Source organism: Eurytemora carolleeae, unplaced genomic scaffold (assembly GCF_000591075.1).
Source record: "Eurytemora carolleeae unplaced genomic scaffold, Eaff_2.0 scaffold1115, whole genome shotgun sequence".
Classification (NCBI taxonomy): Eukaryota; Metazoa; Arthropoda; class Copepoda; order Calanoida; family Temoridae; genus Eurytemora; species Eurytemora carolleeae.
The window spans coordinates 1-117,745 of record NW_019397195.1 but is presented as its reverse complement, the minus strand read 5'-3'; the positions used below and the strand labels follow the sequence as shown (position 1 = coordinate 117,745).

The following is a 117,745-nucleotide window of genomic DNA, read 5'->3' as shown; positions in this document are numbered from 1 at the left end:
TGGATTATTGGAAGAATAGAAGGTTGGATGGGTGGATTATTGGAAGAATAGAAGGTTGGATGGGTGGATTATTGGAAGAATAGAAGGTTGGATGGGTGGATTATTGGAAGAATAGACGGTTGGATGGGTGGATTATTGGAAGAATAGAAGGTTGGATGGGTGGATAAATGGAAGAATGGAAGGTTGGATGGGTGGATTATTGGAAGAATAGAAGGTTGGGTGGATGGGTGGATTCGCGAATTAATGAGTTCCATTGAATTTTAGATTATAAAGGTTTCCAAGTTCCCAGATAGTTCCCGCATAGTTCAATAATGAGTTAAATTCTCATCTTTCTCCTCTCCTACCCTCTGTCTCATGCAAGGTTGTAAAGTATGGTCGCTTACTCTTGATTTGCTCCAATGTACGGGAAATGTCGTCTCCAAGGCAATGTACAGTTAAAATCTGTAAATGACATCTGTACAATGTATGGGGACCTGCACATCAGTACACTTCGGGAGACGGTTTGCTGGTACAAAATGAGACCCTATAATCAGTGACGTCATTTCGAATTTTAACTGTCAATTGCTTTGGAGACGACATTTACCGTACATCGGAGCGAATCGAGAGTAAGCAACCATAATATACAACCTTGGTGTCGTGCTCACACTTTCTATCCTCTTTTTATTCACTAATTTATTACCCATGCACATAATTGACTTGATTCTATTGTAACAATCAAATCCTTAATAATATTTTCCTTTTTGAGCTTTGGAGTGCGGAAACTATTATTTTGATTCTCTCTCTTCGAACATTTTTAGAACAATATTTGGCCAACTCATGTTTTCCAAATATCTCCGTAGTGTTTTGATTGTTTGGAACTTGGAAAAAATATGAGCTATGAAAAGAATTTGACTGCCTGTCCACCCAGTATAAAAACCAAGACCCCCCCCCCCTTCATCAAACAATACAAACGCTGAAGAAAAATTACGAAAATATTATTTTTAAACATTTGTGCCGAAATTTGTGTACAAAAGAACAAAGAATTCGAATATATATTGCCTTCCTTCTCCTAAGGAAGCAAAACAAAGACTGATTCGTAATGACAAAGATGTACATATTGTGTACGCTAAAATGTGTACTGCACAAGTCATTTCCGGCCACATATACTATTTTCTACGTGATAAAATATTTCTATTGGACTGGCAGGGGTTGTACTCTTTCCAAGACTCTCGCTTAGACGTTGAAAAAAGTAGAATAACTGAATTATATTTTTAACCTTCTCATCCTTACCCCCCCCCCCCCCTCTCTCCAACCTATCCTGTATCCCATGGTTTCCTAATTTCTAACTCAAAATGTATGGGTTTGCTTGTTGTTAACTCAATTGCCGGGTATATATCAGGACTTTTAAACTTTATCCTCACCAACAACTTTACACATATTCCTTTTTCATACACTATACTCCTATTTTAAAGAATAAAAACAAAGAATTTGTATAATGTTTCCTTGAAAATTATTCAGTGATTGTTGCTGCTGAACATTTCTGGGAATTCTTGAATCGTGGGTATTGAGATCAAGCATTTAGCTTGATCTTTTGTTAATCCCCAGATTAATTTAATCTTGTATTCGATATACCGTTATGAGTGTCGTCTGTCGAAAACGAACAGCGAATCAGAAGCAAGAGCTGAAAACTTTAGAATGTGATAACCTTAATCCCGACCTGTTAATTAATCTGGAGATTAAATTCATGAGGAAAGCAAGCAATATTCAATCTGGAGATTAAGAAAAAGAGTGGAACAAGCATTAATCCCGATATACCCCATTCTAAAGTTTCCAGCTCAGGACATTTTGCGTTTAACCAAGGAGAGAATAATAGAATTGCGGATATCCAAAAACAAGAGATTAAGCAGATTCTGCGTAAAATTTAGAAGTGACCACTGTGGATATTGAGATCAAGTTATCGGAATTATAAGTTACCAGCTCAGAAGGATGACTAAATCTGTCTTGTATTTCTGCTCCTAGCTCAAAAAGGAATATGTGTCATTTACTAGAACATAATCAAACTGTTTAAACTTTTTTCCATGATAAAAATAATTCAAATCTTTTTGTAAAGATAAATAAATAGTTCCATTTTGTTGGGCACCGAATTGTTTATCAATAGTTTACCTAGTTTTTTAAAACACATTATTAATCATTGATAATAAATAAGCTTCTAAAACAAAATCATAAAGATTCTTTCATTGTATTCTTATTTGTGAGATATATACGATAGATATATACTTTTTTGAGGAATTGAGTCTTAGCCACAAACTCACATTTTCTTATCCCCATATCTTTGAAACCCAATATCGTATTTTATCATTTTCAGCATGAATATATTATTATTTTTAATCATAGTTGCCATACTTATTTCAAGATTTTCCACACATAGTTTCCATGTTTATTTCATAATTTTCACACATGTTTCCATTCTTATTTAATAATTTTCACACATAGTTTCCATGCTTATTTAATAATTTTCACACATAGTTTCCATGCTTATTTTATAATTTTCCACACATAGTTTCCATGCTTATTTCATAATTTTCACACATGTTTCCATTCTTATTTAATAATTTTCACACATAGTTTCCATGCTTATTTAATAATTTTCACACATAGTTTCCATGCTTATTTTNACATAGGTTCCATTCTTATTTAATGGTTTCCTCACATAGGTTCTATTCTTATTTAATGGTTTCCTCACATAGGTTCCATTCTTATTTAATGGTTTCCTCACATAGGTTTCATTCTTATTTAATGGTTTCCTCACATAGGAACCATTCTTATTTCATGGTTTCTTCACATAGTTTCCATGCTTATTTCATGGTTTCCTCACATAGTGTTCATTCTTATTTCATGGTTTTACACATAGATTCTATAATTAATAAAAGTCGAGGTTACAGATATAGCAGTCAATTCTAGATGGAATGTTTAGAGACGAAAACTTAAATTTAAACTGTGAACCAGTTGACTAGCCAACATGCCCGTTTTTACTGGACACTGGATCTTTCATGGACGACTTACAACTTAACCAGGTCTACCATTCGAAGTTAGGAAGAGAAATGTGAAATAAACCTGTTTGTAATATCTCTCGTACAAAATATTTGAAAAAATATAAAGAAAAAAAATTGTTAAAAAAGAAGTTTAGTAGACACCGTTTTCTTGTCAAAACTGTAATCTGGGTGTAAAGAGTTTACTTTGTCTTCAGTGTCTTTCCTTGTTTATCTAAAAACAAAAACTCATTATTTGTTTAAGTTTCTTGGAACCTGATAATGTATACATACAATAATATCTCTAATGACTAAACAATTCATCTTCAACACAAGTAAACTATTAGATAACACTTTGGGACAAAGTAAACACTGTATTTTGTTTTTGGATGTCTTTTTATATAAATCATTTATAGGAATCTTAATCCAGAAGGTATATAGTTTCAATTTCTTCATTCTTCATCATATAAGAATCCATTTTTTCTTCATGGAAAAAAAACACCCATTAAGAAATATTAAATCAACTTTTGCATAAATCTGAAATATCATTTTTTGGTAAAGGAATTGAATCTTTGTCACAAACTCAAACGTTCTACTCCCTATGTATTGTCAACCTGAGATGGTAAAAAACTTTGATGTTTTATACATGAATTATTTGATCTAACAGAGGCCGAATTAAAAAAATTCAAACCGCGTCGCTGAACCATCAAAAACCGGTTCCAATTGAGCGCTGGCTCAAATCTCGAAACAGTTAATACAATTTTAAGTGGAACCAACCATGTTTGAGACGCGTCTCAAATTTAAGCCGCGGCTCAAATTCGTAGTTTCAAATATTCAAGGTCTACGACATTGAGTTGATTTGATTTAGGGATATTGGGATTATTAACTAAGAGATATTGGGATTATTAACTAAGGGATATTGGGATTATTAACTAAGATATTGGGATTATTAACTAAGGGATATTGGGATTATTAACTAAGGGATATTGGGATTATTAACTAAGGGATATTGGGATTATTAACTAAGAGTTTGTGACAAAGACTCAATTCCTTTCCTCAAAAAATGATTTTTCACATTTAGTCACTTTTCTGGAAAAAATATTTTGAGGAAATTTGAGTTGGCATTTTCACAACTATTTTTTTTACATATTCTTGAAGCACTATTCTTGGACCTTCTTCGTTTTCCAGGATTGAGCTTTTTGGAGGTTAAAGCATTGAGAAATCAAAAAATAACTTATGAAATTCCATATCTTTGTTTTATTCTCAACACCTTGATAAATATTTTTATTTAATATTTAATCTAGTTTTACATAATGAGAGTTGTTCAATGTTCAATCTATTTAAATGTATTTTTGATCCCAAGAAATGAGAAAAGTTAAAGAACATAAATAACTTTTTACAAAAATTTGCATAAAATTTAGAGTTTTTACATAAAATTAGGCCGGACTTAAATGAAGCCATGTTTAGAAAACAAGAATTATGAATATGACAGTAAATCAAATTCTATATTTTCTTCCATGAATTATTGCTTGTTTAAAAAATCGATGTGAATTTTTTCTATCGATTAGATAAAAATCTATTTTGAATCTTTTTACTTATTACACTTTTACATTTGGAATTTATTTATTTCTGATACTTGTATTAGGAAAAGATCTAGGTTTTATTTATTAAATGAAAATAGCGTTCTTCAGTCTGAACACGTTTTCAATACATCCCCCGTATATAGGAAGTTAATCGTCTTCTATAACAAGTCTGTGCACGTTCTGAAAACAGCCGCCATATTGGAAATATGGTTTATTTCGCAAAAGTTCAGAGACAGACATGGTGGTGCAAATGTTACATGTAGTATTAAAGGGACTGTTATGGAATTTAACATTTTAAGATTTAGAAACTGCGTATTTTAGGAACTAGACAAAGAATAAAATATTTTTCATTTAACACTATAAATAGATTATATAGTTTTTACATCTGCATGTACAGGTATTAAACTTTATAAAATATATTTTCATATAAGACTATAAATAGATTATATAGTTTTTATATCTACATTTAGGTATTAAACTTTATAAAATATAATTTCATATAAGACCATAAATAGATTATATAGTTTTTATATCTACATATAGGTATTAAACTTTATCTATGTATAAATTTGGCTTGTCTGTCCGTTTGTTTGTATCCAATAAACGTCAAAACGGCTGAACCGATCGGGCCCAAATTTTTTGTGGGACATCTAGGGACCCCAGGGAAGGTTTATGAATGATCAAAATTTTAAATATTTGTCTCCATCAAAATTCGATCTTCATTAAATTTTTGAAAATTTTGAAAATCCACGAAATTTTTTGTGAAAATCCGCGAATTATTTTTGTTTTGTTTTACGATGTACACAAAGAGAACATGTTCACAATTAATTTAGAAGATGGGTGCGAAGCGCCCTAAAAGCCTAGAAAGAAGGGCGCGAAGCGCCTTGAATATAACACAATAAATAGATTATATAGTTTTTATATCTGCATATAGGTATTAAACTTTATAAAATACATTTTCATATAACACCATAATAGATTATATAATTTTTACATCTGAATCTATAGGTATTAACCGATGGTGTATTTTTTCGACCTACGAAAATCCGCTATACTCCACTTCTGACCTACGCCAAATCCGCTATACTACAAATCCGACCTACTAGCACGTGGTTTTACAGTTGCTATATGGACTTGTGGTCGCAGCGCCCGACCCTAGCTTGTCCTAGCCGCAGAGCTCGTCCAATAAATTGTCTTTACCTAACCTAACCCTCAAATAATACAAAAGTAAACAGCTGGAATAGGTCCGATATTGCAGTAGGTCGGAAAATTAGTAGGTCAGAAGTTCAGTAGGGGGAATGTTGCGTATAGACGATGTAACATTACCGTATTAAACTTTATAAAATTGAATTTTAAAACAATCAACATTTAATTGTTGGAAAAGTTAACTGACACATGAACTCGGAGTCTAAATGAATGTGGTTTCACAATAATTAGTTCGAATTAATGTTTTGACAGTTTATTTAATCTCTCGGTGTTCAAGTCTTAGAAAAAGAGAAGAAGTAAAGTATCTACTTTAAACTTGCTGTTTGTCTGTTTGTTTGCTTGTTTGTATGTTGTATGTATGATCGGAACTGAGGTCGCCCTTGACTGATTTGCCGGGTCTCGAACTTTGATTGAGGAATTTGGTAGAACCACGGGAATGTTCTTAGCTTGGATATAGAATTCTCAGCTGAGTAAAGCGAAAAATCTCAAGAAAATCTGGTTTTTCAATCTAGTGGCAGAAAAAACATTATTCTCTATAATATTGATATATGTAGTTTTACTAATTTGCATTAAAAATGCAACAGAAAATATACCAGAAAATATACCAGAAAAAGAAAATTTTTTTAAATTTCATAGTAGGGTACTAACCTTGTATAAAACACAAAATGAAAAGAAAAAAAATGGAAAATGTTTGTAGGCAAACCGAAGATCAAACATTTTAGTCACCCAAAATTTTTTGAAAATTGAACAATTCTTTAATTTGGACGAGAAATCAGAATTTGAAAATGTCTCTATTGTAGAAACTATATTCTGTAAAGAAATCTAATACTTACTGCAGTAAATATTTACTGGAGTTTCGTAGATTTTATTTTGTTTTTACATTTCTCCTCAGAATAGTGATAACCAAGGAATGTATTTGCTTATACACAGCGAAAACCAGAAAACTCTGAAACGGGAAGACGACTTTTATAATCAATTTTTAGCCTTAAAAAGTCCACTGATTATGAGAAACAGCATTGTGCAGTGAAAACAGACCCATTTTACTAAATTAGTAATTTAATAAGTGTCCTGCAATAAAACTATTTGCTTTGTAACAATATCAAATACAAGTATTTCTATAATGTCGTCTTAATATTCAATTGTTTTCTGTTTATTACTGTACCTCCCAGGAACTGTTGGTGACTTTTGTGAAAAGAAATATGTGGGTCGGGGGTTCCGAGGAAATCTTTATATTCCTCGGTCATCAAATGTTTTATTAAGGACAAGAGCATTATAAAGAGTTATAATCACCACAGATATATCAATTACACATTAATATATCTATGTGGAGAACTATCTAAACAGAAACAAATAAATATACATACAGGGTGAGTAATAAAAATGTGATTTGAGACGCCTGGTGCAAAATTGTACCTTTTTTGTGCAACTCTCCTGTATGGTGTTTTTTCAATATTATTTGAAAATTTGTAAATTTTTTTGGTACTCCAATGGCCCAAAAGAAAGTCCGCGAACCTTTTTTTCTCTCAAAATCAAAAGTTCAGAAAAGCAAAAATGTGTTTATAAATTATTTCTATCGAAATCTTAAATTTTATAAAGATTGAACCAAAGAATCAAAGAAAATTCGCAAAATTGTAATAAGAAAATTCGCAATTTTTAGTTCTGGTCTAATTTTTAAGGAAAAGTAATCTAAATTCTCTAGTTCCTTTCTTCTTAGTATATTCTAAAGTATTAAATATACGCTGTTCAGTTGAAACCTTAAGAACCATTGAAAAAAAAAATTCCGTAAAAATTATACTAGAACTGAAAATTGCGAGTTTTCCAATTACAATTTGCAAATTTTCTGAGATTCTGTGATTCAATCTTTTTAAAATTTTAGATTTCAATAGAAACAATTATTTACACATTTTTCAAAAAATTTCAAAAAATATTGAAAAACACCTTACAGGAGAGTTGCACAAAAAAAGGTACATTTTTGCACCAGGCGCCGCAAATCACACTTTTTTTACTCACCCTGTAGTAGCAGGGGCGCAGTGGGGGGGGGCGAGAACCCCAGTCCCCCCCTAGTCAGACTCCCCCTGATCAATTGACAATGTGCAGGGGCGGATACAGGATTTAAGAGAGGGGGGGGGGCAAGATTTTTTAGTGACAAAAAAATTCATAATTAGGAACAAAAAATCGCGCTGCAGGCGATATTTTTTTTTGACTTAAAAGAATCAAAAAGAGTCAAAATTAATGACTAAAGACTAAAAAACTAGATTTTTAACTTTCCACACATTATAGTTTATTAAGACAGATATTTTTCCTCTTTTGCACTAGGGTTTCTTTCCCTTAAGCATGCTATTGAGAAGCAATGCTGAAACTAGGAACAAAATATTCCAAATTCAGGGGGGGTTACGCCCCTCCCTGAATCTGTCAGGGGGTGGCGAATGTCCCCCCGCCCCCCCCCCTGTATCTGCCCCTGACAATTTGTCCATTTTATGATAATTTCTCACACACTATAAATTAGACTTTAATGTTATTTACAATTATTTGCTGGGTTTTATTAAAAATTCATATTAGAGTTTAGATGTTTGATCCACAGTTAAGGAAAGTTTTATTATAATAAGAAAAGTAAAGAAGGTTTTGAACAGGGGGAGAAGGGTCACCTTTTTCACATTTTCTGACCTTTTTATTCGATATTTTTTAAAACCCGCCCTGGCACCCGAACTATTAAAGTTAGAGGTCTAAATATTTTTTCAATGAGCTACCTAATAGAATTTTGGGTTTTGCTTGGGGGCCTGGGATGCCCCCCCCCCCCGTATACATAATTTTGATAAACAAAAAAAGTTAACTTTTTGAATGAATCTTGATTGATAAATGACTCATATGTATGACCATGTAGCATGTAGAATGTCGGATTTAGATGTGTTAAAAATGGTTTGATTTACATTTATTCAGACAGGCATAACATTAATTAAGAACTTTTTTAGGTTCTTAATCATCAAGAAAAAGTATTAAAGAGGGGAAGAAGTGTCTCTAGAGATTTAAGTACTTGATTTTTTAAGTTTTCTAAATAATTTCCAAAAAAGAGGAACCAAAAAATTATAATTTGAGGGCTAGCAATTATTCAACTAATATTAGAGAAGGTGACATATACTTACTTTGCGGTGATTTCTTGAGTTAAAAAATTTTAAGAAAACATTTGTGTTCTTCAATCTTCAAACATGTCAAGGATACCTAGACTGTACATTTGTGTTCTTCAATCTTCAAACATGTCAAGGATACCTGACTGTACATTTAAAAATACTAGAAGAGATTTGTGTTCTTCAATCTTCAAACATGTCAAGGATACCTAGACTGTACATTTGTGTTCTTCAATCTTCAAACATGTCAAGGATACCTAGACTGTACATTTGTGTTCTTCAATCTTCAAACATGTCTAGGATACCTAGACTGTACATTTAAAAATACTAGAAGATATTTGTGTTCTTCAATCTTCAAACATGTCAAGGATACCTAGACTGTACATTTAAAAATACTAGAAGAGATTTTTGTGAGAGAATTAGGGTATAAGTTATTTCATTAAATGTGCTGATGGGGAAATTAATTGATTTATGGAGTGGTTCCGGATATGGGGGGGAAGGAGAATATTCGACGGAAGGAAGTGGAAAAGGGAGNTTTGTAAATTATGGGGAGGGGGACAAATAAGTTAAAATGTAAAAGAGATAATTTAGTATACGACGATCAGATATTTTTGTGATCGTGACAAAAAATTTATAAATCCTTAAGGAGTCTTTGCCACAAACTCAAATTTTCTAATCTCTTATCTTTGCAATATCTGATGGTGTATACCTTGCACTATTCAGTATTAACTTTATACCAAAACCAAGGGATATGTTGCTCAGGCCTACAGACAGATCTTACTTCCAGCATGGATTTGTGCGAAGTGCATCAATTATTATCCTTATTCAAGACCTACCAATAGCTAAACAGAGTGCATAAAAAAGTCTGAAAACGCCTACCCAAACTAAAAAAAGTAATTAAATATTTTGGTGGGAGGCAAGAAAAAAAAAGAATTAAAGATGAAATAGAACAAAAGGTAAATATAGGAAGCAACAGAAGAGAAGTAATGAGTGAAGAGAGGAAGGAAAGGGAGAAATAAACGAATAAAATAAGGAATGTATGAAAGTAAGATTAAAAAAAAAGTAATCAATGAAGGAATGAAGGAAAGGAAATAAAGAATGAATGGAGCAAGGAAATGGATAAAAGGAAGAAAAAAGAAAGTAATGAATGCAAAGAGGAAGGAAAGAGAGGAATGAACTAAAAGAAGGAAAGGAAGTAATTAATGAAAGGAGAAATTAAATGAATGAAAGGAAGAAGAAAAAAGAAATAAATAGAAAGAAAGGGAAGTAAGCGATGAAAGAAGGAAGTGAAGGAAGTAATGTATGAAAGGAGAAAGAAAAGCAAGTAATTATTGGAAGTGGGAAGGAAAGGAAGTAAGTAATGGAAGGAGGAAGGAAAGGAAGTAAGGAATTAAAATAAGAAGGAAAGCTAGGTAGTGAGGAATTAAAAAAAGTAGGGAAATGAGAAGTAAGGAACGGAGTGAGGAAGCAATGGAAGAGAAGTGATGAAAGAAAGTAGTGAATGAAAGGAAGAAGGGAGAAAATAAAAATATAACGAATTGAAAGAAGGAGAAAGGAAAAGAAAAATGAAGATAAGAAAGGAAAGACAAAATGAATAAAAGAAAGGAGAAAAGCAAGGAAGTGGTGACTGAAAGGAAAGAGGAAGGAAAGGAAGGAAAACTACTTTGTGTAATGTGTAGAACTAGAAGAGGATATTACAGGCTATAATTCAACCAGGCAATATTCGAAAACAAGATAAAATATTGGAAACCCTTTTCCGCCAGAAATTATGAATATTGAAAACCCTTTTCCACCAGAAAGTATAAATATTGGAAACCCTTTTCCACCAGAATGTATGAGTATTGAAAACCCTTTCCGCCAGAAAGTATGAATATTGAAAACCCTTTTCCGCCAGAAATTATGAATATTCGAACCTTTTTCCGCCAGAAATTCTGAATATTGGAAACCCTTTCCTGCAGAAATTATGAATATTCGAACCTTTTACCTCCAGAAATTATGAATATTGGAACCTTTTACCTCCAGAAATTATAAATATTCGAACCTTTTACCTCCAGAAATTATAAATATTGGAACCATTTTAACGAAAGAAATTACGAATATTGGACACCAGCTTTTTGGTGTAAAGAACGAATATTGAGGAACCCAATTCTATTGGGCTATAGAAAAGTTAAGACCTGTCAATATAAAAAAGTCTATAATTACTGGTTTAAAAATAAGAGTTAGAACATTTCCGGTGTTCTTAATGGGCCCTCTTTTTTTCCTTGTAAGCTTATTTTGTTGTATTAAAAAGAAACTTCAAATAAATGTGTTACATACACTATAAAGTATATTCTCTATACACAGAAATATATTCAACAAAATGAGTAATTCTCTGAACCTGTATACACCATAGTATTTTATTTACATAATTTATATACAGTACTCTACACTACAAACAAATATGCTTTTGTTTTATTTTATGTCCAAGATATTTACATCACATAGTCCATAGTTTTCTTTTTAGCATTGTTTAGTTCACTGTCACAACTCCCCTCCCCCCCTTCTTTTCAATTTTAAGAAAATTCTTTTTGTGAGAAAGGTATTTTGAAAAAAGGGGTGTGGTATTGGTTGAAAACAAATACCCTTGGCTTTAAGCGTTTATTGTTTTATCTGGCTTTTAAACTGCTCTGGAACAAAATGAAAATTAATAATTTAAAGTTTTCTTTTATTATGATTATTGCAACGGTTTTATTGAAATAAAACATAGGATGCAGAATCAAAAAAAAGATGATTTATTTGTTTCGCCATGTCAGAGAAACCATCTTAAAAGAAATCTATTTGAGCATTTATTATAGATTGGATCTAAAAACAACTCCTGCATTTATCCCAATATATCTCCTGATGGGAGTGTTTAGGAGGATTTGGTTAATTTCTTATCTTATTCTTGAAAAAAATAATAATCACTAATGACATTAAACTTTGGGGAATTTTGAAGTCAATTTATGTATATACTTTGTTGAAGGCCAACATTTGCAGGCGCGTATACAGGATTTAAGCCCTGGCCTTAAAAATACTGTTATTTTATATTAAGTCTACTACAAGTCCATTGTAGTCCCGATTTAAGGACTTTATATTATAATATATCCCTTTGTATAGTTCTGTATTACTCCCTGAAGTCCTGAGTAGTCTCCTGAAGACTATTCTCTTTATTCTCTCCTTATTCTCCCCTACCTCTCCTCTCCTAATTTATTCTCCCCCTGGCCTTCTTGGGGGTTGCGGGAAGACATGCCAAACACTTGCATAATGCATATAGCTATTATTGTTTATCAAGTAGGGGGAGGGGCAGGGCGATATTAGATGAAAGTGAAATACTAAGGTAAAATTTAAAAATAAATGGCGCCAAGACCGTTTTTTTTTTTATTTTTAATGGAGAAAACACCCCTTTCCAGATGCGGTGCCCCCCCCCCCTGTATACGCGCCTGCTTTTGTGAAATTCATTTACTGGACCGCAAAAACTATGTATAAATAATTGTTCAACTATATAGTTAATTTCGTAATATCAATAATAATTTTCAGGGGAGTATATTCATGCACAGTAAGGAACCATAAAACTGTGGATTAAGGACTGTTGTTTTTTCTCCCTTTTTTGACAAATGTCGCTAGAGTTTTATAATTTGCAATTTTTACAGCTGATATATGTATGTTAAGAGCCTAGTTCAGCTATAAAATAAGAAATCCATGTCATTATCGACATTTTACAATAATGATATACAATAAAAAAGAAGACAGCGAGAATTCCGTTATTTTCTGGTTCTCACTGTAAAGTCATAAAACTTAAGACGGTTTTAAACGTTTACGTCACATGTATAACATTCTTCCATGTTTAATATTGTAATTAAATTCTAAAATGTACAAATAACTGATATTATGAATTGCATTTTGGCATGAGAAAAGTCTTTTTTTCTTGTATATTTATTAGGAAATAAGTTGGATCTTTTTTCTTTTTAGAAATTTTTACACAATCACCAAAATAAATTTCCCAAAAAGATTTTATTACATTTGCTTAGTGCGCTTAATGTAGAGTTTAAAAATAGTTATTTTCTCTGTTAAAATTCTTCATGTTTTAAAAGATTTGTATTAGACATTTGATGATAAAATTCACAAATCAGGCTTCCTGCTTCAATCCTTTGAATATTCAATGTTCAAATAAGAATGAAAATTCTAGTTTCACTGGTAAAAGTTTTTGTTTCTCCTTTAAATATTTATGGTAGGATCATAGTGCAGCTTCGACAACAATTTGTTTGGTAGTAGGAATATATACAGAGCCTTGATTTCACCACGATATTACAGTTTTTGAACTTGTCCGTGCACGGGGCACCCTTAACTGGTTTAACCGGTTTACTAGACACCACGTCGTTGCTCAGAACAGCTGACGACACTCGAGAGAAGTCGTCTTCAATGCCCGACTTTTTCACAGATTTTTCTCCTGAAAAAGAATTTTAGATTATTTTCATCATATGCTTATTTCGAAGTTTTTTCTTTTAAAAATAATTATAATAATAATAATAATAATTTTGATTTAACTGAACAGTTGCCACAAATTAATAATTTCAAATTCCTAAATCTTTGAAAATTTAAATTATGAATTTGGTCTGAAGTTTGAAATATCTGGTTATAAATATATAAAAAGAGGACATTAGAGTTAATTTCATTCCTTTAATCAAACAATTTATCATCTACGGTTTAGGAATAGTTTAGATAAAAGTAAGCTGCATCGAGTTGGGTTGAAAAAAACTCTATTAGGGTAAAATAAAGTAAACATGAATTTGTATAGCACCTAAACCCTCCAAGGATTCCAGGTTTGGAGAAACATCTCTGAACTCTGGTTCCTCCAGATATTCATCATATTCCTCCCAATCCTTCTCCTCCTCATCCTCTACATCATCAACCTTATCCTCCTCAACCCCTCCTTCAGCCAAACACTCACCCTACAAATGTATTCTTAAATAAAGATGTTTTAATGTTTCAGTACATATAAAGGATATAAGGATTATTTAGATAAATTATCACAATTTTTATTTTCCCAACTTAATGAAAGGCAGATTATCCTAGTTCTTCTGGAATCCAATTTTGTTAGAGGCAAATCTTCAAAAATTTGATCATCCACAAACCTTTCCTGGGGTTACACGAGGCCCCACAAAAAGTTTGTGCCTGAACAGTTCAGCTGTTTTGACGTTTATTGGATACAAACGGACAGACAAACAAACAGACAGACAAGCAAAATATACATAGAATTTCCTGGTTTTAATGATTCGATACTGGATATTCTATGCATACAGGTAGATCAATTAAACATTAAACAGAGATTTGCACAATTTTACAGTGGTTTCCAAATAAAGAGGAAATGACTGTCGTCGTATTTTTTCATAATTAAAGGGAATGTAAGCGAAGTTTCAAAGATGCCAATTTTATAACGGTAACCTTAAAACCTTAATCTGATCGAAAATGTGGAAGATAACGTAGTTGCTTTGACTCGAAAAGTGTTTATTTCTGATAATTTCTTCAGTCTTTCTTATTCAGTCTTTCTTATGAGCAAGAAAAGCGCAATTGTGACTTTTGCAGAGAAACCACATATATAAACAATACCATGGAGATCCCATTCATACTTGTTCAGAAAAGATTTGTAAGAGTACTGTTGTAAATCGGACCTAGCTATCTTTGTATGGGCCGGGGGGTGACAGTCAAATTGCAAACCCTTTAAAATAAAGAAAAATACAACAACCACTAAACTGTTTTCAAAACACATTTTTTTTAATGGATATTTTCTCGTTTTTTGCTGTATCCTTTTTTTCTCTAATCATCGGTTTAAAAACTTATTTCCCCTCTAAAATCAATGCCATGTGCTAACAAAATGATCTTGAGAAGTTGAGTGTAGAAAATGTATTAAGCTTGATTTACACTTTGCACTGACAGCATATGTTTAAGTGCCTGAAATAACAGAAAATTTATCTTGCTCTTGAAAATACTGATTCACAAATTATTAAAGAAAATGTTTAATTTCAAAATATGTTCGATGTAAAAATTTCAATTTTGAAATGCATCTGTATAGAAGTATGAGAGATGGGTCTTAAATCTAAATTTTCAACTTTTATTAAAGCTTTGACCTATTCCAGTTAAACTGATCCCTGACATAAAGTTGAAAATTAAATATAAAATTTCTTTTCTGCATTTCAACAAATTGACTACTATGGCAGTTCTGTCAAAACTTTCAAATCCGCCAAATTGTTTGGTTTCCCTGATAATTTCTTTTTGTTTGAAACATTACATAGATTTTAGAAAAAGCTCTAAAATCCTTAAGAACGCAAAGAAAAGTTCTTTAACATTGCAATTCTTTTCTATAAAAAGAGCTTAATTTCTATAGTTTTTTTATTTTATACATTTTGTTATCTATCATCATCCTTTATCACCAGGATTCTCCTATATATTCTATTATCATCACACAGATTATGATAGTTAGTCCAATATGAATATTAGTTAACCTTGCATGGTTTACTGTTCTCTGGCCTATCCTTCTCCTTGCAGTTATTTAAAAACCGGTTTGTTGAATCCAAACACGTGACTTCTCTCGTCATCTGTCCCTCACCACACTCAGCAGAGCACTAAATACAGAATTATTGATAAAGTTTAGCAAAATCAAGCATCTAGGCAAAATATTCTGATAAAGTTTAGCAAAATCAAGCATCTAGGCAAAATATTCTGATAAAGTTGAGCATAATCAAGCATCTAGGCAAAATATTCTGATAAAGTTGACCATAACCAAGCATCTAGGCAAAATATTCTGATAAAGTTGAGCAAAATCAAGTATCTAGGCAAAATATTCTGATAAAGTTGAGCAAAATCAAGCATCTAGGCAAAATATTCTGATAAAGTTGAGCAAAATCAAGCATCTAGGCAAAATATTCTGATAAAGTTTAGCAAAATCAAGCATCTAGGCAAAAAATTTTGATAAAGATGAGCAAACCAAGCATATAGGCAAAATATTCTGATAAAGTTGAGCATAATCAAGCATCTAGGCAAAATATTCTGATAAAGTTGACCATAATCAAGCATCGAGGCAAAATATTCTGATAAAGTTGAGCAAACCAAGCATATAGGCAAAATATTCTGATAAAGTTGAGTATAACCAAGCATCTAGGCAAAATATTCTGATAAAGTTGAATAAAATCAAGCATCTAGGCAAAATATTCTGATAAAGTTGAATAAAATCAAGCATCTAGGCAAAATATTCTGATAATGTTGACCATAATCAAGCATCTAGGCAAAATATTCTGATAAAGTTGAGCAAAATCAAGCATCTAGGCAAAAAATTTTGATAAAGATGAGCAAACCAAGCATATAGGCAAAATAAATCAAGCATCTAGGCAAAATATTCTGATAAAGTTGAGCAAAATCAAGCAGATGAGAAATGATAGAAAACATAAAAGATTTCAATCTTACGTGAAATTTACTTTAGTTTGACGTGACAACTGTTAAATTGAAATTGTCGTATTATACATTTAATTTTGTTTCTTTAAGTTTGTGTAATCTAGCCCGCTAAGCCTGCTAGGCCGGGTTTGATCGGAATATTGATAACAGATATATAGATAGAAGTTGTCTGTAATACTGGAATTGTGTAAATGGGTTTGAAATTAGAATTTCTCTATGAACAGAATCTAACTTAGAACCAGGAGAAACTTCTAGTTATTAGTCTTATTCAAATGCAAATAGAATATGATTCAATGCTATAATTAAAATCAGATAGCAGGCAGAATGAAGAGAACAAGAGAACTTGAAACAGCAAACTCCAAAATCGCAGTGAAGGCCTCAACATTTAGAAAATATTGTGAGCAAGTAAAAGGGAGAAATATCTAGAAAACTAGAACTAGATATCTACAGATGTAAATATCCAGGAAACTTGAGAGCTAATTATCTATAGATGTAAATATCTAGGAAACTAGAGAGCTAATTATCTATAGATGTAAATATCTAGAAAACCATAGAGGTAAATATATACAGATGTAAATATCTAGAAAACTAGAACGGTAGATATACAGTTGTAAATATCTAGGAAAACTATAGAGCTAGATATCTATAGATGTAAGTATCTAGAAAACTACAGAAATATATAAAGAATTATATAAAGGTGTATATATCTAGAAATCCGTAGAGGTAGATATCTACAGATGTAAATATCTAGAAAAGTATAGGACTAGATATCTACATATGTAAATATCTAGAAAAGTATAGAACTAGATATCTACAGATGTAAATATTTAGAAAAGTCTAGGACTAGATATCTACAGATGTAAATATCTAGATAAGTCCAGGGCTAGATATCTACAGATGTAAATATCTAGAAAAGTCTAGGACTAGATATCTATAGATGTAAATATCTAGAAAAGTATAGGGCTAGATATCTAGAAAGTTTAAGAGCTATGAAGCTTGAGTTTGTTTGTGTCCTAACTGTCCATCTGTCTATATACTCCAAACTAACTTCACAGACCTGACAGCTTGGGATTTCTTTAAACTTTATCAAATTATCAAAAGAAAAAAACTTTATCATTCATTCACCCCGAACCTTAACCGTAAAACAATAGATAGTTTTCTTAATTTAAATCAGATTAATATAAATCAAGAAGAGATAAAAATTGGTATAGTTCATATTATTACCTTACTCCAAGGTGTTGTAAACCACGTAGGTTTACATGCTTGTATCTTACACTTCCTAGATTCTCTAGGTTTTCGTCTATCTTGACATAAATCCACGTTCACAATTTTACTCAGGGTACCAGGCTCAGTTGTAGATAGACTGTTTCTGATCACGGTTTTGTTCCTGAGCTCCGGGTCCTCTTGGATACAGAGAACAGGACGGGTTTGAACTCCTTCTCCACATGTATGGGAGCATCCAGTCCATTTACCTGGAGACATCAAGAATTTACTTAAATCTTGAATAAGCAAATATGTGCTTGTTTTAAAGAATGATTAAAAGCAAAAGAATCCTGAAATCAACAAAAATATTGAATCAATGAATCATTGAATTGAAGCAAATTAAGTAAACAATGCATAAAATCAATGAATCATTGAGGCAATGAACCAAGAAATTCAAAAAAACTAATGAAAAAATATATGGATGAATAAGTGATCTATAAATTCGTGATTTTTTCAATGAAAAAGTTATTCAATAAATCAAATGAGTTAATAACAAATCAAAGAATTGCGATTGAATGAAAAATATCAAGAAGGGGGGGGGGGATAAATTGTCCGATTTTTTTTTAATATAGCATAGGGAAAAGTGGGTGAATTGTAATATCGGGAAGACATGCCAAACACTTGCATAATGCATATAGCTATTATTGTTTATCAAGTAGGGGGAGGGGCAGGGCGATATTAGATGAAAGTGAAATACTAAGGTAAAATTTAAAAATAAATGGCGCCAAGACCGTTTTTTTTTTTATTTTTAATGGAGAAAACACCCCTTTCCAGATGCGTTGTTGTTATAATTTCAAGGGATCTGATCAATATTGTGAAGGAAATAGTCTTGTTGAATTTTGAAAACTTCCTCTAATGTTTCTGTAGCACAATTGAAAATAATTAGTTTTGAAAGTTTAACGACACGAAAATCTTATTTGAAAAAACATTTAATCCTTTTAAATGGATAAATTACCAAGAACATTTTTCCAATAATTTTGATGTCTCGATTATTTCAAAAGAAATTAACTGATTAGAACTTTTACAAAGGATATTTTAATCAATTTAAAAAATTCTGTAAATAACAGTTTTTAATCAGAATTATTATGTTTTTAATCAGAATTATTATGTTTTTAATTGACATGTATACATTATACATTATACATGTATAAACATTTGATTCAGTGATGTCTTACTTTTTTATTTGTCTTATACAACTCTATAATGTTAAGTTAAGATATAAATAATTTGTCTATTTTTGTTTCCTTTTAAGTGCAACAATGCAATATTGCAATCATTCTAAGAGCTTTGAACAATTATCTTCCTAATGGATTCACAAAAAACTTTACATATTTTCTATTTTACACAAACTTTAAAACTCAGCTTATAAATATTATCAGAAAACTTTCTGAATTAAAACAGAATATTGTGTGAGTTCCTCCATTAGAACAATTTGTAACCCAACTTTTATCTTTTTACAAACTATGCATGTTGATAGAAAATGAAAATTTGTAAATTATGAAAATACAAATTTTTAGTTATCAAATTTTTTTCCCCTGGTCGGTAAATATTTTTAAGAATTGACAAAAATACTAAATTTCTTTCTATTCTACCTTGATAAAGAAAAAAGGCGAATTTATTTATGTTATTATTTCAAATAATAATAATAATAATAATAATAATAATAATAATAATAATAAGGGCTCGAAAAACGGTTTTATACTACAAAGATCAACAATTTACCACGTGAAGAAAACGTGGAAAGATAAAACTAGTTAAGTAACTAGTACAGAAATTAAGTCTTTGTCACAAACTTAAATTTTCTTATCCCTATATCTTTGTAACCTGATGATGAAAACCTTTAATATTTCAAATTTTAAATAATTTATAGTTTAAAATATCTAAGGTCTACGACATTGCACAGATATACAGATTAGAGAATCAGAGTTTGAGGCAAAGAATCCATTCCGTTTGAATGGTATTATGTACTGTACAGTACCTGCTCCCAGGACGAGACGAGCCATCTATCAGCTGTACACGGCCCCATACCACAAAACCCTTCAGAGTCAGGCCTAGCCAGTTTCTCACATCTACACAATCAGGAATTTATCAGCTACGTCGTGGCTACATCATATTGTAAAATATTTAAGTACTTTGTCGTCCAGATGTTTTTTTAGATTTAAGCTGAAGTTTTGTTTATCTTGTGATGTCGAGACAGTACAAGATAAATATCCCAGTTCCATGTCATAACTTTATTTAACCCTGTGTAGTATGTACATTGTACAATGTATAATGTACTTGGGTAGTTGTATCTATATCCCAGTTGTATATCAATTGTGTAAAAAATAGGAGAAATCAAAGACGATTGATCACGCAAATTAGAATATTGATGCTTATACTTATAGTGGTCAGTGTGGAAAATAAAATGGCCAGCTGGGACAATAAAGTTGCCAGTTGGGATTATAAAGTGACCAGCCGGGATTATAAAGTGACCAGTCGGGATTATAAAGATGGGATGAGGAAGGAAAATAATGTGGTCATAAAAAATATTACGGATCAGCCTTTAGGGACGAAATAACATAAAATAGATAACGTAATATAACGTTTAACCTTTTTATATTGTCCAAACTTTGGTGATTCATGGAACCTTTCTCAACATAATTTCTTCTTTTCTTAAATGATAAATTATGAGATTGAGTTAAAATTTGAAATGAACTGCAATGAAACTAAGAGGAAGAGCTCTACTTGTTCATTTTATTGTTTTATCTGTTCTCCGAATTAAATTCTAGGCATGAATGATGCAAAACCAATGACCTGACCTTTAAATAAAACAAAAACTTATTTATCTTCTCATTCCATTTTATACCATTCTCCTGTTCATTTTGTGTTTAGCGAAAAGACGACATTTAACCTGAAATTCAAGGATTTTATCAAATTTTAAACCCACCTGGAATCTGGGACCAATCCTCCCCTGGTATCCACACAGTGAACCTGAAGAAAAATAATTTTATTTTATTTCAGTTTTCTTCATTATGATTCTCAAAGTAATAATAATATCGAAAACTTATTTTAATTATAGAGAGAGAGAGAGAAAAGAGAGCTAAAAAGAAATGCATAAATGGCAAAAATGAAATAAAAAATGCTTCTTCTTATTGTTTTTAATACATACATCGAAGCACAGGAGGATCGACGAAGCCAATTTTTTAATATTTGGTTTTGTGCTTTTATAGTCAAAATATTTAAGTTTATAATCTTAGATAAAAAATTTCCAGAAGCTTTTTAATCACAATTTTTAATTAAAAATACTCCACAGACCCCCCCCCCCTGTACAAAATTTCACGGACTAACTACAAGGTGAGATAAGTTAGTTTTCTTCGATTTGAAATTAATCCAGTTTTGGTCTATAATAAACTTGAGGATTCGTTTTTTTTACTTCTTTTATTTAAAACGTATCTGCCAACAAAAAGAGTTTAAAAGGGCAAAAGTGAAAAAATTATGTTTCATTTAATTGTGGTCGAAAGTCACAGCTTGCTGAAACAAGGACCGAACTGTTAGATTAGCTTTAACACAGTGTTATCCCTGTGGTATTATTAATTAACAATACATATGTTTGGTTTAAGTTTTGCTGGGATTAATTAAAAGCGAATGAATTAATTCAGAATTATTTAATAAATTTAAATGAGATCTCTGGATCAACAGCCAAACTTGGAAACTTCATTCCAATACGGAAACTTCTGGAAACATTGAAAATAAAATTTCAGGATTTTTTTCTAAATTTCTTAAGATTCAGCTTTAGGTTTTTATTATACTAGGCTTTCAGTGCGCTTCACGTCCATCTTCTTTTTCAATTGAACATTTTCTCATTGTATAAATTGTAAAACAAAAACAAGAACAAAGGTCGTAGATTTTATATAAAAAAATTTGTGGATTTTCAAAATTTAATAAAAATTTTGTTGGGGGCTAATTTTTGAAATTTTGATCATTCATAAACCTTCTATTGTGAACGTGTTCTCATTGTAAACATTGAAAAACAAAGAAGAATAGAATTTCGCGAATTTTATGAAAAAAAATTCGCGGATTTTCAAGATTTTACACAATTTTACAAAAATAAAAACTTTTAAACACAAATTTTGATCATTCAAAAACCTTCCCTGGGGTCACGTGAGGTCCCACATAAAATTTGGGCCCGATCGGTTCAGCCGTTTTGACGTTTATTGATTACAAACAAACAGACAGACAAGCTAAATTTATATATAGATATATATATAGATGTTGAATTATATATAAACAGAGTTAGTGAAACGATTATCTTCTTTCTTTATTTTTATTATGTCAAAATGTTTAGAAACACTTAAATAAGATTTTTATGGTTTTCATGAAGAAATAAGATTTTAGATTGAGAAACTATTTTTTGTAAAACTTCCATATTAGATATTTTTTGTAAAACTTCCATATTAGGTATTTTGCAGAAATAGTTTAAATAAAATCATAATCTTTTACCAGGGAAACAAAGAGAGAGAAGGGTGAAAGGGGTGGTTATAAATGCCAACAACGTTTGTGATGTAATTTAGAGTTTTCGCTTAAATTTCTTTTTTTTTGCAATTAGTTGTTGATTGATTTTTTTTTGCAAACAATGATTGGTATTTTTGCCTACTTTATTTTATTTTAGTTACAGCTTTTAATCAATAAATGAATTAATTGTCTTTTTAAGTTTTGTTTCTTCTCTCATGGGAACTCAAGGCTTTATTGGTGGAAAGAAATTAAATTGAAAATAAATGAAAATAAACTCACCCGACGCTCTTTAACTCCCGATCCACACGTAACCGAGCACTGCCCCCAAGGTTGAGCCACCCATTCAGTGGACGGTGGTCGGTTCGTTGATATCGTTTGATGGCTCAGAGGCAACTCTGTGAAAGGAACCCGATATGAAAGAGTTTGATCGTTGGGCATTGATCGCTGGGGCTGAGGTCGGCTGGTGGACATTGCTCGGTAAAGCTCTGGTCGGTTTGTAGATTTAGTTCGATATATTCCTCCCCAGTCATCCTTTGACAAAGACCTGATAAAACCCAGAACTAGATCAAATTCTTGGAAGAAAAAATTGTTCGGTTAAAAAAGAATAAAATTATTAATGAATGCTCCTTGGGAGCTTGTGATTACACTGTTTTTACCCATGGTTCTAGGGTTCTAGGGCTAGAGTTCTAGGGTTCTAGGGTTCTAGGGTTCTAGGGTTCTAGGGTTCTAGGGCTAGAGTTCTAGGATTCTAGGGTTCTAGGGTTCTAGGAGTTCTAGGGTTCTAGGGTTCTAGGGTTCTAGGTTTCTAGAGTTCTAGAGTTCTAGGGTTCTAGGGTTCTAGGGTTCTAGGGTTCTAGGGTTCTAGAGTTCTAGGGTTCTAGGGTTCTAGGGTTCTAGGAGTTCTAGGGTTCTAGGGCTAGAGTTCTAGGGTTCTAGGGTTCTAGGGTTCTATGAGTTCTAGGGTTCTAGGGTTCTAGGGTTCTAGGGTTCTAGGGTTCTAGGGATCTAAGGCTAGAGTTCTAGGATTCTAGGGTTCTAGGGTTCTAGGGTTCTAGGGTTCTAGGGCTCTAGGGTTCTATGGTTATAGGGTTCTAGGGTTTATGGTTTATGGTTCTAGGGTTCTAGGGTTCTAGGATTCTAGGGTTCTAGGGTTCAAGGGTTCTAGGGTTCTAGCGTTCTAGGGTTCTAGGGTTCTAAAAAAAGTAAAAAAAGTAAAAAATTATTTATTTATGACAAACAAAATAAAGTGTTTCAGGAGGAAATATTTAAAAACCTCTAAAAGTAGAGGTTGTGGGAATATTTCCCCCCAATTCTAAAAAAATTATAAAAATAGAAATAAAAGGAAAAGGAAAGGATAAGGAAAGTTACATATTTATTGTTTACAATATACTTAATATAAATTAGTATTTTTCGACGATGAACTAACAACTTTTAGAAATAAAAATTATAGATTCTAGGGTTCTTGAGTTCTAGGGTTCTAGGGTTCTAGGGTTCTAGGGCTAGAGTTCTAGGATTCTAGGGTTCTAGGGTTCTAGGGTTCTAGGGTTCTAGGGTTCTAGGGTTCTAGAGTTCTAGGGTTCTAGGGTTCTAGAGTTCTAGAGTTACAGGGTTTTAGGGTTCTAGGGTTCTAGGGTTCTAGGGCTTTAGGGTTCTAGGGTTCTAAGGTTCTAGGGTTCTAGGGTTATAGGGTTCTTGGATTCTAGGGTTCTAGGGTTATAGGGTTCTAGAGTTCTAGGGTTCTAGGGTTCTAGGGTTCTAGGGTTCTAGGGTTCTAGGGTTTCATTAAGTTATTAATAGAGCAGCATTTAATATTAAAAACGAACGTATTTAACCCCGTCCTTCAAGAGAATGAAACGGTTGAAAATTAAATAAAGTAGAAAAGATCTCGAGTCAAATAAACTTTCTTGCTTATAGGTTAAAGAGACGGTAGGCGTATATTAAAGGGACTGTAGGCGTATATTAAAGGGATTGTAGGCGTATATTAAAGGGAGCCTCTATTTGTAGGGTCACATTTACAATTCACAACGGTACCGTTTGAATATTTGTCTGATCAAGTATGATCTCAGAGATTTGATGATGAGTTTTCTATAAAAGTGACTTGCAGACTTATTTTACAATGAAAGAATTTGTCAAAACTCAACACGGTTTAAGATGGAGAATAAAAACATCATCCTCATTGTTACTCAGATAAATTATTGAAAGGTACTTTTGTCAATTGGACATTCACTGAGATATGTTCGATGGAAGTTTAAGAAGACCCCCCCCCCCAAATTTCAAAATTACCAAACACCAACGATCAACGGTCCGTCAGTTTTATTTATTCTTATTTTTTCTTTGTTCGAATTGAATTAGTTTTGTTCCCTGAAGCTTGAATAATTACTGCTCCGGGTTGACTCCGGTTGTGTGGCGAGCATCTGAACCAGAGGATCCGAGGTACACGGAGATAGGTTGCATTTCCTGGAGCCACGGGATTTGTTTTCTGTACAAACTTTTGTGGAACAAAATTCACAATAACTGTATAATGCATATTCAAAAGGAACTAACTTTAATTCTCTAGTCTCTATAATATCTTGGCAACCTGATGATCTAAACCTTTGATCTATTTAATCTATCAGAAATCATATTATGAAATATTCAAGATCTATGAGATGAGCTTGTAAATTAGAATTCTAACATTAGAGTTTTGAGTGAGTAATCATGATTCTTTTGAATATCGTTAATGTTTAAGATAGCCTTTTAGTGAGCCATTTGGTTTTAAATCACAGTTTTAACCTTTGTTGTTTTAACCTTTTTTTGTTAGTTATGATTAGTTCTAAAATTTTAATTAAAAAATTATTGGTATTTTTATATTTTTGAAGGATCTTTGGCCCGGGTTGCAAGAAAAAACTAATTTTGATAAAAAACACTAAGCCCTGCCTTGCTGTTATAATATTTGATTGCTCTGCTGCGCACGCTTTCTCTGCAACCGGTATACTCATACTTGCAGAGAACTCCTGTCTGCAGAGCAACCTTCTCTCCTGCACTCCTTCTCCACAGGAGGTAGAGCAGGGGCCCCAGTCCCCCCCTGCCCAGGAAGGGGGGCAAGGGGTCCGGTTGCACCTGACTATCTGAGTACCAGGTTTATTTGACTCCGTACATCTAGAATCAGGAACTACTTTCCCTTCAGATCTAAATTGAATCATTATATGAAAATTCATCAAATTGAATTGATTTTTGTCACAAACTCTAAAGTTCTAATCCCTATTTCTTTTCAACCCAAGGTCGTTCATACTAAGAATTCTATTAGATAAAATAGTTGGAATAAAAGCTGTACGACATTGAGTTGCAAAGATATAGGGATAAGAAAATCCCAGTTTGTGGCAAAAACTCAACTCCGTAGTATTAATATTGTTGTTATTATTTTAAAACATTTCTAAGCTTAAATCCGAAATCTGAAAACTCAATTTAAAAAAAAACTGAAGACTTGCCTCAAGCTAATATAATACCATTATCTTAACAACCTGATTGTGATAAACCTTGGATAATTTTAAACTTCCACTATTCTTCAAAATTAGCTAGGTTGTTAATTTATAAAGATTAGAAAATTCTAGTATGAGGAAACTTCTTTTAATTGGAAAACGTGTAGGAAAATCTGAATTAATAAATAAAAAAATAAAAAAATATATTTATCTGAACCTGACACAAACTGCTACTGTAGTCTGATATCCTCCACCACAACTCCTAGAGCACACTGTCAGGGTCTTCAAGGTCCAGGAGTACTTTCCCTGGTGCCTTCTCCTGGTCCCTTGGGAGGACTGGAGGTCCCTAGACAGGTCCCTAGCCTGCTCCATAGGAAACATGTATCTATACTCGACACCTCGGTTTATCTCTGCTGTCAACAACTGCAATAATATCCAAGGTTTGTTGGCCAGAGATTTAAAAAACTTGATAAAAGCTTAGATTATTAAATAAAACTAGATGGAACATCAAAATCATAGACTGCATTTTGTGATGTTTATTTTTTACAATAGATTTCCAATCTTTATTATATATTCTAATATTTTCTTAACCAAGAAAACTTAATTTCAAACGACCTTTCAGATTCATTTGCTATTCAGAGATAGTTGATTTCTGAGGTTTTAAAGATCTAGGATATAATAGAATCAATATTAGAGAAAAAGGATATTAAACCAACCTTAAAGATCCCATAGATATATATTCCTAAAGTTAGGTGTATATAAGGAGCTTTAACGAACTGGAATGTATAGGTATATATATATAATGTCATCTACATACGTTCTTTGCGTGTCTGTCTGGTTTTTTCGCATCCAATAGATGTCAACAGTTGAATAGATCGGACCCAAAGTTGTTGTGGGAAAGGAATTGAGTTTTTTCCACAATCTCAAATTTTCTGACAAATATCTTTACAACCTGATGGTGCAAACCTTTGATATTTCAAACTTAGACTATCTGATCTAAAATAATTCAAAGTTTGAAATATCAAAGGTCTACAACATTGGGTTGCAAAGATACAAGAATTAAAAAGTTTAAGTTTGTGGCAAAAACTCATTTTCTTACATTAATACAGGGAATGTTATATCCCAAGTCCGATGTAAAATGTCTACTTGAAAAGAAACCCTAAAGAAACTAATATCATGATATCTTCTATTCCTGTCTCGTGTTTATTAACTAGCCCTGCGTGAGCAGAGTATGCATAATACATGCATTGCACTGCCTGGTTTGGGCTAAAAGCATGTATAAGCAAAATGCATAAACTTTGTAGTTACGAATTGGGCAAGTTAAGAAGTTAGAACTAAAAGATACAAAGCACAAAGCATTTTCTGTTTATAATAAGTTTTAAGATTGCTTTACTCGATCCAAGTTTGGAAACAGTTCATATTCAGTTTAAAGTCAACTACCACAGAACTGTACTCAACATAGGTCGATAGAACACAAAATCAGCAGATCTGATAGGACAGAACTGCACAAACACAGATAGGACAGGTCTGTACTAAACCCAAATAGGACAGAATCGTACTTAAGGTAGAGAGGACAGAACCTTTCTGAACATATTTACAGATCTTTAAAAAGTTTAATATGTCTCAAATGAATCCAAAAGAAGTTTTCTACCACACTGCATACTCAGTTCAACTACCTTACATAGCCGGTCACTCCCTTTAAAAAAGAAAAATAACAGCTGATCAATTTTTCAGAGGCAACAACAACAAAGACATAAGTTACGACATCAACCTTGCGAATGAAAACACACTTTTTAAGTTTAAAAAAAAAAATTTGTTGTGTCGTTAGTTCATGAGCATTCGCAATTTTTATAAGTAGGATTCTTTTTACCTGTAGATTTAATTAGGATTCTTTTACCTGTAGATTTAAGTAGGATTCTTTTTACCTGTAGATTTAAATAGGATTCTTTTTACCTGTAGATTTAATTAGGATTCTTTATACCTGTAGATTTAAGTAGGATTCTTTTTACCTGTAGATTTAAGGATTTTGTTAAGGGTCCTTCTCCTTGTATCTGTTCCCTGATAAAAATGTTTTTTCAAGATGTTTTCCTTTAAAAAATGTTCTTTAAAATATGTTTTGTCTCATCCTAAAATTGAAAACTAAACTGGAAAGCAATTGTAAAGATCCGTAGAGTTATAAGTTAATCTCGTAAAACTGGGATTCCACTAAGATGTTTTGTGATACAGTGAAAACCAGAAAACTGTGGAAAAACGACATTAAAGAAATATTTTAAGTTACAATTCGTAAATAGTTATACTAGTAGTTTATTATGATATTTATCATTGACTATTTAAGATAAAACTTAAGTCTAAAAGTCCTCTTCTTATTTTACAGTTTTCTAGTTGTTACTGCGATGCTAACTAATCTTTTAGTAAGTGTTTGCTCATTGTTAGACAAAAATTGCTGACTCTAAAAAAATCGGATTTTATAACCTTACTTTTTCTTTATTTGAAGGTTTAATTTAAAACTTTATTTTCTACTTTTAGTTTATTTGTTAAGGTTTTAAAAAAATCTTATGATTTCTAAAACCTGAGTTTCTTTACCTAGATTTCGAGTCCCCTCTGTAGTAGTAGAACGTGGTTCCTGCTGCATAATACAGGCCCGTCTTAGAGGAGTTTCCGGAGGGGTTTATAAACAAATCATCATTCAGTTCACCCAAACCTAGGGGAAAAAAAATATTTGGATTTTTAAAATTTTGAATCTTTGCCACCTGATTGAGATTTGAAAAGTAGTATTAACCCCGAGAGTTGGGTTCAGCTGATCTTTATGATTTTTACGATTCTGAGTGACGTGGGATTCAATTATCGTTTATTTCTAATTTCGTAATGAATTATATAATTTTACATTTTAAATCTATAAACGTTCAAATATGGTTTCACTATAAGATAAGCACATAATTTTATAACATATAGGAAAAAGTTCAAAGGAACTGAGTTCTTGCCAAAAACTATGATTTTCTAATTCCTATATCTTTGTATCCCAATGTTAATGATCTCTGATATTTTAAACTATGAATTCTTTTAGATCAAATAATCTAAGTTTGAAATATCAAAGGTTTAAACCTCCAAGTTTCAAGATATAGGGATAACAAATTTGCGTTTGTGACAAAAACCCAGTTATTTTACAAAATTAAAGAACTGAATGCACGCTTTCAAAGATTTGGCTAAATCATTATTTCGTTCACTACTCGTAAACCATTAGACCCTAGTGTTGGACCCAAGTGAACAACCTGGCGTAGCTGAAGCTCGAGCGTGGAAAAGTTCGGGAAATGTACAAAATATTATTTCTGTTCTTTGTCATTTTAAACTTTGAATTCTGCCCGATCAAACAGGTAGAGGTTTGAAGTATCAAAGGTTTGCGATATATTGCCATGGATCATTCATAAAGCAGAGTTTGAGCGAGTTACAATAAGGTAAGATAAAGTTTATTGCTAAAATACATGTATCTGTGTAAATAACGAGTTCACAATTACTAATTAATAACTTTTTTAATAATTTAAGTATGAGTTTATGCTCTCTGCTTTTTTTGAGATCAGGGTGCGATCTTATGTAAACTAGTTATATCTACATTTCAAAAAATAATATAATTTTTAAATAATTATGTGACCTGTACAAAAAATTTCAAAACATATTCAATTATTCAATTTTCAATTTTCAATTTACCATTATACAACAAATATTATAAAAACAACAAAATATTATTGTTTATATTTTGCTTTAATTTTGTAATTTCCCCCCTTCCTTGAAATACAACTTAAGCACTCCATGTTTTCATCTTCATAAAAATATAATTTTATATCAGTTAGTCACGAAGAATATCCAACTGTCTGTTTCACAACGATACCCTTGAATCCTTTTCCTGATCAATAATGTGGAAGATATCTCGATTTTCCATCTTGAAAAGGGATAATTCTGTAAAATACGTTCTTTGTTTCTACTGCATAAAATCTGCAAGTCATTATTACAGAGAACCCACAATTTTAATAAAATTCACCGTTTTGAATCCGACAGACTCTTGTTCAAATTATGCCTATTGTCCCTTTAACCATATCTTAAACCCCAAGAATGGTATTTTTACATATTTGTGTCTACAGCCTACACCCTGCACCTACACTCTACCCATACTCAAGGGATTTGTTTAAGTGGAAACCCTGGCTCTGAATCTGATCGAGATGATTCGGCGAAATTGTAAAAACAGAGCTCTTTATTTTATTCAACACATTATTTTTGCAAAAGAAACATTCTGCAAATATTAAATATTTTGAAACTGCACAAATTTGCAAAGATTGCAACCCTTGAAGATGAAGGAGGAATGTTAATATGTTATAATTCGCGAAAACCTAAATTTATTCTGCTGCATGAACTGCTTGGTGCATAATAGGTAAATGATAAAAAAGGAAACAATACAATATTAATTTAAAATTCAATTTGAAAATGTCCCTTTTATGTCACAATCATTTTGTTTCAATTACAACACTCTACAGGATTCACAGAAATATACACAAAGACAAACACGTACACAAGGACGGACGTACACAGTACACACTACACAAGAACAGATGGACTTATGATCAGATATACACAAGAACAGAAATACACAGGAACGGACGTACACAAGAACAGACGTATACAATAACATGCGTATACAATAACAGGCGTATACAAGAACAGACGTGTTCACAATAACAGACGTTCACAATAACAGACGTACACAATAACAGACGTACACAAGAATAGGCGTTCACAGTACACTCTACAGAGAACATACGGACTCGAGAGAGGACGTACTCAAGAACAGGCATAAAAGTACAGACAGACACACACAATAACAGACTACACACAAACAAAAGTACACAGAACACACTACATAAAAACATACATATACACAAGAACAGACATATATACAAGAACAGACGTACTCAAGAACAGGCGTACACAGAACACACTACACAATAACAGACGTACTCAAGAATAGGCGCTCACAACACACACATACAAAAGAAGAGACGGACTCAAGAGCTGACGCACACAAGAACAGACGTACACAATAACCGACGTACAGAGGAATAGGCGTTCACAATACACACTACAAAGAACAGACTACTCGAGAGCAGACTTACACAAGAACAGACGAATTCATGAATAGGCGTTCATTACACACTAAAAAGAACAGACGGACACGAGAGCAGACGTAAACAAGAACAGATATACACAAGTACAGACATACACAAGTACAGACATACACAAGAACAGATTACCTAAAAACAGATGTACTAAATAACATACGTACTCAAGAAAAGACGTACAAAAGAACAGACGTTCACAAGAACAGACTTTACTCAAGAATAGGCATTCACAGTGCACACTACAAAGAACATGGACAGACTGAAGAGCAGACGTACACAAGAACAAGCATACAAAAGTACAGTCAGACACAATAACAGGCGTATACAAAGAACAGACAGACTCAAGAGCAGACGTACTCAAGAACAGTGTTACACAAGAACAGACGTACACAACAACAGACGTATGCAAGAACAGATGCACGCAAAAAAATGACGTATACAAGAAAAGACGTACTCAAGAACAGACGTAGACAAATAATTTTTTTTAAAAAGATAAGCACACAAAGGAACAGAAAATGTTCAGTCAAAAGAATGCGGATAAAAAGGCAGAAAAAGGAAACATTTAATGAAAAATGAATAACAAAATATATTTAAAGCAGTAAAAGAAGGGACTGCACAAAGGATAAAAAATTCAAATTGAGAAAATATATTGGAAAAATTGAAATTAAGGCAGAATTTATCCAAACGAAGGCATAAAAAAGAGGAACAAAAAAAGATTCCAAAATAATGCCATCTAGCGTAAAAATATTGAACTAACCAAGTCTGTTTGCTGAGGGTCTAAGTAGCGTAATATTAAGACTGCAGGCTCCAACAGGGATTGTTGTGATGTGTGTATACCCAGGGGTCAACTTGCCCTAAAAAAATAGAAGAACTTCAGGGTCTGATACATTTTTCATATATTTCTTTTGTTCAATCGAATTGTTCACTTAAAAAGTAATTCATATAATACCCTATTGTTGTAATTTATGAATATGGTTCCAGCCTTAAATTTGAAAATAAAATGTAATATTAATCTTTCAGAAAATTCATAATGGAGGGAAGAAAATTTAGACGATTTATAAAAATCATAAACAATCAAATTGGAAGGCAGTTAACGAACCTATAAATAAAAATCCACGAAAATTTACAAAAATTCCAAGTTTTCTAGCAATAACGCTATACTCGTTTTTTGGGCCTCTGAAATGTATGCATAGAGATAAACACGATTTGGGATGTTATGTTTTTTTTTCAAATAGCTGAGCAATCCCTTTTGTTTACCTTCGTAAAGAGACCTGCCACCAGTTTACAAGTTGACCCCTCCCCTTCACAGCTGGGACATCCTTGTACGCCGAGTATACTGTACATTACCTTAACAAACCCATTTAACTGTACTGTTCAAACGTATAAATTATAAATGATGAACATTGTAAACTGTACGTAAATCCTAATGTATGTTTTCCATCAAACCAATGTGCTTAGACCATAGATAAGGCGGAAAAGTCTATTGTAATTAAACATCTTTTGGTAAACATTGACTTTACAAGACCCTGGAATATCCCAAACTTTTACAATCAATTTTTCTTATTGTTTTGATTAAAACAAGTTCAAGGAATCCTATAAATACAAACTCTAAATTACGATATTAAAAAAATCGCTTATTTGACAGCTAAAGTTAGATAGCTGCAAATTGAGCTACAAAAAAATCGCTTATATTCAACAAAAAGTCGCTTATATTCAACAAAACATCGATTAATTGGCTGCAAAAGATGAATAAATGTCAAATAATTGAATTTCTTTTGAATAAAACTGTATGTACCTTATACAACTTATCAAAAAACTTTCAATTTTGAAAAAGAAAATCTAAACAAAATTAAAATTTTGTTAAATAGCAATATTGTGTAAGAATTCTTGTACACTACATGAATGTATCGTATGTTTATTAATGAACCAATGAAAATTTTAAACGGCATTCTTTATAAAGAGTTGGTTTAAACATTTTAAATAAGCGGGATTCAATGAAAATTGTTACATACCAAAAACCAAGTTTTTTGTAAAAGAGGTGTATTTACATTATATTTAAGTATACTTTACATTCCTGATACACCTATGTACAATATAAACACGGAAACACTTTAAAATTTATGTACATTGTACAATTATAACATTAAATTTTGCAATTAAATTTTGTTGGAGTGAATGTTTTTCTAAAGGAAGATTTAAGATATTTCTAACTCCTGTTGTTTTTTAAACAAATATTTTATTTATCTTTTAACTCTTAAAATATGAATTTAAAATGAAAACATAAAACATGTATTTTTTGAAAGGAAAAAACTGCAACATAAAACTTTTGTACATGCGGTGACAATTGAAAACGTACAGTACACTACAGTACATGTACAGTTTTTACCCAACCTACACAATCTAATCTAATCTAATCAAATCTTTAGATAAATAAAGGAAGTAAGGTTCCTGAAAAAATATTTTACTTTCGAAATAAAAGCAAAGGAATTGAGTTGTTGCAACAACTCATATTTAATAATCCTTATATCTTTGCAACCTCATGGTTCAAACCTTTAATATTTCAAGCTTTGACTAATTGATATGACTGATTTCATAGTTTGAAATATCACAGGTTTACGATATCGGGTTGCAAAGATTTAAGGAATACACTATCAGATGTTGTGGAAAAAAAAACTCAGTTCCTTCATCGTATTTAACCCAGCATTGTGATTCATTTTTTTACTTTTTCAGTTGCGTCAGCAAGCAGTATTATATTGAATGTAATTAATGAGTGCATTGGCGGGCTTTTTGTATTTTTAAAATCAAATATAAATAAATACTTTATTATTTGCTTCTTGGCTCTCGACTAATCATAAAATAATCTTTTAAAATTATTTTTCAATCCAAACTAAAGGAAGTCGAAATTTCCCATAAATCGTTTATATTATTTTATTCAATATTCTTAAAAATATATTTTAAAAATAAAAAGGTTAGTGTTACAAACACCTTAAAATTGTCTTTGAAATTCCATAAAGTAAATAAAATTTTGTCAATTCCTTGGTGGTTTCTTCTAGAATTTTCTTTCAAGCGAAAAGAATCCTAAAAATGTTTCGATGTTTTTGTAAAATGTAATGTTGATGTAAACTTTTGGAAAAGTGGAATTTATTAAAATCCGATATTTTACAGTTCTTCGTAAATCCTGGATATTCTGAGGTTAGGAAAACTCAAGGAGCTCAAGAGATGAAACTCAATTTGAAAACCCTGAACTGAGAGTAAAACTTTTGATTGGGAAGTGACTGAACTCGAAATCCAATGACAAACTTTTAAATTGAGGTTTAACTCCTTTAATCGGAGAAAAGTTGTCTATTGTGTCAAAGGTTTATTCCAGGGGAGTTCATTTTCTTGTCAAATCTTTTCTTCCGCCCTTCCTTTTTTTGGAAAACATTTTACCCAGAAGTCAGGAAGGTTTGCGCGGAGCGGAATTTTTTAATGGTTTTAATCGCAGAATTAGGGGAAATGAATAAATTTTTGGGTTAAAAGCATCAAAAACGATGAAAAAAACTTGCCTATTTATGTTTAATTTTTCTTAACCTCCCCCCCCACCTCCAGATCATCAAAAATATTTCCCCCTTCCTTGTAATTCTTAAAATGATATACCCTTGCATCATTTGATTAGAAATATTTGGCAACTGGTTTGGAAATTGATATTTTCGGTGCTGGGTTATTACTATTTAACATTGATGAAACATTTCAAAAATAAGACATTTCATATATTGGACATTTTAAAGAAACCCATTACACAGAAAATCATTTCATAGATGGGACATTTCATAGATATTCCATTAAAAAAAACATTTTATAGATTGTACACTTCATTAATACGATGTTTTTTTAGATAGGACATTGCATTGATAAGACTTTTAATAGATTGGATATTTCATAGTGTGGGCATTAAGCTCTTTTTGCCTAATTTTCTATCTGTATTATATAAATTCTTAAAAGATATAAAAGTATACTTTGCTGGCCTAGTTTTTTAGTTTCATTGAATAGATGTTTTGAAAACCTCTGCAACAGGAAATAGATATAAATGAAAGAATAAATCTGACGTAAGATCATTAAGAGAACAAATAGAATAAGATTATTTCTACAATATGGATACAATCTTATATACAGATTTCAGCCATTAATGAAAATAATATATTCTTTACATTTTTCATTCATTCCGCTATAAAAACACAATACAAAAAAGTTGCAAAAAATCGGTTTTAGTCTGGCATTTTTAGGCTCATTTTCAGAATATTAAAAAAATATGGTAAAAGTGATACTCTTTTATAGTGGGGCATATTCCATTCACAATGGTACCCTTATATAGTCTTTACATATTTAACAATGGGTCGTCGTATAAGTGTCGAATTCGGACAATTTACTTCATGAGTTTTTACTGCAGTAATTCCACTTTTGAAAATTATATTTTTTACTAGAAAAGCAATGATATCTCAGCTACAAATGATCAGACATAAGTTATAATGTTATCGTTGTGAATCGGACATGCCACTCTATAAAAAGAGGTTCACTCGAAATTACATCGGTCTTTTAAAGAGTACATATATATGATAATGATTTGTATTGGTTGTGACTTGTGGAAATAAAGCTTGGAGACGGACAGGGAGAAGGCCAGCTGGAATATCTCACTCTGATTTTGTATAAAGAACATATCTCACTCTGATTATGTCTAAAGAACATATCTCAGTCTGATTATGCCTAAAGAACATATCTCACCCTGATTATGGCTAAAGAACATATCTCACTCTGATTATGTCTAAAGAACATATCTCACTCTGATTATGTCTAAAGAACATATCTCACTCTGATTGAACCTAAACCTAAAGAACATATCTCACTCTGATTGCACCTAAACCTAAAGAACGTAACTCAACATGGTTGCGCTTATTTGACTTTAAAAATGGCAACAAAAGGTGTAAAAAAATACCAGGAGTTTATCATTAAATTCTTTCCATTTATTTCTTTGATATTGAGCTTACTAGAGAGCTAGGTTTTTAATCAATAGTAAAATTTCTTTTTCAGTTTATCGCCACTTTTTAGCCTTTAAAATTTAGAAAAACGAAATATTTTCCAGAGTGTCTCATGTTTTCTGGAAGAGACTGCACGAAAAATAGAAGAGATTACTTGCTTACTAAAGCCCCAATATCTTAATATTATCTTTAATTGCAAATTAATTGGGTTAAATTGCAAATTGATAGGACTTAATTGCAAATTAATGGGACTGTATTGCAAGATTGCTAAACATTACTCAAGTTACAAAGTTTAGGGTGTTATTTTCATCCCAATATCTATTTAATGATAATGTCTATTTATATTTTTACTGGGTAATTAAAAAACGGTTTGGGGAAAATAATAATTCTAAGAAACCATTTGATAAGATTTCTGACGAATAATACGTTTAATAATTATGAATAAATAAGATTGGTTCAGAAAAAAGTGAAAATAGAGGGCGGTAAAGATTAAAGAAAAATAATATCGCAATAAAAGTAAAGTTGAAGGACGTAAACGTCAAATATTACAAATTAAACTTATTTAAATAAAAATCTTGTTGCCATGTTTTATATCAAATACTTTTATGCGTTCAGCCTTCTCTTGACATTAATGTTTCTCTAGCCATGTAAAATAAAGTAGCAGTCCTAGTTAGATCAGTTCAAAGACACACAAAATATAAAATGTGTCCTTGCAACGGTGAATGTCGTCTTTGGGGGAGGGAAGAACGGGTTTACGGAAGGGACGGGAAGGGTTTACTAAAGGGAGGGGAAGGGTTTACTAAAGGAGGAGGGGGAGGGGGAGAGTTTAAACTAGGTTGCATGTTAAAAATATAATGTTGCGTGAAGGGGATGGTTACTAAATACGGTGGCGAAGGGTTGAAATTGTTTATATATAAGGATATCTTGGACATCTTCCTATTAACTAAACCTTAAACAGCAGGATAACTTCTTTCAAACAAACATATACAGTAGTAGACATGATACATGATACATGATACAGAATACAGGAATCAGGATGCAGGAAATATTGATGGTATTTTAGAGCAGGATACATGACACAGGATACAGGATATATGAAACAACCTATAGGATACATGATACAAGATACAGGATAAATTCATGCAGAATAGAATGATGAGGCACGATACATGATACATTGATCAAGGAGTTATGATACATGAATACATAATACAAGATATATGACACTTTGATAAAAAATATATGGCACATTGATACAGGATGCAGGATACATTAATATATTGATACAGGATACATGAAACATGATACATTTGTAGAGAATATTAGCATCATGGATGCATCTATATATTGATAATTTGATACAGTATAGTAACATCACTACCAGTTTCTTCTGAAAGCTGAAAATATTATTTTTATTGCGTAACATAATATTCAAGTTTAACAATTTCAAACTTTGCTGCAGTTTTTATTCATCAAAATTTCAAGAATGTTATAACGCTAGAATGAACAAAATTATAAACGTGCCTAAAGATTATCGAATTTTTATAGCTTTGTAGTTCAAACTTTGGCTTTTATTTCATTTTTTTTAACTTTTTAACACGAAAAGGTTTTTTTTATTAATTGCATTAAGAAATGCATTTATTGCTATAATCTAAATTTTTTCTTAATCATCCCCCCCTGATTTCAATCCCTAATTTCTAGTATTACAGACACTTTACTAAAAATCACCCCTGGTCTTAATCCTTAATTTCTAGTTTTACAGTCACTATCTTGGCACAAGAAAGTCTGGTATTAACTATATATATAGAGAGAGAGAACAATGGAAGACATTTCGTTAATTCCTGATAAAAGAGAATCATTTGTGGAACAAGAAAATTGGCAAATTTATTCGGATCAAGATTGCATAAAATAGAGCCTAGAGAATTTAGCTCACCCTGATATGTCTAAAGAACATATCTCACTCTGATTATGTCTAAAGAACATATCTCACTCTGATTATGTCTAAAGAACATATCTCACTCTGATTATTTCTAAAGAACATATCTCACCCTGATTATGTCTAAAGAACATATCTCACTTTGATTATGTCTACAGAACATATCTCACCCTGATTATGTCTAAAGAACATATCTCACTCTGATTATGTCTAAAGAACATATCTCACTCTNTTACTTACAAGAAGAATTTTATTAATTGAAGATTTCATTTTGTTGCTCACTCACTGCACTTGGGTTCTAGGTTCCAGGTTTAAAATTGTAAACTATAGAATATAAAGTTTGGATCATGTTTGTTTAAGTCCTGTTCATCCTTCTCCAACCTTAAACCTAAACTGGAGAGAAGAGAATGGGATGTAAACTGCGGTTCTAGAGAGAGACCAGAGAGAAGGAGAACGGAGAAACAGGTCGGGCTAAGCTGGAAAAATTTGAATTCTTTTGAAGAGTTTTGTGAAGAAATTAATAAGAATGATTAAGATAAAGATTTATATATATAATTAAAGATCTTAAAAAAGGTGAACCTTTATATTTACTATTTAATTGCCATAATTTAACTAGCTAAGTTTAGCGAGAAGACTCTTAACAACAAAATTTACTGATATTAAGATTAAATGACTAAAAAATCTCTTGCATTTTTAATATTTCCATTTTTCTCTTAAAGGGAGGGGGGGTTACCAAAGGGGTGGGAAGGTCGGGTTTACTGAAGGGACGGGAAGGGTTTACTAAAGGGATGGGAATGGTTTACTAAAGGGATGGGAAGGGTTTACTAAAGGAATGATAAGGGTTTACTAAAGGAATGTGAAAGGTTTACAAAAGTGGTGGGAAGGGTTTACTGAAGGGGGAAGGGGGTTTCTGAAGGGGTGAGAAGGCCAGGTTTACTGAAGAGGTGAGAAGGGTTTACTAAAGGGATGGGAATGGTTTACTGAAGGGATGGGAAGGGTTAAATTAGAAATTCAATATAATAATGAAAACGAAATAATCGATTTTAGCATTGATTTATTGACAAATTTCTTTTGTGAAATATGTTCCTAGCCATCTCATTAGATTACTGTATAATTTTTACTTTATTTTTCGTTGTCGTTATTTAATAATTTAAAAAAACTAATTCTGAAAGCGTATCCACCCCCAAATCAGGAGTTTTGAACGTCGAATTTGCGCTCAAACTCAGGATTTACAGATCTTTAAAAAGTGAAATATATCTCAAATGAATCCTAAAGAAGTTTTCGACAACACTGCATACTCAGTTCAATTACCTTACATAGCCGGTCACTCCCTTTAAGTTAAAAAATTATTATGAAATAAATTTTTCTGAAATGTAGCAACAAGGAGAAAGTCCATTACAATCATTTTTTTCAGGGGGGGGGGATGAAAAGAGAGGATTGGTATTGGGTACAGTACTCAGTTCAACGATCTCGCAAATCCATATTTCGTTCACAGTTGTGAAATGCTATTTATTAACTATTGTGACTGACTTTCAATTGTGCCCAGGCCTCGACCATTTAACCTTGTGCACTGGATATTTAAATTTCAGAGATCGTTTCTAGCTCTAATGTTAAAAGAGATATCGGATAAATCCGGATAGTTTTAGTCAGCTCAGAAACTAAAACTACAAAGTTTGAAATTTCCGAGGTCTGGCAAACTCTTAAAGTTGGCTGTAGGTGGAGACGGTTATTAGTAGTTAGCGGAGAGAACCTGTGTTGTGAGGAAGCTTATTAATAATATTTTTGTAAGAAATGCAAATTTTCTCCTCAACAGTTTAGAGGAGCAAATATCTATCCTGTCTTTCAACATACTTTTACCGTATTTCATCCTTTCTTGAGCACTCAGAATATAATTATCCTGTCTTTCAACATACTTTAACCGTATTTCATCCTTTCTAGAGCACTCAGAATATAATTATCCTGTCTTTCAACATACTTTAACTGTATTTTATCCTTTCTAGAAGAACTCCAACATACTTTAACCGTATTTCTTCCTTTCTAGAGCATTATGGTTATAACTATCCTGTCTTCAACATAATTTAACCACCTTTCAACCTTTCTAAAACACTGAGAACACTAAACTTTAATCGTATTTCAACATTTCTAAAGCACTATGGTTATAACTATCCTGTCATTTAACATACTTTTTTTGAACATTTCCTTTAGATTTTTATTTCTATTTATTTCCATATTTTTTCCCATTCCATAGTATCTATTCCCATTCCATAGTATCTATTCCCATTCCATAATATCTATTCCCATTCCATAGTATCTATTCCCATTCCATAGTATCTATTCCCATTCCATAGTATCTATTCCCATTCCAAAGTATCTATTCCTATTCCATAGTATCTATTCCCATTCCATAGTATCTATTCCAATTCCATAGTATCTATTCCCATTCCATAGTATCTATTCCCATTCCATAGTATATATTCCCATTCCATAGTATCTATTCCCATTCCATAGTATATATTCCCATTCCATAGTATCTATTCCCATCCCATAGTATCTATTCCCATCTATTAAAATTATCATAATTTATCTTATCTCTGAAAGTCTGATTTTTCCACGAGATTTTAGAATTTTCCAACTTTATCTTGAAGGAATTGTAGAAATGTTTCTCTTTAAATGTTAAACTCTAATTTTCTAGTTCTCAATGTTCTCGTGGTAAATATATGGTGGGCTGGATAATTTACTACCTTAAGGAACACTTGACTTTAATGTATTAGATTTAAAGGGACTGTTAACTTATTTTTATTTATAACTTTAATATGTAAGATTTAAAGGGATTGTTTAATTATTCTTGACTTTAATATATTAGATTTAAAGGGATTGATTAATTATTCTTGACTTTAATATATTAGATTTAAAGGGATTGTTTAATTATTCTTGACTTTAATATATTAGATTTAAAGGGATTGTTTAATTATTCTTGATTTTAATATATTAGATTTAAAGGGATTGATTAATTATTCTTCACTTTAATATATTAGATTTACAGGGATTGATTACTTATTTCTAACTTTAATATATTAGATTTAAAGTAATTAATTACTTATTCTTAACTTTAGTATATTAGATTTAAAGAAAATTTTTATTTATTATTAACAAAAATACATTATAAGTAAAGGAATTATTATTTAATATTAACTTTAATATATTAGATTAAAAGGGAGAGATTTTATTTATTCTTAACTTTATTATGTTAGATTTAAAGGAAGAGATTATTTATTCTTAACTTTAATATATTATATTTAAAGGTATTGTGCATTTATTCTTAACTTTAATATATTATATTTAAAGGGATTGTGTATTTATTCTTAACTTTAATATATTAGATTTAAATAGATAGAAAAAAATATCTCAAAGAGAAGATAATAATCATATTTTTTTTGACAAGGTACCAAGGTACCGTTATGAATCGAAACTGCCCCTCTATAAATGGAGGATCCCTTGAAAATACATCAACAGTCCCTTAAAGTGTTTTTTTAATGTAAATTTAGAATCCAGTTTCCTTGTGATTTATTATGAAAATGTTTGTGACATATATACTGTGTATATAAGTGCACCAGGCAATAAAATAAAGTCGAAAAAGTTTAAATCTGAAATATTCAAACGATAAATTTTCCATCCATTGTAACTTTTTAGTCTGTTCAGAAATTGGAAAATAAAAAAGTATCATTTAAAATTGATTCATCATTTTCAAGATAAATATAAATTAAAATTTGACATAAAATTAAATTAATTAAAATCACAATAAAAACAATAAATATAATGTGCAAAATGTGACAAAACTGAAATATTTAATTAAAACTAAGCATAAAAGTTTTAAAGAAAGTCTAAAAAAAGTATTAAAAATAAATGTTTTTAAATTTAATTATTTTCACAACAATTACCCGTCTACTGAAATTGTTATTTCTTTATGAGTTGCCCCATTCTGCTTTTATATCTTTAAAATAGTTGAATTCTAAATATGTTCTTCATGTCTCCTCTGCAAAAAAAAACCACAACTGAAAATAATCAGTTTTCAGCCATAAAAGTCATTGTTGATCAAAGAAACCACATTTAAAGATAATCAATTTTAAGATAGATAAACAAGTATTACTTTTTAATTTTTGCTTGAGAAAAAGTCTCTTTCTGTATTTTTTAATTTAGAATCACTTGAGATTACATTGACAAAGTACTTTCAAGTGTAAGTGCTTAGAATACTTAAGAAAAATGCGTATATTAGAGTATACACGGTCCATTGTACAAGTTTTTACAAAATATTGCCAATTTTCCTACTCATCTAAAATATTTCAGTTTCCATGAATTGTATAAAAACAATGTATATTGTAAATCAACTAAATGCTTTCTCAAAATTTTTTAATTAATTCGTAAAACTATTTTTAGATGATACCGATAAAATTAAAACAAAAAATAAAAACCAAATTTTTTGTTGCTAATGCAAAGTAAAATATTCTTTGATTTCATTGATTTGAACCCGAATATGTTTTGAATAATCAGTCAAATTTTTTTTTTTGTAAACCTATACATATATCTCATCATATATCTGTGTTAAGTTCGATTTCCGCAAAAGAAAAACAAAAATACATCTTTATTTTCAAAATCTTTTTTTTTAATTAATAACATTTTTTAAATTGTCTTTTAAAAATAAAAATCTTTTTTTTGTGGGGGGGGGGGGGTGGTGAATTCATATATGTCTGGATAACGAGAAGTAAGAATCTGATTGTAACAAACAAAATTGTTCATAATACATGCCAAAAAAATATGATTAAAAACTGGAAATACTACGAGGAAATTTACTTACAAGAAGAATTTTATTAATTGAAGATTTCATTTTGTTGCTCACTCACTGCACTTGGGTTCTAGGTTCCAGGTTTAAAATTGTAAACTATAGAATATAAAGTTTGGATCATGTTTGTTTAAGTCCTGTTCATCCTTCTCCAACCTTAAACCTAAACTGGAGAGAAGAGAATGGGATGTAAACTGCGGTTCTAGAGAGAGACCAGAGAGAAGGAGAACGGAGAAACAGGTCGACCCGGTACCTTGAGGTGGGGTCGGTACAAGTAGAAATAAGAAATTAATTTTAGAGATTCAGTCCATATTTTACTTAAACATTTAACATATTCTATAAGTTCCAGATTCTAGAATAAAATACTTAATAAAATGTCTCTTCGTGGTCTTTGGAAATCAGAAAACAAACCTTTGGTCTCATTTGTTGGTGAACAATTTTCAGTGATTGTTGCCATTTTAGCTCAATAAAAACAAGTTTTAATGACTAAAGTTTATTAATTAACTTTAAAAAAAACTATATATTATATACAGAGAAAACGTGGATATATTTTGTTCAGCTGGATTGGTTCAATCTCTACACTGCGTAATGTTCTATAGAAATCCTAGGGATCGTCTTCCGCCACATTACTCTACCAAGAAGGTACGGCGGAGTCAAGGCGGAGCAGGAACTTCTTCCTCGGACTTGTCTGTAGGGATTTTATCTGCTAATTGTTTCATATTGAGTTAGGAGAGTTTGGTAGAGATAGAAACTTCACGGCGGAGGAATGTTCTGGTGGTTTCTTGCAGGTGCAGAGAGGCGGACGCGCGACCTCTAAGGGCAGATGTAGCATCAGTCACTGGAGAATCGGATATTACAGGTTTGAGACGGTCCACGGACACAAAGTCGAGTCAAGTTCTGATCTGAAGGCGAAAGAACTTGTTCCGCCGTTCTACTACCAGTATATGAACCGCGATAGAGAGGAGCAAGGGAAGGGAGTTCAGACGGAGGCGATGAATGAACGTGGTGAGGCGGAGGAATGGAGAATCCAAAAACATTCAATAAAAAATGTGTTTTCCCTCCATTGGAAATAATTTCCCTTCGTTGGCCTTGCTCCAGCGAGGGAGGGGGCTATGCGGCTATGAGCCCAGCAATATTCTGTTTGAACCCAGGTAGTTATAAGAACCCTGCCCGAACCCCGCGGAATCGTTTTCGAGACTAGAAGGATACTGCTGGGCTCATGGCCGAATTGCCCCCTCCCCCATCTTCCTCCAGCGGAGGGGACCGAATATGCTGTTGCAAACTTCAATATCTCTATTTTCTTAAGGAAAATATTTTGGAATTTCTTTCTAGTGGGTGGGGGGGGGGGCTCTCTTTTTATTTAAGTGCACCAAGCAACAACCATACTTGCTTACAAAAAAAGTTTTCTCTTACGGATAAACTTATGTAAATTGTTGCCTTGGAAGTTAAAAGACCCCCATCATCACACACACTACAACACTAATTATTTTCTTGTTAATTAGTAAAAAACTAGGAAAACATCTCATTAAAAGTAAAAACAAACAAAACAGTTTGGTCGAGCCTGTACCCGTTCACTGCATATTGGTCGAGCCCGTACCATAGTAACACAGATTGGTTGAGCCGGTAACAAGATAACACAGGCTAACCATTCCCTCTACAAGGTGGATTTGAAATAAGTGTTTTTAGGCTTTTTTTAGCCTACTAAACATCGTTGTATTGTTTTTAGCCCACTTAACATCGTTGTATTGTTTATAGCCCACTTAACATCGTTGTATTGTTTTTAGCCTAATAACATCGTTGTATTGTTTTTAGCCCACTTAACATCGGTGTATTGTTTATAGCCCACTTAACATCGTTTTATTGTTTTTAGCCTACTAAACATCGTTGTATTGTTTTTAGCCTACTTAACATCGTTGTATTGTTTTTAGCCTACTTAACATCGTTGTATTGTTTTTAGCCCACTTAACATCGTTGTATTGTTTTTAGCCTACTAAACATCGTTGTATTGTTTTTAGCCTACTTAACATCGTTGTATTGTTTTTAGCCCACTTAACATCGTTGTATTGTTTTTAGCCTACTAAACATCGTTGTATTGTTTTTAGCCTACTAAACATCGTTGTATTGTTTATAGCCCACTTAACATCGTTGTATTGTTTTTAGCCTACTAAACATCGTTGTATTGTTTTGAAAACTGTTTCAGTAGATACAATTTCCAGGAAGGGGGGGTCTTCCATGAGACATTTTTCTTTAAAATGCTGTTTTAACCTTCAAAATTAGGCCTGATATTCAAAATGGCTCGGTTTTATTTCCGAAGATAGGCTAAAAGCCTAAACACACTTTTTTCAGAGACACCTTGTATGACTTGTATAAAACAGATCAGTTTAGTACTTAAGTACGTGAAAAGAATCTATGTATAAACATGAACTAAGGTAGGATTATACAATAAATGAAAAGGCGGATTAATTAATAATGGAGATTTGGATTGAAAATAAAGATGATTGTGAGATTTCGAATGAAAAGTTGTGAATTTTTACAAATGTTTTTTTTACATTTATCTAAGTTGTATTATTTGGTTTGGTAAACATACACACACACACGGACGTACATATTTCCATATTAAAGATTTAAAGAGTTAATTTGTTTGTTTTCATTTAACAACTAAAAAGTAAAATCTTACTCAGGCACTCTGTATAATCTTTTTGTTGTATTTATTTTTCCTTCATTGTGGGCCAAGGGCGGTTTCTGGATTTTAGAGAGGGGCGGCAAAAAAATATATAAATAAATGCTAAAAAGTTCTATTTACCGCCCTAACACCACAAAATTTACAGTTTCTTTATAGTATAGGGTAGCCAAATGTCTTAATAATCCATATACTTATCGAAAAAATAATATTGATTGAAATTCATACATTAACATTATACATATCATATTATTCTAATGAAGGGAACTTATTTTTTATTTCCTGCTATTAGTCTTCCTAATTTGTCTTGCAGGAGACTGCAAGTAGTTTCTAAGTTTATTTTTAGAGTTAAAAAAAACAAAAGAAGGTTGAAGGTAAAAAGGAATTTTTGTTCAAAATTTAAAAAAAATTAAAATATCCTCCTTTATTCCAGTTTAAAATAATTAAAATAATTGAATTAAAGGTATTTAAAACACTGATGTCCGAAATTAAGGCAAGCCTCTTTGGATGCATCACAATTTTTCCCAGGTTGACCAGTTATGGCTTAAATGAGAACTAACTTTGTAAAAATCTAGTTCACTCAGGAGGGGGTAATAGACTGCCAACCTCCCCCCCTGAAACCGCCTATGTAATGTGTGCAATATAAATGATAATAATAGTGGAAGAGAAATTAGAAAGAATTAGATAATTTAAGAAGATTTAAAGGATTTAGGAAGAGAAGATATTTTGCAGAAAAGTTGAACAAATAATCATGCAATAAATGAGTTAGAGGGGTAGCGTAATAAAAGAAGGACTTAAGAAGAGGGAGGGGGAGAGGGGGGGGTAGATTTTCATTCCCCCCTATCCTAGTAGGCCTTGCCCTTCCCCCTCCAGGAAGCCCTGAGACTGGTAAACATATAAAAGATTAGGCCTATCTTGTTTCAGCAATAGAAAGCAATTAGATTCTAAGTGAACTGTGAATATCTCATCGTCGCGCCAATTTTGCAGTTTAACATCTGCTAATTCTGTGCAAATCTGCTAGACTGCGTATTCTTGCGTCAAGTGGTGAGATTTTAACCGATGTGAAGTCTGCAGAAAATATATGGTCGAAACTCTTAGAATAGGTCTTCTTGTAAGGTTAAGCTCTTCAACTTACAGGGTTACCACAAAAAAAGATGGAGACGACAGAGACGACCGTACGGAATTTAGAACTGGATATTTAATATAAAACTGCGTTTATGTATGTCACACAGGGTGGCCCGATATGTGCGATTTATTTAAAATAATTAATAATTCATAATTCACGATAAAATTTTAAATCATTTTACTCCTTGCTCCTTACTCCATACTCCTTAATCTTTACTCTCTACTCCTTACTCCTTACTCCTTACTCCTTACTCCTTACTCCTTACTCCTTACTCCTTACTCCTTACTCCTTACTCCTTACTCNCGGTTCGGTATTCCTTACACACACCCTTTTGGTACAGACACACACACATGACGTTTCCGCCCCCTGGATTTTCTTGGTATTCAATAATTGAAAATTACTTTAGATTTATACTATTTTTAGATAAATATAATTTAAATTTGAGAGTTTTCATTGATTTTGAATTAAATGCTCCCTACGTCTACAGCCCCTCCCCCTTAAATCTCCACGCGCCCTACATTCTTGACCCTTCATATCTAATAAGATTACAGGCTTGTACGCGCACAGATCTTTGGATAGATTGCGCACAATTGATACGAATATAATTACTTTAATCATTTTGTCATCAGACACATATAAATTGTTGGCTCACTACACACGCTTGTCTTTCATAAATCATTTTTATATTTAAGAGACATTACTACTTCAATTTTCTGTATGATTTTGATAAAAATTTGAATTTAAAAATATTTGTCGAACATTTTCAAATAATAAAATATTCTATGACACTCAAAATATTTCTAAAAATAATTCTTTACAATTAGACCTTGTTGGTCTAACTGCACATTTTTACTGTGCGTACTTAAATAAAATAAACTACAGTGAATAAATCAACCCGGGAGATTCACAACGAACGTGGGGGGGGGGGGAATCAACTCATCACGGGCTCTGTAGTTGAACTCGACGACACCCTAACCCCCAAATGTAATCGACAAATTAGAAAGGAGAACAAGTTCTGTACAAAGAAAAATCAAGAAACGAGGATTGGAAAAATGAAAAAGTTAAATCCGCTTGTTGTTAAAGACTCCATTGCTTGCATCATTTTGCCGGATTACTTTGTAATTATTTGTAATTATGAGTTTCTGGCCAGACCTGGAAAATAGAAAATATATTAAATATTTGTATGGTTTGCATGTAACTTGATCTTCACAATGCAATGTAAGCACGAATCTTAGTTTACGAATCAAATCTTTAGAAATTATTTTCGGTTTTTACAATAATAATGCACTTACCATATATATATTTATGGTTTTTACAATAATAATGCATTTACCATATATATATTTATGGTTTTTACAATAATAATGCACTTACCATATATATATATTTATGGTTTTTACAATAATAATGCACTTACCCTATATATATTTATGGTTTTTACAATAATAAGGCATTTACCATATATATATTTATGGTTTTTACAATAGTAAGGCACAATTACCATATATTAATGGTTGTCTAATCTATATATATACATATAAACTTACTTGTCTTGTATCTAATTAATGTCAAAACGACTGAACCGATTAGGTCTTTCTAGATTTGGTCTTTCCGGAGTTGGTCTTTCCGTAGTTGGTCTTTCCGAAGTTGGTATTTCTGGTGTTTTTTTCCGGAGTTGGTCTTTCCGTTTTTTTTCTTTCCAGAGTTGGTCTTTTTGGAGTTGGTCTTTCCAGAGTTGGTTTTTCCAGAGTTAATCTTTTCTGAGTTAATCTTTCCGTTTTTGGTAGCTTTCCGTAATTTGTCTTTCCGGAATTTGTACTTCCAGGGTTGGTCTTTCCATAGTTGGTTTTTCCAGAGTTGGTCTTTCCATGGTTGGTCTTTTCAGAGTAAGTCTTTTCGGTATTGGTAGCTTTCCGTAATTTGTTTTTTCGGAGTTTGTACTTCTAGAGTTGGTCTTTCCGTAGTTGGTCTTTTCAGAGTTGGTCTTTCCAGAGTTGGTCTTTCCAGAGTTGGTCTTTCCAGAGTTGGTCTTTCCAGAGTTGGTCTTTCCAGAGATGGTCTTTCCATGGTTGGTCTTTTCAGAGTAAGTCTTTTCGTTATTGGTAGCTTTCCGTAATTTGTTTTTCCGGAGTTTGTACTTCTAGAGTTGGTCTTTCCGTAGTTGGTCTTTTCAGAGTTGGTCTTTCCGGAGTTGGTCTTTCCAGAGTTGGTCTTTCCGTAGTTGGTCTTTCCGGAGTTTGTACTTCCTGATCTTGTATTTCCAAAGTTTGTATTTCCTGAGTTTTTAATTATGTAGTTTGTATTTCTGTAGTATGTATTTCCGTAGTTTGTGTTTCCGGAGTTTGTATTTTCGTAGTTTGCTTTTCCGCAGTTTGTATTTCCGTAATTTGTATTTCCTTAGTTTGTATTTCCGTAATTTGTATTTCCGAGGAGTTTGTATATCCGTAGTTTGCTTTTCCGTAGTTTGTATTTCCGTAGTTTGTATTTCCGTAATTTGTATTTCCGTAATTTGTATTTCCGAGGAGTTTGTATTTCCGTAGTTTGTATTTCCGTAATTTGTATTTCCGTAATTTGCATTTCGGAGGAGTTTGTACTTCCGTAGTTTTTATTTCCGTAGTTTGTATTTCCGTAGTTTTTATTTCCGTAGTTTGTATTTCCGTAGTTTTTATTTCCGTAGTTTGCATTTCCGTAGTAATTGTATTTCCGTGGTTTGTTTTTCCGCAGTTTTTATTTCCGGAGTTTTTAAAATATTGAACATTATGTACATAGTTAGTCGAGACCAAACTTTCTGTTTGCAGTTTTTGAAATCTGTTTTTGTGACGTAAATTCGTAGAATTAAATTAAATATTTGAAAAAGTGTCAAAACAAGTGCAAAACCTTCAAACTTTTTTAGAATTGTCAAAAATATTTTAGAATCATCAATTTTCTAATGTTTCCATATTGATCTAAGAAGTATGTTTTTAACCCTATTTGCTTAGTAACAGCATCAATAAAGTCGTCTTCCTTTTCTCAGAGTTTTCTGGTTATATCTGGTTATATCTGGTTATATCTGGTTATATCTGGTTATATCTGGTTATATCTGGTTATATCTGGACATTTTTTGTATTTAAAATCCCCTCTTCAAGAGTAAAAGCTACAGGGCTACCCGCAAAGGGTGAGACTGTAAAGACGACGTGAACTCTTAAAATATGACGATTCCACGATTAAATTAAGTCTTCTGCCTTAAATATAGTCTTCTAATGGCTTATTTCATGGTTTAGGATAAGGAGGAACAGGGAACAGTTGAAGGGAATCAAGAATCTAAGAAAACAGGCAATGTAAAGTCTGTCCATTCGTCTTTGAAGTCTCATCCTTTGTGGTTAACCCTGTATTTAACCACAAAAAGACAAGGGGGGTTTCCACTTCAGAATTTTACTCATAGGGCCCAAATCTTTCAAACATAAACCATAAAAATACTTGACTTTTAAGAAAGATTTTTGAAGATTTTGTTGCAAACTCGCAATTCTTGTAACTTTGTTTATATCCCCCTCCCCCCTTTCTCCATCCCAGCCTTTTCAGGGTTAAATCAAGTAAGATGCACTTTTCCTTGGAATACAAGTTATAGGTACAGGGTGTCCCACGAAACATGACAATTTGTGAATTGTTTAAAAATGTCTTCTTCCATAATATTTCAAGTTGTTTGTTACCAAAGAGAATAATAATACATATTTTATGGCATCCATATTATAGTAAAATTAATTTCTAAATAAAATATGTTTGAGTATAGTTTTTTAAAATAAATAAACTGCAAAAAGTGTATAATATCTAATACAGTATATGGCCATGGGTGAAGACATTCAAAACTATTCAGCAACTTTCATGTTTCGTGGGACACCCTGTATCACAAAAAATAAATGTTTGTCTGAATATTTTTCGCATTTTTCCCCCAGATCAGTCTTAAGAAAACAAAAGGGTTAATAATCTTGGCAAGCAATGAACTGTATTTACTTTGTACAATATATAAACACAACTATACTGATAATTAATGCTAATATTAATAATAATGTTAATAATAATAATAATAATGGTATTTATAATGCAATAATAATAATAATAATAATTATATTATTGATAATGATGATAATGATATTATAATAATTATATTATTGATAATGATGATAATGATATTATAATGACTATGATAAAATAACAATATTGACTTTTTTCTTCATGGATATAATATGTAATACTTGGGATATAGCTCGGATATAAATTCTGTGTAAAACTAGTTGATTTTATTTCTATCCCTACCCATATACTCCCCTAGGCCCAGGTTCCGACCACTTGTTGCTCCCCCCCCCCCTTAATACTATAGAATCAGCTGAATTCCAGTCCTCCATCCATACTTGAACAACATACACAACAAGATGTAGTTGAAAATTCTTTATATTGTGGAATTTTAAGCACTGTTGTTAAATTCATTTTTGTGCTCTTCTTTGGTTATTACATTATTTTAAAGCTGCTTAGTAAAACTACAACAAAAATTGTCCTCCTCATTGAATTTTCCTTTTTTGGTGATTCGGCCTTAATTGATAGGCTTTATGCGATTAACCTTGCCTTGTTCCTTGTGAACCTTTGATGTGAAAAGCGATGGCTTAAAAATTATTTGAACAATCTCAGCTATTTTCTGTCAACATAATTTTTATAAATGTTAACAAAAACAAATAAGAGAGATGGTTGGTGTTATAGGAAACAAGGTAATGTGAACAAATAATATTTAGATTTTTGTAAATTAAAAGATTGATAATTATTTGAATGATTTAGAAAATATGACGGTGTATATCACTAGACGGGAATCATTCAGTGCCGCACATAGGTTTATTTTAATTATTTCATCATTTTAAAGATTTTGATAATATTTAATATTTTAAGTTCGGAAGTAGTTTTTTTATTTCTAAATAAAGGTTCTTTTTTTCTAAACCAGGAAGTAAATTTAATATTTTTGCAACCTGATGGTGCAATACCTCTACATTTCAAACTTACACTATACAAATTGATTTTCCAGATTTCATATTTTGGCATATCTAAGGTCTTAAAAGGTTGCAAAGATATAGGTATAGTGAGACATTTTTTGGTAGCGATTGTTTAGTTTCCAGGGAATAGGAATAAATAGAAGGGAAATGGCGCTGGTCTGGCATGAGAAAGCCAGTCGCACTGCTTTGCAGACGAGTTCCGACACACAATATGACTACAGTCAAGGAAATTGCAGAACAATGTTGTCAATTATAATTAAACTTGAATATCGAGTAGTGAATTATAAACTTTAATCAAATTATATTCTTTGCATGAAAATTTGGCTTTATAGTGTTGAATAAATATGTAAATAATATATTACATGTATATTAAACTTATTTTTAAGTAAACTGTTAACAATAAACAAATGTACTCTCCTAGACTGTACAAATACCGAGATTCTTATGTACTGTATATACCTACAGTACACGCCTTCGGTTCGGTATTCCTTACACACACCCTTTTGGTACAGACACACACACATGACGTTTCCGCCCCCTGGATTTTCTTGGTATTCAATAATTGAAAATTACTTTAGATTTATACTATTTTTAGATAAATATAATTTAAATTTGAGAGTTTTCATTGATTTTGAATTAAATGCTCCGGAAAGTGGAAACTAAAATCTTAAATTCAATTTCTGAAATTGTTCTCTATTTGTGTCGAGTCGAGTCCTTAAACCATTTATAGAAATATCAGAAACATTCAGTGAAAATTGAAATCTGCAAAATATTTGCAAGTTTTCTATTCTACTCATTCTGTAGACTCATTCCATTCATTCTGTACGTATTCCACTCATTCTGTACTCATTCCACTCATTCTATAGACTCGTTCCACTCATTCTGTAATCATTCCACTCATTCTGTAATCATTCCACTAATTCTGTAGACTCATCCACTCATTCTATAAACTCATCCTACTTCTTCTGTAGACTCATTTCACTCATTCTGTAGACTCATCCGATTCATTCTGTAGACTCATCCAACTCATTCTGTAAACTCATCCTACTTATTCTGTGGACTTATCCCACACACTCTGTAAACTCATCCTACTTATTCTGTGGACTTATCCCACATTTTTTGTAAACTAATATCACTCATTTTGTAAACTCATCTCTTTTATTCTGCAGACTTATCCCACTCAGTTCTATCATAAACTTTATTTACAACCGGATCTAAGACATAGTTCTCAAATTGTCTTCAATAATCTAAAACAAGGTTTTTAACCAAAGAGAATAGAATATATATATTGAGTTGAATTTACAAGAAAAAAATGTAAAACGACCATTTTGTTGTACTGTTTCCATACTGCAGGTGTACTTCACACAGTTGTGCTAAATAACCTTTTGGTCCTTGGAACATCATTTTATAGAAAAGTTTTCTTAATAATTATTTGATTTTCTCTAAATCAATTCTCGGATAGCCTGTCATGCATTCCCGAGTTCATTTAAGCATAAGCTTTGCTAATAATCAATTTTTAATTAGTAAAAAACATATTTTTTAATAAGAGGTAAAACCAATATTTTGAAATACTCAAGATACCAAAGTATTAAAATTGAGGATGAGGAAGGTAAATGGTTATTTACTCTCAATTTCATAACTTTTATGTAGTGGGACTCATAAAACTGTGAAATGGAAGGAAAACATTTAACCAATCTAATTTATGTTTGCTAAGTTTTAAGTCTTGTTAGAAAGTAAAACGGCTCTGAGACAGCTAAGGGGCAGGCGGAAAGGGGGGAAACAACCCTGGAAAATTGCGGGAAGCTTCTATATGTAAAATGTATAGATACTTAAATTCTATTTTAAAGGGAGTGTTCGCGAAAAATGAAAGGCTTAATGCGATAAAAAAAGCGCTTTTGATCGCTACTAATCTTACTTCTATCTGTTGCGTCTATAAGGAGAAAAGACTTAGACCGTAAAAAATCAATTTAATTTCAAACAAATCATTCAGATATTACAACCTATAGTCATCGATTATCTTTCGCCACATTTGTATATAGTTTATATTTTATAATATTTTTTAACTAATTTGTTTGGAATTTGATTATTTCTCTTGTCGCTTGCTGGTCGAAATTAATGATATTTTCAAATTAAATGTTTTTAATTTTAAATCTTCTTTATTTGTATCAGAATTCCCAAAAAAAGTTCTTTTTTTCTTTTAAAAGCGACAGAAGTTCTTTAGCTTTTTGTAAAATATAATTTGATGTCAAAAATCATATTTTTTCCTGTTTAATAAATGAGTTTGTTAACTTAAACCCTTAACTGGCACAACAGGAAAGTTAGGAGTGTAATAAATTTTACATTTTCTAAATTAATGGGATGGAGTACACACTATACTCGGATCACAATGCACACTATACTCGGTACACAGTACACACTATACTTGGTAAACAGTACACACTATACTCGGTACACAGTACACACTATACTTGGTACACACTTGTTGTCGCAAAGGAACAAGATTCTGACGATGAACAGATAGACAAGGTATAATCCACGAATCAAAATCGATAATGCAGAAAACTCTTTATTTCCTAAAAAAAATAACGAAATGAATAATGATAAATAATTATTACAGGGTTTACAAATTTATAATGAAAAGATTCTTACGATCTATTTTCCTATTCGTGAGACTATCTGTTGAAAAGTCCGAAGACGCTTTTTATACATTAAAACTTCTGAAAAGATTGACAATTAAATGTTGATGAAAGTCACTAATTCTTTAAATAGAAATGTTTTTGTTTAACTTTGAAATGGTTCACAATTGATAAACGTTTTAACTCCGTCATCGGAGAACAAGGAAGAAAGGCGGGCTGAAATTGTTTGGTTTGGATTCTTGACTCCGAGAGGAGCATTTAAGTTGAAGACGATATTACATGAACTGTGGGGGGGGGGGGTCTTAATGTTAATGGTTGACAACACTACACAGTACACACCAAAGAAGTATAATGTAAAGATAGTTATTTCAGAGGTGTACGCTTTTTTAGTACTGCAGTTTACTGTATCTGGGCGGTAAAGTAAACACAAGACGGATGTGACAGCCAGGCATGGGATCCATTTTTACATAAAAAAATCAATGAAATTTTTTGGTCCTAGGAAACTATTATAGGAATTGTCAAAATCATCAAATTTAAATGCTTTTATCCTACTCGGATACTAGAACACTGATGCATCTGTTCTTGTTTACAAACACAGCCCAGAGAGAACTGGTTTCAATATGTACGCAGAGAATACACAACTTTCCTTTCCTTATTGCCTTGGTACACTAAACTCGGATCACAGTACACACTATGACTGTACTTCAACCAAAGTTATAATGCAAAGAAAGATATTTTATAGGTGTACCCTGGACTGAGTGCTCAGGAGAACCTGAGAATATTTAAGAAATGTAATTATTCTTATAACTCTAGGTTACATAACCCTGGACTGAGTGCTCAGGAGAACCTGAGAATATTTGGGAAATGTAATAATCCTCACGGTCATGGTCATAACTACAACCTAGAGGTCACAGTTCGGGGTAAACCTGACAGGTAGGTCAATAGAGGTCAATTAAGGACCATTACAAACTCCTGAAATACAAACTCCATAAATACAAACTCTTGAAATACAAACTCCTGAAATACAAACTCCTGAAATAAAAACTCTTGAAAAACAAACTCTTGAAATGCAAACTCCTGGAATACATTATTACAATAATTATTATCAACTCTGAACCTTGTAAAGGTTAGTTAGAAAGACAAGAATGAATACAGAATAATATAATTATTATAAACTCTAAACCTTGCAAAGGTTTGTTAGAAAGGCAAGAATACAGAATAATATAATTATTATAAACTCTAAACCTTGCAAAGGTTTGTTAGAAAGACAAGAATACAGAATAATATAATTAAAACTCTAAACCTTGCAAAGGTTTGTTAGAAAGGCAAGAATACAGAATAATATAATTATTTTAAACTCTAAACCTTGCAAAGGTTTGTTAGAAAGACAAGAATACAGAATAATATAATTATTTTAAACTCTGAACCTTGCAAAGGTTTGTTAGAAAGACAAGAATACAGAATAATATAATTATTTTAAACTCTAAACCTTGCACAGGTTTGTTAGAAAGACAAGAATACAGATTAATATAATTATTATAAACTCTAAACCTTGCAAAGGTTTGTTAGAAAGACAAGAATACAGAATAATATAATTATTATAAACTCTAAACCTTGCACAGGTTTGTTAGAAAGGCAAGAATACAGAATTAAAATAAAAAATTTTGCGCGGGATAGCGCAGTATGCACAAAGATTTTAATACGCATTAAACTAAAAAATTGCGGCGCAAATTAATTTTTTAATTGCGTCGGAAACCCCAATTTTAATGAATCAAATATTATAAAAGGATTCATGGTGTATAATAATAAAAATGTTTTAAATACTTTCCCCGAACTATCTAATCACATTTTTGACAAGCTTCACTTTCAGCTATCTTATTAAAACTTTTTCTTAGAACTCATTTTAGAAATAATTTTGAGGATTTTAAATTATGTAAACGATATTTAAGTGCTAAACATACGTCGATTGAACCTTTTCAATAATTTAAGTAATAAAAAGCGTTAATTAAAAGTTTATTACAAAAACTAAAAGATTTGGAGATTAATACTGATCATAAATCCAATATCTACGTCAATTTCTCGTAACTTTTGCTAGATTACATTTTTCTTCTTTACTATATTCAAGGATACAGGGAAAGTGATGAATTCAATATATATATATACTTCAGGGAAACAGGAATGGTAATGAATATCACTGATATTAAAACTATCTTAAACGAAAATGTTCTGAACCTGCTAGATCACAGAAATATTGATAAGTAAGTATTATCTTTTCATGTTATATTTTCAATGGTTGAATTATTGAAATGATCATGAACGTCAAAAAATATCTTTTATAAAAGCTTCACTTTCAAAATAATTTATTAGAATTAGGTTTACGTATTAAATGATTTAATATTTTTCTTGATACTAATGATAATGATAATGATAATGATAATGATAATGATAATGATAATGATAATGATAATGATAATGGTAATGATAATGATAATGAAAATGATAATGGTAATGATAATGATAATGATAATGATAATGATAATGATAATGATAATGATAATGATAATGATAATGATAATGATAATGATAATGATAATGATAATGATAATTGATAAGGATAAGGATAAGGATAAGGATAAGGATAAGGATAAGGATAAGGATAAGGATAAGGATAAGGATAAGGATATATAAGGATAAGGATAAGAATAATAATAATGATAATAATGATAATGATATAATTATAATGATTATGATAAGGATAAGGATAATGATGAGGATATGGATAATAATAATAATAATAACAATAATAATAAAAATGATAATAATGATAATAAAAATAAAAATAATAATAATGATAAGAATAATAAAAATAACAATGTCACTATGCAGGGAAGTAGACTGGTTTAAGAATGGTAGATGTAGTACTGCAGAGAATTTGGTCATTTTTATTTGGAACCAGATTCATCCCCTCATCCCTCATCCAGCCGTTCTAGACCAGGTACTCTCATCCCTCATCCAGTAGTTCTAGACCAGGTACTCTCATCCCTCATCGAGTAGTTCTAGACCAGGTACTCTCTTCCCTTATTCGGTAGTTCTAGAACAGGTACTCTCATCCTTCATCCAGTAGTTCTAGAACAGGTACTCTTATCCCTCATCCAGTAGCTCTAGACCAGGTACTCTCATCCTGCATCCAGTAGTTCTAGACCAGGGACTCTTATCCTGCATCCAGTAGTTTTGGACCAGGTACTCTCATCCCTCATCCATCATCTAGACGAGGTACTTTCATCAATTATCCAGTAGTTCTAGACTAGGTACTCTCATCCCTCATCCAGTAGTTCTAGACCAGGAACTCTCTTTCATCATCCAGTAGTTCTAGACCAGGTACTCTCATCCCTCATCCAGCCGTTCTAGACCAGGTACTCTCATCCCTCATCCAGTAGTTCTAGACCAGGTACTCTCATCCCTCATCCAGAAGTTCTAGACCAGGTACTCTCATCCCTCATCCAGTAGTTCGAGACCAGGTACTCTCATCTCTTATCCGGTAGTTCTAGACGAGGTACTCTCATCCCTCATCCAGAAGTTCTAGACCAGGTACTCTCATCCCTCATCCAGTAGTTCGAGACCAGGTACTCTCATCTCTTATCCGGTAGTTCTAGACGAGGTACTCTCATCCCTCATCCAATAGTTCTAGACCAGGTACTCTCATCCCTCATCCAGTAGTTCTAGACCAGGTACTCTCATCCCAAATCCAGTAGTTCTAGACCAGGTACTCTCATCCCTTATTCGGTAGTTCTAGACCAGGTACTCTCATCCCTCATCCAGTAGTTCTAGACCAAGTACTCTCATCCCTCATCCAGTAGTTCTAGACCAGCTTATCCCTAATCCAGTAGTTCTAGATCAGGTTCTATCATCCCTCATCTAGTACTTCTAATTAACCTGGAGCTGAAAGAATTGAAAAAAGTAGAAAAATGTATCTAATATGTTTTAAATGCGCATTGCATTGTAAGTATCTTTTGTTTTTACATTTTAAAAATATACTTTTTTAGGTTAAACTCTGGGAAACAGAAAAGAACATTGCAATTTATAGAGGAGAAGAATGATCATTTTGATACAGGGTGTCCTAAGTAACGTTTTGATTTGTGAAAATTTCATTAAATAAACTTGTTTATATTTATACCATAGGCATGCTCTGTTTTTCTAATCCCTTTATCTTTGCAACCTGATGGTGTAAACCTTTGATATTTCAAACTTTTTAGACCATTTGATCCAACAGAATTCATAGATTGATATTTCTAAGGTCTGAAACATTAAGTTGCAAATATATTTAGAGATTTGAAAGATTTATTTTACTAAATATGAATCGAATTTTCATGCTTAATGTTATTGCCAAAGTGTAATATCAAAGTAAATGTTATATGAGCATTTTTAAAACAGTTTTTGAAGTAGTTACTTGAATATTGTAATTTCTAGAATAATTTATTCTAATTTCTTAGATTACATAAACTAAAAAAGTTAATTTAGGTATTTAACAAAATAATAAATTGTTAAAAAATATTTCTTAATAATAAATTACTAGATTAAAAGATATATCTACTATTTACTAAGATAGATGTAATAATTATACATTTATTCTTCGTAGAATGTAATTATGATTTGGTTCTCAATTCACTTTTTTTTGTAAATAACATCCAGTTCCCGGGTATTTACAATCGTCAAGATATGTACACTGTACAGTGTTCACATAATAACTAACTGCTGAAGTATAGCACAAAACGATATTGAATTCAAATGGAAGAAACCGAACGCATTTTCCCCTGGTTTAGTTTAGAGTGAGGGTAACCTATAGTTTGGTATTCCAAATTTTGAGTCAGGATCACGTGAATGAAAGGGGGGGGGGAGTTTGCTTATGACTTGATATTTGTTGATTGGAGGGGGGGGGGGGGGTATTTGGCCCCCTGATGATGTTTGTATGATGAATATGCAGATGTCTCTCGATGCATCCTTTAATTAAATCTATTGTATTGGGTACACTGTACTGTATCTGTACACTGTTATATTCACTGATTAGATAGATAGATAGATTTAAATACAAATATATATAGAGATACTGTAGAGTAGAGTGATATATATATATATAAATATTTTCTGAGTATTAGATTTTTACAAAGATAAAGAGACGAATAAGTTTAGATGAATTTAAATAACAGAGAAGCATACTGAACTAGACAGAAAGAGATAATGAACTTTATGCTATACTACTGGTACGACGTTATTACAACCAGTCTTGATTTTACGCATAAGTTTAAGAAAAACTAATTATCTGGTTACAAAAAATGCATAAAATACATAAAATACATAAAAATACATAAAATACATAAAATACATAAAATACATAATATACATAAAATACATAAAATAAATAAAATAAAATTCAAAACATTTTCGTTCTTCTCAAGTGCTCTTCAAAAAGAGGAGTTATAGAATTGAAAACATTTGAAGATCCAAGGATGGAATTTACTTCAGTTTAAAGTGGATTTGGATATACAGGGATGGAATTTAATTTAGTTTATCGTGGATTTGAAGATACAGGGATAGAATTTACTTTAGAATATCGTGGATTTGGATATACAGGGATGATAAGATATAGAGGAGATTCATAGATTTACGGATGTAGAAATACATAAATATGTAGATAGATACAATCATAGTGATTTCGAGATAAATAGATAAAGAGATATTGAGACGCAAAGATGTAACAGTACAGATATGTAAAGATGTAGAGAATATACATATATCTATAGATGTAGAGATTAAAGAACTGTAAAGATGCAGAGATAAATATATATTTTTATGTTGTAATACATACATATATAGAAATCTATTCCAGAGATACAGAGATAGAAAAAAAATAAGTATAGATACAGGAACAGTCAGATTCAGAGGTAGAGAAAAAGAATATGTATAGATATAGGGCGTAAAGATGCAGATATTTATGAGATAGAGATGTAGATATTTTGGGATGTTAAAAGTTTAAATGATATTTCATCCCTAGATCTAGTCTTAATCCATCTCTATGACTTACAGAACGTCATAAAACCAATTTCCTAATTTAAAGAAAAAGTTTGGATTGAAGAGAAATATTAGAATTCACCACACCCATCATTTCTCTTCATTATACTAACCATAGAGGTTCTAGGGGGCAAAAGAAAAAGAGTAAAAACCACAAGAAATCTAAAAACATTCGTTAGAAGTACTTTTTTTTACATTTCAACTAAATTCTTGAAATAAATAACGCTTTGAAATGCTGAAAGATTGAGCAACAATTAAAAGTTGAAATAGAAGTAGCCTAGTAAATGTTTATTTCTGTTTGGTTTCCCTCCATAAGTTTAAAGTTACTGATTTAAATATACATGAAGACAAAAATCAATGATATATGTGCTAATGATGGAGAAAAGGTGAAAACTGACATAGTTCGTTTATATAATTCATAGAAAAGTACTAATTCACTTTCATATAAAAATTTAACTTTACTATAGTTCCAAAACTACATATGTTTATTTTAGTAAATTCTTCCTCAGAATATCTATGTCTCACTTTCTAAACGCATTTCATGTTTTCAAGATCCCATCCAATCTTACTCCAGTAGCTCACACAATAGGGGCATTGCTCCTCCCCATACATACAATCACAGACACATAATTTAACTACCAATACACAATACACACAATTTATACAAGAAAAAGAAGAAAAGGGCGGGAAAGGGCTTTCACATTCCAGCCACACTCTTTCTTTGTACTCAAGTTCTTTATATACTTGAATCTATGCGTTAAATGTGGAAATATTTGAAAACATGTGAATCTGCCTTTTCGACAAAACAGAAAATTATAAGAAAAGAAAATGGTGTCCCGAAATCGTGTTTTACTCAATACTTTTTAGGTAAAATGGATCCTCTAAAAGCCTCTGAATTGATATTAAAATATTTTTGTTTTTAACCAAAAGCATCAATCTCAGTGAAAATAACATATCTTAGTTGCTTTTGGTCGAATAGAGTTTTTTTTGCACTGCATTCAATCATTCGGTAATTTTTCAATAAATGGTGTTGATATAATTTTAAAAACAAATCCGATTTTTTAGGGACACCCAGCTCACCCCCACCCTCACTCTTCCAAATCTTATTAAAGTATGAATAGAAACGGACAGTTGCCATATATTCTAATCATTTATACAGACAGACTGAATTTCAGAAGTTATAGCTTTGATTATGGAATTTAGTTTTTATTCTATACGAATGCTGCAATGTAGTCTGGATATTGTACACAAAACCTGGGGGGGCGATATCCCCAGTATATGGGGGGGGGGTTTGAAAATTTATCCCCTAAAAAATTGTGCATAGCCCTTTTCTCAAAATAGTTAAGGAGAGAGAAGATATGAGTGTTAGATCATTTCTTCTTCTGTGATACCCCCCCCCCCTTCTACAACCTGTTCATTTTTTCCTACCCCTTGCTGATAATTTACGTGAATATTCAGTTTTCATTGAGATTTTTAACATTTGACACCTAGTTGCCTAACTACATATATTCTCAACTTTGAAACATTGTTAAACACTGCAAAATATTATATTTTAAGCTGAATATTGTTAAAATAAATTCTTATTTGAATTTATTTTCAGGTCAAATGATAAATATATATTTGCTAAAATGTAAATTTTGTGAAAAATCATATGCTTAAATGTAAGTATTAACTATTATCCCAGAAAAATAATATTTTAAATCACTCTTTAAACTCAATTTTAAACAAAATCCGATATGTTTTGATAATTTTTAAAATACGGGTGGTAGACGATTATATCAATACAATGAAGACGACTTTTTAATATAAGTTTTGATTGTATTACATCCGCCCAACGTTACATCAGTCCTACGATACTTCGGACCTACCTAGACGTGGTTTTTCACCTGCTTCAAGCTGTTGTTGGTCCGATGTACTGTAGGTCGCATACATACTTCATTTAAAAAAAGTTAGTGTATCCAACCTACTGTACAGCTCATTTGCACAGCTTTCTGAAGCTGGTTGCACTCTTCTGTACGTCGGATGAGCAACATTAGTAGGTCGGATGCACAAATTTAGTAGGTCGGATGCACAACCTTATTAGGTCGGATGCACAACTTTCGTTGGTCGGATGCACAACTTTAGTAGGTCGGGTGCACAACTTTAGTAGGGCGGAGGCAAAACTTTAGAAATCGGATGCACAACTTTTGTAGGTCGTATGCACAACTTTTGTAGGTCGGGTGCACAACTTTGTTAGGGCGGATGCACAAAAAAATAGTGTATCCGACCTACTGTAGGTCGGTTGCACAGCTTTCTTAAGTTGGTTGCACTCAATTCTGTAGGTCGGACGCACGATAAATGTCTTAACCTAACATAACCACATATAACGGCTATAACTTTGTTATTCGATAAATGTGGCCGCAGTGCTCGGCCCCCAACCTGCCCTAGCCACAGCGCTCAGTCCAGAAATTGTCTGAATCTAACCTAACCCCACATATTGTCTATCACTTGGTCGTTTGATAAATCTGGCTGCAGGGCTCGGCCCCTTAGCCTGTCTATCACAATTAGTCATTTTGATAATTGTGGCTGCAGTGCTCGACCCCCTAGCCTGTCCTAGCCTAACCTAACCCCACATATTGTCTATCGCTTGGTCATTTTGATAATGTGGCTGCAGCGCTCGGCCCAGAAATTGTCTTAACCTATCCTAACCTCACATTTTGTCTATCACTTGGTCATTTTGATAAATGTGGCCGCAGCGCTCGGCCCCCTAGCCTGTCAGAAATTGTCTTAGCCTAACCTTGTGCATCCGACCTATTCAAGTTGTGTATCCGACCTACGTGTGCAACCGGAACATCGATCCTTATGGTAGCTGCACTGTCAACTATATACTGAGTACTGACTATATCTTCAGTTCCTGCGTAGGTCGGATTAACAAAATAGAATGAACATCCGACCTACAGCTGTCGTAGGTCTGAGGTATTGTAGGACGGAAATGCCATAGAACAGAAGTAACATGAACGTTGTTTTCAAGCTTTTTTCAAATATAAAGTTTACAAGTAGTCAAAAAGAAGCTTTTTTAATGGATAGCTTCTCTTGACTTTGATGTTTATGTGTATTCATGCTGTTTAATAGCTTGAATTGAATCAAAATTTAAAGCAAAAGTCGTCTTTATTGTATTGATATAATCGCCTACCACTGTATACTGATCTATAAAAGTAATAGTGACTAAGAAAATGGAACCCTTCCATTTTAAATTATATTTATTTCATTGCAAACCAGATAAAACAAATTGCGTGCGTGCACAATCAAATTATTTGATAAAAGAAACTATAATCAAATAAATCCAACATTGTAAAATTGGACTGTCAAAAGACCATCCGATTAAAAAGTTCCATACCTGATTCACAATATTTAATAATCTTTTTGTTTTTCTATCTTGTTACTACTAAAGCCTGTGCTACTTCATAATCAGCGAATCCCTTTTACATCGCAACTGATAAAGATCAATATTTCTGCTTTGGTCTGAATTTTTAAACCAAGCTAAAAACATTCCCGTGGGTCTACCGAGTTCCCCAATCTAACTTTTTAAACAAATCGGCGAAAGGGTTCACGAGTTTTGATCGGACATACAAAGAAACAGAGATCACTACTTTATACATAGATTTTATATCCGTAAAGTCCTGACTCCTGAGTCCTCGTGTGCTAAATATGATATATGGATATTTCTAAGTACTCTGTCATGCTTTTAGGATTTACTTTCTCAATTCTCATCCTAGGTCAACCTTTCCTGATCCTTGTCCTAGTTCAACCTTTCCTGATCCTTATCCTAGTTCAAACTTTCTTGATCCTCATCCTAGTTCAACCTTTCCTTATCCTCATCCTAGTTCAACCTTTCTGATCCTTATCCTAGTTCAACCTTTCCTTATCCTCATCCTAGTTCAACATTTCCTGATCCTAATACTAGTTCAACCTTTCCTAATCCTTATCCTAGTTCAACCTTTCTTAATCCTTATCCTAGTTCAACCTTTCTTAATCCTTATCCTAGTTTAACCTTTCCTAATCCTTGTCCTAGTTCAACCTTTCCTGATCCTAATCCTAGTTCAACCTTTCCTGATCCTTATCCTAGTTCAACCTTTCCTGATCCTTATCCTAGTTCAACCTTTCCTGATCCTTATCCTAGTTCAACCTTTCCTGATCCTTGTCCTAGTTCAACCTTTCCTGATCCTCATCCTAGTTCAACCTTTCCTGATCTTTGTCCTAGTTCAACCTTTCCTGATCCTCATCCTAGTTCAACCTTTCCTTATCCTCATCCTAGTTCAACATTTCCTTATCCTCATAGTTCAACCTTTCCTTATCCTCATCCTAGTTTAACCTTTCCTTATCCTTATCCTAGATTAACCTTTCCTGATCCTTATCCTAGTTCCCAAGTTCAACCTTTCCTAGTCCTCATTCTAGTTCAACCATTTCTAATCCTTATCCTAGTTCAACCTTTCTTGATCCTTGTCCTAGTTCAACCTTTCCTAATCCTTAACCAAGTTCAACCTTTTCCTTATCCTCATCCTAGTTCAACCTTTCCTTATCCTCATCCTAGTTTAACCTTTCCGGATCCTTATCCAAGTTCAACCTTTCCTAATCCTTATCCTAGTTCAACCTTTCCTAATCCTCAACCAAGTTCAGCCTTTCCTAATCCTCAACCAAGTTCAACCTTTCCTAATCCTCATCTTAGTTCAACCTTTCCTAATCCTTATCCTAGTTCAACCTTTCCTAATCGTCATTATTGTTCAACCTTTCCTTATCCTCATCCTAGTTCAACCTTTCCTTATCCTCATCCTAGTTCAACCTTTCCTTATCCTCATCCTAGTTCAACCTTTCCTAACCCTCATCCTAGTTCAACCTTTCCTAATCCTTATCCTAGTTCAACCTTTCCTAATCGTCATTCTTGTTACTGTTTAATAAGCTGGGAAAAAGATGAATATCTGAATAGAAGACTGGATACAGGAAAATATCTTCAAAGTATGGTTAGGGCAGGTATTTTTATGATAAAGTATTCTACAGGGTTACCCATATAACTCGAGCCTGTAAAGACGACCTGAAACTCTTCCAATTTGACGATTAAGGTTAAGTTAAGTCTGTTGCCTTTAATATAATCTCTTCATCACTTATTCAATGATTAGACGAAAAAAAAAACACGTTTACATTTGCAGGGAATCGTTAATATCAGGAAACAGACAGTATAAATTCTGTACAATGGTCTCGGGTAACCCTTTATATTGTTAGGACATGTATATTTATAAACTATCCTCTATTGCAAGGGGTGTACGGTGTACACGGGGTTTTCTAGCAAAGTAAATTTCACGATTGAAATGGAGACATATTTTATTAAAACAATTCGAAAAAAAACACAAGCTAAGAATGGTCCTTTTGATTAAAAATAATCATTAACCTCTCAACTTATTAGTCTTCTTATCCTTCTCATTCGTATCATCATTTCATCCTTCTTATCCTTCTTATCTTTCTCAATCATATCATCAATGTTATCCTTCTTATCTTTCTTATCATCATTGTCATTCTTCTTATCCTTCTTATCCTTTTCATTCTTATCATCATTGTTATCCTTCTTATCTTTCTTATCCTTCTCATTCTTATCATCATTGGCATTCTTCTTATCCGTCTTATCCTTTTCATTCTTATCATCATTGTCATTCTTCTTATCCTTCTTATCCTTTTCATTCTCATCATCATTTGCATTCTTCTTATCTTTCTTATCCTTCTCATTCTTATCATCATTGGCATTCTTCTTATCTTTCTTATCCTTATCCTCCTCATTCGTATCATCATTGTCATCCTTCTTATCCTTCTTATCTTTCTCATTCATATCATCATTGTCATCCTACTTATCTTTCTTATCCTTCTCATTCTTATCATCATTGTTATTCTTCTTATCTTTATTCTCCTTCTCCTCCTCATTCTTATCATCATTGTCATCCTTTTTACCACTCTTATCCTTCTCCTTCTTATCATCATTGTTATCCTTCTTAACTTTCTTATTCTTATCCTTCTCATTCTTATCATCATTGTCATCCTTTTTACCAGTCTTATCCTTCTCATTCTTATCATCATTGTTATCCTTCTTATCTTTCTTATCCTTATCATCATTGTCATCCTTTTTACCAGTCTTATCCTACTCATTATTTTCATGTGAAAAACTGTCCTTTTTTAAAATGATCGGTTACCTGACAGCATATTTACAGGTTTTACAGGTTTAGAGGATGAAATAAACATATTTGATGATAACTACAACGATATCATGGGAGATCAGACCAGTCAAGGGATACAAGGGTCGGATTTCATAAACTTCAGAAGAAAAATTAAATGAAATTTCTAAAAATAAAAAAAATTCAACTTAATTTTGGAGACAAATTAATTCATTCGATAACGTAGGTTTAAACCTTTATCTTTTGCCAGAGTATACATTTTTCAACTTCTCCTAGTTCAACCTTTCCTAATCCTTATCCTAGTTCAACCTTTCCTAATCCTCATCCTAGTTCAACCTTTCCTAATACTCATCCTAGTTCAACCTTTCCTAATTCTCATCCTAGTTCAACCTTTCCTAATTCTCATCCTAGTTCAACCTTTCCTGATCCTCAACCGAGCTTTTTTGTATTTCGCTTTCCTGTATTTTCTTAAAGTTAAGGCGTAATTTTCTTCCTTTTTCCCTAACTTCCAAAACTTCACTAACTATCTTTCTTTCTTCCCCTAACATATTTTTTAAATAATCTTTGGTTCTCAGTTAATATTTTATCTGTTATTTCTTATCCTCCCCCCACCCCCTTATACTGGTTTAGATATACACTATACACTATACAGAGGAATAATCCTGTAAGATAAGCGCTTGACTATTTATATGGAGTGAAACCTGAACTTGTCATTGAAGCATCCCCCAACCCTACCCTTGCCCCCTACTACCTTCCTCCCATCCCTTATCCTACCCCGCTTTTCCCTGCTGTCTTATCCCCGCCAACTTATTCCTGTCATCCCTCCTATCCCCTATCCTACCCCTGTTTTGCCTGCTGTCTTATCCCCGTTATCTGATCCCCGCCATCTAATCCCCGCCATGTTATCTCTGTCATCTTATCCCCGCCATTTTACCCCTGTCAACTTATCCCTTCCATCTTATCACAGCCGCCTTATCCCGCCATCTTATCCCCGCCATCTTATCCCTGTCATCCCTCCCATACCCAATCCTACCCCTCTTTTCCTTGCTGTCTTATCCCCTTCATCTGATCCCCGCCATCTAATCCCCGCCATCTTATCCCGTCACCTTATCCCTGTCAACTTATCGCGGCCATCTTATCACGGCCGCCTTATCCCCACCATCTTATCCCCGCCATCTTATCCTTCCCATCTTATACCCTCAATTTTGTCCCCACCATCTGTCCCACCATCTTATCTCCGCCATCTTATCCCCTCCATCTTATCCCCGCCATCTAATCCCCGCCATTTATCCCGTCATCTTATCCCTGTTAACTTTCCCATCTTGTCCCCGCCATCTTATCCCGCCATCTTATCCTCGCCATCTTATCCCCATCATCTGATCCCCACCATCTGATCCCCGCCATCTTATACCTGTCATCTTATCCCTGTCAACCTATCCCAGCCATCTTATCACGGCCGCCTTATCCCCGCCATCTTTTCCCCATCATCTCCTTCCTCCATCTTATCCACGCCATCTTATTCCGACCATCTTATTCTTCCCATCCTGTCCCGCTATCATATCCCCACCATCTTGTTCCGTCATCATATCCTCGCCAACTTATCCCCGCCATCTTATCCACGCCATTTTATCCTTGTCACCTTTCCTATCTTGTCCCCGCCATCTTATCCCCGTCATTTCATCCCCGCCATCTTATCCCATCTTGTCCTCACCCTTTTAATATTTTATTTCCTTCGCTTCCTGTTCTGTGATCTATCTGTTGAATTTCTTGAAAACATCATCTTTTACAATTTTACAGGTTAAACTCTCTAGAGCACACATTTAACAGGGGGAAACCGAGGAATTATATTTTTATATAATACAGAATTCCGACCCTGACCTACCTTAAACACTCCCGTATATCTCTGTATACCTCTTTATACCCCTGTATACTCCTGTATACCCCTGTATACCCCTGTATACCCCTGTATACCCCTTTATACCCCTGTATACTCCTGTATACCCTCACTTTACCTCTGTATACTCCTGCATACTACTGTATACCCCTGTATACTTCTGTATACTCCTGTATACCTCTGTATACCAAAACCTGTATCCCCCTGTATGCTCCTGTATACCCCTGTATACCCCTGTATACTCCTGTATGCCCCTGTATACCCCTGTATACCCCATTTTTTGTAAACTATGAATATTCCTGTAAAATATATATATGAAGCCTAATGACCATCTGTACTAAAGTGACACTTGTAAAAACCTAATTATTAAGTTGAAACCTTAGAAACTATTCATTCAATAAACTAGAGAACCCCTTGAGTATATAATATATGCTAAACTGTGAATATATTAAAACTTTTACGTGTATCAATTAGTTAATCTCGGGTTAACAGTTCGGTTAATCCATCATTATTACGATTATAAGCGTAACTGAAGCCATAACATAGAATTTTAATTGTCTGAGCACTAATTAAACCAGTTAATATTTCACTCTCAAGCACAAAACTGAAAATTTTCTTTTAATTAAAAACTCATTTTTTGAAATAAATGGCTATTCAATTACAAAAACTCGTCTAAATTGCGACGATTGCATCGTGATTTTTCAAAGAACCGTTATAGATATCTAGTTTTGATTGTTTAAAGGTGATCTAGCAATATAATTTAAACTCTTTAATGTTTTGACAGGTCTAATAACAGAAATTAAAATACTTCTTAAACAATTTAATAAATAATTTCTTTAAATAACAACTATTAAATACAAAACGTTAGTATGGGATTTCACTAATACTTTTCATTCATACCACCAAGAAAAATTCTTGCTTTATCGGTAAAATTAGTGTTAAAATTATATATTTTGGTGACTATAAGACTAGATTCAAATTATATCATTATGTGAGTTATGCAATATAGTCGTATCTTGCATTTTAGATTCTTTTCATAAGCGACTAATAAGAGTCCAAAACTAAAGAATGCGCGAAATTAAAGTTATAGCATAAAAGTTCTGTAAAATAATGAGTTGCTACTTAAATATTAAACTTTCTCAATTTAACCCTGAAGGGAAATTTGAATTTCCCGGGAAAATTCTGAACCATTTAGAGAAAACATATTACAGAGAGATAATACATGACCATCGTTTATCAGCTGTTTTTAAATTTTAAATTATTTATGTAACCGAAAACAAAACATGATCCAAGTTACAACCGTTTTTCGGGTTTACATGCAAATGCGGGATTCAAGATTTTAACCCTGGGTTTACATTTTAACTCGTTGATTTTGGCGAGGTAAATATTTAAAATTCAGAAGTAGCATTTAAGCTGAAACTTAACATTTCATTGGAACTTTTCGTTCTTTAGTTTTAGACTCAGATTTTCCTTCATTTTGTAATATTGAAACAAAGATCGCAACTTTTTTTGTGGAGTTTAGTTAATCTTGAACGCTTAATATCCATATCAAATCCACTTTTTAATTTGAGGATCAATGCTTGATTCCTCATTAAAGGGTATCCATGCAAGATATCTAAGAATGATTAAATTAATTACATCTCAAAAGTTCTGACTTGTGAGATCGGAACTTTGATGAGGAATTAAATTAATCTGTAAATCGGCAAAAGATGGATTAATTATTTACATTTACCAGAACAGTTCAAATATCCATCATATTTTGTATATGAGAGTAGATATGAATTTATATATCTCACTGTGTTCGTCTTCTGATCTCAACTTTAACTTTTTCTTCTTTCGTGTTCTACGAAATTATTTCAAAATTGATATTTTCACATTTCCCCCACTATACCTCCACTACCTTGGGGAATATTCTTAGAAAAACAGGAAGCAAGAGTGGATGGGGGGGGGGGATTTGAATTTTCAATTCTGTATTTTAGGAATAAAAAAAATTCAAATTTTTATGTTTCGTATTATTTTAGATTTTCAGAGGAAGGTTATGACAAGATATAGAATAAAGGTATCTTACATATGTTCTCACATGATTTTTAAAAATAATTTTAAACCATAATTTTGTTGCAGTACACTGTGATATTTGGAGTATTGTTATGTACGAGCGTTTTCTATGTACTTTTAAAAAGTAGCATTGCTGTAAGGAAAAGGATATTCAGAAATTATTGTTCTTATCATTACTTTTGCTGTTATTATTATTATTTTTATTATTATTATTATTATTATTATTATTATTATTATTATTATTATTATTATTATTATTATTATTATTATTATTATTATTATTATTATTATTATTATTATNCGTAATTATTGAATATAAATTACTCTGTATATTAATGTGATATATGCAACCATATGAATATCATGACAACAATCGGAAATTTTCTTATATACTCCGCCAGGAGTCCTGAAAATAATCCTAACATAAACATAAACATAAATTGTATCAAATAAATTCTAAACAAAATCTTAATAATACTGCACTCTCACCTCAACTACCATACCTAGCCAACCTCTCCATGCCAAAGTTTATCGGGACTTGATCTATTTATATACTATGCTTGTCTGTTTGTATCCAGTAAACGTTAAAACAACTGAATTGATCAGGCCAACATATTGTATGGGATTCATTTGACCTTTATTGTTTAGATAATCTAAGCATTTAAACAGAAAATTTTGCGAAAAGAAGTTTTATTTTGAGAAGGAGGAAAAATGTGGACTTGAAGAGCAAAAACTAAAAGTTAAAATTGCAATTAGAAAACAAACAACATTTTTGAATGAACAATTTTATGTTAAACTTTTCAGTTTAGATCCTAATAGTTGTTTCCTACTCTTCATATAGAAACTAATACTGTAAAGGCCGAACTTAGTATTAGTATAGATCAACAGAGTATTAGTATAGATCAACAGAGTATTAGTATAGATCAACAGAGTATTAGTATAGATCAACAGGTTGAACAAAGTATCATTATACCTGAAAAGAGTGGAAATAAAGCTGAACAGAGGGGATATTATTTGGCTGAAAAAAGTGCACAACATGAGATACAGAGTACGCATGTAAATGAACAGAGTGGGAGAATGGCTGAACTGAGTGGGAATGTAGCTGAACAAAGTGAGAATGAAACTGAACAGAGTGGGAATAAAGTTGAACATAGTGGGAATATGGTTGAACCAGGTGGAAATGTAGCTGTACAGAGTGGTAATGTAGAAGAACAAGATGGAAATACAACTGAACAGGATGAAAATATAGTTGAACAGAGTGGATATAAAGCTGAACAGAGTGGAAATAAAGCTGAACAGAGTGGGAATATGATTGAACTAAGTGGAAATATAGCTAAACAGAGTAAAAATGTAGCAGAGCAGAATGGAAATAAAACTACTGAGCAAGATGAACAGGATTTGAATGAAACTGAACCAGGAAAAAATAAGATACAGAATAAAAATGAAAAAGATGTCAAACATTTTGAAGAAATCTTGCCACCAGGTCCTCCATCAAGTTCATTCTCCTCCTCATTATATTCAACCACATCCTCTTATTCTATCATTTCATCCACTGTGCTGGGCTCCTCAAGCTCTACAAACCTGATAGGAACAGACACTGGTCTTAATCAGGTTATACTTGATGATTGAATTACAGCGATAATATATATAAAGTGGACTGAATGTCTTCTTCGCACTGTATTCAAACATAAAGACCGTTAAATATATATATTGTTATAACTGATTTATAAGAGCTCATTGATAGAACAATTACAAATTTCGAGAAGCAAAGCAGAAACGACAATCATCCCGCTTTACATTGATTAATTTCATTACTCAAGAACATATTATATGTTTGAGTTCTGTAGAGAAATCTTCCCCCAATGGCTTGTACTTAACCTGTTTAAATCTTAAAAGTGGGGTCGATGATGTAAATTTTTTTTTCGTTTTTCTGTTATAAAATCTGCAAGTAAATTTTTATAGAGCACAACTTAAAATCATCAATTTTCAGATAGTACGGTGGTAGGCGTTATATCAATATTATGAAGGCGACTTTCGATTTCAGTTTTGATTTATATCAAGCTTATAAACAGCATGGATTAACAAAACATGGAAACAGACAGAAGTTGTCAATGAAACAAGCTTTTCTTTAATTACTTGAAAACTTGTAATTAGAAAAAAGCTGGTTAACAATTAAAACTTAATAAAAAAGTCGTCTTCATTATATTGATATAATTCCTGCATGTATTACTATAATTACTCAGGAGGAGGGGACGGATAGAAAAGAGGAAAAGGACAAACTAGAGAAAGTAAAGGAAGAGAATGAAGGTCTAGACGAATTAGAGCGTGATAAGGTAGGAATTAAAGACGTTGATGTTGAACAGTTTCTGGAAGAAAACGCTATGAGAAAACAACATCTACAGGAGCAGTGCGCTAAGGAACAGTTGCAATCGATAATTTATGTTTAGGCGAGTTTCAGTGCATCAGGACCTATTGTCTTTAGTTACTTCTTTTTTCCCTTGACACAGCAGTCCCATTCTTTGAAGTTCATTGTAGTCCCAGATCAAGGACTTTATACTATGTTTAGATAAGTGGGTCAGAGATTTACTGCTCCCCCCCCCCCCCTTGAATAGGCTACTGAGTACTGATAAATTTTAGCTGTTTATTTGAATCATAAATGATTATTAACTGAAGATAAATATCCACCATTTTAAAAAGAAAAATTTTTATGAAAATCCTTGGAACAGAAAGGAATTGAGTCTTTTTCACAAACTCTGATTTTCTTATCCCTATATCTTTGGATTCCAATGTCGTAAACATTTGACATTTCAAGCTATGACTTTTGTTAAATAAATAATATAAGTTTGAAAGTTTCGGACATTGGGTTCCAAAGATAAAAGAATTAGAAAATCAGAGTTTGTGGCAAAGACTCAATTTCTTTAACATTTTGAAATTAACTTCAAGTTTTCGATTTTAAACTCTGTTCATAATATTGCTTATTATGCTGTAAGGTTACGTCAGGACAGATAACAAATAAAATGGCAGCTCTCGTAAATTCTACAAATGCGCAGACCCACATGTTCACATTATATCCGGAGAAAAGGTAGGTTACTTTAAAGGGACTGTAAATGTAATTTAAAGCGACTCTAGCTCTATGTCCGATCTACAACGGTATCCATTAAACTTTAACATTTATAGCTAGAAATTGAGTGCCGACAAACTTAATACAGTGGATTGCAAATGGCCGAAGGGTCACTTGAAGTCCATAAAATCTTGTTATCTCATCACTTATTACTAAACAGTTGTTTTGAACAGAGTTCTAACCTGTTAAAAGGATCAGGGGGGTAATCTAGCCAGGAGGGGGATGTATGAAGGTTTAGGAGCGGGATTAAGGGATGATCTGAGCAGAAGAAGAGGGGGGTAGGGGGTAGGTGTGATGTATGATGTAAGAAATGCTAATTAAATCATTACTATCTATCAACCAACAGGACCAGGGCTGTATACTTTATCATTACTTTGTTTTATTTATACAAAAAAATATCCAATTGAAAACAAATAAATACCAATTTATTTAAATTATAGAATCTTCAAATTACCCCTTGTTTTCACCGGGAAAAGTACAGGGGTTAACCTTCAATGATTGATGAGTGAATTTCTTATTTAAGATTGTATAACTTTAAGTTTACAAGGTTTATCTCATCTAATAAAATCATAATAAGAAATTGTGGTTCAAGTCAAAACTTTAGTCAGTTTTAATGCATAATATCAGCCAAGAAAGGTACTGTAGAATGTAGATGTAATTTCAACTGAAACTAAATTTTTAGAGATTCATGGATAAGCGGATTGAGGATTTTCGCAGATTTTGCAGAAGAAACTTTTCAAAATTAAAATAATTTTAATATAAAAACGAATATACATTCTATTTGTCGCACACAAAAAAAGTTTAAAGGGTACCGTTGTGGATCGCATCTGAACTGGTGACTTAATTTCTTAATTTCTAAAGGAATTGAGTCTGTACCACAAATCCTCATTTTCTAATCCCCATATCTTTGCAACCCGGTCAATGTCGAAGGCCTTAGATATTTCAAACCATGTATTCTGCTATATAAAATTTAAAAGTCAGGTTGCATAGATATAGGGATTAGAAAATTTGAGTTTGTGGCGAAGACTCAATTCCTTTAGAAATAAAGGGTTAAGTGAAAGTAAGTCACCAGTTCATAGAATTTTTTTTGTTCCTATCTTCATTTTAACTATTTTTCAGAATTGCATGGTGCAGAACTCCGAAGGTAATATTTTTCATATTTCTATTCTTTTTTCCTTTTCAGAGAATTTTTTATCGTAGTTTTTACAAATTCATTTTATAAATGTTCGAGAGTAGAAAATTAGATTTGAAAACAGTTCTTCGGAAAAACTCAATCAAATTGAAAGTTTCAGACTTTTCAAAAAATCAAGAGAATGAATAAAGACGTTTCCCGAGAGACTATTTAATAGATTGGATTGTATTGGAATGGCTAGTGGGGGGATGTAGAGTTAAAGTTTCTGTAAAGTTTTCTATGATTCAAATAAATGCTGAAATGTAAATATGAATTAATTTATTAATCACATCTCTTACGGCGTATTTATAAAATTATATGGTTTTACATAGATTGGTACAACCACGTGGTCTAAAATATTTCTCCAGCTTTATAAAACTGATCCTATGAACACAAAGTCGCTTCATAACACGGTAAGAAAGGAATTGAGTCTTTGCAACAAAATCAGATTTTCCCATACCTATTTCTTCCCAACCTAAGGCCTTAGATATTTCAAGCTTTGAATTCTGTTGGATCAAATAATCTAAGTTTGACATATCAAAGGTTTATATTGTTAGGTTGCAAAGATATAGGCATTAGAAAATTTGAGTTTGTAATTGTCTACGTTATTTAGTTTCAAAGGTTTTATAAATTGAAAGAAATTTTTTCTACTGTATTTTGTACTATACAATTTAGGGTTGCTTCGCGCCCCTTCTTTTCCATTATCTGTATAGAGAAACCACAGTTTAAAACAATACATTTTAAAGAGAAGAAGATGGATTTTAAAAAGCTTATAATGGTACCGTTGTGAATCGGACATGCAACTCAATGAATGAGAGTCACTTGCAAAAAAAAACTTTGAAAAGATTTTTTTTAATTATAAACAACACTCTTGTATGCCCAGTCCTTTAGTGCCTGATCCAATCAGGGTTCAGTCATGTGTTTGGTGTCTATTCTGAACCAATATAAATTGCATAGCGGTAACATCTATCTTTCTATTTATCTCATTATCCAATTAGAGATGAATCCTTATATCGGCGCTATACACTAAATGGAAATATTTACTTCTACTGAAACTATAGTGACAAAGTAAATAGAAAAAAATATTTAGATGAAAAAGATTGAAAAGAAATTAATATCTCGGTCTGGGAAAACCAGTGTTGTACTCTCCCTTCGATCCAATCAAACCAGAAAATATAAAAGTAAGAAGAATTTATTTTATAACAATTTTTTATATTCTCTATTTCTATCCAAAAAATGTGGCTAAGGATTATTTATTGATTTTAAAATGCTGGCAACTGATGTAATTATAATTACAAATAACAAGATCCTTGAAGAAAGGAATTTAGTCTTTGCCACAAACACTGATTTTCCTATCCCTATATCTTAGATTATTTATCTAACAGAATTCATAATTTGAAATATCTAAGGTCTACGGCATTGGGTTGCAAAGATATAGAGATTTGAAAATCAGAGTTTGTGGCAAAGACTCAATTCCTTTGATAATAAGAAAGATAGATGAAGACAAGGCTTCCACTGTTTCCGGTTTCCCACCGTACTTATTTGTTGGGCCATACATTGATAGGAAGACGACATTTTAGAAATATATATACTGTACCGAGACAAGTTGTTTTACTAGACAATTATTAAAGCACTAATAAAGTGAAATGGGTCTGTTTACACTACTCAATAACTGTGTCTCATGTTCAAATAGTTCATTAGACTATTTAAATTCATAACTTGAGTCTTTCTATTTCAGAGTTGTCATATTATCAATGTACGTTCTGAATATTACAGTTTATAAAATATGATCATATTAATCTTTTTTTTGCCAAAATTCTGTTTTTTCTTGTTAATTGTAATAAGAGAATGAATTTAATATATTTGAACCGATTAAAATTTGTTCCGTAAAATAAAATGCTTCCAATCTTGAAATTTATTAATGCTGTTTAATTCCTCATGAAGTTTTGGGGGTATTCAACAAATTTTTTATCATTTCCTTTCCAATTAATTTTAATTTTTTGTTTTGTCTAGGCATTATAGCAGCCCGGCATCCATTTGATAGATTATATTCAGCATTCAAGGATAAAATATTGGGAAGAAGGTGAGCTTTTAACAAACAACAGAGTTCAAAACTTTTATTTTCTGAATCAATCAATTCCTGTTTGATATCCTGTGATCGGAAACCCGGCTGGGATCAACTAAAATTAAGGGATCAAGAACTTTTTCATCAAATTCAAAAGTTGCCGCTGTAGATATCTAGATCAAGCGCTATTCTTCATAAAGTTTCAACCTCTGTTTATATAGATATCTAATTGATAAAAGGAATTCTGCTAATATCATACTATGTTCATGGTGTCCATTACACATTAAATATTGAAATTAAAAAAATGTAAAAATAATGGTCAACCAGACCTTCATGAAATTTTTGAATTATCGCATTATTGTCTTACTAAAGTTTAGAGGATTTTAACAAGAAAATGAAAAAAATCTAAAACATATCTAATATATGAGATATATATTATATATATATATTGAGATAACACAAATCACACTTTTTTACTCACCCGGCTTGGAAAGAACATTTTCTAATAATGACATTTCAGTTTACTAGTTTCCAATTATTATTTGTGACTTTAATATTCAGAATAAGAATGTATGGAGTGAATGATATGAGGAAGAAACCAAAGTTTTCTGACTTTATTAAGAAAGTTGTGAACTTTAAAGGTCGTTTTAACAGGTAAACTGTATATCTTCATTCGGGCCCAACACGTTTCCATAACAAACGTTAACATATTGTATTATGCAAAAATGTTATTATAGTATACAACTAAATTACTGTACTATGCAACAAAACTATTGTATCATACAGCAAAGTTTTTGTATTATACAGCAAATTTATTGTATGACACAGCAAGGTTATTGTATTATACAACAAATTTATTGCAATATACAGCATAGTTTTTGAACTATACAACAAAGTTATTGTATCATACCGCAAATGTATTGTATTATACAGCAAAGTTATTGTATTATACAACAAAGTTATTGTATCATACAGCAAAGTTATTGTATTATACAACAAAGTTATTGTATTATACAACAAAGTTATTGTATCATACAGCAAAGTTGTTGTTTCATACAGCAAATGTATTGTATTAAACAGCATAGTTATTGTATTATACAACAAATTTATGGCATTATACAGCAAGTTATTGTAATATACAACAAAGTTGTTCTATCATACATCAAAGTTATTGTATAATACAACAAAGTTGTTGTATCATACAACAAAGTTATTGTATTATACAACAAAGTTGTTGTATCATACAGCAAAGTTATTGTATTATACAACATATTTATTGTATTATACAACAAATTTATTGTATAAGAAAGCAAAGTTATTGTATCATACCGCAAATGTATTGTATTATACAGCAAAGTTATTGTATTATACAGCAAAGTTATTGTAATATACAACAAAGTTGTTCTATTATACAGCAAAGTTATTGTATTATACAACAAATTTGTTGTATCATACATCAAAGTTATTGTATTATACAACAAAGTTGTTGTATCATACAGCAAAGTTATTGTATTATACAACAAAGTTGTTGTATCATACAGCAAAGTTATTGTATTATACAACAAAATTGTTGTATCATACAGCAAAGTTATTGTATTATACAACAAAGCTATTGTATGTATTATACAACATATTTATTATATTATACAACAAATTTATTGTAAAAGAAAGCAAAGTTATTGTATCATACCGCAAATGTATTGTATTATACAGCAAAGTTATTGTATTATACAGCATAGTTATTGTATTATACAACAAATTTATGGCATTATACAGCAAAGTTATTGTAATATACAACAAAGTTGTTCTATGATACAGCAAAGTTATTGTATCATACAACAAAGTTGTTGTATCATACATCAAAGTTATTGTATTATACAACAAAGTTGTTGTATTATACAACAAAGTTATTGTATTATACAACAAAGTTATTGTATTATACAACAAAGTTATTGTATTATACAACAAAGTTGTTGTATTATACAACAAAGTTGTTGTATAATACAACAAAGTTATTGTATCATACAGCAAAGTTATTGTATTATACAACAAAGTTATTGTATTATACAACAAAGTTATTGTATCAGACAACAAAGTTATTGTATTATACAACAAATTTATTGTATTATACAACAAAGTTATTGTATCATACAACAAAGTTAGTGTATTATACAACAAAGTTATTGTATCATACAGCAAAGTTATTGTATTAAATGACTGAGTTATCGCACCTAACTTAAGAGACTGGACTGTTTTAATTTCAAGTGGCTCTTTATGTACTTAGGGGGATGACTGATTCACATTATAGTACCCTTTAAACCTCTATCTGATCAATAATTTGAATCTGATCAATCTCTCTAAATGGAGAGTCCAACGATGTTACGTTCACATTTCTTTTTATTATTTTTTGTGACTCTTTTCTTTGAATTAGCGTTTGGCAAACATAAAAAATGTAAAGGAGTTGAGTTTTTGCCACAAAGTTTGATTTTCTAATCTCTAAATCTTTGTATCTTTGCATCAAAAGATTGCAAAGATATTGGAATCAGAAGATTTTAGTTTGTGGAAAAAACTCAATTCCGTTTTAAAAAGTTTTGGCATTTAAAAAAAAATAACTACACAAGGTTATACCAAAAAGGGTATATTTACTGTGGAAATAGTTCATAGTTTAAATATCAATATCTGCCACTGTTTAGAAGGCGTTTCGTCGTGTGTTTAAATATGAAATCCCTTGCATGAAATATAATTTCAAGTCATATGCGTTTTCGTGGATTTTTACTCGATTTTTCGACCCTTAGGCATTGGCGACCTAACTGGATGATCTGTAATCCTTGTGTTTATGAATTTGATTATATTCTCAAAATGGAATCCTTCTCAACGGACTCAGCAGCAGTACTTAAACAGGTTTTATTCGAAATATTAATAATTATCAATCTTCGCTCGGACAAATTCGAGTTTCTATCCCGGCCATACATTGACTTGGTCTAGTATTGTACATAATTAAAAACAAGTACACCTGTTTGGGGAAAACAATAATTTTAATCAAGAAAACTTTTTCTCAAAACTACTTCAGAATCTAAATTTTTTGAAATCATAAAACTGCAAAGGAACTGTGCCCAAAATCTAATTTTTTAATCCCTATATCTTCGCAACCTCACCAACGAAAGGAATTGAGCCTTTGCCTCTAACTCAAATTTTCTAATCTCTATATTTTTGCAACCTGATGGTGTAAATCTTTGATATTTCAAACTCAGATTATTTCATCTAACAGAATCCACAGTTTGAAATATCTAAAGTCATACTACATTGGGTTGCAAAGATAAAGCCGGATTAGAAAATCAGAGTTTGTGGCTAAGACCCGTTATTCCTTTTTCAGTCCCCCTTCATTTTGATTGATTTCTTATAAATGTCGATTAATCGAATTTATGTTTGTTTGTTTACATTTTGCTACGTCAGCTGGGTGTAGGAGAAGTATCTGAGATTGATAAAATGAATACTGTTGCTAATATCAAAAGGAACCCTCTCAACTACACACAACTACTCGGTAAACGCATCTTATTGTTTTAAACCAGTACATATGTCAATAATCATGGAATTTGTAGAAGAACAGTGGAAGGGGGGGAGCAGGGGGAAGGAGCAGCTTACGATATTTCATTTCCAGCTCATGGCAAAAAATTCCTCCCCCTTGAATAAATTTGTTCTGAATGTAAAAATATTTGAAAAACAAAAAGACAACATTTTTTTTTCTCTCCTCAGAATTTCACTTAATGTACTCGATATAATTAACCTCTAAAACGCAATGTACTCGATATAATTAACCTCTAAAACACAATTTACTTGATATAATTAACCTCTAAAATACAATGTACTCGATATAATTAACCTCTAAAACACAATGTATTCGATATAATTAACCTCTAAGACACAATGTACTTAATATAATTAACCTCTAAAACAAAATGTACTCGGTATGATTTACCTCTGAAACACAATGTACTCGATATAATTAACCTCTAAAACAAAATGTACTCGATATGATTAACCTCTAAAACACAATGTACTCGATATGATTTACCTCTAAAGCACAATGTACTCGATATAATTAACCTCTAAAACACAATGTACTCGATATGATTAACCTCTAAAACACAATGTACTCGATATAATTAACCTCTAAAACACAATGTACTCGATATGATTAACCTCTAAAACACAATGTACTCGATATGATTAACCTCTAAAACACAATGTACTCGATATGATTAACCTCTAAAACACAATGCACTCGATATGATTTACCTCTAAAGCACAATGTACTCGGTATAATTAACCTCTAAAACACAATGTCCTCGATATAATTAACCTCTAAAACACAAATTTTGTATTTTCATTCCACAAATTCTGAGTCCAAATCTGCTTTTCTTTTCAAATATTTTCTTTGATTTGTTCCATTTAGAAAATGTAAGTTCGCAGGATCTAGGAAAATTGCTTGATCTTTATTATCTTGACTTCATACTATTTGGATATGATATCCAGGAGTTTTTAAACCTAAAACACGCTAAGGTGAATTTTTTTAATTGGTGAAAACTATTTTTAATCTTTTTTATTTATTTCTAGAAAGAGAAAGAAGAGAGAGAAGAGAAAGGCAAAGAACGTATATATGTTAAATCTGAATAATTAATATTCTCAGTTATATTAACTATTTACCAGTTGTAGTATCAGTTATATTAACTAATAGCTGAATTGCCCGGTGTTGCCCGTGGAATTTTAATAACTTTTTTTTTTAAATTTGAAGGAAAAAAATCTAGTTTAAAAAATTTGAATGTTGAAAAAAGTAATTTCTATTTTTTTAGCCTATGTTACCCCCACGGTAACCCTGTTCCCTAAAAAATTTCAGCTAATATGGTTTTGCTCATATGAACCTATATAGATTAAATTATCAGTAAGATACACTGGTATATTATCAGTTAATATTACACTTATTCGAGATTTATGTTAAATCATGAAATATATGATACACTTTACAAACTTTTACTGTGTCAGCTGTAATAATTGTTAAAAAAAAAAAATATATATTTAACATTTTTTTTATCAAAAATGATAATTGAGTGTTTGACAGAAACTCCGATTTTCTACAATTTTAATATTTATTTTTTAAAAACAGTTTTAAGGTTTAACGTTCTTAATGTTACAAGATAACATTAGTTTTACATGATCAATGTTCAACACTGGTATATTAACATATTTTTAAGTTTGGTATAATTTACATTGTAAGTTTGCTTTCGATATTTCAGTCTCTGGATTGCTTATTATCCTTAAGATTTAAAAGATTCTTTTAAACTATGATTTTGTTGTCCCTATTTCTACAGATTAGACTAGCATATATATTAATTGACTGAATGAATGAAAAAACGTACTGAGATATAACAAGAGTTGCAAGAGTAAATAAAATATATTTAATTAAAGTATTTAAACATATTCAAACTTCTCTCAGACTTCTCAGACATAAATATGAAATTGATTGCATTTGCAATTAAATATAAATTCTAAACTTTTTTATTATCATACTAATTTATTTCGATTAATATAAAAGAATTTTGATTTGGTTAGTTTAGTAGAACTTTGCTAATCTAATTTAAATAATTAATATCAAAGAAGGAAGGGAACAGAAAATAAAGAAATATTAAAAATGGAGGAGTGGGGGGGGGGGGGGGGGAGTTAAAGAAATATAAAAATGGAGGAGGGGGAACAGAAAATAAAGAAATATTAAAAACGGGGGAGGGGAAACAGAAAATAAAGAAATATTAAAAATGGAGGAGGGGCTGAAAATAAGAAATGTGAAAAATGGAGAAGGGGCAGAAAATAAAGAAATATTAAAAATGGAGGAGGGGCGGAAAATAAAAAAAATGTTAAAAATGGAGGAGGGGGGGGGGGGGGCAGAAAATATATTCAATTAGTGAATATTTAAATCGGTCAATAACTCTTCATAGCAATTTTACTTAAACAACCGGGTTTTTATTTTCATGTTTTAAATCCTCGAATCCCTAATCACTCCTATATTATCCTGACACCTAAATAGTAAGTTATATAATTTACCATTCAAAACTATTTTATTCATCAACATTTACTAAATCTGTATGAAATATATCTGTGGATCTGATTATTTTCAAGTTTCCGAGTTAAGGATCCTAATCAACAAATCAACTAATTATTTAATCAACTAGCCAACAAATCACCTTATCATCGAGGCCCCGCTTAAGTTTCAACATTTCAAACTGCCTGATCTAAGACAATCTAGCATGGACGTTGTTAATTTTCTCCAACAGGATCATATCCATCTAATCAACTAATCAACTAGCCAACTAATCAACTAATCAACTAATCAACTGGCCAACTAATCATCGACGCCCCGCTTAAGTTTCAACAAAGATATATATTTTTGGAATTATACGACCAAAATTTGGCCGACCATATTTTGTGATTGTTTTTTGTATAATTATACTTTTATTAAGTTAGCAATAAATCCCGGTAACTATTTTTTAAGATGAAAGACGATCTCTAATTCATCTGTCGATGGCAATACATTCCGCTTCTTTGATAGATATTCCTGTATATAAATATAGAACTGGTATTGTGGGGTTATCAAGGTACAGATAATACCAATATCTTCTGAATATCTCTATAAAAGATTGCTGAGTTATTCATATCTATCTTTTTATCTATCTATATATCTATATATATATCTATCTATCTATCTTTATCTGTTTATTTTTTCAACCTATCTATCTAATCTATGCATATGAATGTCTATTTGTTTATCTATCTATGCAGGCCAAAAAATAAAGCATAATTTAAAAAACCGATTTATCAATTTCTGTTTTTTATGGATTTTCTGTTTTATATCATTCAATTTACCATTTTTCATGATGTCATATTCCTTTTAAATTTCTTTTTAGAAAATAATTAATTTTCTACAAAGCATTAGTTAAGCACACAGATCCAGGTAGATCTACTTTTAAAATCTTTTTTTCAGTAATTGGGAAATCCTGATCGAGAAAGAGAAATAAAAGAAATAAAAATCCTAGATATTTCACATAAAGTGTCATGAAGGTTTTTGTCGTACAAAAACTAGATAATACTTTATCCTTTTAACGTTTCAAATTTTCCAGAACAAGATGCTTGTCACTCCTCATATTTGATTTGAAACTGTGGAAAACTGCTGAATTTTCACAAGTTTATTAAATTATTCCTTTTGATGTCGATTCAATCTTTCAACTTTGAAATTAGCTCAGAGTTAAGTTCTATTTAAATATATTTTAGATAAATTCTAGAACAAGAACAAAATTGGAAACATAATTCAAAACTTGGTGTTGAAGTTACAAACCACAATCAAGTTGATGCAATTATTATTTCCACATTTGGAAAAAACATATTTTGGTCTGGGTTGACCCTTCTTAGTTTCTGAGACTAATTTCTGTCAGAAGGATTCGAAAAATGGAATATCTCATTGTGGCGTACACAGGTTTACTCACAAAGGATAATATTTTAGAGACGACTGTACGGAATGTGTAGTGTCTGTTTCCTTATATTTATTATTCTCTTCAACTTGCTTCTTTCTTTCCCCAATAAGCCATGAAAAGAATTCAATTAAGGCAGAATGATTAATTTAACTTTTGAATCATCAAGTTTTAAAAGTATCAGGTCATCTTGACAGTCTCATCGGTTGTTTGTACAGATAGTTTAAGTAAAACAAACAGCAAAGAAATTGAGTCTTTGCCACAAACTCAAATTTTTGTTTACTATATCTTAGCAACCATGATGGTGTAAACCTCTGTTAAACTTAGACTATACATTGGGTTGCATTTGACATTGGGTTAGATATAGGGATAAGAAAATCAGAGTTTGTGGCAAAAACTCAATTTCTTTTGTAAACAAATCTCTAGCTGCATATTCCTGGTCACAATATGAGAGTCGAGCCTCGGCCTAATATAGATTAATTATATTAACAGATAGGATAATAGATGTCGTCTTTTCAATATTTATGTGTGTTTCGTTCACAATAAGCCCAAAATAACTACGCGTAGTCGGTGTAGAAAAAGACAGAGAGAGAGCCTGTTCTACGCCGACTACGTGTAACTCTTTGGGATTTTGAACGAAACACACAGAAATCTTGATAAGACGACATTTAGAGTCCTATCTGTTATTTTAATTTATCTATGCTGCCTAACCAATCAGTTTATGAAAACTGTTGTTTGTTTACAATAAACTAGTTTGTAATAAATGTAAACAACCATATTATTATCTTTTTGTATATCTATGTGCAGTGTAATGATATAATTCTGATTACTAAATTTAAACAAAAAATATATTTGAAAAGGAATTGGGTTTTGAATAGAAGTTTAGAAAGTTATTCATCCATGCAATGTTTTCACAATTGTGAAATTCAAATCATTTGAAATGTTGTTGAGAGAAACTAAATCTGTAAGTATCTTCAAACGAAAGTTTTTTTTCAAACATTTATTTTGTGTTTACTGAAAATAAGATGTGTATGGATGAACTAGGTCAAAATAAACGTTATTTCTTTCTTCAATTCTAAAAACCATTCTTGAAATAGTTAAATTATTGATTTACGATTTACACCTAGGTCCCATAGTCATTCAGAATCGGATAAACTAATCCGGTTTTAAATAAAACTGTAGACACGTCCGATGCACAACGGTGCCTTAAAAGTTTTGTCTGTTCAAGAATACCTGAGATATTCATTATATCTTCCATAATATTGATAAATAAGCTAGAAGGGTACTACACTGTGAATCGGACATTCCCCTTCACAAATCGAAGGCCCTTGAACGTACCCCAAGGAAAGGGAAGAAAAAGGAAGAAAAAGGAAGAAAAGGGAAGACAAAGAAAGAAAAAGGAAGAAAAGGAAGACAAAGGAAGAAAAAAGAAGAAAAAGGAAGAAAAAGAAAGAAAAAGGAAGAAAAAGGAAGAAAAAGGAAGAAAAAGGAAGAAAAGGGAAGACAAAGGAAGAAAGAAGAAGAAAAAGGAAGAAAAATGAAGAGAAAGGAAGAAAGAAGCAGAAAAAGGAGGAAAAAGGAGGAAAAAGGAAGAAAAGGGAAGACAAAGGAAGAAAGAAGAAGAAAAGGGAAGAAAAGGGCAGAATTAGAAGAAGAAAACAATATTAATATTCTCGGCTGGCATTTTTTCTATTCACATTCCCAGATATTGAGTATTGCATATGAACACTAAGTATAACAAACCGGGAGGGGGGGGGGGCATTGACTGCAATGAAAGGCCGGTTGCATCAATTTTCAAGAATTGAAATGATTTAAAATACTTTCCCTTTCATGATCACAATAGTTAAAATGAGTGTGAACATGATCCGGAAAAAAATCTAAATAAATTTAGTAAAATCTTTTTTTCATTCAAATTTAAAATTACTATACAAACGATAATTTTTCACCCCATGTTCTTCCTTGAAGGGAATCATTGTAAAAATAATTTCAAAACATGTATGTATGTCAACCATACCTTGGCTTGCGATTTTACCTTAATAACTTTTGTAGCTATGACATGTACATTTAAGAGCTATAAAGCACTTGTTTTTAGCTTTAGTTTCAAATAAGTAATTGGCAAAATTCTCATCGAATTTCGCATGAGAGCTTGCAAACTATGGATCGCAGTGCACTACGCACTGGGATCCACAACCGTAAGAATGATAATTTTTAACAAGGCATATTCTGGAAAAGAAAAAAAATATTTAAATCATTTTCTTTACGCTAAAAATACATTCCGAATCAAAAAGTCATTGGATAATTTTAATCAATTATTTCATTGTCAATAGTTAATTTTTTCCCATAAGTCTCCAAAATTTGTTTGATTTAAAAAAAATACATTATATGCAAATATGTCCTGCATGTAAAGTAAACAGTAAACATTATTGTGTTATAAATTCGACTTTAACCATTTTTAAACAGAATGTAAATCTGATTTTATTTGATTCTCCATTAATTGATGTATATATAATTTTCTATTTGAAATTTAATCGTTTTCAATTGTGGTTTCTGTATTAAGCCACCTGGGTATTTCTGCTTCAGAATCAATGGAGGACACAAGCTTGAAATAAAACTCTAAATTCACCAATATTGATAGAATTAAGGTTTACATGGTACCATTTAAAATTGGGCATTCTCTAAATCTTTTGAATAGAAGTTCAGTTAAAATTACGACGAGAGTCCCTTTAAATAAACTTCATGTCATGAGAAAAACAATTAAAGAAAATATATTAATAGTATTTTATTCATAAATTAATATAATAAATATCAAACAATATCTGGAATGGAAGAAACCGATTAAATAAGATAAAATAAAATGTTTTTAACGAGTTGTAGATAAAAAACACTTTACCAGATTGTATTCTTATATACTTAATTAAATACTATAAGAATAAAGTGTGGAGGAAGGGATTAAAGGGACTATCAACGTAATTTTAAAATGGAAGGTCTCGATTAACAAAAGTACTCATTTATTTCATTGGCAATTAGAAAGATATCGGAGTTTTATGTATTAAAAAGGGCTCCATTCTGTCAATTTCCTCCCTTTTCTAAAGAAACTGCCGCAATTCTATTTTGTCAGAAGAACAAGAATATCTCCATCATTTTTGAGCAGACAAGGTTTTTGAAGACACTGATGCTCCACTAGACAGAAGGAGAAGGTCACATTCACGCGACATTACTGGTATGACATTGTGACCTCCTCGCTCTTCTAGTTTTTATTTTACGCAAAAGCATGTAAAAGGAAATTCAATTGGTTTAAATAGATATAAAGGTCACTTTCTGGAGTAAGTGAAATATATTTACCCCTGAAATGTTGTAGAAAGCTTTGATGTATTTTTTAACACTTTTTTAAAATTTTGAAGAAAATAGCCGCCGTGCCATAGATTTGGCACAGATTTGAATGTTGGCAGGGTCGCAAAACGCTAAGGTGATAAACGGAAAATATGGCTTCTTTGCAAACATTGCATTTTTGTGTTGCAAGTAATCAGAATCAGGGAATTAATCATGCATTTGGGGTGCTTACGGCAAGCAGTCACAAATCTTTTCATAGCTCATATTTTTTCCAAGTTCCAAACAATCAAAATACTACGGATTTTTAAAAAAAGAATTATTTTTAAAAACTACATCGTAGCCTTCTCCAAAATTTCAGGAGTAAATATATTCTACTAAATTTTTAAAAAATTTTCAAAAATAAATTGAATTTATTGAAATTAAATTTATTTCAATTACTCCAGAAAGGGTCCTCTGTATTCTACTGGTTTATACCAGAAACTCAAAAACATGTAAAATTTCAATTTTATTTGACGTGATTGATTAAGATCATCCCTTCTAAATAATTATTTTAGGAATGTCAGTCTTGAGACTAGCCCATTTTCCCCTGCATGTCCATAAGTTATTTTCTCTTGAAAACTTTAAGAAAAGTAATAATGTTTAATTTGTTAACTTAAATAATCAAGAATTATCCTATTACGTCCATCCCCTGAATAAAAATATAAAATCTGTTGCAAAATGTATTAAATGCATTGAACTGCAAAATCCATGTTTTCGGTAAATTTAGCCAATTTTTCCTTTGTTATCTTGGAAGTAAAAGCAAATAATATCCATTTTCTCCAACTGCACACAAGAAATACAAACGTTGTAATTCTAAAATACAGAATTCAGTTCGATTTTTCGAAAACTCTGATATAATTAGACAATTATATATACAAATATTCGAGGTTCAATAAATCCTTCTTTTGGTGGTTTTTCAGTCCCTCTGTTCTTCCAATAGGTCGGTATTTAAAAATCATGCTAACCAAGAGAGTGTAAACAATTGCCATGATTTAATGTCAGGGATTATAAAAGCTCTACTAAATTCATACCGGTCCGACATTATTCTCGTACTGTACTTGAATTATTTCGCCCCATAATTGGCAATAATTTATTTTTGAGTTTTGGAGTGCGGAAAATATTATTTTGATTCTCTCTCTTCGAACATTTTTTAGAACAATATATGGTCAGCTCATATTTTCCAAATATCTCCGTAGTGTTTTGATTGTTTGGAACTTGGAAAAAATGTGAGCTATGAAAAGAATTTGACTGCCTGCCCTAAGCATCCCGAATGCATGATTAATGATCTAGCCCTTGAAGTAAAAATACAATGTTAGCAAAGCAGCCATATTTTCCGTTTATCTCCTTAGTGTTTTGCAACTCTGCCAAATCTGAGGCACCAGTCCGATTATACAAAAATATAATTATATTATAAATAACAGAGAAGATTGACACAATTATACGATGATGAATGTAGATTTTTAGATAATTGATGATGTTTGTAATTTTGAATCTGAAGCATCCTGAATTCTTTCAAAATTTGGAATATCCTCGATTCCTCCCCCCCCCCCATACAGGTTGAATCTTCCAAAACTTGAGAGAATACCGGAAACTACGTTGAATTCAATTTCCGGTTTGTATAATGTTATACACCACTAAAATTATACAATTCTCACATATCTTTGCAGTAAATATATCAGACATTAGGCTCGATCATACTATACAGGGGTTACACATAAAAAATAAAACTTTAGAGAGGACAGTATAAACTTATCAAGTTTCCTTGCATTCTTGTTTCCAAGTATCTGTAAACATATATTTCTTTGTCAAATCATTTATATATATATAGTATGCATGGGGATAACCAGAAAACTGAAGAAAAGAAAGACAACATTAATGCAAAACTGAAGTGTATTTGATATTGTTACAAAGCAAATAGCTGTGATTGTAAGTTCTTAAATCACGTATTAAGTGAAATGCCCAGCCAGAACCCAAGGGGGTAGAAGGCCTTGATTTGGCTTTATTTTAAACATTATATTATTATTATTATTAATTATTATAATTATTAATTTTCATTATTATATTATTATTTTTCCGCAGGTGCCGAGCAGTTCTAAATAATTAAAAATATTTATTAAATTGTAAAGTAATTTAATCTTTATTTTAAATATCATATTATTATTATTATTATTATTATTTCTCAACGTCCTTAACAAAACAACGCTTATTTTCCATTGACAAAAAAATTGCTTATTAAAACAAAAACATATATAATTTATGCAACTGTCATGCAGGACAATAGCTTTTTTTGTTGAGATTTTTATTTTTTTGGTTTGTTTTAAATTTAAGGTTTAAATCTAAGATTTTGAAGCACGAACAAAACAGTGAACAAACAAAAAAATTAAAATCACACCAAAAACTTATTTTCCAAATGATAACACAAGAGGTGTTAAGTCATATCCCCTGCGCAACATTCTCAACACAATTTCCCCAGTTACAACTTCCCCAACAGAAATTTCCCCAACTACTAACTTCCCCAATCACTAATTTCCCCAGCAGCAACTTCCCCAACAGCAATTTCCCCATGCAGTAAAATCCTTGATTTCCCCAACAGAAACTTCCCCAATAGCAACATCCCCAACAACAATAACCGAATTCTCAATATCTGGCCGAGCATTTTCTCTAACATTATTTTGGATTAGGTTAGGTTAACACTATTTATGGGCCGAGCACTGCAGCTAGGATGGGATAGGGGGCCGAGCGCTGAAGCCTCTTAAATTTTGAATCATGGGCTGTCTCTCACATTATTTTGGGTTGGTGGGGTTAAGACTACTTCTGAGCCGAGTGCTGTGGCTAGAACAGGCTATCACGGTGACAAAATTTAAATCAACACTCAACATTTAAGAGGCCGCAGCGCTCGGCCAAAGAATTGGCTTAACCTAATTAACTATTTGAAAAGTTCATTGGAATAATGTTAAAAACGCAAATATTTTATATTTTATTGCATGGCAAAATTGTTGTTGGGGAAATTACTGTTTTTACTGCATGGGGAAATTGTTGTTGGGGAAGTTGCTGTTGGGGAAATTAGTGATTGGGGAAATTGTTGTTGGGGAAGTTGCTGTTGGGGAAATTAGTGATTGGGGAAATTGTTGTTGGGGAAGTTGCTGTTGGGGAAATTGTTGTTGGGGAAATTGTTGTTGGCGAAATTGGATGTTGGGGAAATTGCTGTTGGGGAAGTTGCGCTGTGCAAATAAGCTACCACCACACAAGATAATTGGATATATAAACTGGTAAACTGTTCCTAGGTAGAGTGTACCATGTACTGTACTGCCACTGAAAACAAATATCTAAAATTATAATCAAATGTCTTAATAACATTTCTCGATGAGCTTGATTATATATATATACATTTAATCAATCAATTAATCAATGCATCGTTGAATGAATGAATAACACAAAGAAAAGAATTTAACTAAAATAATCAGAGCTGGGAACTTTTGTGTCGCATACTCATAAAACCGATCACTTGATCTCAATATCCAGGATGGGCACTTTTAATTTGATTAATCTCTTCATTTAAGTTATCTAACTAGCTAGAAAAACGACAATCTCTTCCACATTAATAATCATATAAAAGTTGAAAGGGTATTTTTCCTTTTCTTTTTAAGATTGCTTGAAATTATAACAATAGTCCCATTAAGATACGGGTCTTTCTAATTAATTTACTGTTTTTAAGTACTTTTAAAAAAAACACGATCATGATTTCTTATAAACATGGAAATTATTTGACGACATCCGTTTTAAATTTAAAATTATGAAATAAAAAAATTTGGGGCAAAAACACCATTTTTTAACTCAAAGTGAAAAAGAAAAATATCTTTATAGATTATTATGGAGCAAGTAAAATAAATCAGATCTGACATTTTTTTGAATTTTACAAAGTGTCGGAAGATTTTACAATAAAAGTCCATTAAATATGTAAAAATATGTTTCTCTGCAAAATATTTTCAAATTCTTTATTGAATTTGTTTCTTGAATTTATTTTTATGTTTTCCTTTGTTCTGTAACAGGTGAGGTTTTTAAAAAAAACTTTTGTATATTTGAATTAGTTCCATGTAAATCTTTCTGGCATTATTTAATTACTCGATAATGTGAAATTTTATATTTGTAAATCTAGATAAAGTTACGTGTAATCATAGGTATCATGCAAGAAAACACTTTAAGATTGTTTTTCATCTAGGTGTATTTTGTTCCATGAGCATATCTTAATTAGTGGTAAACCTAAAAGAATTATCTTAAATTGGTCCTTGTATTAGGATTTACCTTTTCGTTAATTTAAATTTTTACCATTTTAGAAAGCTTTAAAATTACTATGTTTATCAGGACACCTTGTATCTCATATTGTGAATTGTTTTATCTGCATTTAAGAGGAGTTTTTAAATATCCTTTAAAGCAAAGAACACTAAAGTACATTCCTGGTTTCGAAAACTTACTTTTCCTTTTCGTTCTTGTAATCTGACGAAATTATGAGAAATTTTTCTTTAATTTTTTAATCATTAAAAGCATTGAACTCTCTTTTCATCACAAAAAAAGTTTTGATCCATAAAAAAATTATGTAATACATTAGAATCCTTACTTTGTTTTAATGTTTCTTTTTTTGTACTCACTGTATTCCAAAACATAAGCAGTAAACACAGAATATGATTACTCGTAATTTATTAAATTTCTTGAAAGCGGCGGCTAGTTCATGAAAACATTTTTATTACATTTTTTAACAAGAAAGAAAATAAAGTGAATAAAAACAATCTTTGAAAATTGTAAATTGTAAATTCATGAAATTTTCAAGAAAATATGAGAATTAAGATTTTAAAAAGTATTATTTTGTTTTCTTTTGGATTTACTGGAACAAGCTTGGGGAAAGGAGAAGGTCATGGAAAAGGTAAAATCAGCCCAGTGTATAACTTGAAAAGGTAAAATCAGGCCAGTGTATAACTTGAAAAGGTAAAATCAGGCCAGTGTATAACTTGAAAAGGTAAAATCAGGCCAGTGTATAACTTGAAAAGGTAAAATCAGGCCAGTGTATAACTTGAAAAGGTAAAATTGCAGGCCAGTGTATAACTTGAAAAGGTAAAATCAGGCCAGTGTATAACTTGAAAAGGTAAAATCAGGCCAGTGTATAACTTGAAAAGGTAAAATTGCAGGCCAGTGTATAACTTGAAAAGGTAAAATCAGGCCAGAGTGTATAACTTGAAAAACAATGAAATGGCTGTGGTACTGTGTTAATGTGTTTACTGAACATAATACACAATTGATGTGTTTCAATTTTCATGTTTATTCGTCTTCCTATTCCACAGTTTTATATGGTTGCAAGTAAATGCGCTATTGAAACCATATTGCCCTTAAAACTGCTCTTTAAATGGGACAGACTTGCACACTCTAGATAAGAAAGGGGGTTTCAATACCCTTGTCCGCTTACACTGTTATACATTTAAGGCTGTAAACATACATAGGGTTCAATACCCTTTTGGACTGAATCCGGATTGTTTGGCTTTATTCTTAGGTTGCATTTATTAAGCATAGTTTCTCCAAATGGGAGCAATGAACATATATGATACAGGGTGTCCCAATAAACATGGGAATTCAGTGACGAATTCAATATCGTCTTTTTAAATAATTCTTTAATTTAGTATAGTGATACCTACTGAGAAAGCTGTAATCTGTAAGAGTTTCGTCTGCTATGTTCACATTGTGTTTGTTTATGTTTTAACTGGATAGGTTTGTACTTAGTAAAACAAGAAAATTACAGTATACGAACAGAGTAAACTTGTCCGTCTTCACTGTTCATCTAGCGGAAACATTACAAACACATCTTTACAGTCTTTTACCCTTTTCATAAAATAAACTCTAGCAGACATAATAATATTATGGTTTTTGAAATTAGGTATTACAATGCTAATTCATAACAACGACGATATCAAATTCGTCACTGAATTCCCATGTTTTTTGGGACACCCTGTACTATGTACATATGTATTTTGTATAATCTTATGTAACTTTTACAATTTTGACATCATCTCCTGCTATATTTATAATAAAAAGAAAAACTAAAGACAACTTTAATTTTGCTTTACACCGGTTATGACAGTATCGAATACATCATTGAATACATATACTCTCTAACTAGGAGATATTGATTGGTTTGTGGCAGAAAACTGGGTAAAATCTACAGAACAGTGTATAACTCAGGTAATAGGGGTCATATATGTTCTTTAAAATATTAATCGTGACCTCGCATGGGAAATGCAAATTTATCCGGTTTCACATTAAAAATTCAATACATTTCTGTTCTTCTCAATAGCTCTTTTTAATAAGAGGAGAAGCACAGAGAATAGAATACATATTAGAGAGGAATTTACTAGAAAAAAGTGTAAAACGGCCATTTTGTTGTACTGTTTCCATACTGCAGGTGTACTTAACATATTTATGCTATATAACCTCTTGGGCCATGGAATATCATTTTATAGAAAATCTAAAATTATTGTTAAAAGAAAACCAAATTATGAAATAGGCTGGTTTCATAATTGACCAATGATCATTTCACATAGACTCTATGCCTTCCACTTTACAAATAATGATTTTCCGTTATAACTATAAATCAAATGATGTTTTTTATTCACCTAATTCATTATAAAGTTTATTTAACAGTTTAAAAAATTCGAAATTGAAATGAATAGTCTAGGGAACATACTGTATTAATGTACTCTACTGCATGTAATTTGTGAACATTTACATGATTTGTACACTTTGAACTCCTTTCAGGCTGAAAGGGACTGAAAAAAATCATACAGAGAGATTCTTTAAATTCCCCTCTAATATATATTCTATTCTCTATGAGGAGAAGTTATGATTGAAAACAATTTCATTACATTACATGCATTTACTTAAGTTTGACAACATTTTTGTAAATGATAAATGATTGCTTGCTTCAAGAATCACACTGGAAAAACTAGGGCATGACAAATGTGTGTCGCTAATTATTCATAATCGACCTTTAAGTCGTTCAGTGGAACCCGAACACCATTTGTAGATTACTAAAAACCAATGAATTTAAGATTAAAATGGGAGGCGTCACTGTGCACACAACAAAAGTTGGGGAACGCCCTGGTGCAAAGCTGGCGGAGATGCAGTACAAACCAAACTCAATAGTCAACATCTGTGTACACAGGCCGCCATCTTGGATTTTCAGGTTGAACTCTTTAAACCAAACCAAATATGTAATTTAAAAGTTCATGCATTTGTTGTGTCTAGGTCAGGAATGGTTACGTTGATCTGGTTACCGGACAGAATGGAGACAAGCAGACATTTTTACCCAAACCCACAATCTTATCCATTCCCAGACAATAAAGACGACTTATATCAAATTAATCTCAGAGAAGAACTCTGAAAGAAAAAATGTGTGCCCGTTTATTTCAAAGTTATAACAATATAATCAACGTATTACTTTATTTTATTGATTGAGAAGCATATTTTTTTTAATTTTACTTACACATAAAATAAATCTTAAAACATGTTAGGTGATATTTTTTTCTGATAGTTATTTATTATATGGAATCAAGTAGGACTGGAGACACCCAATTAAATACACACTTTGGGATATGTCGGTTTCGGGTAAAAACATTCTCTAGGCATATTTCACCCCACTGTGTTTATTGTTGTTGAAATCATGGATAAATTTATTAAATACAGGAAAAAAACGTCCAAAGATGGAGATAAAAAATGTTTTACGCCAGTTTTTGCCCACCCTTAAATAAAATCCTGAGTGTCTGGGTCTACACGGACGTACGGAGAATAGAAAAATCTGAAGATCTGTTTTGCTTTCAACCATTACTTTTATGAAAATTTTTGAAGAAAGTTTTGATGTCCTAAAGGGAGTGACCGGCAATGTATGGTAGTTTTTTTATAGTTAGATAACGACGACCAAACTGTATAAAAATATATCCACAGTAAAGTAATTAGATGTTTAGGAACATATTTCTCAATTTTCTCAATAAATCAATGTTAGAATCAATTATTTCATTTTAGTGAGTTTCCTATTCTTTAAGAATTTGTTCGCATATTTCTCCAAATTCTTCAAATGTCATCTTTTCAAAAAAAAGGCGATGCAATTTACAGTAAATGTTTGTGAACAATGAGACACTACAGAAACCAATTTATGAAGATTACTTATTTTCAATAATAGTTTTATTTTCTAGCTCAACCTATCCTAACAACCAATTAGTTCATTGTAGTATTTTTACTACATTTTCAATCGTCCTTCTCGAATAGTTTTTTTTTACCCGATTTTTTAAATCCTCCCTCAAAAATGAACAATCTATGAGGATTTTAAAGATTAGATTTGCGCTCTTGCTGAACAAATATGCACCGTGAAGAAGTCTCATAGGTCTCAAAGGATTCATAAAAAAAGTTTCCAAAATACTTCATTCTCAGATCAACTACTATACATTGCCGGTCACTCCCTTTTAGTCTCTGAAACATTAAAACCTAAATCGTAAGTTTCTTGGAATTCTCTCTAGGACTTAAAAGTGGCATTACTTAAACAAATAAGATTCTGTTGAAATATTTATTAGACAAACAACATTCCTTGCCACGTTATTAAACATTCCAGGATTTTCGCAGATGGGTGTCACAAAATAGCAAGATATTTTTTACTTTAGAGTTGCATGCCCGATCGAAAAACCTTTATTTAAGACATAAAAAAGGTTTTTATCGAAAAACGTGTCGAATTCTCTCCATTTCCTTATTACTAAAGAATTTTGTCGACAATTTTTTTATATAGCCAATAAACATTGGAGTTTTCACAAGAATAATAATTCTGGTGGAGAAGCAACCTTTTAGTTCTCTTTCTAGAGATTGGAAGTTAAATAAACGTTTAGATAATTATTAAAGACATTGTTTTCACATTTTATTTCAATGTGACAATAAACATTTTTAATCTTTATATTTTATTACTTTATATGTTTACTAAACAGGTGGGATGATAGTAAGATATAACAACAAAATAAACAAATTGACATACATACATAAAATCAAGGATACGTATGAAAAGCATGAATAGATATCGATGAATAATAACAAATATCACATATTTTTTAAACAAAGCTTAAGTTAAATTTTGTACACAGTACATAACATATGAGGAATTTAGACTAGTTTATTTTTTATGTTGTATATGGGATAGGTTTTTGTTTAGATGAAAACCAAAAAAAAACATTTTTCACTGACTGAAATCTGTGTAATGTACATGTAAATTGTACACTGTGTAATGAACATACCTGTAAACCTGAAATTTAATAACCCTGTAGCTGACTCTGCATGCCAAAGAGAATGCGGCTGAGAACTCTAAAATAAAATAATAATATATTTTGAATACGATGTTCTACTAGAAACACATAAATAAAAGTAGAATGGAATTATAAGAATAGTTACAGTGAAACCCTTAATAACATCGGAAGAATTTATCAAATGTCGTCTTGACAATTTTTCAATGAGTTTTATACTATATTACGTAAATTTCAGTATTTGCGAAAATAAATAAATATTCATGAATATGCGGGAACAGTTTTAAAGAGTTCCAAATAATTATTTATTTAAAAAACTAAATATCTGCAACATTCCATTATCAGAAAGTGAAGAATACGACATTAGATGAATTCTTTCGATGTATTCGTTATTAAGGGTTTCACTGTATATTATCCTAAGTATAGTTATTCTTTATTCTATGTATTTTAAAGCCATATTTTTTTTCTATATCCATACTGCACTACATACACTGATGTAGACTTCTAAAAGCTGTGAAATATATTTATTGTTGCTTGAATTTGATAATCCCTTGATACAATATTAAAACATGTATTTCTCTAAGAGAAGCTTATAGAACATCGTACACATAAAATATTCAGAAAGTGTTACCCACAAAGGATGAGTCTTCAAAGACGACTGTACGGAATTTATATTGTCTGTTTCCTTACATTCATGATTCCCTGCAACTGTAAACTGTCTTTGCTAAATCATATAATAAACTTCTATAATAAAACTAATTTCAATTCAAAAGACTGTAATTTAACTTGGAATCGTCATATTTTAAGAGTTTTAAGTCGACTTTTATACAGTCTCATCTATTGTGGGTAATTATAGGGTATTCATGAATCATGATCCATTGAAGAGAAAGGTTTACAAAGTTTTCACCAATAATAAAATTCCTTACTCTGTAAGTAATTTTTTTGATAAATTAATCTCATCAATCTGCATTTAAACTCATCTTTTTGCAATTTTAACCATTTCACGGGAAAAAAAATCAAATAACACATTATCGTTAATATTTTTCTTATTTTTTCATTCGAGAGCACTGAGCTGCTAATTTAGTCGGTTAACAAGAATTAGAATTTGAAAAGTCTGGTAACATGATATCATGTATAATCTATGGGTAACATCATATCATGTATATCTATGGGTAACATCATATCATGTATATCTATGGGTAACATCATATCATGTATATCTATGGGTAACATCATATCATGTATAATCTATGGGTAACATCCTTCCTATTACAATACAGCAAACGTGGCATGACTTTCTATATAGTTTTCGACCTAACAAAACATGGAAAATGTTTTCACTGTGATCTTGCCAGGCCACATTTGTTGCATAAAACGTTGGTCCAGACTGGACGGTACATCTTGCACCGGCTCGGACTTTTAGAGTGTGTTTAAAAAATGTACATGAGGGAGGGGGGGGGGGGGGAAAGACTTCTCATATCACCCAAAAATTCGCCTTGTCGTGAATTAAACCTGTGTTAAAAGTCAACAAAAATTTGAATTTTTTAAAATACTAAATGGTCCGACATTTGACCAATTTGACATCGGATAAATGTGTGTAAACCAAGGTTGATTAATAAGAATAGATACTCTGGATGCTCTCCAATCTACGGAAAATGTCGTTTTTGTAGTATGTCAGCTGTAAAATCTGAGAAAATACTGTCACTTCAGCTTCCGCCAATACGTCATAAGAGTGTTGATTGCTATGAGGGCGACATTTCCGTTTATTTGAGCGCATCCAGAGTATTAAATCTTCATAAAGAACCTTGATGTAAACTGTAAAGTGTACCTTACACCATCCTTCTCCTGGATATACATCAGCTCCATCAGCTAGTGGTTGAGAGAGTATAGGGAGCCAGCTCATTATACTAGATAAACTGTTCACATACGGTTGAACAAACGATCCAACCTGAATTAGAGAATACATGCGAAAAATGTGTTTCATAAGCTCTAGCTGTTTCGGGGGAAATTTTACGCTTTTATCATAAAAAAAAAATAAAACAAAACAGTAAAAAATAGTAATGAACAGCATGAAATAGTAAATACAAAAAATCTTTATTTAGTGGGTACAGTGAAGTCTTAGTAATTCCCTGACTTTTAAAAGTGAACCCGTAAATTATTGAACCCTGTATGTATGAAAAACACTGTTTTAAATGTGACATTTTTTTTTACAAAATCTTAAAATGATCAAACAAATTTACAATTTTTGAGAAAATATAAGACCTCAATTATGTAAAAGTTATTTAACAATGCAATGAAAAACATTATTAAAATCATAGATGAAGGACGACATTTTTTCTCACCATAATTCCTGTTGGTGTCTGAAGTTTCTCTACGTTAAAAGTTCTTTCTTGCCAGAGAAAAGCAAATACAAGCTTTTTAGTCGCACTGAATAAACACATTTATTAGTCCTTAATGCATTTATTATATTTCTAGACTCGGTGAACGTCGGGAAATAGTAATTAGTAATATTTTTCATAAAAACATCCATTCATTATAAATTTATAAATATATCGTCTTATTACATATACAAGGTTACCCAGAAATAAGAAAACTTCAGAGACGACTGCACAGATTATCTAGGCTTATTAATGTATGGTTCGCTAAAGTTGAATGCTTTCTTTGTAATACTGTTTTCCATTGGAATTTTTCTTGAATAGTTTTTGATTAAAAAGGGAAGATTAGTTTTTACTTGAAATTATTTTTATCTAAAATGCGAATATTTCCTTGAAAATACCTCAAATTCGGCTTTTTACAACTTTTAAATAATGCACATTCCTAAACATTCTTTATGTAAAAAGAACAAACTTCCAGGTCGTTGTTCAATATTTTTTAATAACCAATTTAGTTTTTGAAAAAAACCTATGTAGTTTTAACTAGCTGGGCTTCCCGGCCGCTTCGTGCCAATCTTCGATTTTAACTTTTAGTTGTTGCGCCATTTTCTCTTCTCAAACTATCATACAAAAACAAAGAAATTCACGGATGTATGGATTCATGTTGTGGATTTTAAAAAATCGAATTTTTTAAAAGACAATTTTTTAATTCTGAACATTCATAACCTTTCCAAGGGTTATGAGAGGTCCCACAAAAAAATTAGGCCCGTGTGACGTTTATTGTATACAAACAAACAAACAGACACCCAGACAAGCAAAGAATAAATATTAAAGAAGGAGAATGAAAATTTTACCTTAAAAGTTGAAGAATAATCTTTACTCGTTGGAAAACTAAATAAAGTGGCAAACTTATTGTACAGTGGGACTCAATAAACCGTGAAATAAAAAACGACTCAGCTTTCAGAACTTAAAAATAAGTTGATTTTCATGCTACTCTTTAAACCAACAAGAAATGTATACACGTCAAACTAAATAAAGTAGCACGTAATATTGAAATTTTAAGTTTTTGGAAGAGCTATTGAGAAGAATAAAAATTATTAATATTTAACCGGATAAATTTGGTTTTCTCATACTTGTGTGTAAAATCAAAACTAGAGGAGCTACGAGGTCATAAAGTCCTATGAATTAGACCTTTACATTAATTTAAATATATTTGGAAGGAAAGGCCAAAGGGGCTGTGATTAAGATGAATATATCAGTCATAATTATTGTGGTTGCATCATCCTCGATATAAATGTTTGCAACCTTCCTGACAGGGTGACCGGCTTGAGATGAGTTCTAATGACCGGTAGATACCGGGAAACAATGAATTCCTGTAGGTCAGCAGGGACACCAAATGCATTAGTTAATGTTGGCACTAATCAAATATGTAAAAAAAGTGTTATCATCAAATTAATTATAATAATAATATTAGTAATAATGATATTAAATAATACAATGAGAACCAGAACACTCTGGAATAGAAAGGCGACTTTTAGACTCAAGTTATAACTTTAAATAGTCCAACGAACATGAGACAAAGCAAGTGTGTAGTGTACACAGACCCATTTGACATTACAAGCATTGTAATAAGTTATTAGTAACAGTATTAGCTTTGTACCAACATTAATTACACTTAAGTACATTGCAGTAATGATGTCTTCATATTCCAAAGTTGTATGATTCTCATTGTAGTACTAATAATAATTACTAGCTAAAGTGGCCGGCATTGCCCGTGGAATTAAAAATATTTTTTTAAAAATTAAATTTCCGTCTTGAAAAGACAAATCGAAATTTTTAGCCTATGAATACTCATGCGTTCCCTCAAAAAATTTCAGCCAATTTGGTCCAGCCGTTTGGCCAACTATAACTAACATTATATATATATATTTGAGGGAAGAACTGTATTATATAGATAATAATAATAATAATAATAATACCTATGTTATCTACCAATGAATCTGGGAAGACTAGACTGAAGATTGTACAGAATGTTGCTGAAAATGTTGTCTGGTAGTCAGGTACACTTACTTTATACATCAGCATTATTTTGAATTTAAAATTTGTTGAAAATCAGAACTTTAAAAAAATATTTAGAAGTCACTTAATCCATGTTTTTTATTCTATTCTTTTTATGCAATATTTATCTTTAATTCTTTTTGTTAGTTGAGTTTTGACTGCATTTTTTGTTTTAGCGCCATTTTGATTTGGTCGCCATTTTAAGTTTTTAGCTGCTACATATATGCTGTTCCTTGTTTAGTTTTCTCCAACCAGTTCTCTACTGGCTCTTCCAGGAATAGATAAACCATCCTCTATGTGAGGGACAAATCAAATATATGAAAATTACCCCCACCAACTCGTCGCCTCCCTTTTTTGCCTAACTTTACAAAAACAGAAATGTGATTATAATTGTTTGTTTCAGGATATTTCAGATCCAGACATATCCCATTTTACTTCATTAATCAAATATTCAATTTTTTACATTCTTTTTCTGCCCTTTGCTCACGCAGGAAAAACAAATAATGTATTTACCGCAAAGGCAATTAAATCTAAATCAATCTGATTGGATCTGACAAGTGAAGATTTGCACATTTCACCAGATATCCCTCCCATCTCTCCTTACTTCCACATTATCATTTTAATATTTGTCCTTGCCTTAGAGATCTGAACGGCGGTAAGTGGGCGGGCAGTTTCCGCCAAATCTGTTATCGCTGGCGGTAACCCAGGTATACCCGCCAAACTCGCCTGTGGTAAAAAACAGTATACATAATAGAAGTGGTGAAAGAAGTAGAAGTAGTAGAATATACTGACCATATTAAAGAGAAGCAGTATACATAGTAGAAGTTGTAGAAGAAGTAGTAGTAGTAGAATATATTGACCATATTAAGGAGGAGCAGTATACATAGTTGAAGTGGTAGAAGAAGTAGTAGTAGTAGAATACATATATATTAAGGAGAAGCAGTATACATAGTAGAAGCGGTAGAAGAAGTAGATGTAGTAGAATATATTGACCATATTAAAGAGAAGCAGTATACATAGTAGAAGTAGTAGAAGAAGTAGAAGTAGTAGAATATATTGACCATATTAAAGAGAAGCAGTGTACATAGTAGAAGTAGTAGAAGAAGTAGTAGTAGTAGTAGAATATATTGACCATATTAAGGAGAAGCAGTATACATAGTAGAAGCGGTATAAGAAGTAGAAGTAGTAGAATATATTGACCATATTAAAGAGAAGCAGGATACATAGTAGAAGTAGTAGAAGAAGTAGAAGTAGTAGAATATGAAAGATCAAACTAATATGTCAACAATGTCCATCATTTTTTTATATAATAATTTTCATCAGTGGTTTCTCCGTAAAATGACATGTGTTTTTTGGTTTAGAAACAATAAAGTAAATTGTCAAATTAAACCATTGTTAAGCTAGAAAAATGACAATATTTTCCACAATATTGGTCAGATAAAAGTTTAAAATGTAAAATTGTGAATCGGGCATTCTCCTCATTTAATGAAGGGTCACTTAGAAATTATGTCGATATTTCATTTTAGTTTACTAACCTGATGTATAATGTAGGATATAGTTTACTAACCTGATGTATAATGTAGGATATAGTTTACTAACCTGATGTATAATGTAGGATATAGTTTACTAACCTGATATATAATGTAGGATATAGTTTACTAACCTGATGTATAATGTAGGATATAGTTTACTAACCTGATGTATAATGTAGGATATAGTTTACTAACCTGATGTATAATGTAGGATATAGTTGATAAACTGACTAATATACCTGAGTACTAGCATAATAATGCCAGTGGCACATATTCTCTGGAAATGAATATGTACAATAATAGCTAATATATATAAAACCCCCAAGCCTAGGAGTATTTATATCTGAAACATGAAAGATGTAAAGTACACAACAATATATAAATGTAACCAAAACAATAACATATATATAGCCTGTTCCTGGAGACTCTTCCAGTATCATGATATAGTCCCGTAATAGAAAACATCATCAGACTAACACCAATCAACCTGATGTATAATGTAGGATATATAGTTTACTAACCTGATGTATAATGTAGGATATAGTTTACTAACCTGATGTATAATGTAGGATATCCTGATGTATAATGTAGGATATAGTTTACTAACCTGATGTATAATGTAGGATATAGTTTACTAACCTGATGTATAATGTAGGATATAGTTTACTAACCTGATGTATAATGTAGGATATTACAGCAATCATGAAATTATCAAGAACCTGACCAAGCTTTGTGTGGCTTCCATGGTAGAAGGCGGAACCTAATAGAATATACATTTGGTTTGTTGATTTATTTTAAACATTTATTTATGATTTACAAAGGAATTGAGTCTTTGCCACAAACTCGGATTTTTAAATCCAAATGTCGTAGAACGTACATATTTCAAACTATGAATTCTGGTGGATCAAACAATGTAAGTTTGATATTTGAAAGGTATGCATCATCTGGTTGATGAGATTTAGATATTATAAAATTGGGATTTGTGGCAAAAACTCAATTCCTTTCAATCATTATGAATTCTTAAATTTCATTGGTATTCTTACATTTTGTTCCATATATATTCAATATTCATTTATTATTCTTAAATTAAGCTACTGCTGGGTTAGCTGTATATATTTACTGTATAACTAACCTAGTGCTAGGTTAGCTGTATATATTTACTGTTATATATATACTGTATAACTAACCTACTGCTAGGTTAGCTGGATATATTTACTGTATAACTAACCTACTGCAAGGTTAGCTGAAGACTCTACTATAGCTACGACAGTGGGTAAAGGAAGGGACCAATATCTATATTCACAAACCCCCTGGGCCATGTAATAGTAGGCGATATTCGAGGCGAAGTTACAGGGTTCCATCACTAGCAGGTTCTCATACCTACAAGATTTAGTAATAAGGTAATAATATATCTTAGTTCCTCACTCAATTTCAACCCCCCCAAAACCAACCCTTATCTTTGGTTCTTATTTTCTCTTTTCGCAAAAATTTTAGTTCTGCATTTAATTATTTTTCGGTACATTGACAAATTTATTATCTATAAACTTTTCGATTTAATTTAAAAAAAAAAAACAGCAAAATAGAGGAAAACATCTTACCCGAGATAAGTTCTGTTCCTTTCAGTAAATAAGCTGGGATTAGCTCCTAATCTATCAGTAGGTGTACCCCCTTGCCTACAATATCATATTAATTATACAAATAAGAAATTTTTCCTCGGTTTATTTTCAAAATTTTCCCCAACCTAGAAATAAAAAAGTCGGAATAAAGATTTTAAACAATTTATCTTTTCAGAAAAATTTACATAAAATAAAAAATGGCCGCCTACTTATTCCTGCAATTAGAAATCCAAGATGGTGGATTTTATAATGTTAAAATTGAAAAATAAAGGCGGTTATAGAAACTATAAATTCTTGGTTAATATTCAGTATAAAACCATTCTAAGCCTACTCTCATGGGACCCGGGTGTCAGTTATGTCTTACAAAATGTGAAAAACTTTTAATATTTGAAATCTCAGCAAAAACAATTTATTTTTTAATTAAAAGTATAATTAAACATGGCAACACCAAGTTGAAAGCTGTTCAGAATAATGTGAAAGGAGACACAAGTATGTTGGAATATAGAAAATTATTTTTATTTTAGGAAAGTAACAAATGGTCTCGTTTACGGGAACCCTATCATCCGATCTAGAGGAAACTGACCTAAGATGTTTCTAACATTATGGGTTTCCGGACTAAAATTGTATTAAAACTAAAAAGAAGATAGGTTAGGTTAAGCTGGGTAGGTGTAGTTGGATGGGCTTAGACGATATTTAAATGCCGAGTCGATTTAAATCTGTAAAAACGTGAAGGGAATGATTCACGGAAGTTGGTAGTAAGATTTTGACTCCACAGGAGACCACCGGAGGGAATTCTTTTTCACTGGAGGGGTTTGAAAAAATGCTTTTAACAATTCAAAACTTTACGCAGGGTGATTTACATTCCACTGGAGGGATTCAGATGTCCTTCCTGGGGGGTTATAATTCCACTGGAGGGATTCAGATATCTTTCCTAGGGGTTTATAATTCCACTGGAGGGATTCAGATATCGTAAAGTTTTAAATTGTAAAAAGCATTTTTTGAAACCCCTCCAGTGAAAATAAAATCCCTCCGGTGGTCTCCAGTAGAATCGAAATCTTACTACGAACTTCTTTGAGTGGTTTACTCTAGGTCAGTTTCCATGGCATCCTTGAATTGTTTTCATTACAATCTCACATTTTTTTAATGTTTTAAATTGTTAACCTGTTGTATTGAACTACTCCGCGCCAGAATTTCTCCTGATAAAAATCTATTCTAAATATCCAGAAAAAGCTGAATTGCTAAATCAAAATGTTCAATATTTAAAATCAATGATCTTTTTTTTGGTAATTTTAGACATCTTAAATATTATCTTTAGTGCAAAATATAAATACGTATCTAACTATCCTTTTAATGTTGAAAGCATTTCTCCAAAATGTGATTAAAAATAAATTAAGGTAATAAGTACATATCCTTCAAATTAAAAAAATTTCTAAAATGGATATCGAGATCAGAGATCAAGTTTCTAAAAGTGAGAAAAAACGTTAATTAATAGATTGAAATTTTTTCGCCAATTCACTTCAAACCTTGAAATAAGGCAATTTCACATTTTGAATCTTTAAAACACACCTTCCAAGGGAAGTATGGTTGCAAAGCTGAAACTTAAAGGAATTGATGGAAGGACAGCACCAGTAGTGGAGCCTACTGGCTATATAATTCCTTGCATTCTAAGTCGGGATATCAGAGTTCATGTAATTCATGTAATTGATGCTAAAATATGGCAAAGTTGAGAAATGTTTATGAATCGTGATTTTGGTTTAAATCCTGCTGAATGAATGAATGGATAACTGCCGTATAATAAAGTAATAAGAAAAGTGACGACATCATGATATGCAATTTTTACATCGTAAATGATTTGAATTTAATGACGACATTAAGATAGCATTAGGAATATTCATCCATTGAAAAAAAAATACAAAATTGCTATTGAAAAGTGTAAATTGTCAGTAAATGATTTGTTTTCGGCATTTCTTTTCATGTAAATCAAGTATGTACATATTGTACATAGCATCCAGAAAACATTGGAATAGTTGTCATGATAGAAAGAATGAAAAAAGACGACGATAATTCCACTATTTTACCAAGGCGCATACAGTACATACAATACATAAGTACATACAGTACTTACAGTAAATACAGTATATACAGTACATACATACAGTACAAACAGTACAAATAATAGTTTTATCCCTGAGATTGTTGAAGAGGAGGATGCCTTGAGAAACAGTACTGCAACCTGTTGTACTGTCGTCTGTTGTACACACCACCCCCCTCCATACTCGCCTAAAATATGTATTGTTCAAGTGGCATGTACCAGGGGCGGAACCATCATGTGTTTGTGTATATACAGTACATAAGAATCTCGGTATTTGTACAGTCTAGGAGAGTACATTTGTTTATTGTTAATTGTTTACTTAAAAATAAGTTTAATATAAATGTAATATATAATTTACATTTTTAAGTCAACACTGTAAGCCAAATTTCATGCAAAGAATATAATTTTATTAAAGTTTACAATAAACTACTCGTTATTCAAGCTTAATTATAATTGACGACATTGTTCTGCAATTTCCTTGACTTTAGTCACGTTGTGTGTCTGTACCAAAAGAGTGTGCATGTGTAATACCAAACTCGTCTGCAAAGCAGTGCGACTGGCTTTCTCATGCCAGACCAGCGCCATTGCCCTTCCCTTTTATTCCTATTCCCCGGCATGTACCTAATTACACTTTTTTCAGAGACTATCCATGAATATAAACTGCGCAAAGTAAATTAAAACTGGAAGCATTCAGGCGCGTAGTGGAGGTGTACCCCCCCCCTAAAAAACCGATAATAAGATAAAATAAAATTTAAAATCTATATTAATCTACCTGAAGGCTGACTACTAGTCATCTGACCATAATTACCAATCATTTAAATGAAACCCCGCATAGAAATATTGTAATTAATTAAGTACAAGAAAGAATTTGAACAAATAATCATAAAATGGACAAATTGTGACATTGTCGATTGATAAGAAAAGTAAAAAATCTTAATACATATGTAAGTTTACTGTTTAATAAATTAGAGCCTGCCTCTGTCTCTATGGGGGTGCATGTCTAGGAGGGGCACAGGGGTACCGGCCCCCCCTCCACTACGGGCCTGGAAGCGTTGTTTTATAATTAATATTCATCAGAGACCCTCAATTCTCTTGTTAAAATATTAAAATATGCATTATGCATATTTTCTGTACAAATCATTTTAATGCATTTGCTTTCAAAGGTTTGTCCTAAAAACGTTGAAAAATTTCCATAAATAATAATTATAAATATATATAAATAAGAATTATGATAAATCAACATTCCTTCCGGCCATTCTTCCAGTTTAGAAAATGTTGTTTACGTTCGCGTACCGTACACTCGTCACATAGATTTTACTCAAAGAGAATAGAATATATATTAGAGTGAAATTTACTAGAAAAATGTGTAAAACGGCCATTTTGTTGTACTGTTTCCATACTGCAGGTGTAATTCACATATTTGTGCTATATAACCTTTTGGGCCCTGGAACATCATTTTATAGAAAATCTAAAATTAGCATTAAAAGAAAACCAAATTATGAAATAGGCTGGTTTCATAATTGACCAATGATCATTTCACATAGACTCTATGCCTTTCACTTTACAAACGATGATTTTCCGTTATAACTATAAATCAAATGATGTTTTTTTATTCACCTAATTCATTCTATAAAGTTTATTTAACAGCTTTAAAAAATTCGAAATTGAAATGGATAGTCTAGGGAACATACTGCATTAATAAACTATACTGCATACAATTTGTGAACATTTACATGATTTGTACACTTTGAACTCCCTTTCAGCCTGAAAATTCCACTCTAATATATTCTATTCTCTTTGATTTTACTAGAAGGGGATCATTGATTTCTCGTGCTGTTTTTCCATAAATAGTCTGTAATAGCACTGTACAGATTGCTCTAGCTGGTTAAAACTCTGCCCGGGACTTGAAATAAACCGAAGTTTACATGGTGACGTACGTAATATGTATATTGTGCTTGCATGAATATTTTGTTCGATTTTTTTGAATACTATAAGGAAATTAAAGAACATAATGTATATGTAAATGCAATCTTGTTTTTTATACAAACATTACTATGCACATAAACCATGTTTTGGTTTTAAACCACAAATAAAGATTACTGAACCAGGGAAAAACTGCTAAAAGCATAGATAAAATTTGTCATGCAATGCAAAATTTATGCATGAAAAATATTTCCAATCATAAGACTGCGTTGCTACATAACCTTAAACTAAATGCAGCTAAAAACTAATTTACATTTAATGAGGAGACACGAATTGTATGGAAAGTATTCACTTTGTTTGTTTACTTGTCAGTTGTCACAAATCAATTCATAAGAAGATTGAAAGCGTTTGATTAGAACGTTTTTTAAAAAATAGAGTTTTGTACGAAAAAAGGTATTCATATCTGTATATTGATTAAACCACAAGTATTTTTAATTCTGTAGATATTACAGAGTTGAAGAAGTTTATGTTTACCTGTGTAGCATCTAGTACGGCGAGAGCAGTATCGAACCCGTCCCGTCTGTCCAATAGATCTGAGGACCCAGAGTAACTAGACGCATTCTTCCTCATCTCCTCCAGCTCCTCCTCGTCGTAATCCAGCGGAGCATCAATGATAAAGTTGTCCACCTAGAACCAGAGTTATGTTTTCAGAAAGAAAATATTCCCAAAGAAGTTGAGTCTTTGCCACAAACTAAAATGTTCTAATCCCTATACAACCTGATGGCGTAAACCTTTGATAAACTTTGATTCTTTGATCTATCGGAATTCTTTCTAGTTTGAAATATCTAAGGTCAACAAAATTTTGTTTCAAAGATTTTGGGATTAGAGTTGCGGCAAAGGCCCAATTTAAGTGAAATCCTAAAACAAAGTTTCCAATCTCGAAATATTAAAGATGAAATTATTTAATTGCAGTTAACAAGTTTAATTCTACAAACTAAATATTCTAACCTTAAACTCATTTTGGAAGTAATCCTTACGGATAATCTTGATGATAGTATCCGTCATGTTCTTCAACTGGTTTAAGCCCTCCGGGTTCTCAGGGGAGCTGAGGGTGTCGATGGTATTTAGCAACTTGTCGATCTCCTCTTTCTCTTTCGCCGCCTCCCCTAAATCCTCCTTCGCCCCTTGGTCTGGTTTAGGTGCAGGAGCTCCATAAAACCAGTTACGTATCTTCTGCATCGGATAGAAGTAAAACGGTGTATAAGCGGTAGTTTCTTCTACACTGTCGGTTGTGGGACCCGGAGTAACACTTGGTCTAACCTTCTCAGGGTACTTTTCTGCATACACCGCGTTATCTCTGACCGGAGCAAGGATTGGTTTAGAGTTAGGTTTGTACTCAGGGTTTGGGTTAGGATAGTGTTTAAGCTCCGGGTGATGAAATGAGGGTTGAAGGTGGATTTTATCACTGTATTTGTTTCCAAACGACTCATTCTCCGGGATATAAACAGGCCTGGGGAGGTTTTCATTAAACTCTGAGCTAGGTTGAGGAAAAGTGCGGATTAACGGATCTACAAAAGATTCTCTGTCTGGAGAATATAGTTGTTCAACCCGTGAGGAAGGTTTAGAATTCGGCTCACTGAGCAATTTAATCCCGAACCTTGATTCAACAACTTCCTGGAGTATATCAGCCTCAGAGGGGCTTAATTTCTCTCGGTATGTAGAATCATCAGACAGGATTGTCTCCGTCCCGTATTCCTTGCCATCTTCGTCCTTTAGCTCCGGAAATATATTAGGTCTTGTACCTTCACTTTTATTTCCCTTTTCAGATTTGGAGGGCTTATCATTTTTGATCAACATTTTTATTATTGTTGATGAATCAGGGGAGTTTTCTGAATTTCCCGAACTAAAGCTGGTCCGGAAATCTTTATTTTTGTCAGAAGAAATAATTTCTGATTTCCGAATTTCAGTTTTATTTATCTCTAGGTCATTTCTATGACCAATGGTGTTTGAATGAAGGAATGATGTATCATTCTCATGGTTTGATTTAGAATTAGAGACCTGCGATATAAATTTCGGATTTCTGAAACTGGATTCTACCGGAACATTTTGCGTTTTGTAAAACGATTGTTGTGGATAATGTCGTTGAATATGATGCTGAAAATACCTGGGATTTCTGTGATTAGAGTCCAGCGGAATATATTTCTGATTTCTATGGTTCGATGTGTGTGGATTTCTAGCTTTAGAGTCCTGTGGAATATATCTTTGATGGGTATTCCTTCTATCGAGGGGAATCCACTGATTGGAATTTAATTTAATATTTGTGGGAATATTTTCACGATAATGAAAAGCTTTCCTGTAACTTGGATTTACTTGAGGATTTACTTTTAAAAAAGCTGGATTTGGTTGATGAGGTGTGTACTCTGTTAACACGGAATCAATTGGGGATGAAAACTCTGAGTTGGGATCAACTCTTTCTGTGATAACTCTGGCAGGATTGACCCTACCTGAATAAGAAACTCTTTCTATTTTGCTTCCAGAAATACCTCTCTCAGGAATAACTCTTGCAGAATTAAATACCTGATTAACTCTTGCAACACTTGACATTTGATTAACTTGTCCTGTTTTTACGCTTTCTAGGTTCAATTCTGGATTCACGTTTTCTGAGTAAGATACAGGCTTAACTTCTTTCTGATTACCTGTACCCAAGTTAAACAGTGGATTAACTGTATTCAAGATAGATACTGGATCAACTGAGTTAGTTACCAGATCAACTCTTTCTGAGTTAGCTACTGAATCAACTGTTTCTGAGTTAGCTACTGCATCAACTGTTTCTGAGTTAGCTACTGAATCAACTGTTTCTGAGTTCGTTATTTGAGCAACTATTTCTATTTCTGAGCTATTTACTGGATCAGCTGTTTCTGAGTTAACTACTGGGTTAACTGTATTCAAGATAGTTACTGGATCAACTGTATCTGAGTTAGCTACTGCATCAACTATTCCTGAATTAGTTACTGGATCAACTGTTTCTGAGTTAGTTACTTGAGCAACTGGATCAACTGAGTTAGTTACCAGATTAACTGTTTCTGAGTTAGCTACTGAATCAACTGTTTCTGAGTTAGCTACTGAATCAACTTTTTCTGAGTTAGCTACTGAAGCAACTATTTCTGAATTAGCTACTGAATCAACTATTTGTGAGTTAGCTACTGAATCAACTATTTGTGAGTTAGCTACTGCATCAACTGTTTCTAAGTTAGTTCTTTCAGCATCTTTTTCTGAGCTAGTTACTGGATCCACTGTTTCTGAGTTATTTACTAGAGCAACTGTTTCTGAGTTAGCTATTGGAATAATTTCTGAGTTAGTTACTGGAGGAAGTGTTTTTGAGTTAGCTACTGGATCAACTGTTTCTGAGCTAATTACTGTATTTGAGTCAGCAAGTAATTCTGACAGAGCAGGGTCCGAAAACGTCACTATATCTGAGTTGCCTTGTGTCTCTGAGTTAAACTCTGGTTTCACTATCTCTGAGTTAACTTGTGTCTCTGGGTCAAACTCTGGTTTTACTATATCTGAGTTGATATGTGTTTGTACATCTGTTAAGTTTAATGTAAACCTACTTTGACTAGAGCCTACGCCTTCCAAAGCTTCATCCTAAAATTAAATTGATAATTTTTCTTGTTTAAAAAAATGCAAGCTATCAACAATGAAATCATTCAATATTTTTAAATTATTTTAGATAAAGTATAGAAAGAAAATGGGGTAATTAAGAAAATGAAGGGAAGGAAGAGTAGGATGATTAAGAAAATGAAGGGAAGGAAGGGTAGGATTATTAAGAAAAAGAGGGGAAGGAAGGTTATTAAATTAAGAAGAGAAAGGGAAGGAAGGTTATTATAATTAAGAAGAGGAAGGGAAGGAAGGCTATCATAATTAAGAAGAGGAAGGGAAGGAAGGTTAGGATGATTAAGAAGAAGAAGGGAAGGAAGGTTAGGATAATGAAGAAGCGGAAGAAAAGGAAGGTTAGGATAATTAAGAAGAAGAAGAGAAGGAAGGTTAGGATAATTAAGAAGAAGAAGGGAAGGAATGTTATTATAATTAAGATGAGGAAGGGAAGGAAGGTTATCATAATTAAGAAGAGGAAGGGAAGGAAGGTTAGGATAATGAAGAAGCGGAAGAAAAGGAAGGTTAGGATAATGAAGAAGCGGAAGAAAAGGAAGGTTAGGATAATTAAGAAGAAGAAGGGAAGGAAGGTTAGGATAATTAAGAAGCGGAAGAAAAGGAAGGTTAGGATAATTAAGAAGAGGAAGGAAAGGAAGGTTAGGATAATTAAGAAGCGGAAGAAAAGGATGGTTATGATAATTAAGAAGAGGAAGAAATGGAAGGTTAGGATAATCAAGAAGAGCAAGAAAAGGAAGGTAAGGATAATTAAGAAGAGGAAGAAAAGGAAGGTAAGGATAATCAAGAAGAGCAAGAAAAGGAAGGTAAGGATAATTAAGAAGAAGAAGGGAATGAAAGGTAGGATAATTAAGAAGAGGAAGTGTATAAGGAGGATACAGAAGAATGAAGGTAGGTTATGAGGATAAAAAAGGACGGAAGGAAGGGAGGGCGGGGGGGGGGCAGGAAAAAAAGAATAAGTATAGTTATAAAGAAGGAAAAGCAAGAGGCTGAGGGAGGTAATGTTGAAGGATTAAGGAAAAGGATTTAGTTAAATCTTTAAAAATTCATAAATTCTAAACAAAACACCCTTCACATTGTAAACCCTTTTAATTAATTTTAAGGAATTTATACAATATATTATAAATTAAAAACAGAGAGATTAAGTTAAGGAGCAATAAGCAAACGAAAAAAGGGATTAGATAAACCCTCTAAAATGTTGGATAATAGTGTAATTGGATTTGTCCTAAATTGAAAATTGAAGATTCAAAAAGCTGTAAAAAATGAACTTATTTTCCCCGAGACCCCACGCTTAAAGGAACTGCAAAGCGTTGACACTTTATACAAAGATGGTAATGCCCTATTCAGAACGTTTTCCTTTGTGGAATATGTTGTCGTTTATATGTTATCCTGCAGTAAATATGTTCAAGTCTCTTTTGTAGAGAAATCTCAAATAATCAGTTTTCAAAATTATAAATATTCCTATCTAATTCATACTTGATCAGACTGGGGCACCAGTTGGGAATCGGGGCTTTGCATTGAGGATCATATGAAACAACGCAAACAGTCCCTTTAAACATATATGAAACAACGCGAACTGTCCCTGTAAACATATAGAAACAACGCAAACAGTCCATTTAATCATATAGAAACAACGCAAACAGTCCCTCTAAATATATAGAAAAAACGCAAACAGTCCCTTTAAATATATAGAAAAAACGCGAACAGTCCCTTTAAACATATAGAAACAACGCAAACAGTCTCTTTAAACATATAGAAACAACGCGAACAGTCCCTTTAAACATATAGAAACAACGCGAGCAGTCCCTTTAAACATATAGAAACAACGCAAACAGTCCCTTTAAACATATAGAAACAACGCAAACAGTCCCTTTAAACATATAGAAACAACGCGAACAGTCCCTTTAAACATATAGAAACAACGCGAACAGTCCCTTTAAACATATAGAAACAACACAAACAGTCCCTTTAAACATGAGAATCCGGACAAGTTTAAGCCCAATTGCTTATTATACTCCAGGCAAATCCAAATCGTGTAAAAACTGGGAGTCAAGCGAATCCAGTATTAACACCTGGCCTGAAAGTACGGCAGCGTGAGATACAGTTCATATAAAATCAAAAGTTTAGTTGCTAAGGAACTGAACACGTGACTAAAACTCTTATTTTCTAATCCTTATATCTTTGTAACCCGATGATGTAGCCTGTTATAATTCAAGCCATGAATTTCACTCGATCAAATATTTAAAATTTTAAAATTAGGGAGAGACTTTTTGGTTTGAGGTCAGAAATTCAGATTACCCTCGGTTCTCCAAGGAAGGAGGGTGCCCCCCCCCTCGGTTCTCCAAGGAAGGAGGGTGCCCCCCCCCCCCTGGAGATTGTGTTAAAGGAGATTTACAGGGCATAAGCAGATAAAAATGAAAATTTTTAGTCACATACTTCCTTCTATTCTAAAAATAACTAATAAATATTTTCTGTTAAAACACAACTATAGAGTAATGATTTAGAATTTATTAGTTTGAGTTGTCTAGCTGTCCAGAGGGCTTTAGGTTGGAGATATTGAAGGTTAAAAACTGACAGGTCAAACTTCATTCATTCATAAAATAAGATCAATACGATGTGAAAATATGAAAACGAGAATGGAGATTGGTTGCCTACATCTACCCTACCAGTACTCATATACTCATTCATAGTCTCATATACTACCCTACCAGTACTCATATACTACCCAACCAGTACTCATATACTACCCTACCAGTACTCATATACTGCCCTACCAGTACTAATATACTACCCTACCAGTACTCATATACTACCCTTCCAGTTCTCATATACTACCCTACCAGTACTAATATACTACCCTACACACAACTGAGTGATTTTAGAATTAGCTGAGCTGCGAACTTAAAAATAAGCTACAGGGTGTCCCACGAAACATGACAGTTGGTGAATAGTTTAGAATGTCTTTTTCCTTAATTTGTTGAGTTGTTTGGTACCAAAGATCAATAAAAATATTATCATGTTATATTAAAATTGATTTCAAAGAAAGATAATGAAGTAATAGGATGTTTTAACTAAAAATAACGATTTTTAAATGTCATGTTTCGTGGGACACCCTGTAACTTCAATCAGTTCTAATGAGCTGAACTTATTAACTTATCTTTTATTGGTCAAATGTTTGAATGTAGACAAATGAGAGACGAGAGAATAAGTTCAACTCATTTGGACCAATCTAAATCAATGTCATTCATTTAACAGCTCAGACTTTGATTGACATTTGTAAACTTAAATATTTTTAAAGTTTTAATCCAAAGAAAGTGATTTTATAAAATTTAGAAAAGAGATAATTGAGTTAATATTAAATTTCAGAGCAATTAGCCTTTAACCGTTCCTAGCTCTATGAACTCATGTAAATCTTGAGGTCACAGAAGTTGCCACAAAAAATTTAGCCTATCGGTTCAGCCGTTGATGTCAATGATAATCAAATTAAAAACTTTTAAATACATTTTTTTACCTTTGTGGATGATACATTGGGAAGGAGAAGAGAAAAGGATGAAACCCAGAAAAGAATTGAACTTAAAACTAACATTTTCCACTTTAATCTAGATCCGTTTATTCATTGAGTTAAGTAGATCTGCAGGTATTCAGGTAATCTTGTTTTCTTAGAATTAATGTATGTTTCATGCTGCTACAGAGTTAATTCCTTTTCGAATTATTAAACATTTAAAAAACTTCATCTCACGAATTCTGAATATTCTCACCTACTTTTATACCACAGTAATGAATAATTAAATATATAGGTTAAAATTATGCTTTTGAAACCAAAAATGGATTGAATACAACCTAATTTGCAAAGAATCAAAACCAAGACTGTTAAAATAACAAATATATATAAATATTCAAATATATGAAAAGTTATATTTTCATATCACTGAACTTTACTTTGAATTAGACTAAAAAAATCAGGAAAATTCTAAATTCTGTCAAATTCCTCCCATGTAGTTTCTGCATAAGTGCCCGGTATCAAAGTTCTTAATCTAACTAGTCTCTAAAATTCTTGATGGATTGTGATTGTAAATTAAAATGTAGTGTCACATGACTGCAAAACTATATTTTTGTAAACGTTCCAAATAAATCTGGAGTTTTTGAAATATAATTAAAAATCGAATTTAATAAAAAGCTTGCACTATGGTACCCTAGTTTTTCTTGTCTATATTAGTCTTCAAATAAACATTTTTAATCTGAAACAAATTGTATTTATTCTAAATATTAAATATTAAAAATAACTTATTCTTTTGTAATCCGGGAATAATTCTTGATAATCCTAAATCTGCTGATTCTTCAAAAATAGCTAACTATGACAATACACATAACTACTATTTCTGGAGAAAATGACAATTATTTATTAAATAATGTGCCTGGGGGCCGATCTTTCAGGGTTCAAATTTGGCATAATGTAAAAAGAGAAAATGCAGTTTTCAAAATTTTTATTTTAAACATTTACTTTTCTTATCCTTTGTAAAATTTTGTCCCTGGCAGCAGAAGCGATCCAAAAACGATCCAAAAACGATCCAAAAACGATCCGAAAACAAATGTGTTGTAACGATCGTATTTCGATTGTTTTTTTTTTTCATTTTTTTTAAGGATGAACAAGTGACATGATATCAAACTTAAACAGAATACAGTTTTGAAATCTTAGAAATATTATTAAATATTTTCTAAAATCTATAACACGGCCCCCATTAAATTAAGCGTTTTTTTCTGTCTTATTTTTTACCTGGATGGAAAACCCACGCGCTTGTGTCAAAAAAGTAAATCTGAGGGAAAATCCTGTCTATAATATTTTACCTATGAAGCGGGGGGGGGATACTGTCTATAATATTTTACCTATATGAACCGGGGGAGGGGAATCCCCTTCTCTCCCTTCTCTTTCCTCCTATTTGTCTATTCAAGCTTGTGTATTCTCTGTTTACAGTTTACTTTTTTAATTAAAAAGAGAAATTGTACTTTGTAATCCTCCTCTCATCTAGATTGTAAATTTTTGGACATTTTATTAATTTCTTAGAACCACCATCGTCCCCACCCACTCATCTACCTTTCCCTCTCCACTTCCTTTCCCTCTCCACTTCCTTTCCCACTCCACTTCCTTTCCCAAACCATTTCTTTCCATTTGCTCTTCCTTTCCCAACCATAATCTTTCCTCTCATCTTCTTTTCCAAGCCAACTCCTTCCCTCTCCACTTTCTTTACAAAACCATCTTCTTCCCTTTCCTCTTCCTTTACCAAATCAGTTTCTTCCCTCTCCTCTTCCTTTCCCTGACCATCTCCATCCCTCTTCTCTTCCTTTCTCAAACCATCTTCTTCCCTCTCCTCTTCCTTTCTCAAACCATCTCCTTCCCTCTCATCTTCCTTTTCTAAACCATCTCCTTCACTATCTTTTTCACTTCCCAATCCATCTCCTTCCCCTCTTCTTACTTTCCCAGACATACATCTCCTTCCCTCTCCTCTTCTTTTCTTAAACCATCTCCTTTCCTCTCCTTTTCTCTCCTCTTCCTTTCCAAAATCATCTCCTTCCCTCTCATCTTCCTTTCCCAAATAATCCCTCTACCCTTTCTTTCACAAACCATCTCCTTCCCTCTCCTATCCCAAAGACCAGTTCCTTCCCTCTCCATTATGCCTTTCAATCTTTCCCTAAACGCTCCAATCCACCCTCCTCCACCCTTTC

The 117,745-nt window shown here is 32.0% G+C and overlaps 7 protein-coding genes across 10 annotated transcripts; 3 read left to right on the top strand and 4 right to left on the bottom strand.

Moving 5' to 3' along the window:
- Positions 1 to 11,301: 11,301 nt before the first annotated feature.
- Positions 11,302 to 38,121, bottom strand: LOC111712663 (thrombospondin type-1 domain-containing protein 4). Its single transcript, XM_023487342.1, has 15 exons — positions 37,949 to 38,121; positions 32,018 to 32,107; positions 31,518 to 31,614; positions 28,179 to 28,296; positions 27,605 to 27,653; positions 25,813 to 26,018; positions 25,054 to 25,305; positions 24,499 to 24,594; positions 22,417 to 22,681; positions 20,573 to 20,616; positions 19,615 to 19,715; positions 17,608 to 17,855; positions 15,438 to 15,557; positions 13,736 to 13,886; positions 11,302 to 13,384 (listed from the first exon to the last, which is right to left on the bottom strand). Exons 1-15 carry the CDS (start codon positions 37,976 to 37,978, stop codon positions 13,161 to 13,163), a joined length of 2,091 nt encoding a protein of 696 aa, XP_023343110.1. The 5' UTR covers positions 37,979 to 38,121; the 3' UTR covers positions 11,302 to 13,160.
- Positions 38,122 to 47,937: 9,816 nt separating this feature from the next.
- On the bottom strand, positions 47,938 to 50,645 carry LOC111712662 (serum response factor-binding protein 1-like). The gene is made up of 3 exons (XM_023487341.1): positions 50,642 to 50,645; positions 48,293 to 48,627; positions 47,938 to 48,228 (listed from the first exon to the last, which is right to left on the bottom strand). The coding sequence occupies exons 1-3, from the start codon at positions 50,643 to 50,645 to the stop codon at positions 47,938 to 47,940; spliced, it is 630 nt and encodes a 209-aa protein (XP_023343109.1).
- Positions 50,646 to 50,771: 126 nt separating this feature from the next.
- Positions 50,772 to 58,173, top strand: LOC111712659 (6-pyruvoyl tetrahydrobiopterin synthase). The gene is made up of 6 exons (XM_023487337.1): positions 50,772 to 51,087; positions 51,155 to 51,206; positions 54,813 to 54,932; positions 56,168 to 56,257; positions 56,886 to 56,994; positions 58,043 to 58,173. The coding sequence occupies exons 1-6, from the start codon at positions 51,039 to 51,041 to the stop codon at positions 58,094 to 58,096; spliced, it is 474 nt and encodes a 157-aa protein (XP_023343105.1). The 5' UTR covers positions 50,772 to 51,038; the 3' UTR covers positions 58,097 to 58,173.
- A 6,825-nt stretch (positions 58,174 to 64,998) lies between these two features.
- Positions 64,999 to 83,647, top strand: LOC111712665 (carbohydrate sulfotransferase 12). Of its 4 annotated transcripts, none has more exons than XM_023487346.1 (14): positions 64,999 to 65,072; positions 66,296 to 66,373; positions 71,089 to 71,819; positions 72,452 to 72,625; positions 73,199 to 73,290; positions 74,449 to 74,473; positions 74,833 to 74,913; positions 75,591 to 75,681; positions 76,514 to 76,583; positions 77,127 to 77,219; positions 79,361 to 79,466; positions 80,019 to 80,106; positions 81,019 to 81,125; positions 83,596 to 83,647. In XM_023487346.1, the coding sequence occupies exons 1-14, from the start codon at positions 65,060 to 65,062 to the stop codon at positions 83,596 to 83,598; spliced, it is 1,752 nt and encodes a 583-aa protein (XP_023343114.1). In that variant the 5' UTR covers positions 64,999 to 65,059; the 3' UTR covers positions 83,599 to 83,647. The 4 variants fall into 4 exon arrangements, with proteins under 4 accessions (XP_023343114.1, XP_023343112.1, XP_023343115.1 ...); XM_023487344.1 differs by lacking the exon at positions 83,596 to 83,647 and adding an exon at positions 81,180 to 81,600; XM_023487345.1 differs by lacking the exon at positions 83,596 to 83,647 and adding an exon at positions 81,180 to 81,600 and having other exon boundaries at positions 65,014 to 65,072; positions 66,305 to 66,373.
- An 8,606-nt stretch (positions 83,648 to 92,253) lies between these two features.
- On the top strand, positions 92,254 to 94,941 carry LOC111712664 (uncharacterized). The gene is made up of 4 exons (XM_023487343.1): positions 92,254 to 92,366; positions 93,612 to 93,673; positions 94,540 to 94,673; positions 94,736 to 94,941. Exons 1-4 carry the CDS (start codon positions 92,279 to 92,281, stop codon positions 94,869 to 94,871), a joined length of 420 nt encoding a protein of 139 aa, XP_023343111.1. The 5' UTR covers positions 92,254 to 92,278; the 3' UTR covers positions 94,872 to 94,941.
- Positions 94,942 to 96,437: 1,496 nt separating this feature from the next.
- LOC111712661 (uncharacterized) lies at positions 96,438 to 116,264 on the bottom strand. Its single transcript, XM_023487340.1, has 18 exons — positions 116,217 to 116,264; positions 115,536 to 115,785; positions 109,367 to 112,003; positions 108,893 to 109,045; positions 106,531 to 106,623; positions 105,505 to 105,539; positions 104,326 to 104,400; positions 103,956 to 104,107; positions 103,399 to 103,487; positions 101,832 to 101,921; positions 101,428 to 101,488; positions 101,117 to 101,206; positions 100,447 to 100,554; positions 99,992 to 100,028; positions 99,108 to 99,192; positions 98,594 to 98,713; positions 96,760 to 96,826; positions 96,438 to 96,448 (listed from the first exon to the last, which is right to left on the bottom strand). Exons 2-18 carry the CDS (start codon positions 115,608 to 115,610, stop codon positions 96,438 to 96,440), a joined length of 3,978 nt encoding a protein of 1,325 aa, XP_023343108.1. The 5' UTR covers positions 115,611 to 115,785; positions 116,217 to 116,264.
- An 844-nt stretch (positions 116,265 to 117,108) lies between these two features.
- LOC111712660 (cilia- and flagella-associated protein 251-like) lies at positions 117,109 to 117,507 on the bottom strand. The gene has a single exon (XM_023487338.1). The coding sequence runs from the start codon at positions 117,505 to 117,507 to the stop codon at positions 117,109 to 117,111; it is 399 nt and encodes a 132-aa protein (XP_023343106.1).
- Between the last annotated feature and the right edge of the window lie 238 nt (positions 117,508 to 117,745).

Excerpts from the sequence above, each read along its gene's own strand:
- LOC111712660 (XM_023487338.1), bottom strand. The coding sequence starts at position 117,507 with ATGTCTGGGAAAGTAAGAAGAGGGGAAGGAGATGGATTGGGAAGTGAA.
- LOC111712664 (XM_023487343.1), top strand. The coding sequence starts at position 92,279 with ATGAGAATTAAGATTTTAAAAAGTATTATTTTGTTTTCTTTTGGATTT. Across the intron at positions 92,367-93,611 it reads AGGAGAAGGTCATGGAAAAG|GAGATATTGATTGGTTTGTG; the intron begins GTAAAATCAGCC and ends CTCTCTAACTAG. Across the intron at positions 94,674-94,735 it reads CCGCCATCTTGGATTTTCAG|GTCAGGAATGGTTACGTTGA; the intron begins GTTGAACTCTTT and ends TGTTGTGTCTAG.
- LOC111712662 (XM_023487341.1), bottom strand. Across the intron at positions 48,229-48,292 it reads CGGAAAGACCAACTCTAGAA|ACCAACCATGGAAAGACCAA; the intron begins GTACAAACTCCG and ends TACTCTGAAAAG.
- LOC111712661 (XM_023487340.1), bottom strand. The coding sequence starts at position 115,610 with ATGTTAGTTTTAAGTTCAATTCTTTTCTGGGTTTCATCCTTTTCTCTT. Across the intron at positions 104,401-105,504 it reads GGAGTAGTTCAATACAACAG|GCAAGGGGGTACACCTACTG; the intron begins GTTAACAATTTA and ends ATGATATTGTAG. Across the intron at positions 99,193-99,991 it reads ATTATTCTTCAACTTTTAAG|TGCGACTAAAAAGCTTGTAT; the intron begins GTAAAATTTTCA and ends GTGTTTATTCAG.
- LOC111712659 (XM_023487337.1), top strand. The coding sequence starts at position 51,039 with ATGTTAACAAAAACAAATAAGAGAGATGGTTGGTGTTATAGGAAACAA. Across the intron at positions 51,207-54,812 it reads TCATTCAGTGCCGCACATAG|GTTACATAACCCTGGACTGA; the intron begins GTTTATTTTAAT and ends TTATAACTCTAG. Across the intron at positions 56,258-56,885 it reads GATCACAGAAATATTGATAA|GGAAGTAGACTGGTTTAAGA; the intron begins GTAAGTATTATC and ends GTCACTATGCAG.
- LOC111712663 (XM_023487342.1), bottom strand. The coding sequence starts at position 37,978 with ATGAAATCTTCAATTAATAAAATTCTTCTT. Across the intron at positions 26,019-27,604 it reads CAAAATCCTTAAATCTACAG|TTGTTGACAGCAGAGATAAA; the intron begins GTAAAAAGAATC and ends ATATTATTGCAG. Across the intron at positions 25,306-25,812 it reads ACAGTAGCAGTTTGTGTCAG|ATCTGAAGGGAAAGTAGTTC; the intron begins GTTCAGATAAAT and ends GATTCAATTTAG.
- LOC111712665 (XM_023487344.1), top strand. Across the intron at positions 73,291-74,448 it reads ACATTATATCCGGAGAAAAG|AATTGCATGGTGCAGAACTC; the intron begins GTAGGTTACTTT and ends ACTATTTTTCAG. Across the intron at positions 77,220-79,360 it reads TTTAAAGGTCGTTTTAACAG|GCATTGGCGACCTAACTGGA; the intron begins GTAAACTGTATA and ends TTCGACCCTTAG.